General features: G+C 33.1%; 6 protein-coding genes and 1 long non-coding RNA gene across 11 annotated transcripts; 5 read left to right on the top strand and 2 right to left on the bottom strand.

The window, feature by feature from the left end:
- Positions 1-5,034: 5,034 nt before the first annotated feature.
- LOC111046253 (max-like protein X) lies at positions 5,035-31,247 on the top strand. Of its 4 annotated transcripts, none has more exons than XM_039434548.1 (6): positions 5,035-5,296; positions 16,273-16,392; positions 18,266-18,477; positions 26,399-26,566; positions 27,419-27,532; positions 28,988-31,247. In XM_039434548.1, exons 2-6 carry the CDS (start codon positions 16,275-16,277, stop codon positions 29,072-29,074), a joined length of 699 nt encoding a protein of 232 aa, XP_039290482.1. In that variant the 5' UTR covers positions 5,035-5,296; positions 16,273-16,274; the 3' UTR covers positions 29,075-31,247. The 4 variants fall into 4 exon arrangements, with proteins under 4 accessions (XP_039290482.1, XP_039290481.1, XP_039290485.1 ...); XM_039434547.1 differs by lacking the exon at positions 5,035-5,296 and adding an exon at positions 9,909-10,288; XM_039434551.1 differs by lacking the exons at positions 5,035-5,296; positions 16,273-16,392; positions 18,266-18,477 and adding exons at positions 22,013-22,306; positions 25,871-25,927 and having other exon boundaries at positions 26,456-26,566.
- Positions 6,273-9,540, top strand: LOC111046245 (solute carrier family 26 member 6-like). The gene has a single exon (XM_022331747.2). It carries the CDS (start codon positions 6,862-6,864, stop codon positions 8,881-8,883), a length of 2,022 nt encoding a protein of 673 aa, XP_022187439.2. The 5' UTR covers positions 6,273-6,861; the 3' UTR covers positions 8,884-9,540.
- Positions 11,773-16,051, bottom strand: LOC111046252 (pyruvate dehydrogenase E1 component subunit alpha, mitochondrial). Its single transcript, XM_022331753.2, has 4 exons — positions 15,027-16,051; positions 14,242-14,482; positions 13,195-13,405; positions 11,773-12,352 (listed from the first exon to the last, which is right to left on the bottom strand). The coding sequence occupies exons 1-4, from the start codon at positions 15,573-15,575 to the stop codon at positions 12,121-12,123; spliced, it is 1,233 nt and encodes a 410-aa protein (XP_022187445.1). The 5' UTR covers positions 15,576-16,051; the 3' UTR covers positions 11,773-12,120.
- An 896-nt stretch (positions 31,248-32,143) lies between the features above and the next one.
- LOC111046244 (ATP-dependent DNA helicase Q1) lies at positions 32,144-49,898 on the top strand. 2 transcript variants are annotated; one of them, XM_039434544.1, is made up of 12 exons: positions 32,144-32,380; positions 32,561-32,740; positions 33,438-33,617; positions 34,367-34,497; positions 35,042-35,216; positions 35,801-35,967; positions 39,875-40,011; positions 40,776-40,971; positions 41,536-41,690; positions 42,658-42,836; positions 48,372-48,554; positions 49,529-49,898. In XM_039434544.1, exons 1-12 carry the CDS (start codon positions 32,353-32,355, stop codon positions 49,792-49,794), a joined length of 1,977 nt encoding a protein of 658 aa, XP_039290478.1. In that variant the 5' UTR covers positions 32,144-32,352; the 3' UTR covers positions 49,795-49,898. The 2 variants fall into 2 exon arrangements, with proteins under 2 accessions (XP_039290478.1, XP_039290479.1); XM_039434545.1 differs by having other exon boundaries at positions 32,180-32,380; positions 41,536-41,687; positions 42,655-42,836.
- A 2,868-nt stretch (positions 49,899-52,766) lies between these two features.
- LOC111061596 (heparan sulfate glucosamine 3-O-sulfotransferase 6) lies at positions 52,767-73,254 on the top strand. Its single transcript, XM_039434546.1, has 7 exons — positions 52,767-53,036; positions 54,496-54,662; positions 55,677-55,817; positions 57,365-57,579; positions 58,841-59,014; positions 65,810-66,026; positions 67,314-73,254. The coding sequence occupies exons 2-7, from the start codon at positions 54,522-54,524 to the stop codon at positions 67,548-67,550; spliced, it is 1,125 nt and encodes a 374-aa protein (XP_039290480.1). The 5' UTR covers positions 52,767-53,036; positions 54,496-54,521; the 3' UTR covers positions 67,551-73,254.
- Positions 73,255-74,586: 1,332 nt separating this feature from the next.
- On the top strand, positions 74,587-77,398 carry LOC120352705. Its single transcript, XR_005572039.1, has 2 exons — positions 74,587-75,006; positions 76,843-77,398. It is a non-coding gene; the product is annotated as an uncharacterized LOC120352705 (long non-coding RNA).
- A 3,011-nt stretch (positions 77,399-80,409) lies between these two features.
- On the bottom strand, positions 80,410-99,167 carry LOC120348720. Its single transcript, XM_039435124.1, has 6 exons — positions 98,995-99,167; positions 85,212-85,436; positions 84,414-84,780; positions 83,424-83,621; positions 82,677-82,884; positions 80,410-81,005 (listed from the first exon to the last, which is right to left on the bottom strand). The coding sequence occupies exons 2-6, from the start codon at positions 85,397-85,399 to the stop codon at positions 80,410-80,412; spliced, it is 1,557 nt and encodes a 518-aa protein (XP_039291058.1). The 5' UTR covers positions 85,400-85,436; positions 98,995-99,167.
- Between the last annotated feature and the right edge of the window lie 19,663 nt (positions 99,168-118,830).

Raw genomic sequence — 118,830 nt, 5'->3', positions numbered from 1 at the left:
TTATTTATTACATGAATAGAAAAATTACAACATATAGAAGCTTACACCTTTACGCCAAAACAAACCTTATATTAGTGAATATCAACGTTAGTAGACAGAATAAGTCTATTAACTTTGAGTGAATATGGCATCCATTGGTTATAAAAACAGAAATTAATTGATAAGAAATGAGTAAGAAAAAAATAATAATCAAACAGTTAGGACAAAAATTATTGACCGAACGAAGTGAGGTCTAAGATTCAAGTCGACGGTTTGGCATTTCTCTTAATGTTTAAATGTTTATATGTTGCGCATTTACGGGGAAACGCGGTAATAGATTTTCATGAAATTTGACAGGTATGTTCCGCCTTTTCAAATTGCGCGTCAATCGACGTATATACAAGGTTTTTGGAAATTTTGCATCTCAAGGATAATATAAAAGGAAAAAGGAGCCTCCTTCATACGCCAATATTAGAGGGTAAAAATCAGACTATAGAATTATTCATCATAAATCAGCTGACAAGTGATTACACAGATGTGTGGAGAAGCCAGTCTATTACTGTATTTGTATAAGGTCTAATAGTTTCAATCAAAGACCTTAAAGAGGTATGCATCTTTAAGCTGGTTTACACCAAAGTTATTAACATAATGTTAATAACCTAATCCTTATAGATTCTATTAGATTGAACGGAAGTTGACAAACACACATATTCATCATGTGTATGACAAGTTATGTTCAATCTAATATAATCTATAAGGATTGAGCTATTGACATTTTGTTAATATCTTTGGTCTAATCGCAGCTTTAAGGTCATTGGTTTCAATATTACTTTCCTTGCCCTATTACCATAGGTAAGGAAAGTATTGCTTTCCGAAAAAAATTAAGGTACCCCAATTTACAAATTTCTATACGTTTCAAGTTCCCCTGAGTCCAAAAAAGTGGTTTTTGGGTATTGGTCTGTATGTGTGTGTGTGTGTGTGTGTGTGTGTGTGTGTGTGTGTGTGTGTATGAGTGTATGTGCGTCTGTGTACACGATATCTCATCTCCCAATTAACGGAATGACTTGAAATTTGGAACTTAAGTTCCTTACACTATAAGGATCCGACACGAACAATTTCGATCAAATGCAATTCAAGATGGCGGCTGAAATGGAGAAAATCTTGTCAAAAACAGGGTTTTTTCGCGATTTTCTCGAAAACGGCTTCAACGATTTTGATTAAATTTATACCTAAAATAGTCATTGATAAGCTCTATCAACTGCCACAAGTCCCATATCTGTAAAAATTTCAGGAGCTCCGCCCCATCTATGCAAAGTTTGATTTTAGATTCCCAATTATCAGGCGTCAGATACAATTTAAACAAAAATTTTTGAGTAGAAAAGATTGAGCATGAAAATCTCTACAATTAATGTTCAGTAACATTTTCACCTAAAATTGAAAATAAGCTTGAAATTTGAGAAAATGTAATTATTCAATTGCAAACTGTTGGCAACTGTTGATTCTATTAAATCATTCACTATGAAGAGATAGCAGATCTCGTGTGTATCCAGCGTTATTGAACTGTCACCAGCTGGCTCAGATCTTTGAATTGAGATGCGCGTTTACACTAGCGTCAGGTGATCAATATTCTCATAACGGCGAGGAAAGTTGTGTGAGTGCGCCACACCAGATTTTTTTGTTTTGCAGTCATGGTATTATTATTATTCGTGTCCATTAGTATCAATATTCTCACCTTCCAAAACCCTAATTTAATAGGTGATTAAAAATAAACAAATGAACTAAATAATGCTGGAGAAATTATAACATTTTTGATTGTAAATAATTAATTTTCATCAGATAGAAAGATTATCACGGAACTGGATGAATTATATCATATGGAATACAAATTCAAACGTGAACTGAGTTTGTTAACATTTAAAACAAGTGACATCAGGAACTTGTGGATGAGAATACTGCGTGAGGTCTACTGTTCACAGAACTACTAGTAAATGAATAGATAAAAAAAATTGCACAAATAATAATTGAATGCCTTAATTTAGAACAAAAATGTTTGCAAAAAAAATTTAAAACTTTTTATCTAAGAGTGATTGGAAGTATCCTTATATAAGTTATAAAACATAATAATAAAATATTACATGAATAAATGAATACATGTGTATTTTGACCTTTTTAGAGGACTTCAGAATGTATAAAAAATACGCCCAAGGCGTTTTACTGGGTTCTCCTAGAGCTTTTTCTACGATTTCTCACATTTTTCAGGAACTAATTAAGAGAATATGTTCAAATTTGGTGCAGAAGTTAAGCTAGGGTTTAAACATTGTTTTCTGTGGATTTCTTAATAAGGCCGAAGATACGCGCAAAACTAACGGTTTCTCAACGTTTTCCAGTATTTTTTATACCTCTTTTAAAAACTAATTGACAGAAAATGTTAAAATTTGTTAAACAGCTTCATCTAAGGTACTGAAAAACTTATTAAACAGGTCCATGTTGTATTGAAAGGGCTTTGATATAACGCCAAAAGATACGCCCAAAGTCTGCGTTTTTTCCTTCTCCTTCTTCTTATTCTTTCTCAGTTACCCTTTTGCCTCACAGGCGTAGGATAGTTTGAGAATTTGTCAGCCTTCTTTTTCTTCGCTTTGTAAATAACAAATTGACAAAAAACGTTCATATTTGGTACAGGGATTTAGGTCTAAAATTTTCCGATGAGAGAACTTCAATATTCAGTCAGAGATACGTCCAAAATTTGCGTTTCGCTATGTTTTATCACTTCAATAATTGATAGAAAATAGTTATTTTAATTTGGTTCAGTACACAGGTCTACTGAGTTGAAAAGACGTTGTATCAGAAGGGCCTTGAGACAGCCTACGGCCAAATAAGATACGCCCTAAACAGGTGTTTTTTTTCTGCCTTTACACAGCTTTTGAAAACTTTCAAATCAGGTTACAGAGATTCAGCAAGGGTCTAAATATCTTATGTTGAGAGGACTCCAATATTTCGCTCAAAATTGGCGTTTTTTTCTAATTCATCAGCTTCTTCATTATCTTAAATACACAAATTGTTCAAATTTGGTACACCAGGTCCGTTTAATATATTTTTATTTTCAGTTCGTTTTTCAGGGGTTTCAGGAATAAATGAGCTTGAAAGTGAACACTAGAGTGTACACAGGTTTAGCTTGAGTAATGATGGTGCTTAATCGAATGGTTTCTTTTCTCAGGTTTTTCATTGAGTTTTCAATGCATTTTTCCACATTTCTCAAGTAAATTCATACTTATAAGAGGGTTAGATATAGATGTTTGTTAAGTTCTCCACATCATTGCTGTTTCAAATTTAAATAAGTATTAGACTGGAATACAATAATTCTCATCAATATTAATCTATAATTAAGAAATAACTGAATATTGATTAATTCTGATAAAGATTTTTGCAACCCTGCGCTACAGTTAATTAAAATAAAACTGGTGATCGAATCGAGCCTGAAAGTCTCTTTTGACTTTTCGACCTAAGGAAGCAAGCTCAAATGAAAAATGCAGGCGAGCAAAGCGAGCCTGCCGGCTAGTGAAATATATTTTGTTGAATTCCTTGTCCTTGATAGACGCATAGCCATATTAATCATAATACGTTGAATTGAATTCCAATATTTTAACTTTCTCCTTTTGTACCGGTACTGGACTACCGGTATCAATTCTTGTGAAATTCACTCAGTCACCTAAACAAATAAAAATTCCAACGAAAAGTCTGAACGCTAGCAATGACTTAAAATTAAAATAATTAAGAGTACGGTAAGCAGAAACTTTAAACAAATCTATTAAATTTGAGTATTATTTTGTTTGTTTTGTTAACAAATTATTAAATTATCCCATTTCATAGGAACATTATGAGTTATCGGAGCTTTTTTATTTCTATTTGACTTTTTGACAATTCCTATACCGTACTACTCTATACTAAGAGTCTCTAGGAAGCTATTCAAAAACAAACAAATTTTTATGAATTACTATAATAGTGCGGATGAGACTTACCTGCTGGCTTTCATGATTGAAGGGATGCATTCTATGTTTTCATGATTGGATGTAGTATTCTATAACCAATAGCAATAATAACTAATATAACAATTATACCAATAATTACAGCTGAACCTTTTAAGCAAGGAGTAGTGGCTCTTTCATTATTTCTGGTGCTTCTTTCCATTGCTCAATCTTAAAAAAAAGAGTTGTTTTATTAGTTCAATATGCTGTAATTATCAAATTTATACTAAATTAAAAAATAAAGTAAATATAATGTTTTATAGCTAGCTGTATTATAGTTATAAGAAGTTTATTATTTGAATTATTTTTATATTTTTAATACCGTACTATATAGAGAATTGTTCCGGCTTTTTTAGCAATTTAAATGTCATAGAGGGCCTAATAGAGTATAAATTATGAATAAAAAGTGACATTTCAATTATTTCTGTTTTTGAATAAAAATAATATTTATTCATAATAAGTTAGTCAATTTTTTACAATTCCTATAGGTACTCTAATAAGATTCTCAAGGAAGCTACTGAAAACAAAAAAAAAAAACAAACTTTGAATCAACCAACAGTGAATGATTACAGGTACGGTATCTGTGAATAAAAGTTACGGTACCGTAATAATAATTTTATTATTTTCGTGGAAATTTTCATTTTCTGGTCTGTTATTGCGGTATTAGTATGAGCGATAGCTAAATGGAGCTATGGGTTATAATGGGGATTCTATTATAACATGAAGAAGTAAACTTACTTATAGGCCTAAATACTGTACCAAAAAGTTCTATAACTGAAGAAGGATCCAGATAAATTTCGTAACTCCACGGTAAAAATTAAATAACTCCCTACAAAATAATATCACAGAATAGGTAATAATATATTATTTGATGCAGTAGATACCAAGTAAAGCAAAGAGCGAAAAACAAACAAGCAAAGAGCGAAAAACAAACATGCAAGTGAGCAGCTTGTTGCGCATAATATGCGCATACAACCTGTTGCGCATATAACCTTGAATGCTCCTTTGTGAAAAACAGCTGTTTCCTGTTGTTTACATTTCACATTAAAACTGGAGCAGAAGACATACAGTTTTTGTTTATTTTATTAGCCACTATAAGTTACATGATATAGTTGTAAATTACTCTGTTGGTTTATTGTATTTTTAATAATTTTTCATTCAAAGCCCAGTTTTGTTTGTGTATTTTCAACGGCAACTAGTTTTGTCTTTAATCCAATACGGTAACCTGTTTGCACATGTGATAGGTTAGATTATATGGGCTATGGGAGTATTGGAGCTAATTTGGACTAATTAAGGTAAATCAAATAAATAAATAATTATTTAATTTTGCATTCATTATTGTTCTTATTATGTTATAGTATTTGATAACTTTTTAAACTATAATATCAAAGCTTAAAACGATAGAGAAGACTTTGGGAAGTTTATAGGTTATGTTGTCTCTTATCTCATATTTTTATTATTATTATCAGTTAACGTGGAATGATGATAATGTTATTTTGATTGGAACTTTAGATATTCCAAAATTTCAATCAGAAATGAGTTTCTATAATCCCAACCAAGTGATACAATAATTACTGAATGTAAATAGTATTTATGTAGCCTAGGTTAATTCAGAGACTCATTTTCTGGTCTGTTATTGCGGTATTAGTATGAGTGATAGCTAAATTTATAAAATACTGTAATAATAAACATTATAATTCATCAAAATCGAATTGACTGCTGTAAAAATTGTCGGAAGTTTGACAAAGTTTTGCCATAAGTTTAATTTGTTTTAACGTAAATTTGTGTCAATCATTTGACTGTTAAATGTTTTGGGCTAGATATCTTGGATTTTAAAGTAGGACTTTGATTAGGCAATAAAGTAATGTTCAAAAAAAATAACTCTGCAGTAAGTGGATGGATAGATTAAAAAAAAAGATCTGTCGCCGGTTTAAACAATGCGGATGCTCACACCGACATCTGTGTATCTGCCAGCCGACGTCCCAAGAAAACTATTATATTTTAGATTTTTAACTTTTGAATGGTTGATTGGATATGAATAAAAAATGACCATCACTCACATCGAGGTAATCAATCCGGCCAGTTTTACTCATCTGTGAGCGAAGATATGAAGCTATCGTTATGCAATGCGAATTGATTTTTTAGTTTATTCATGAGACATGTAGGTATTACTCGATATTACTCGCTTTAAAAGTTATAATTTACTTCAAGATAATTAAAATCGCACCCACTATTGGGACTGTGCACTGCTGTATCATAATATATATCTTAAATGGTTATGAATATATAAAAATGATGTTACTCTCTTCAAGTCTACTAAGTACTTAGATGTACTAGCCCGCTGGTTAGAGTGCATCCAAAGTCATAGTAATCAAGTCATATATCAAGTAAACGTCAGTAATTTAGGTCTTACTGAACTTAGATACAGTGTAGAGATTAGGCTGAAAACTTCCTTACATATGATCTGAGAAGTTGTTTTCTTTTAGTAAAACATTCAAGTCTTCTATACAGCAATGCAACAAAAAATTAGGGAAAGTATAATCTAGTAAATTTATAGTAGGCCTAATGTAGAGTGCTCGTTTTGATAAGCAATAGTTTAATATTCATGTAGGAGGTAATGTAGACGAGGGTTGGGTTTCATACTTCAATTTATTATTACTCCCTATATAAGTAATTTCATTTTAATGTAAATTTCAGTAATATTGCGGTATTCAGTTGGCATACTAGATTAAAGAAAAGAAAATAAAGTTAATTTGTAGATTGATTTATGTCAGTATTTTGTAACAAACAATTAATGAAGGGTTGTGTAATTAGTATATTTTATTGAAAGTACCGTAATCTACATTCTATGATAGGTTGAATGGACAACGATGCAAGAGTCGATGATCAAAGTCCGGCGGATCAGCTGGTAGTTGAGAGCGGCATCAAAGGATTTGTCTATGAAAACAGGAAGCCTTTCAAACAAGTCGATTTCAACAGAACATATCATTATTCCAAAGTGAAGACAAGGGATGCTTCTCATGTTTTTGTGGAACGTTGTCAAAAATTCAGTGTAATTGATTTTGTGATTACATTGTTTCCTATATTGAAATGGTTGCCAAAATATAAATGGAAAACAGAATTCCAGCTTGATGTTATATCTGGAATAACTGTTGGAATTTTACATATACCTCAAGGTTTGGCTTATTCGTCACTAGGATTGGTGCCACCAATAGTTGGAATTTATATGGCATTTTTTCCAGTACTTATATATACCATGATGGGTACCTCCAGGCATATATCTATGGGAACATTTTCTGTGATCTGTATTATGACTAGCAAACCAGTATTGGAATATGCTATCACGATGGATGAAAGTAGTAATAGTAGAAATATGCTAATTAATAACTCATTTGTGAAAAGTGATGACTTGGTGGGCTCAACTTTAAGTCCTGTGCAGGTGGCTGCCGCTGTATGTCTTGTTGTAGGACTGTGGCAAGTATTGTTCGGTGTTCTTCGATTTGGTTCTATAAGTGTGCTCATGTCGGAATTTTTAGTAAGTGGATTTACTACTGGTGCTGCTTTTCTTGTGCTCACTTCACAACTGAAGCATATATTTGGCTTGAAATTACCTAAAAGGACTGGTCATTTCAAAACCATCCATACTTACATAGATACAATATCAATGATTGGCGATTCAAATATTTACGCCATTGCCTTGGCAGTAACTGTAGTGATGATCAATGTCACTTTCAATGAATTCTTCAAGCCAATTATTAGCAGAAGATGTCCTGTACCAGTGCCTGTGGAGTTGTTGATAATCATTGGAGGATCTACATTATCATTATTCTTGGATCTACCCAACAAATATGGAGTGACTGTTGTTGGCGATATTCCTACTGGTTTTCCTGAACCAACCCTTCCACCTCTGTGGCTTCTACCAAAGTTGGCTGTTGATGGATTTTTAATAGCCTTAGTTGCATTTTCTATTAATATATCAATGGCTTCAATTTTTGCAAGAAGAGACAATTATGATATTGATGCCAACCAAGAACTGTTAGCCTCTGGTTGTGGAAATTTGTTTGCATCATTTTTCAGTTGCATTCCGTTCTGTGCATCGCTGTCAAGGAGCTCGGTTCAGTACTCGGTGGGCGGCAAGACTCAGTTGGCCAGTGCTGTTTCGTGCATCTTCCTAACTGGGGTGCTATTGTATGTGGGACCGTTCTTTGAACCACTTCCAAACAGCGTATTAGCAGGAATAATAATCGTTGCTCTGCTGAGTATGTTCTACCAAGTGAAGGAGTTTTGGAGCGCCTGTAAACAGTCGAAACGAGATGGATTCATTTGGATGACAACATTCGTATCAGTTATTGTTTTCGAAATTGATGTAGCGCTGATAATTGGTCTCACTATTTCTGTGATCAGTTTAGTGATAATTGGTCTGACGCCTTCTATTACCATTTTGGGCCGTATTCCATTCACTAGTGTCTATTTAGACCTGAAGCGATATCAAGCAGAAACAGTTCCTGGTATACTAATTTTGCAAGTAGCTGGAGCCATGAACTTTGCCAATACAGAAGCAATTCGTGTAAAGATATTGAAACTTTTCCATGAAAGCATTGAGTCTCAACAGAATAATAAGGATGTCCCGATTGAAAACGTTATTTTGGATATGTCAACAGTTTTCTACGTGGACCCATCTTCATCAAGAAATCTCATAAGTATCCATCAAGAGCTATTGGATAAAGGCATAAGTTTGAGTTTGGTTTCCCTTAAAGGAGATATATTTGAAATCTTGGTAAAATGCGATTTTTTCAACATATTTCCTGATTGTCAACTCTACCCAACAATACAAGACGCAATTTCGTTCTTGAAAAAAGAAGATCAATTCAATATTAGCTAAAGTGCTTAATTTTGCCGAATATTTAGAAAGAAACACTATCGATTGGTCGGGAGATTATCTTATTGCTGAACATTGACAACAAATCTTGTGAAAATAAGATGAATTTATACAAAATATTGTCGGTCCCGAAGTCTCCAGAACAACACGTTCTAAATGGCGTCTCTAAGGATATGAAGAATCAAATTTGTTATATTGTTCAAGTTTTAATTGAGTTATTGCAAAAATACCTGTTAATGGAATAGAATTTAGAATAAATAATTATATACAATTGAACACAACCACGTGTCAAGTTTTCTTACAAAGTATTTTTACCAATGTTAACACAAAAAATTACAGGGAAAATGTCTGTTTTTAAAATGTTAGATTTTTTACTTTTCTATGGTTGATTGATTATGAATAAACCATGACCATCACTCCTATCGATTTAATAATCAATGTGGCCAGTTTTACTCATCTGTGAGCGAGGATATTAAGCTGATATCATTACTCAATGCAAATTGATTTTTAGTTATCTATTAGCTTTAAAAATTATAATTTACTTATATTAACTACATTAACATCGCACGCACAATATAGACTAAGAAAATGGATTATTATTGTAAAGCCATTCAGACCACATAATTTTATCAGTTTAAAATTGATTATCTACGTTACCTATCTCTGTATATAATCTCCCCTCCTTGTGCTGATCAAATTCTTATATGAGTAAATAAGTAGGGTGGACTTGGAAAAAAATATAGACATATCTTTGTCTAATATTTAATAAAATAATCTGACAATTTCTCAATCAAATTTACAAATCAATATAAAATAAGACAATATTTCTTTATTGGGGTCAACACTTTTACTGTATTGTTTATTCCTCTTCCAGTTAGATTGTTATAACCTAAAACTATTAAGATTTTTCATGACCTTAATGAAGAAAATTCATTCGATCAACACTAAATTTCTAAAATATCATGTAATTGTCATTTTTTACTCAGAATAATGCACTAATACAGTTTAAAATTGTTTGATTACCGATTATCTATGTGAGGTTGCATTTACATCAGGTTGTCTTCAAGTGGTTGTTATTGATACATTGTTTATCAATGTATAACTTTATTGACTATGCAAACTATACAATATATTACGCAGACACGTTATTAATCCTCTGTTGATACTTCACTGTTATCGGCAAAGATATATTACAACGCTTATCATAAGTGACCTTTGAGTCAATGCTACATGAAGAGTTGAATTCTCTTCTTACAATTTATCTGCCATACGGTATTAATTAGAAACTGTTTATTTTCCTCCATCAATTATAATATTCAATAGTGCAACTTACAATTTAATTTCACCAACATAAATCTTCGTTCCGTAATGTTACTTCAAGAATTTTCACATTTGCAAATGTATCCTGGTGAGTAATTTTAAAATAATTATTTCTAGTAGAAGTCTAATAACGTCAATTGTCTAATAACGTCCACGATAATGAAAAAATTTAGACATAAGAAGCTTTATTGTGAATTATTATTATTGAACCATGGTTATCATTCTGTTTAATTCTACTGATTTTAAAATTTCCTCAATATTTTTTTGCAGCTTTCCAAAAAGTTGACGTTCTGTTATAAATAGCTTTTCCATAATTTCAAATAAGTTATTTTTGTTCCAATTCAAAAATCTCCAAGACGGATATTTTTTATTAAAAAAATAGACCGTTGATAACCTCAATACTTTTGAAGAATCTCTATATTCTGTGTGTGGTGTGTTCACTCGTAGAAAGGAGTAATGCCAGTCATAATACTGAACAGATAATATCCATCTTAGTTTAAACCTTCCAAAACAGTTACTTGAATATTTTCAAAATTAAAGTTTGATCAGAGTGATATTTTTTGTATTAAGCTATTGAAAGGATTGTCTTCTTGTCACAAAACATCCATATTAGATAATTAATAATAATAATAATGAATTAATTTATTCTTCCAATTTATACATTACACATAATCAGAAATTATGAATAGTACAGTAGATATATAACAACAACAATCTTGCAAATTATAAAAAATAAAGATAATAAAAATAATACAATCACACATTGTACAATGAAATCACAATAATTCATTTACATCAAAAGAAGAATAAATAATTTCAAGTACCCCGAGGACTAAAAGTCGTGTTTGGGACAACTTCATATTTTTAATTAAGAAAGAAAAAAGCAATGAATTATTTTACCGAGTCGGAACTTGCATAATATGACAGGGTGAGGAATTTTAGTTTAGAAAATACATGTATATTAAATTTTTATCTACTTTCCCTTCATTTGAAAATAATAACCAACAATCAATGCACATTCCAGGCAATTAGCAGACTAATAAATTCCATTTTATAAATTTTTGTCCATAATTATCAACATTTTAGGAAAATTACTCATGTAGCTTGAATAATAATAATAATTTTTACCATACTTCGAATCCCTCTAATAAAACATTTTTCAAGATTCATTGGGGTGACATTGTTTGTAAGTTTTGGTTGAAATAATTACCACCGTAATTTCAAATATAGAGTGTTTCCGAACTCCTACCAATATTCTAGGGCATTGTTCCTAGGTACGAAACATAATGTAAATATAATTTTCACTCCCTAACTTCAGCCATTTAGGCTTATCTTATTTATTAGAAAAAAATTATATGGGGAAAAATGGCAAGTGTAAAAAACAAAATAGCAGTTGTATGAGTAACTAAGGAATTTCGGACAGTTTGAAAATAATATTAAGATATGTTGATAAATAAAATTGGTAAATTAGACCACTATTTTTATGTTTGTGTTGGAATAAGGATTACAACGATATTCTCAAAATATTAACTTTTATTTCAATAGGAATCTCTAAATACATGAAGTTGAGTCTTTTTAAAGATTGATTAATATATTTGAAAAACTGATAGTTGAAAGGTTTTGCCAAAATCATTCTAAATAGATTATCTCCATTACTTAATCTTGAATCTCCGAAGACAAAGACTTGAATTTTTAAGAAATTTATAGAAGTTATAACTGTGTATTGAACCAGTAAATCCAAATAGATCATCTTTATCGCGGTTTGAGTCTCCCAAAACAAAAAACTTAATTTATTCCAAAGATTGATTGAAGTAGTAATGGATGCCACTTTGTTTTGAGTTGTTGAAAGGTTTATCACAATAAATCTAAATATAATCTTTATATCAGTTTGAATCTCCCAAAACAGAAACATCATATTATTCAAAGATTGATAGGATTTCTAGTATTCCTGTGTTTGTAGTTGTTGAAGATGGTGTTGCCGCGAATCTCAGTCTCCAGACTGTTGACATAGACGTCGTTGGCGATCTCCTCCTCGGGGAGGAAGCTGTCGGTCTTGGCCTTTTGGGTGGCCTCGTCGACCTCCTTCTTCACCTCCTTGTCGATGGCCTTGAACTGTTGTTCGGTCACCAGGTTGGCGTCCATTGCTCGCTCCCTGAGATATGCCAAATGAAGATCAATTTTTTACAAAATAGGTTTTTTGTCACTTCTATAAAATCAATATCTATATCCAAAAAATTGTTTTTTTTTACTGAATAATATAGGTTTTTGCACATATACATGTAAGGTTATTATAATTGATTTGAGTAGTTTTCTACCAAATTTGAATTGGAAATGCATATGTTTGAGTTATAATATTTTTATTCTGACAGGAATTTCACTTTAAAATTTTTATCCAGTTAGATGAAGAATAATAATGGTCTGAAAAACAGATCGATATACAAAATACAGAAATACAGATGGACGTGTCTGCACTGCACTTTTTTCCCCTTTCCCTTTCCCTTTTCCTTTCAGAAAAGTATTTTGTTTGGTTAGTTTGATTGGTTACTTCTCCTCTTCGTGATCGTCTTGTTATATATAAAATATAATTGGCCTAAAATATTTATAAACACAAAATATTTATAGAAAACAAATATATATAAAACACAAAGTGTTAAAAATCAATAAGTTATTGATTGAACTAAAAGCAAATTCCATGAAAAATCAGTGCCCTTGAAGAATGTTATTGCCCACTAAATACTTAATCAGGCTTAAGGAGTCAATGTTGCCAGATGTATGTGAGAAAAAGCATAGGTGAGTTTGATGTAAAACTGAGCAATTACAGCTGATGAACGGCAGCAGTAGCCTACGATCTTATTCACATGAGATAATGCATTGACATGAGACTGTGCTGTGCAAACTAAGAGTTGAAACCATTATAATTATAATGCCACAAACATATTTTTGTTTCTTTCGTCATTGATTTGAGAAAATTTGATTTTTTGTTGCCATTCCTACCTGAGCATGAGGATGGGGTCACGTGACTTGCGCATCTCGGCCACTTCCTCGCGTGTCCGGTAGGTGGTGCCTGGGTCGGACATGGAGTGACCCATGTAGCGGTAGGTCAGCATCTCCATCATCAGTGGCCCTTTTCCCGCCGTGCAGTATTCTGTCACAAACTGGGTGGCCGCCCGCACTGCCAGAATGTCCATGCCGTCCACTCGGATACCTGTCCAACAGATTCATCCCAAACTGTCAACATGTCTATTGAACTGTGTGAATCTCTTATAAAACAATATCATCGGTGCTTATCTCTTGAACAATTCGAAAGTTTGCCAAGTGTATGTTGTGAATCAGAAGTACAGAAGTGAATCTTTGAGCCATCAGTATTTCTAAAGGTGCATTTTCGTTTGTGCGTAAACTTCTGCATTCGACGACGACAAGCATTGTTGACATTCATATTGTCCAATCTTCAAGTACGCTAAAACAGCTGATCAAATAACTTTTTTATCATTTGTGTTTATTCAAGAATCAAAATATTTCTAATAATATCAACATTTTATTGCCATTCAAAAGTATAAAAGAGTATAAACTCAACCTCTCCCATTAAAACATAATTTCACATAATCTTTTAGGTTATTTAGACAAATTGAAATCCACCCAATCTGAGATCCTCACCCTGTAGTGGTCGACGCACAAACAAAAATCCAGCTTGAGATTAGCTACTAACGGTAGGACATGCATGATACACATGTCGTCATACATTATTGTGTCACCACAGCAAAAGGCTTCAAGCAACATTTTTTGAGTTTAGGTTTTTGTATCACCGATTTTTTTGTTGTTTATTTTCTCTTCACTGCTCTATTTGAGGTTAAATTATTTTTCTCCCATTATAATTTGTAATTTTCCAGCGGTTTATTTATTGTTATAGGTTCGTTATTTTATGATAGCAGCCTATAGCTGATGACTACACATGCATGATGAACATGTGTGTGTGTGTGTGTGTGCATGATAATCATGCTCTAACGATAGTGGTTCGTCTTCAACCGGCCTTAAAGTTGTTACCGGGAATGAAGTCGCCGCGCTTGAAGTAGTCAGTGCTGGCCGAGGACCGGTTGACACTGGTTCCCATGCCGTAGAGATTGTTCTCACAGACGAAGCAGACGGGCAGAGCCCACAGCGCCGCCATGTTGAATGCTTCAAACACCTGGCCGTTGTTGGCCGCGCCGTCTCCGTACAGGCCGTAGCATATGCCGTCGTTGCCCTTGTATTTGTTCGCGAACGCCACGCCTGCCGCCAGGGGTACCTTGTACAAAACATTTCATATTTCGTCAAGGACACTGTAAAATACATTACACGTTTTTACAATACATAACACTAACTTCTTTAATTTTGAAAATGCTATTCATCTTTTTACATTCAGGAAAATTTAACTAAAAATTTTCATAGTATAATCTAGTTGGATAGATTCAACCATACAGAAAAGGTAGAAATAAGAAGATATCTCAATGACTAACCAGGTTTGTTTCAATATGCATTAAATTTGGAAATCTAATCACATTTTCAAATAGAAAATAAATGAGTTACCTCCAGGGGTGGAACTCAAAGGGGATTAAATTAGACGAGTGAGCTTACAGGCTAGCTTGCATTTCATTAAGCGAGTTGGTCTCAACATTAGTTTTTCATTTGCAAGTTGGTCTCTTAATTATCTACGTACTTCATCTGAAAAGTTGAATCATTCGAAAAATATAGCATAAGAAGATATCCCATGACAAAGGTCGTTTATGTTTCAAGCCGATTTTTGTTAACTCAAGCCGATTATTGTATACTATTATTATTGTTGTTTTTACCTGAGCTCCAACAATACCATTGCCTCCAAAAAAGTTCTTCTCGTACATGTGCATGGATCCCCCCTTGCCGCGGCAGATACCCGAGTGGCGTCCCGTCTGTTCGGACAAGATGCCAAGCGCCGAGACGCCGAAACTGTACGCCCAACCGTGGATCCTGTAAGACGCCACAATCGAGTCCTGAGGTCGCATAATCGACTTCATGCCCACACACACCGCCTCCTGCCCCGAGTACAGGTGACAGAACCCCAAAATCAGTTTCTCCTTGTACAGCGCCGATGAAGCCATCTCAATCCGTCTGATCGCCTGCATTTCCCTGTACAGCTTTAGAACTTCATCAGAGCTAATCTTCACTTTCTGGGCGGGACCTTTATCTAGTCTGTGCAGATCGCAAGGCTTCACATTGAATTCGGCCTCAGTTGATGCGGATCTCCCTTGTGTTGGGTCGTTTGGGTTTTTCGGTGTGTCACAAGAGTATTTGCCTCGTCTCAGAAAACAGGCAAAGTTGGTTTTATTTACCTTTGACTGAAGACCTCTCAACAAGACACTCATTTTCTCATAAAATATGGGTAGCCTCTACCTTAAAAAGCTTGAAAAGTAAATGTCTGTAAGATTTAAGGACTTGAAAATCAGAAAGATTTTATCATTAAATTCAGAATCTAACATAGAATTATCTCAATTTTACATTGATCTGCTTCAAAAACAAACCGCATTTGGAGTTTGTAGTCACAATCACCTGTTTTTAATCACATTCTGCACATGTTAAATATATGATGGAAATAAAATATTTTGAATTAAGATGAGATTTGCGCTCTTTCATGAGTGCATCGGTCTTGAAAATCGGGTGTAAGGTATATAATAACTAATAACATACCGTATTTGATGTAGTTTACTAGTCGAAAATAAATAATTTAATTATTAAAAAATATACATAAATAAATAAACAAATACATGTCATGGAAAGACAATAATTAAGTGGCAAGTAGAATCTCGGTGCTTCAAATAATTGGATAGCTTTGCTCTGGTCGTTAAAAACTTTTCCAAAAATGAACATAGTTTACGTAAAGTCATGAATTGGGTTATTCTTTCACCTTCCAAATTTGATTTCAAAAGCATTTTTCTTTTTAATTTTACCAACATTTTGTATACCATTCAATGTTTATCGACAAACAGGACAAATTGATAGTTTTCTGATAAATTCTTATAATTTATCGTTTCTGAAGTACTTCTACTTGCTGGTGTTTTGCAGAGATGAAAGTGGAGCCCTCGAGTCCAACTGGGAGGATTCCGTATTCGCGATCGAGTAGTGCCGGCTCACTGCACACACACCACAACGCAGGCGGAAACATGAGCAGCAGTAGTGGACACGGTAAGCTAGCTACACTGTTCAACGTACTTTTTATCAAATCTAACAATGTGTTGATTCAAAAAAATATATCATTATTTGATGGAACATGAAGACAATACACACGGAATTGAACAGAAACTGTAACCGTATATGTGGCTGTTGTTTAATATTTTTGAATTAATAATTGTTAGAAAACAACAGTTTTTCTAAAACTGGGAGTTGCTTTCTCCAAAGTTGATTCTACTATTAAACCCATTTAATCAATGTATAGTTGGTTACATCTTTCATATTTGGAATAATTGATCAATTATTACATATTTTTTACATATATATATAAAATGAATGTCTGTGTGTTTGTTTGTTTGTTCCCTATATAGACTCGAAAACTACTTGACAGAACGGCATGGTACTTTGGGAATATGTTGTGTGAATATTGGGGATGGTTTCTGACCAGAAATTTTAATAGGGGGGCTAATAATAATCATTCATTAATCCATTTTACAGACCTATGTTTTCGAAATTTTCGGCCGAGCGGCTACCGAAGAACAGAAAGATGATCATGATTCAAGATCATATTGTGATAATATGATTTAGCATCTAAAGTTTCCAGCTGTATAATAAACACGTCACCCTGTGATTAATTGTTTACTGGTATTAAAACGGTAGATAATCGTTCCTTGGAAGACCTACAAATAATTATCACTCCCCTATCATTGAGAAACTGGAAAATGTTGGAAAAGAATTATTCATAAAAGAAGTTGTTCATATTGCATTTATTAATTAGGTACTGAAGAATGACAGAATAATTCACATTTTTTTAAATTTAGCTTAGCTTAAATTCATCCTAAACTGGAAGATGGAAAGGATATGGAATTCTGTGTAATTCATCGTACATCGCATATTTCCTGGACCATCTATTGACAATCAAAATCTATGAAAACATTAAATTCATCTTTGAAACACTGATTCAACCTATTTATTTTTTCTTAATTCAACACTTTACTGATAGATATTACTACCAATTGATTGAGAAGAATATGTTTTCGGAATAATAAATGCTGCATGACTAAGCACATAGGTAGTCCGTAATGAGATGTAAATCAAAATATTGATTGTCAGATAAATTTCATGATTCACCAAATAAAGTCAAGTGTGACATGAGATACATTGACTTTTTGGCGGTACGAGGTTCGCCGGGTAAGCGAGTTTATTATAATGAGTTTTAATTGAGTCAGCTGATATTTTAAACTAGAATTTCAGTTAAAATTTTGGATAAAGCGACCCTTAGGGCCGTTTGCACAGTCAAAGCTTAAACTCCATTTAATCAGCTGGTGGCTTAAACTCAAAATGAAACACATTATAACGAACTAGACTTGATACGGATTAAATCCAGTTAAAAATGAAATTTAGTTTAAACTGTCACTGAGCAAACGGCCCTTAGCCACATAAACTAGGTGGTATTTTATTTTGAAGCATTTTATAAATTTCATCAATGCAATACACATTTTTAAGTAGGTTATTTTATAATGAAACAAAAATACAAAATGTTACGTTGTATTTTTTTACTTGCATTCAAAATTCATATGTAACCATTATCTTTTAATGCTCATGCAATTAACATTAGTTGTGTATTGAATGGAAAGATTCTTACAAAACATATATGATGTTAACATATATTGAATTTATTTTCCCATACATTAATAATTGTGAAATATATACTTCCTCTTCTTCTTCTACTTCTTCTTTTTCGCCTCTCCCCAGTGTGCCATTGCAGCGTTAGGGTAGCCTCAGTCCATCTCTTTCATAATTTCACACTAAAAACTTCAAATGAAATTCATACTACGAACTTTAATTGTTTTGCTATTTAAATTGAGTTGCTGTTGTTGCAATGCAGAAGACGATGACAGTGACAACAAGGGCACAGCGTTGTCGTACAAAGAGAGACGGCGAGAGGCGCACACGCAGGCAGAGCAAAAGAGACGGGATGCCATCAAGAAGGGGTATGACTCGCTGCAGGACCTGGTGCCCACTTGCCAGCAGACTGACGCCTCCGGCTACAAGCTCAGCAAGGCCACTGTCCTACAGAAGTCCATCGACTATATACAGGTACATTTAATCAATGTATAGTTGGTTACATCTTTCATATTTGGAATAATTGATCAATTATTACATATTTTTTACATATATATATAAATGAATGTCTGTGTGTTTGTTTGTTTGTTCCCTATATAGACTCGAAAACTACTTGACAGAACGGCATGGTACTTTGGGAATATGTTGTGTGAATATTGGGGATGGTTTCTGACCAGAAATTTTAATAGGGGGGCTAATAATAATCATTCATTAATCCATTTTACAGACCTATGTTTTCGAAATTTTCGGCCGAGCGGCTACCGAAGAACAGAAAGATGATCATGATTCAAGATCATATTGTGATAATATGATTTAGCATCTAAAGTTTCCAGCTGTATAATAAACACGTCACCCTGTGATTAATTGTTTACTGGTATTAAAACGGTAGTTAAAAGTTGAAGTTAGTGTAGTTGATTGATACCAGCTGTAGATAATCGTTCCTTAGAAGACCTATACAAATAATTATCACTCCCCTATCATTGAGAAACTGGAAAATGTTGGAAAAGAATTATTCATAAAAGAAGTTGTTCATATTGCATTTATTAATTAGGTACTGAAGAATGACAGAATAATTCACATTTTTTTAAATTTAGCTTAGCTTAAATTCATCCTAAAATGGAAGATGGAAAGGATATGGAATTCTGTGTAATTCATCGTACATCGCATATTTCCTGGAACATCTATTGACAATCAAAATCTATGAAAACATTAAATTCATCTTTGAAACACTGATTCAACCTATTTATTTTTTCTTAATTCAACACTTTACTGATAGATATTACTACCAATTGATTGAGAAGAATATGTTTTCGGAATAATAAATGCTGCATGACTAAGCACATAGGTAGTCCGTAATGAGATGTAAATCAAAATATTGATTGTCAGATAAATTTCATGATTCACCAAATAAAGTCAAGTGTGACATGAGATACATTGACTTTTTGGCGGTACGAAGTTCGCCGGGTAAGCGAGTTTATTATAATGAGTTTTAATTGAGTCAGCTGATATTTTAAACTAGAATTTCAGTTAAACTTTTTGGATAAAGCGACCCTTAGGGCCGTTTGCACAGTCAAAGCTTAAACTCGATTTAATCAGCTGGTGGCTTAAACTCAAAATGAAACACATTATAACGAACTAGACTTGATACGGATTAAATCCAGTTAAAAATGAAATTTAGTTTAAACTGTCACTGAGCAAACGGCCCTTAGCCACATAAACTAGGTGGTATTTTATTTTGAAGCATTTTATAAATTTCATCAATGCAATACACATTTTTAAGTAGGTTATTTTATAATGAAACAAAAATACAAAATGTTACGTTGTATTTTTTTACTTGCATTCAAAATTCATATGTAACCATTATCTTTTAATGCTCATGCAATTAACATTAGTTGTGTATTGAATGGAAAGATTCTTACAAAACATATATGATGTTAACATATATTGAATTTATTTTCCCATACTTTAATAATTGTGAAATATATACTTCCTCTTCTTCTTCTACTTCTTCTTTTTCGCCTCTCCCCAGTGTGCCATTGCAGCGTTAGGGTAGCCTCAGTCCATCTCTTTCATAATTTCACACTAAAAACTTCAAATGAAATTCATACTACGAACTTTAATTGTTTTGCTATTTAAATTGAGTTGCTGTTGTTGCAATGCAGAAGACGATGACAGTGACAACAAGGGCACAGCGTTGTCGTACAAAGAGAGACGGCGAGAGGCGCACACGCAGGCAGAGCAAAAGAGACGGGATGCCATCAAGAAGGGGTATGACTCGCTGCAGGACCTGGTGCCCACTTGCCAGCAGACTGACGCCTCCGGCTACAAGCTCAGCAAGGCCACTGTCCTACAGAAGTCCATCGACTATATACAGGTACAATTAATAATTGTTAGAAAACAACAGTTTTTCTAAAACTGGGAGTTGCTTTCTCCAAAGTTGATTCTACTATTAAACCCATTTAATCAATGTATAGTTGGTTACATCTTTCATATTTGGAATAATTGATCAATTATTACATATTTTTTACATATATATAAATGAATGTCTGTGTGTTTGTTTGTTTGTTCCCTATATAGACTCGAAAAACTACTTGACAGAACGGCATGGTACTTTGGGAATATGTTGTGTGAATATTGGGGATGGTTCTGACCAGAAATTTTAATAGGGGGGCTAATAATAATCATTCATTAATCCATTTACAGACCTATGTTTTCGAAATTTCGGCCGAGCGGCTACCGAAGAACAGAAAGATGATCATGATTCAAGATCATATTGTGATAATATGATTTAGCATCTAAAGTTTCCAGCTGTATAATAAACACGTCACCCTGTGATTAATTGTTTACTGGTATTAAAACGGTAGATAATCGTTCCTTGGAAGACCTACAAATAATTATCACTCCCCTATCATTGAGAAACTGGAAAATGTTGGAAAAGAATTATTCATAAAAGAAGTTGTTCATATTGCATTTATTAATTAGGTACTGAAGAATGACAGAATAATTCACATTTTTTTAAATTTAGCTTAGCTTAAATTCATCCTAAACTGGAAGATGGAAAGGATATGGAATTCTGTGTAATTCATCGTACATCGCATATTTCCTGGACCATCTATTGACAATCAAAATCTATGAAAACATTAAATTCATCTTTGAAACACTGATTCAACCTATTTATTTTTTCTTAATTCAACACTTTACTGATAGATATTACTACCAATTGATTGAGAAGAATATGTTTTCGGAATAATAAATGCTGCATGACTAAGCACATAGGTAGTCCGTAATGAGATGTAAATCAAATATTGATTGTCAGATAAATTTCATGATTCACCAAATAAAGTCAAGTGTGACATGAGATACATTGACTTTTTGGCGGTACGAGGTTCGCCGGGTAAGCGAGTTTATTATAATGAGTTTTAATTGAGTCAGCTGATATTTTAAACTAGAATTTCAGTTAAAATTTTGGATAAAGCGACCCTTAGGGCCGTTTGCACAGTCAAAGCTTAAACTCCATTTAATCAGCTGGTGGCTTAAACTCAAAATGAAACACATTATAACGAACTAGACTTGATACGGATTAAATCCAGTTAAAAATGAAATTTAGTTTAAACTGTCACTGAGCAAACGGCCCTTAGCCACATAAACTAGGTGGTATTTTATTTTGAAGCATTTTATAAATTTCATCAATGCAATACACATTTTTAAGTAGGTTATTTTATAATGAAACAAAAATACAAAATGTTACGTTGTATTTTTTTACTTGCATTCAAAATTCATATGTAACCATTATCTTTTAATGCTCATGCAATTAACATTAGTTGTGTATTGAATGGAAAGATTCTTACAAAACATATATGATGTTAACATATATTGAATTTATTTTCCCATACTTTAATAATTGTGAAATATATACTTCCTCTTCTTCTTCTACTTCTTCTTTTTCGCCTCTCCCCAGTGTGCCATTGCAGCGTTAGGGTAGCCTCAGTCCATCTCTTTCATAATTTCACACTAAAAACTTCAAATGAAATTCATACTACGAACTTTAATTGTTTTGCTATTTAAATTGAGTTGCTGTTGTTGCAATGCAGAAGACGATGACAGTGACAACAAGGGCACAGCGTTGTCGTACAAAGAGAGACGGCGAGAGGCGCACACGCAGGCAGAGCAAAAGAGACGGGATGCCATCAAGAAGGGGTATGACTCGCTGCAGGACCTGGTGCCCACTTGCCAGCAGACTGACGCCTCCGGCTACAAGCTCAGCAAGGCCACTGTCCTACAGAAGTCCATCGACTATATACAGGTACAATCAATCAATCTGAGTAGATGAATAATGGTATGAAGAAAAATACATAAGAAGATGTCCCATGGTATATGGTATATGTCGTTTATGTTCCAAATTTTACTTCGAACTTTTGTCGATTATCATTACTGTTTTGGCCGGGTGAGAGTGTAAGAACGACACAGTATGAGAGACCACCAGCGTCACGTAGCTTCATGAAAAATAACTACTAGGACTATCGGTAATGGAATCCATCGCCAATGTACTGGTAAATCAATAAAAGAAACACTAAGTGTTCTTCAGAAGAGAAATCCCAATATCCTAAAATATTCACTTTTAGCAGCCTTTGAGGAAATACTGCTCTTGGAAATATTCTCCTGGATATAAGAAATTTGGCGTTTTATCCATCTAATACACTGATTTTACAAGATAGGTATGTGATTGTATCCTATTATATTAAGCGAGCAATTTCTGTATGTTTATATTTTTATATTTGGTTATTTATATTTATTTATATCTGGTTATTTGTGTTCAACGGATCTCAAAAACGGCTCTAACGATTTTCACGAAATTTGGAACATAGTAGGTTTATGATATAAAAATTCGATTGCACTAGGTCTCATCCTTGGGAAAACTCGCTGAAGGACATGAATAGGATAACAATTATTCATCCTTGGAAAAACAGATGATAATTTCGTCGTCTGTCGAAACTGAAGATGCATGTGTGGGAGAGAAACAGAATTATTTCCAGCTGTGTAATCAATCAGCGAGAAATATTATCTAGAAATGTTAATCGACTTGATCAAAATAATCTGATTTGTTGACATGACATGATAATCATTCTAAACTAGAGTATATAATAATTTTAAAGTTAATCATTATTTGACAATATTAAGTGATTAGTAAGTGTTATTTTGTTATTCAATTTGGTTTGTAAATAATCTAAATTAAAACTTATTGTTTTTAAATGTTTGGACTGAAAATTAAACCTGAATTCAATCAAGTATATGGAAAATAACCTACTTTCTGGACTATTTATAGTGTATAAATCATAATTCGGGGAAGAAACAGTTTAGGGCTGTGCCTGTTAGTCCTTCCCCAATCATTTTAAAGAATTGTGTTCTGTTTATCAATAATTTATAAATAAATAACGAGCGAAGCTCGGTGCTCCGATATTGATAATTGATGTGTGACTTGACCCTTCTCGTTCTGATTTCTTAATATTTCTACTTTGTAACAGAGACAAATGATAATATGAGTATCTTTCACTATACTTTTATTGTAGCCTATTATATATGCATCTCAACTCAATGGTTGTACATTTCAGTCTATTGATTCCTCGAATATTTTTTTTTTGGAATTGATAATTTATTTCCAATGTTCAGGGCAGGGGTTCACGATTTAAGGTTCTACGTAAGAAAAGGAACCCAGTACAACCAGTGCTCTACAAGTCGAAGTATCCACAAATTGAGTGTTGAATCATTTTCATTTTTTTTTTTTATTCTTTGTAATCCGAAATTCTATTCCATTAAAATCTTATTTCTTGTGAGTTTACAATATTGGTTAGACTTGATTTAATGATAAGTTTAATGAGATTAATTGTCTAAAGAGTTAATTGAGATATTTCATTAAATATATTATAACAATCGTTGTTTATAAAATTGAAAAGGGTAGCCTATATTATGTTCACGTAAACCAATAGTCAAATAGATCAGAAAAATTTTGGTTCATAAATCAGGATTAGAAGGGGTCGAAGCATACCGAAATTGAATATTATAAAAAATGAGAGTACCGGCATTTGAATGTATTAAAACCCATAGTTTTTATTCACAGATAATAGTTAATGACTTATAAAGAAAATATTGAATACATATTTATAAAATAGAATTATAGTACCCTTAAAAATTAATAAAACAATAATAAAAATTGTAACGTAACTACTAGTTTCTGTGATCACACCATCGTCAGGTTATAATTTGTATTATTGTTTATTATTTTATTAATTTTGAAGAGTACTATAATTCTATTTTATAAATACAAGAAAGTAGCCCTGAATTCAGACATTTAAAAAATATAAATACATATTCATTCAATAAATGCTATCAATTGTTAATTAATCCTGACAATAATGAATAGTTTTAAAAGCTGAAAAAATTTTGAACTCATAAAATATGAAGATGGATGGAAGCAATAGTTGCAGTAATAGTTGTGAAGTATCCAGTTTGTTAGCTGATTATCAAAATCAATCAAACCAACACTTCAAGGTCTCAGCATTGAACTACGCCACGCTGGATTTCAGCCTAGCTAACTGAGATGAGACCCTAACTGAGAAGGCGGTGCACGTTTCCCTTACAAAAATATCACATTTATTTGTTGTTTCTTATAGTATCACAGTTACAACCACTACTAAACTCTAATCAAACGATTTATGTTATAATTTAATGCACTGCAAGTTGTAGCATGATTCAAAGTCAAATTAAATTTATTCACAGTCTGCAATACAAATTGTAAAACAAGGCAGAGTCAAATATTATAAAGTCATACAAATTATTGTACGCTTAGTCATAATGAATAGTTGATACAAGCACAGAAACTAGTAACGTAGAATAATTCACAATATCGGGGCACCGAGCTTCGCTCGTTATTTTTATCCTATTATATTAAGCGAGAAATTTCTGTATTTATATATCTGGTTGTTTTTATCTAGTTATTTTTATATCTGGTTATTTTTATATCTGGCTATTTTTATATCTGGTTGTTTATGTTTAACAGATCTCGAAAACGACTCTCACGATTTTCATGAAATTTAGAACATAGTAGGTTTATGATATGAAGATTCGATTGCACTAGGTCTCATCCTTGAGAAAACTCGCTGAACGACATTAAAAGGATAATTCATCCTTGGCTGAAACAGCTGTGGATAGTAAAAAAGTGAGTATGTGAAAAATCAAAATATCACATCCCCGAAATTCATAAGATGGCGTATAGCCAGCTGTGAAATGTAAACACCATCATTTTAGAGAATTGTGTTCTGTTTATCAATAAACTATCAGGGCACCGAGCTTCACTCGTTATTTTTATTTATTTATAAACAGAACACAATTCTCTAAAATGATTGTGTTTATATTTCACAGCTGGCTATACGTCATCTTATGAATTTCGGGGATGTGATATTTTGATTTTTCACATACTCACTTTTTTACTATCCACAGCTGTTTCAGCCAAGGATGAATTATCCTTTTAATGTCGTTCAGCGAGTTTTCACAAGGATGAGACCTAGTGCAATCGAATCTTCATATCATAAACCTACTATGTTCTGAATTTCATGAAAATCGTGAGAGTCGTTTTCGAGATCCGTTAAACATAAATAACCAGATATATAAATACGGAAATTTCTCGCTTAATATAATAGGATTATAGGCTGACAAGTTTTGGTCATTATTCACATAATAAATATAATCCACATTATAGGCTGACAAGTTATGGTCATTATTTACATAATAAATATAATTCACATTATAGGCTTACAAGTTATGGACATAATTAAGATGGTGGTTTTCATAGGTAGTTTGTTGTTGGTTTCAGTTTCTGCTGCAGCAAAAGAAGAAGCAGGAGGAGGAGAGGAATTCGTTGAGGAAAGAGGTGGTGGCATATTTCACAGCTGGCTATACGTCATCTTATGAATTTCGGGGATGCGATATTTTGATTTTTCACATATTCACTTTTTTACTATCCACAGCTGTTTCAGCCAAGGATGAATTATCCTTTTAATGTCGTTCAGCGAGTTCTCTCAAGGATGAGACCTAGTGCAATAGAATCTTCATATCATAAACCTACTATGTTCCAAATTTCGTGAAAATCGTGAGAGTCGTTTTCGAGATCCGTTAAACATAAATAACCAGACATTAAAATAACCAGATATATAAATACGGAAATTTCTCGCTTAATATAATAGGATTATAGGCTGACAAGTTTTGGTCATTATTCACATAATAAATATAATCCACATTATAGGCTGACAAGTTATGGTCATTATTTACATAATAAATATAATTCACATTATAGGCTTACAAGTTTTGGTGGTTTTCATAGGTAGTTTGTTGTTGGTTTCAGTTTTTGCTGCAGCAAAAGAAGAAGCAGGAGGAGGAGAGGAATTCGTTGAGGAAAGAGGTGGTGGCGCTGAGGATCATGCAGTCCAACTACGAGCAGATGGTGAAGGCACAGCAGACGCAGCAAGGCCACACCCAAGCCACAGTCTCTGACGAGCTCAAGTTTCAAGTGGTCTGTATTCACTCATTCATCAATACAATCACAAATCATCATATACATATAGATCAGTAATATTATAAAATCACTTCACTTGTATAGGCTACTTTATTCAAATTAATAAAAACAATATAAAACTTGTAGTACCCTTTTATTAAAACATCTTAACAACTAGTTTCGACCTACTTTTGCTGAGTAACTTTTACAAGTTCAAAGAACTTGAAAATGGTCAAGGCAGGTCGAAACTAATCGTTAAAATGCTTTCAAGTTTTTAAAATGTTTTAATAAAAGGGGAGTTCAAGTTTTATATTGTTTACTAATAAGTAATGTTTATTAATAAGTAATATTAATATTACTTATTAATAAGTAATATTGTATATTTTGCAACATTTTTCACGATTTCTTACCACTATCATACTTATTTCATCATTTGCTGCCAATAATTATTAATTGAAACATTGATCTAGATTATGATAGAACAGTATTCAATTGTAAGGGAAACTTGAGTTTAGAGTTGTGTCGTTGTGTGCGCTCGTCTTTATTTGCTAATTTTGAATTGAACCATTGTTCTAAATCTTGAAATACAGTTTTTAATCCTATAGGAAACTTGAGTTTATCCCTAGTCGCTGGCCGAGTAAGCTGGCCCAGCCTTAACTATCGGCTTGTTTGATGACCTTAAGACTGTTCTTCTGATTTACGTTATACGATATTGATTTTTTTCATCTTCAATTATGCATGCTGTTATGAGTTTCTTTTTTTATCGAATTGAAAATATTAAAAAAGTATAGAAAATGTTCTAAAGATAATTATAGGCCTACTAAAGATGATAAGATTTTGATTTCTTATTACTGTTTCTCATTTTTTTAGTTCCAAAACATTGTGGATCAGTTGTTCATCTCCTTCAGCAGTATATCTGTCACTAATTTCGCAGAATTATCAGCATGTGTCTTCAGTTGGCTGGAAGAGCATTGCAAACCTCAGGTAATGATGTATTTGCTTTCCATCTTGCTATTTCATACATTTATTATTACTTCTCGACGTGGTTATTATTGAATGTGGATATATTGATACAATTGATCACATTGCGACAAGATCATAGAGAGAGAATACATAGAAACTACATAGAGAAACCTTCCACGTTTCTGTGCTTAATACATGATAGTAACTACGAGCTTATCCTGATAGTAACGATATCTTATACGATGTCTGATACTTATTTATTCAAGTTGAGTGGAATTAACCTGATAAATTGAGAAATGTATTTTCAATGGCGGTACCAGATGGACTGGAGGAGAGGAGGCCAAGGGCCCTTTCTAAAATCTCTTAAAACCTTTTAATGAAAACCCTTTCATAATTATTCATGTTATATATTCAAATAATACGTAGTGAAATCATAAGTTTTCACTATTTCAAACCTCCCAGACCTCTTGTGCTTATGTCTCTTAACTCTAACCTCTTCTCAGTCCCCTCGAAAAAAACAAATATGTTCCTGAAATCATCCTTCGTCTATTTACTATATTGTGTAATTGAATGAAAACGACTTCATATTTTCAAAACCTCTTATTTATCGAAACATTATTATTCGGTATCTCTCTCTATATCTCTACCTCTAGTAAAGACAAGAGTATCACCACGGAGTGATCGGTGGTCTAGTGGATAGGGTGCTTGCGTAGCAGCATAGAGATCCCAGGTTCAAAGCCCACTCAATATGGATATCTAGCAAAATATCACCTTCACAACAACACAGTTGTGTTATTTTTATTTGAACTGATATTCTAGAGATGCTTCCTTGAACTGGAACAGATTCTAGCGGCGATTTGTGGATGAATGCACAGAAGTATGCTACTGTAGTGTACTGGTTCTTGAATAATTTTCAGTCGAATAATAATTTATTCCTCTATAGTGTTCTATTAACTTGACAATAATTATTTATTACATGACATGTTTATAATTAAGATATTGAACACAAACATCATCATGCTATTGTAACTGTTCTAGTATAATATTATCAATAATTAATCAATACCCCACACATTTACGGTATTATCTATTTAATAAAAAGCTAATCCTCACTCACGTAATGTTTAAATTACATATCTGAATCTTAATGTGGAATCTTCCAAACGTATTGGCAAGCCGAAGAACTGGTCTGCACACACAGACCTTAGATCGATGTGAAGATAATTCATGAATTAAAGCACTGTAGGTTCACGACTCTTCCCTGATGATTTATTAATCCCAATCATGATTAGAACTAGGATTACGATTTTTTGAGGATTTTTCAACTGTTTTTTGCTTGCGTTTTTTGTCATACAAAAATATTATTCTTATGTAAGAGTTCTTGTAAGAATATGTAGAACTGACAGATTGTAAATCATATTATTTTTTTATGAGGAATAAATAACTTTTTGAATTGGATTATTTGTTTGTTTGCAGACCCTCCACGAAATGGTGATGAATGTATTACAGCGATTGAATTTCTCCAGACTTCCACCTCCGTCGTCATCCTCAGCCACACATTGAGTAATTACTCAACAATCACATGCAGCTCACTTATTGAATAATAGCTTAGTTATCCTAGAGTGGGGATAAAGTTTTATCCAATAATTGCTACATAATAGTGCCTATATTATTATTATTTTAATTCAGAACAATGTTGTGGTACATTAGTCATAATCAACTCAACTAATCGATCATCAAAGAAAATCATATCTGGGATCTACTATATTTGGATTAAATTTGTCTTACTTTTTTGGGCAGACAATACATTGTATATAAATCGATTGAATGTGATGAGTCTGTTGAAATATTATAGCTCAATAGCTCACAAAAAGTTATATATTGTCTGTGAACTAATATGAGAGTTTGTGAATAAAACTGTATGCTTAGAATTTGTAAGTGTATGTACTGTAATGCAATGTACACCATATTTTTACAAATTGTTGAGGTAACAGAATCATAATAGTTTTAGATTTTTGCAAAAGAAAATTATCGAATAGGTAATTGATGTGTTTCTATAAATAATATGTTAAATGCTTCTATATTTGAGCTCAGTACAAAATAAATAATTGTAGAGTACTTTTTAATCCAGTATTTTCTGTTACACTAGTGACCGTTGCTTTTCATTTACTAAAAAATAAGTAAATAATACATAGGCCTACATCATTGATCTGTGATAGAACAATCTTAACGTGTCTTTGTCAAATATTTTCCAAAAATCAACTGTGAAACAATTCATATTGTGATAAATAATATAAGAATAATTCACTTCAAATTTATAAAATCAGCACACAGTGCCAATTTAAAAGAAGTACATTGTATGATAGTTATTGAAGATTATGTGTAAATATATATATTTGGTGTTCGTATTGAATATTGTGTACATAAAACAAAAGGTAAACCGATATTCAAATTTTAACCAATAGTTTCTAAATGAGATTCTCTATTTTTTTATTCTTCTTGCCATTATAACAGTGATAGCTAGAAAGGAAAATAAAAATCTCAGTGCCCTTTTTGAATTATTTTATCACAATATGTGATTTATAATAATCATTTAATATGTGATTAAATAATTCAAAAAAGGTACTGAGATTTTTATTTTCCTTTCTATTTTTATTACAAGTAGCCCTATACAGAAAATATATAAACAGTGATAGCTATCTTACTGTCAAATAAACCGTTTATCTTTGAAATAATGCTTTACTAAATTAAGTGCAATAATACATCATTTCTATAATAAGTAGTAGACTCAATTGGACACCTCCCCTTAACTTCCTCATTTTCACCATGAAAAAAGTGATTTATTTTTCAAGTATGAACAAATCAATATCCACATTCTTTTTTTTATTGATTGATTGTAAGACTTCTTTCTCTAATTCTGAAGTTCAATTGTTGGACTTGTAGTTTTTCTATCATATAACTTAAACAGCCTATTAGATTTTCGCATTCTGTTCAACAAGATATCTCACTTTTACTTCTGGTGTCCTCATCACGATCCTAGGAACGGAGAGTTCTACCACATTATCAAGTGAAAATGCTCGGTGGGCAATTTTCTGAGAGGTTTCATCATCTCTTTCCTTGAGCAGTATTCGAACTATGATAATCCCTATATATTTGTCGGGTAATTTCACCTTTTCCAACTTCTTGGGATGTTTAGATCACTGAATATTTGGGATCGTAGGAAGGAATTTATCAAACTGTTTTGTTATTTTCATTTTTTATATCTTATAATTTTCCCCTCTTTTCCATTATGTTAAATAAAAAACTTGATGAAATGCCAAAATATAATAATGTTAAATATAATGACTTCTAGTACGGTAGTAGAATAACTTGATGCTTATTTGTGTAGCTTTTTATGAAATAATACTGATCTGTAGTAGGCTACCTGAACCAATCAAAGAGGCTTAATTGAAACTTTTTTAAATGGTTAGTAACACGCAAATTGAAACATTCAATGAATCAAATTTTCCGGGCAAGTCTATCGTGTATAATAATAGAATAGTTTTTGATTGCCGTATTTTTGTTGTTTCTCTCCCAATCATTGTTTTGATGTTGTGTTTGTGAAAATGAAATAATAAAAAAATACGGTAGCCTATACTGTACACATTGATTAATTATTTTGTTATTTTATTGATGTTACTGCAAGTTTTTGTGTAAGTGTAATGAACATTTAAAAGCTGTTGTCTAGTTATTGAAAAATTATATTTGTTATATAAAATATGTTTAAATTTTTAGCTCCTCTTCCACTTCAAATGCCATCGCCTCTACTGGAGGTAGCACCGTCTAGTATTAACTAAATTTTCAAATTACCTTTCATTAAATGAGTGTGGTTTTTAATTTCTTGGTGAGTGAATTTCATTGCTGGAATTTCGCGTGCGTCGTTATTCGCTTGAACTGCACAGCGCTTTTGATTTGTTTAATATCGACTCAAAAGGATGTCTGCTAGATGAGGACTAGCTACCTATAACTTAACTTATACTATACTCAAACAAGGATATATATGTTTGTGAGCCTTACAAAACATTCTTCCAGGTCCTGGGGTGGGAACCCACCTAAAATTTGGCCCATGCATGTACATTTATCATCCTTCGCATCACCTAAGCAGAAAAGCCTAGTGGACTGGGCAATTTTACCTCAGGAAATATGACAAGATTTATTTTTAAAATTTGGGACACCTTTAGAACCGTTATTATTATTATTATTATTTCAAACTCCAGTTCTCTCAAATCTTAAGTTTTTCTGTGTATAGCATATAATCAATCCTTTTCAAGCAATATTAAAATCTAATTTTCAATATTCAACACGCCTTGTTTTTCTCTCTAGTTTCAAAAATTTAAGCTATAGAATAAAAAGTTATTATTTTAATTTACTGACAAAAATTAAATTATAGTATCATTATTATTCTCTATATAAGAGAAAGAGGTAAAGATGGAAAGAAGGTTCATTTTCTGTGAACTATAAACCAAGGAAAGTACATCTATTTCTACTATTCTTGACTAAACAACTAATAAATAATGATATATCGAAATGGAATATCGACATGAGGATCTATCGATATAGATCATTTATCGACACTGAAGACTGAATGACAATTGACAAACAAAAAGTGAGGTTATATGTGGCGGCTATTTCGCGTATTTAAATATAACGGACTAAGTTACCTATGTTTACTTATTTACAGTAAATTAAAAGTTTATTCAATGATGGTTTATCACTCATATAAATATGTATTTTTTTTCTAAACAATTCATATTTTATTGTTTTTAGTATTATGTTTCATCTTTGAAAATAAAAGGCTAATCATGTCCGGAGACACTTCTAGTTGTGGTTGTGAGTTTTAACGTTTCATTAATTTTTACCATTTTGCTACTATTGAATAGATTTACATATTTTATTTAGAATGATATTAAAAAATATTGTGGTTGTCTGTCAATTCAAATTAAAATTTTATTCATCTGTTCAAATCAATTAGGCTGATATATTTTTTATTGAGGTTATTTTATTTTTTAGTTATTTCAAGTTCAGAAGAAGTCTTGGCTGCTATTGATCATGAGTTGAAACAAATTGATGGACAGCTCAGACAATTAAATCAGAGAAGGAGTGAATTAATTGCAAAGAAAGAAGAACTACAAGATCAAATTTCTCTGAAGAAAAGTAAGGAATTGGCTGATCAAAACTGGGATCATACCGGTAAGTTTTGTTGACTTCTTTTGCAGGAAATTATCATTTTACTTTTAAAACAAATGAATCATTATATTCTATTAAGGCAAATTATTATTAAATAAGTTCTAAATACATGAACCTTTGTAATTAATATTTTTTAATATTACCTAAGTTAATATTTATTAATACCAGTATTAGTATTAATAGTATTAAAGTAAATAATATTTCAAAAAATACCATCAGTGATCTACTAACGATTGTTCTTGTCTTGCCTCAGGGTAACAGCATAGTGAGGGGGTAGTGTTAGAAGGAAAGATCGAGGTACATTATCTCAATATAGCACAAATACTTTTTATGTAATGGTGCGGAGGTCGAGGTAAGCCGCGTTGTAAACCTCCTCTTTGACCTCCTCACCATGAGAGCCCCCATTATACAAAATGTATTTCTGTTACATTGAGATACCTCTATGTCGACCTCTACCTTCTCACCATGCGGTTACCAAAAAGAATTGAAGAAACAGTCACAAAACTGTTTCAAAGGCTGATGTTATGTTTTTATAGGTATTTTCCTCATTACACAATTGGAAAATAAATTTTTCTGTAAATAAATTTACTGTATAAATTGTTAACTTGCTGCCACTTGATTGTACAGTTGAGAAATCCACCTCTTTAATTAATAATAGAAATGTTATATTCCATGCAGCAATTTTTCTGTTTCTTTTCAGATTTTCCTTGGTATGAGAGATTGATGAAAAATCTTAACAATGTCTTCAAAATCAAGGCATTGCGCCCATTCCAACTTCCTACAATGAATGCTACTCTATCGAAGCTTGATGTCATTTTGATTATGCCCACAGGAGGTGGCAAAAGTTTGTGTTATCAGCTTCCCGCCTTGGTTGATCAAGGTAATTGCGTACACTTTTATTGATCAAAATAATAATAATTATCATTATTGCTCAGAGAATAATAAGCGGAGAGGAACAACACGCTCAATTTGGAACTACCTGTTCTGATTGAAAAAAATAATAATATTGCTATAAAAAAGTTTGATGAAATTTCCAATAATTATTTGATTATTTTATTTATTTTTTATTCAAATTCATCTCATTGCATGAAATAAATACACAGTTGAATATATTTCACAATAATTAGTTCAATTTTGAATGCACTATATTGCTGTCTTACATTCATTTATAAGTTGAAAATATATATTAACCAATAGGTTAAAAAAACAAGATAAAAATAGATAAATCAATTTCAATAGGTTATATATACTTATATTAACTACATAGCTATAATACATATTATCTACTTATATTAACATTCAATACATCAAAGTTTTTGTAGAAAAAAGAAAAAAATTAAATGGATGAATGTAAGTCCCACAAAAGCAGAGCTTGTGTGTGTGGGAAGATACTATTACAAAAATCATAATCAATAATAGCTAAATTGAATAGTTGATAGCATTATAAAATGTGGAAAAGTATATAGTAGGCCTACTAGATTTAATAAAATTAATAAATTCAGATTTTTTAGAATACAGACTTGAGAATGGTTTTAATATTTTTATCACGTATTTCTAGTGTAGTATAGATGAATGCGATTATTTTCATTTCGCAATTCTGATTTTATTGTTCTCCAATATTTTTCACAGGATTCACATTAGTTGTCTCCCCACTGTTGGCATTGATGGAAGATCAAGTGATTGCGTTGAGGGCCTTGGATATTGATGCGGGGATGTTCCACGCTGAAGTCGACAAAGCAGAATCAAATAGATTAATGCAGGTAAAATCTCAAATTGATTCACTTCACTAAAACTTCAAAATCTTTCACTGTGTGATTTTTTTGTATATTTATTGTTGTTGAAGAACCAATAAAGAATTTTTGATTGATTGATCAGTAAAAGTATTCGTTCGAAAATTTTATTAATGTGGTGATTTACTGTGTGTACATACAACAGAGTGGTCAGGCGTTCTGAGTTCCGCGTTCATGAAAACTAAATACACATGGAAACTGAAGTTAATTTTATTGTAATGAGAGAAATATGCTAATCATATTATTATATTGATTCTATTGTTATATCGAAAGACACATATATTAGATCTTTATCTGATAATATAATTATAGCTTTTCTTCAATCTATCTCCATTAAAGAAATCAAACTAGAACGCTTGTATTTGACAACAATTGACTTAAAATCTGCGAGAAATTAAAATTTAGAATCAATTGCCAGAAATGCAAATTTTCAACAATTACTAGAATAACAATAGATAATTTATGAAATTCTTTTCAACGTATCCGTTCAGTATGTGGTTTGTGTATTTTTCAGGGTATGACAGATCCCAAATCACCATTGAAGCTGATCTACGCCACGCCAGAAAAGCTTGCTAAGAGTAAGCGATTTATGAGCAAATTGCAAAAAGCGTATGAATTGAATCGCTTGTCCAGAATCGCCATTGATGAGGTGCACTGTTGTTCGCAATGGGGGCATGATTTCCGACCAGGTTATTATAAATAATTCATCATTCACATTACCCGATATTGTTATTATTCTCAAACATAATATCTTTTAATTCTCATCAAACTCATTTCAATACATAGCCTATTCTTCCAATAACTTATAAAGTAGGTTATTACAGACCTGACATCTGCGCTGAGATTGGTCTTTGCGGATAGTAATTTTTCTATCACCGATAAGTGATTTTAGTGCTAATTAACAAGCAGTCTCTGAGGGCAGTACTAGGAGCTTATCTCCATATACTCAAAAGGTCCATTTAAGTAAGAATATGAGGACAAATGTTAGCAAGAATATTTTTGAGATTCTTGTTAAATGATACTTCTTTATAATTCTTACGTTTTTTGAACAATTTTCTATCAGAGCCGTATCACAAGAGCAAATCCTACGAATCTATTTGCTATTATAATTTGCTATGTTTTTATTTTTTTCCCCCAATTAATGGTCAATTTATAAGATTCATAGTTTCATGTGGAGTTGTGTGTAACTCTTGATTGAATTATTTTTTCAATTTATTGAGTAATCATGTATGCTATTCTGAAGTGAATCATACTTTAAATTTTGTTTGTTTAGATTATAAGTTTCTGGGCGTTCTGAAGCCAATGTTCCCTGACGTTCCGATCCTTGGATTAACCGCCACTGCTACATCCAAAGTTACTATCGATGTTCAAAAAATGCTGGATATTCAAGGCTGCCTGGTGTTGAAGTCATCCTTCAATCGTCCTAATTTATATTACGAGGTATTGAGGTAAAGCCTCACATTCATTCTAAATTTTACTTCTTAATCAGGCTGTTGGTTCCAATTCGTTATCAAATGAACTTTGGATTGAATAAGTTTTTATTTTGTATAAAAAATCTCATAGTACTAACAGTAAATGGAACTGTGATATAGGTGGAAGACGTTTTCAAACACATATGGAATGCTGAAGAATTTGAAATGTTGTGAAGGTGGTGGAAATTTTACATTTACTCGTATTAGTTAATGTATTGCCATAGAAAAACAACGTTTTTCATTTATTTGTTATCCATCTATTTTTGGTAATCATCCTGACCATTCTTAGCCGCAAATATTTCCGCCATAAATTCAATTATACCTTTAGCTTCCATTCTAGTCTGCCATAAAACTATATAAATGTTTGTATTCAATATTTGTTTGTAACACATTTTTATAATATGTGTAATATATTGTGATCTTTGTTCATTCTTCTATTACTGCCACTAAAAAGGATTGTTGCATTGCTGACTGTGACTCACTGTTACTTTTTTGTAAATACAAGAATTATTTATTTAATGTGTTAGGTTTGTACAGATTTCACCTAGGTGATCGGCATACATTTATTGCCAGTTTTGATAGATTCTTGGCTACCACCAGGAGCTCAGATTTATATTGTCTAGGGGATGTTAACCTAAATGTTAGTGTTTCGGATGTTTATAGTGATTCGTATCTAAATTGTCTCAATGGAAATGGTATGCAGCAGTTAATAGATATAGGGACGAGGGTAGTGGGGTCATCTTCAACCTGTATTGACCACTTATCATATCGTTCAAATCTTTTTGTCATTGACAAAGTTGCTGTCATTGAAACCCTAATCACGGATCACCGGGCGGTGGCTTGTATTTTGCCTATAGTTATTGAAAAGAGAAGGATTCAGCAGTCTGAATTTAAAAAATTGGACCACAAGCGTTTGAGTACCTTATTAAAATATGAAAATTGGGAACCTGTCTTTGAAGAACCCGAAACCAACAAAGCATTTGATATTTTTTATCAAATCCTAAATAACTGCATTGTAGAATCACAAAAAAATATTAAATACAAACAGAACATAAAAATGTTAAAGCCCTGGATGACTCCTGGTTTGTCCAATGCCATTTATGTAAGAGACAAATTGCATAAGATGCATAAAAATGATCCAAACAATTTGATCCTCAAAAGAAAATTCGTAAATATGAAAGATAAAATAAAAGTATGGGTGAAAGAGGCCAAACTTCTATTTTACTCTTCACAGTTATTCATTCAAAAACATAACCCCCGAGAAAAATGGAAAACAATAAAAACACTTTTGCCAGTAAAAGACAATAATAAAGATACGGATATTGTGTTGCAGGAGAATGGTATTTTAATTGATGACAACCGCCTAGTTTCTGACGTAATGAATAAATACTTTATTGAAATGCCTAAGAATCTTTCTGATTCTTTTCCTGCTTTACCCACCATATTCAGGCACAATCTTCAGAGTCCTTCAGAATTAAAACTAGCCATAAATCTATTTTTTTCAGCCCTGTTACACTTGTTGAACTCAAAACATTTGTAGACTCTCTTTCTACTCGTAAAAGTTCGGGTGACGATGTTGTGACTGCTAGAATCCTTAAAGATAACTTTTCTTCTATTTCTTCAGTTCTTTTATATTTGTTTAACTTGTCGTTGGTATCTGGTTGTTTTCCTGAAATACTGAAGTCGGCTACTGTTGTTCCCATCTTCAAAAAAGGAAATAAACTCAGTAAAGAAAACTACAGACCCATCTCATTATTACCAGTCATGTCAAAACTATTTGAAAAAATTATAAAAACTAGATTACTTTCATTCCTCAATAGCTGCAACTTTTTTTCGGCCTGCCAGTTCGGTTTCAGGGAAAATCTTTGTACAGAAATTGCCTTACAGCATCTTTTGGAATATGTCTATTCAGGATTAAACAGTGGCTGTAGTGGCAAAACAGCGGGAATCTTCCTGGATATTAGTAAAGCATTCGATACAGTTAATCATAGTCTGCTGTTCCGCAAGCTGGAGAGTGCTGGTGTAAGGGGAATTCCACTAGATTGGTTTAAGTCCTTCCTACAGGGTAGGAAACAGTATGTAAGGATCAGAAACGTTGCAAGTGAAGTATTACCCATAACTTGTGGTGTGCCGCAAGGTTCGGTTCTTGGCCCTATTCTCTTCTTAATTTTTGTAAATGATTTGTATAATGGTGAATTGAATGGACGGATAACTGCTTTTGCGGACGACACTGCTCTTTCATATAAAAGTAATAACCTTCAAGATTTACATCAGAAAATGCAGTCTGACTTGAACAAAATATCTCTATGGTTTACATGTAACAAACTTAAAATTAATGTAGCCAAAACTAATTATATGATGTTCAGTCTCTCTGGAAGTGCTGACTTGCCTGCTCCACTGCGCTTTCACTCTCCGGTTTGTTCCTATTCTAGCTGTGACTGTCCCAGTATCAGTCCAGTAAAGACTATCAAATATTTGGGTCTTTCACTGGATGAAAATCTGAATTGGAGGCAACAAATTGAAACTCTAAAGAAGTCTTTAAGGTTCTATTTGATGATTTTCCATCGCATTAAATATTTGTGCGATTTTAATGTAATGAAGGAACTTTATTTTTCATTTGTACATTCCAAAATTGAATATGGAATCACATGTTGGGGAAGCTCCTATTACGCTAACCAGGATCCAATTATTAAACTTCAAAAAGCTTTTATAAGATTGATAACGGGCAGTAGGTTTGATGATCATACATTTCCACTGTTCTGTCATCTTAGAATTTTGCCTGTTAGGTTCCTATATGTATTCAAGGTTTTGTCATTGTTCTTTAATATAAGTGGAAATAGAGGTGTGACAATTGATTACTGTCAGCCTGTTACCGCACTTCGACAGACCAGGCGGACTGCGGCTTCCCAAGTCAGATGTCCTAAACCCAATTGCACTCTTTTTCGTAAAACGTTCATTTTCCTGGCACCTAGATTTTATAATGCTTTGCCGCTTGAGGTCAAGAATGCCATTGCTGCATGTAATTGTGGAAATAAGATTAAGAGATTAATTAAAATTTGGCTTTTGTCACTCACTCCCGAAGCTCTAGAGTTTTTGTTCATAATTATTGTTTAATCCGTCTATTTTTCTTTCCATTCTGTTAACTTTGCATTCTGTTATCTTGCTTTTCTTTTTATTTTTTCTCCTCTTTATTTTTTTTTGTATTTTCCCTGCTCTTCTTACCGTTTTTTTTGCAACATAAATCAATAAATTAATCTTTTCACACAATTCGAATCTCTATTTTTAATGATTTTCTTTTGCTTTCTCTAATTAGCATCATCTCTTTAATAATTAAATACTAATATCCTATTTTGATTACAGCCCATAAATGTTTTTTTTATCTCTCTTTTTTCTTTTTTTTTCAGTCCATTCTATTGCTTTAGTAAAATAGTGTGTTAGACTCCCTCCAGCGGTCCGTAAGTTGCATCTTACGTGCTGGATTGTATTTTTCTCAATAAGTAATAAGTTGCATTATAATATTAAAATATCTCATATTATAAGATTTTGTATATAATAATCTTGTTTGTTTGTTTTTGATATGCATGTATTTTACATTTCCTTGTATTGTGCTTATTGAGAATAAAACTTCATTCATTCATTCATTCATTCATTCAAAACTTCATTCATTCATTCATTCATTCATTCAAAACTTCATTCATTCATTCATTCATTCATTCAATATGTTCAAAAATACTTTTTTGTAGTAGCCTAATAGTGAAAATATGAATTTTTTGTATTCAGTGTTGTGAATAAATTTCAATTTCAATAAAATAAAAAAAAAATTCAATCATCTCTATTTCTGCACTTTCTTTAAAACATTCCATTTTAATTTGCAGGTTAGAGTGAAGCCTTCCTCTCAAAAAGAATGCATTGATGAACTTGAAGATTTGTTAAAAAATAGATTTGCAAATAAGTCTGGAATAATCTACACAACATCAATAAAGGATTGTGAAGAATTGAGAGAAGAGTTGAGGTAATTTTAGTCTCTTATTACGTTTGACTTGATTAGGAATTTCTTATTTGAATCATTTCAGTGTATTAATTTTCTCATATTGAGCAGCAATTTTCAAAGCTGGAATCGATAGATTCTGCTTATTGAGTCTCGTAGCTCAAGTCAATTTAATTCTGTCTCTTGATGGTCCATCATTCAGTACATATTACAATTTTTCTGCTTCTACTCAGAGTAGAACAAATGTTATAATGATTTATTTCCGAGTTATTCAATTATGGAATGATGCAATATAGCCTTAGAAATATATCCATTGATAATAATTTTTGGCTCTACTATTCAAATTACTACAATTTCCTCTTGCATTGATTTTTCGATGCATACTTTTTAATTAGACAATCTATTATATATAGTGATTTTTATAACTACCGTTTCCAAGAGAATTTGTGATATTATTCCTCATAGTAGTTGAAATTACAAAGAATATCAAGTGTTTTTATGATATGTTCAATTTGAACAAAAATACTTTTTTGTAGTAGCCTAATATGAAAATATTGAATGTGAAAATATGAATTTTTTGTATTCAGTGAGTCTACTATGACCTATAACAATTTAGTATATATTACACCAGCTTTCATAAATAGTGTAGATATTTTAGTTACACAGCATAATTAATCACTCCATCAACAAAAGCAATACATTGCTTATAATGTAGCTCAGCATCATTTAAACACCTTATAAAGTGAGTTCTGGAGATAAACAAATATTGATTTTGCTGTTATTTACAGAAAACGTGGATTAAGAGTGAGTGGCTACCATGCCCAGCTAGACATCAAACTGCGTTCCTCTGTCCATGAGAAATGGCTGAGAGGGGAATATCAGGCTGTTGTAGCCACCATTGCTTTTGGGCTCGGAATAGATAAGCCCGATGTGCGCTTTGTCATTCACCATTGCCTGTCCAAATCAATGGAAAATTTCTATCAGGTAATTTACCTTTTGCCGAGATTTAAATAATCTCATTTTACTTATTTCCATTAATTAAAGGAAAGATGGGTAAAGTGGCCATTCGACTTTATGCTGTAGAATCTTAATATTACTGACTACCTATTTGCATGGCAAATAATTCGTGCCAAACTAAGTTTTGTCTAGACATCGTTCAAGAATATGCCCCTTGATGTTGTCATAACCACATGCAATAAAACAATGGAATGCAACTTTGTTGCCATTGTCTCTTTATCTTTGTTTATCGTTTTTTGACAAATTTGTTTGTAACAACATTTATTATTATTCTTGGAAATTAATCATACAGCAGTATTGCCTGCGTCAATACAATTATCATTGAATTCCATTTTGTGTAGAATTCTTCCACATTAATTAATAAAGAAATAATTTCATAGTACCCTTTTTACAAAACCTTTTTATATAAACACTTGAATAAAACACGAGACAATTATTTTCGGCTTTCAATAATAAAATATAGAAAAAGGGTACAATGAAATTATTCGTTCATTAATTAACATTTTGATCATCCACATTAATTTGTTGCAGGAAAGTGGCAGAGCTGGTAGGGATGGGAAACCTTCTGATTGCATTCTGTTCTATCGGTTGGCTGACGTCTTCAAGCTGAGCACTATGGTATTCACACAACAGACCGGTCTGCAAAACCTCTACGGAATTGTCGATTATTGTCTTGATCCGACAAAGTGAGTTTGGTTTTGTTGATTCACTCACTATTCATGTCAAGTGTTGGAAGCACCTATGATTTTTACCATTTTTCTCATAATAATATGAACATAATCATTTCATGATTGGGAAAGATAAAACAGGGTTAGCTATTTCTATTCCCGTATTATATAATCAATACAGTAACATATTATAGAAGTTAATATTCTAATCAATATTTATAATAATATCGACTAACCTGACTGGCTCAGGTCTGGTGTCAGAGGTTTCAGGTCGCACCTGATCAATCAATTTCAGGGCCTCTGGCACAACTTAACGAATGTTTTTAGGCAGCCGGGACCGACGAATTAACGTGCCCATCCGAAACACGAGAGTGGCCCGAGAAAACTAGCTTGCCCGGGCCGGAATCGGAACCTGGGATTTTGAATTATAAAGTCAGTATCGAATGCACTCGACTACGGCGACTCCTAGTAATATCAATAATATTTTATTACTCATTACTCAGCTCACAAATCTTGCTAAACTAAATGAAGTTTCGATTAGGATTAGATTATTTCGCAATTCTCCTCACAGGTGATAATGTCTCTTAATAAAGGAATTCTTTTTCATCAATATCTTTTTCATATTCTATTACATTTCAATATCTTGTTCCTTTATTGAATTTCAATGTTGAATACTGTAAGTAACGTAGACGACGTCGATACTGTAATATTTGAGACAGAATTGGATTGGTTTAAAAATACACTTTCCAAATATAAAAAAAAAAAAAAGATTTTAGAACAAAAGCCAATACGGTAACCTTTTTGGGCTTAAGCCTGAGGTACGTTTCTGAAAGTTGTATTATGTAGAATGATTGAATAATTAAATAATTATAAAGAGCATTGAGATAATTCTATTGGGCTTGAATTTTTTGAATAGGGGATTTGAAATCATGTTTGTGTTTCAACTAATACATTTTTACATGTGAATATACTGTTGTGTTTTCAGATGTCGTCGAGCGATAATTGCATCTCACTTTGATGAGAGCTGGGAAAGCACGCATTGCGACAGGATGTGTGATCACTGCAAGTGCGGAGTTGCGCCGAAAGAGGTTGACATCACCAAGCACTGCCGCTCCCTTCTCAAGCTATTGTCGCATGCCTCTTCACAGGACACCAAAATGACTGGTAAATCAAACAATATACAATATTTTGAATTATACAACCTCCTCTAATTGTTTTCCTTGAATATTCTAAAAATTATCAATTTTTTTTATAAAAGACCAGCAGGTAACCCGTACTCCACAAGAGTCTATTTTAAAACTTGACAAACTGAAAACTTGACGTAATGAGATCTTGAAGAATTGAAAATAGGCAGCAAGAATCTATATGAAAATTTTCAAGTTAATCAGTCCAGTAGTTCAGATGTGATGATGCGTCAAACATAATTTTCCTATCCCGTACGTGTAGTCTATAAGCCAGTTCATTCCTTGATTATAGTATAGATAATTCCAAGGTTGAGTGGTAGAGAGGACTTGAAAGTCCTAACTCCACCTAATAAAGAATATTTTCGTTTCTTAATCTTTTATTCAGTATTTATATATTTTCTTAAATAGATATAATATTATACTTTTATTCAATATAATGAATAATATTATACCAAATATTTTATCTTATTTTGTTGAAAATGAGAAAATCTAACACAATCTGACAATGTAGTGTGGTTCACATTACCATGGCAGTATTTGATTAACATTGGTGTTGCAATCTTTGTCTATCATTCGACAATGCAGATAGCGCTATCCTTTTCTAGCTCCGCAACGTTGTCAGATCGTTTTTTTATAACGTAGAAATATAATCAATTAACAGAATATCTAATTTCAATGATGAATATTTATTATTAAATAATAAAATTATTAAATATTAATAATTGAAAATATTTTCCTTGACGAATAAAAGTTGTTTGATTATTTTAAACAAGAAAGAACAGTTAATATTACATAAGATATACCGGTATCAGCAATCCTCTATAGAATAGAATAGAATTACTTTTTTATTTGTTGACGTGGCGAAGTTTGGACAGTAATATCCACTCTACCACTTAACCACGGTAAAACATGGTTAGAATGCAGAGAATCGCTCTTCTCCTATCTTTCCCCTCTGCCATTATAACGTGGACCTCACTATATATATATATTGTCAGATATCGGCCTCCGTTGAAGCGTCATGTATCAAATCCCAATCTCTGGAGGGGAAATGAGTCATAATCTTACTCCAAAGGGGGGGACACGGAAATATATAATTTGAACTATATGACAATAAATTAGGGTTATAATTGTTCAGCCATGAGTACGATTTCCTTGTATAGTAGGTCTTACCTTGTGTTGGCGAATGTTGCAGCCTATTTTGTTCCGTAGAGAAGGGGGGACGTACAATAAAAAAGTAATTGATAGTTAAAATAGTCAGATTAAATAAAATAATTGAACAATGATAGAACTTGAAGTTATGATTTAACGGTGGGTAGTTGTAGGTTAGGTTGACCAACCTTTGTTTAATCGGATTGTCGATATCACTTAAATCAGAGTATCGAAGCAGAATGGCTGGTGTGTGGATAGGACAGATTGAAAAAGTTAACTTGCTCAATAAAGAGGTTGGCGGTCAACAAAGGTAGCCGAAGTAAGGGATCTGAATTTCTAACTTAATATGGTAGGTGGTTATAATATGGTAAGGTGGAATTAAATTCAATTTAATAATAAGATGCAGTTCAACTTGGATCTGCTGAAAATAAATTCTGCTGTCACTACGATCAGGCAGAGACAGTAATTTTGGAGTGAACCTTCTCTCCAAGTGATGACTAATATATCCAGAATCCAATAATTGTGCCGTAATTTGGAAAGATGTTAGACCGTATGAAACAACAGATAGAATGGCAAATCCATGCGAACCAGGTCTCTGATAAGTACTATAGGTTGTATGAGAGCAAAGTGCTGAACCAAAATAGTAAATATTTCGAGTACCGAGTTTAATTCTAACGCTGTTTAAACGATCTACTACCTCTCTTTGCGATGTTAATCGGCTAATAATGTAGGATTCACTTCACCTCTGTGCGGTAGGCTGGAGGAAGTCGATTTATTATTTGATTCTGCAGGGTATTCTCGATGACAGAATTTTATTACTTGATAAGAAAATCGACCACCATTTACCACCAGAAGAAATAATAGTCTAATGATAGATACTATACTCGCTAATGTCTGACTATTGCAAAACAGGATGTGTCCTGAATGATCAATGTGTGTCAGTCGAGAAAGAACGAATTTGGAGGTATAATGAAGTAAACCCAGTTTAATAAAACGGTAAAATGGATATATTCTGAAGGATATACTTTTACAACAAATATTGAATAAATTGATGAACAGATTATGTAAATAATAGCTTTCAAATAGATACAGGATGAAGATTGGTTGACAGCAGATTTGAGTCTTTAAATTATAAATATTATATAAAAAGTTCGGTACTCTTCAATTAAACAAAATAAAATGGATAATAGCCCTTTGGAAAGGGTCATAAACTGGACGAATTAAACAAGAAAAAACAAGTTAATATTAAATGGTGATTCAGAGAATAGAACAAATTAATAATTAAAATTACTCTCAGGGTGTGGTTTCGCCTAAGGAAAATAGACCTTTTGGCTAAGTACAGCGTGGATAGTTAAATTTATTTAATACTATAAAGTTCAATTATGATAAAGTTTGTACCCTTAAAACTACAGTCATGACTTTTCTTAAATGGACGAATTTATACGCTGTACAATTTTCGCAATTTATGGGGATCCCCTTTTATATATTCGAATAACTTACGTAGACTTTTGTTTCCGTTCTTTGGTTTTTCGAAATATATTCGGCCGTAGAATATATCGTTCCGGCTGGGTCCTTCCGCGTGGCGAAAAATGTTGAACAGACTTCACTAATATAATTAACTTATAGACTTCACTTATATAATTTCGGGGTTTATTTAAATGAGATTTAAAATCTTAATATCACAATTATTATAGGAACTTTGGAACAACTTTTTAAAAACAGAAAAACGAAGATTGAATTATATTAAACAGAAACTAAAACTTTTGAACAATTAGGTACGTGGACTATTTAAATGAGATTTAAAATCTTAATATCACAATTATTATAGGAACTTTGGAACAACTTTTTAAAAACAGAAAAACGAAGATTGAATTATATTAAACAGAAATTAAAGCTTTTGAACAATTAGGTACGTGGACTAGGTCCACGACTGTCCGGTCGTGGACAGACCTAGTCAACGTACCTAATTGTTCAAAAGCTTTAATTTCTGTTTAATATAACTCATCCTACCGATGATCCTTGCAAAATGGCCTCGAGTCTTCCTCTTCTAATTTTCACTTGAATTTCTCCTTCAAATTTTATCTCGCCAAATTTACATATTAATTCGGGATTGGTCCGATTCTGTGACGTAACCAATACGCCGAATGGGTGGTGTCACTGTGTCCAACTTTAAAGCTTTTAAAATAGGGCGAAATTCCTGATTTTGAGTTGTTCCAAATTATCATTTAGTTTTTATAATTATAATAATACATAAATAAATAATAGAATTTGTCTATGATGATATGCATTCAAATTGGCTTCAATGGATAGCTAATGATTATAGAACATAGACATGCTTGTATAACATAAAGTAGACATAATATAAGAATATATATGCTTATAACAATAACGAACACAATAATAAATAAATATTTCTCCCTTTTTTTGTTTATATGGTTTTTTATATGCTAGAATATCGACCCTCAATCGTCATATATGGCTAAGCTAACTTGTTTATATATTTCTAACAATTATATTTTTTTGGTAGATCAAATAAATAAATATTCGGGCTTATTTGGCCTAGAAATGAAAGTATAAAAATGAAAAAGCTAATAATATATGATTTTTATGATCGATCTTTAGTCGAACTGCCTTCTCAATTTGCTACTTGTTAATGAGTTAGCTTTGGTTTGTTTTAGGGTTATGTTTTCGTTTCAAAACTAACCTTCAAATACAACTTTACTGTTCCAATCCATAGACATATAAACATATACGGTTTTTTCCATTGACTAATTTTTTGGAAGGCATATAATTACAGATTTATTTATTTCTTACTTTGTAAGTTAGATAACAGTCGTCTATCTACCTCAGATAAGATTGTATTGTTTCTACGGTGATAGAAATTATTCCGTTCTCGTACTAGCCTATGAACAAATTTATTGTGTATTTTGAGGACTGTACAATCATTGGTACATCACAATATATATATATATATATATATATATATATATATATATAGTCGAACCTCTATATAACAAAGTCGATTATCCCGAGAAAAAATTCGCTGCCGAGAGGTATTCGTTATTGAGAGGTTCTGTAAAGAAAACTGCCACGATCCTATGGATCTTATAATATTGTATCAAGGCGGTAAATAAATGAATATGGTACATGAAACATATCGTCGCGAACGTAGGTAGGGTACCTATTAGGCAAATATTAATATGGAAATTTGAAAATTCATGCTGTCGATAAAAAACATGTTTTTTGAATATTTGTAGAACGTAATAAGTAAGTAAACTCACCAATTTATTTCCAGAAAGCTTGATTCGTACTATTAGTGGAGTTTAATCGAAGTACATACTCTGTAGCAATATTTTTCAACTTTTTACACTACTATTAGATGGAACGCAAAATACGGTTATTTTGTCAATATCTTCACTATAAATACTATAATAACCCAAATTTCATTTTTTTTTGTTTTATATTTGAAAAGTGAGTAATATCGGTTGAATTTTGCATTTGAATAAAACATCATGTTTTATAAACGACTCACATTTATTCAAACAGTCGGACATGTCTGGTACACTATTTTCCAGTTTTAATCCTTGCCTGATAATTTTGAAAGCCTCTGGAACTTCTTGATCTGACGGATTCTTCTCCTCAGGTTCGTCACAGTCATCATCATCATCATCAACATAGTCAGTAAAAAGAATTGAAATGTGTGACAAAAGCAAGAATGGGAAAAAAGTCCAGTCGTTCACCTGCCTGGTCTACAATAATGAACCCATCGACAAAAGACAAAAGACAGAGAAGAATGGCGCAAATTGATACGGAGAGCCCAACCCAAATGACATGGGAAAATGAAGATGAAACATTTTATGAACTAATAAGAATATTAAAGAGAATTGGATAAAATATTAACTTTATTTCAACTTGAAAGCTCTTAGAATTCAATTTCCAGTAACTTGCATTCAATTTCCGACATGTGTTTCACCCTCTATTGACTGTCTACCACTCTATCTTCTTGCTTCTTCCTACCTGAATTGCCATTATTTTTAGTCTATTGACCTTTCTGCTGGAACTAAAGAATTCCTTGGAAATGACCGTCTGCTTCCTATACACACCACACTTTGTATGTTGAAGTCAAGAGAAAATTTTGTTGTTGAGAGGTCCAAAATTCGTTAAATAGAGGTAAATAAGCATAAAAAACTCTAAAATGTCATGGGACCAGGTAAAAATTCGTTGTGTAGAGGATTTCGTTAAGTGGAGGTTCGTTATAGAGAGGTTCGACTGTATATTTTTTTAAATAGTTTTCAATGACTAATAATCCATGAAATCTTGCTTTTTATAATGTGATCGAATCTGACAATGGTTAATTATTTTTCAGCCCAGAAACTACTGGAGGCATGGTATGGCAAAGGCCCACCAAAACTGAGATTATCAAGCATTGCTGTTCCGAGCTTCTCCAGAATAACCGGTGACAATATTCTTGCAAGACTTCTAATCGATGGGTATTTGAAAGAAGACTTTCACTTTACAGCCTACTCAACAATAAGCTACATTCGAAAAGGTAACTGTTTTGTATTTTCCAATATTCAAGTGTATTTACTGATAATTATTCTCTACTGAAAACTTAAGACACTAACAAATGCTCTCAAAAACTGAAGGGTGTGAATACTAAGGTTCGTATTACAATAGTAAACCATTGTCCGATCGAGTCGTGGGGCATTAATTCTTAAGGCTATGGCTCTTTTTATACTAGGGAAACCAGATCTGCTATACAACTGGTGTCCTTGAATCATTGTTGTTGCTGCACTGGAATTAATGCACAATTCATGAGCATTTGAAAATGACATGCTTCTCTATAAAGCTATGAAAATAAGTTATTGTAAGTTTTATTATTGAAAAACTAAAGGGGTCAATCGAAAAACTATACCAAAAAGCAGTATACTATATTAAGTACTCGATCACTCTGTAATATTGAAGAGCCTCAAAGTATTGAAACCTTTCAAAATAAAAGATGAATAAACCAAGAATCATTAAAGCGGTTGAGGATACACGAAAAACCTCAGTTTTAGGGGAAAATTCAACAGTAAAAATAGTAAAAAGCCATTTTTTAAACTGAAATCATATGATCAGTCATTTTCAAGTTTTCCACTGAGCATCTTTTCGTGAACATTGCCTTGTATAGAATTCTAATTACCTTGGCTAGAATCAAAAATGATATTCTGAAATAAATAATTCTAATACAGTAATATCGTGTGACCTGACTTATTAAGGTCTGGTGTCAGAGTATTCAGGTTGCATATGATCAAATCCAGGGCCTCTGACACAACCTAACGAATGTTTTTAGGCAGCCGCGACCGACGTGTACAAAAATCGGGAGTTGCCTGAGAATAATATCTAGGTAATATCTTGCCCGGGTCGGGATTTGAACCAGGCCATTGTAGTATGAAGCTAGTGTCTAATCCACTTTTCTATAGCCACTCCTCCATTCTGAAATAATTTTTAATAATATGTTCTCTTGTCTCATTGTTGAAACAGGGCCAAAGGCGAGTAAAGTGGACGATGCAAGTCTCGTGATTTCCATGAAAGTGGCCGGAAAAGCCGAACGTGCCGCAACTGATTCATCGGCTGAGAAGAATGACCATGCGAAGAAGACCAGTAGCTCTACGAATACGAAGGTGAAGAAAGAGACAACGAAGAATGGAGGTGAAGGCATTAGTGGCAAGAAACGGACTCAAAGTGAAAGTGAGAATACTCAGATAAGAACGAAAGTGTTTGTTATAGAAGACTCTGACACTGATTAATCGTAAGTCAAGTTGAATGATGTTGTACAACTTTGAATTTGAATTGCTTGTTGGAAGGTGTGATTTACTGTTACAATATATTTTGCAGCTAAGATTGAATGATATCATGTTTTTTTTGTGGTTTCCTACAAGCAGAACACCTTCATGTAAGTAGAAATAGTTATTTATGTATTAAGAGCGTAAAACACGACTTTATTGCTTGAGCAAAACAGTTATTTAGATTACTAGATCTAGACAATTTTGCTTTAGTTATTTAGATTACTAAATCTAGACAATTAGTAAATAAGTTTTACGCTCGAATTACATACAATTTTTTTTCTACAACTGCAGTATAATTTTCTACAATATAGTATGATTGACTCACCTAAAATCTAAAACCCTCATTGATCAACGCCTTCATGGATGGCTGTATTGATGAATTAAATCAGCGATCAATGAAATGATCACAAACGAAATTTTATTTTTCTATATTAATGACATCAATTCCAATAAATGCTGAGATAATTGTGAGAAAATTCAATACAACATTTTACTATTACAATTAATTGATTATCAAATTATTGATATTTGTTTCAAAGAATGCTATAATAGAAGCTATTGCTGATGCTATGAACAATTCTGTAACTTTGGCAATCCTGAAATAACTTACCTGCTTCCTACAGCGTATTCGTAGCAAGTGGTAAAGTAAAAAACGTATTGCGCATGCATAGGGAGTGTAATAGTATATTTCGCACCTAGAGCAGAAAATGAGATTTTTCCGGCTCGAAATCGGTTTTCAAGTCCGAGGCCGTAGGCCGAGGACTTTAAAAGATTGAGAGCTGGAATACTATATTGCGCACCTAGGGCCGAAAATGAGACTTTTCCGGAAAAACATTTTTGCCCGTGGTGCGAACACTATTTTTCGCCACACTGAAAAATAAACAATATATACCGTATATGAGAATAATTGTTTATTAAGCTCTTCCGAAAGCAAAAGTGGAAGGTCATAGCTCTAGCAAATCTGAATAACAGGAAATTATCCAAGTATTTTTATTCTGATTTGTCTAAATAACCTAAAAGATTATGTTCAATTATGTGGGAGGTTGAGTTTATACTTTTTTATTCTTTCAAATGACAATAAGATGATATTATTATAAATGTTTTAATTATTATTGAATAATAAACACAAATAATGAAAAGTTTTTTGATCAGCTGTTAGCGGCTGGAAAGGGTACTCTTTCCGGCCTAGGTCGGAAACCTGTTCTGACGTCAGACGAGAGTCGTCTGCAAACAATGTCTTTCAGATCTACGTAGGGACTGGAAAACAGCTGCTTTCTGTGCAGTGTGGCGAAAAATATTTTATTAGCTCCCTACCCTAGAATCAGTCATTTTACGATGAGTTTTCAGTGCGTAAAGAAGTGTTTTACGAGCTGTTGTAGAAAAATTATATAGGCTATCATGATAGACTAATAATTACTGTACGATTTCCTGCGAGATCATGTTGCTCCAATAGTGAGATTCTGAGAAACTGTCAGCTCTCATTATGAATAACATCTATGCTTTCCATTCATCCAATGCTGACAGGGAACCAAGTGCCAGGTGGTCACTGAGGAAAAGATTCAAGGGAGAGCACCTAATGCAGTCATAAATCCTCAAGGTTGTAGCCACATTTTCCAGGCAAGTATCAAGTATAGTTGGCCAGATACATGTCCAAAGATTGAAGTAGATTGACAAAACCCTTAGCCCTATTGTCAGCCTTAAGAACATCCACATTGAAGTCATCTCCAATCTTAAGCTTAAAACCTGGGTTCACCCTGGTCAGCTCAGCAATGAGTCTCTCAAGGGCAAGAAGGAAGTTCTCAAAATTCCCAGCTAGGGAGCGGTACACCAATTATACAGTCTTGCATGCACAGAAGAAACAGGAAAATTTATGAGCCTTCTCACTGCAATGTTTATAAACATCAATACATTCAAGATTCAAGTTATTTATAATTTTATTCTAAGTTACCTCACATTATTTTAACTTATCAAGTTTCAAATTATAAATAAGCTTTAATATAATTTCAAATTATTGAATTTAGCGTCGAGTTTTTTACTTTCCTTGCCCTATTACCATAGGTAAGGAAAGTATTGCTTTCCGAAAAAAATCAAGGTACCCCAATTTCTAAATTTCTATACGTTTCAAGGTCCCCTGAGTCAAAAAAGTGGTTTTTGGGTATTGGTCTGTATGTGTGTGTGTGTGTGTGTATGAGTGTATGTGCGTCTGTGTACAGGATATGTCATCTCCCAATTAACGGAATGACTTGAAATTTGGAACGTAGGGTCCTTTCAATATAAGGATCCAACACGAACAATTTCGATTAAATGCGATTCAAGATGGCGGCTAAAATGACAAAAATGTTGTCAAAAACAGGGGTTTTCGCGATTTTCTCGAAAACGGCTCCAACGATTTTGATGAAATTCATACCTAGAATAGTCATCGATAAGCCCTATCAACTGCTACAAGTCCCATATCTGTAAAAATTTCAGGAGCTCCGCCCCATCTATGCAAAATTTGATTTTAGATTCTCAATTATCAGGTTTCAGATACAATTTAAACAAAAAATTTCAAGTGGAAAAGATTCAGCATGAGAATCTCTACAATTAATGTTCAGTAACATTTTCACCTAAAATCGAAAATAAGCTCGAAATTCAAGAAAATGTGATTATCCAATTGCAAACTGTTGATTCTATTAAATGATTCACTATGAAGAAATAGCAGACCTCGTGTGTCTCCAGCGTTATTACCCTGCCACCAGCTGACTCAAATCTTTGAATAGTAGACTTGAGATGCGCGGGAACACTATCGTCAGGTGATCAATTTTCATAACGGCATAAAAGTTGTGTGATTTTTAATTCAAAACATCGAGCGTTAAAAAGTAAAAAGATCGAAAAGTTAGTATCGATAGTCAAAACTTGCTTTCGATGTCTCGATATCGATATGATTTTTGCTTTTCGCCATCTAAACCAAAACAAAACCTGAAAAGTGAAAACGAAAACCTCAATACCATCGTTGATGAGATTATTATTTTATTGGAGTGAAATTCCATTTTTTTAAATAAAGTTTGCAATGTAATGAATAAAAAGATAAATCTAATGCAAGGTTTAAAAAATGCTGTAACTCTATTTTGTAAGTGTTGAAGAACAACGCAAATGGAGTTAATCGATTGACTTCTTCCAAGAAATCTTCTGTTTACCTAACCTCCACCACCATCATCCATTTGGTAAGATAAAAAATACAGTAGCCCTACTGTAATTATTTTCATCTGATCAATATAAATAATACAGGTTTTTCATGTCAATGGGTATTTCTATTTGTGATGTAGGATTTAGAAATTCGTCATTCCAATATCAATTCATTACCTGACTACCTCCCTTTTAGATATTCCTAGATTCCTACTCGCTATTGTTTTGCTATAGGTATTTACTAAGCTAATAATTGAAAAATCTGAACCTACTTTTGAAATGAACAAAAATTCAGGAACCCACAAAATTTTTAAAATGCAATAGCTAGCTACCGTACCTATTATTTGCTTGGAGAAGAATTTCTTTATTTATTCTTTTTACAATGGAGCACAGATCGGGAGAGAAAAACTAAGAATACCTTGTACTATTTCTCTCCCAAATTTAGGTAGCATTAAAAGTCCAAAATGAGGTTATGTCTTCTAGATTTCCATAAAATTTTCAGTCCAAAAATATTCATACAAACCATTCTTTTGAATTTAGATTTTCAAAATACCAAAATAATAATAATAAACACTCAGTTATTTTTAAAATAGAGAATATTCACTTATTAGAGAAATTTTTTAACACGAACCAAAAAAACAAACTTACTCCTAAAAGTACAGCTGACTCACTTAAGTTAACTAACCTTTCTTCAATGAAACTTACAGTAGGGTTCGATGTCTATCTTCCTATTATAGTCCATAGTAAGTTAACCTTTTTTGAGCACTTCTCATCGTACGATGATGAATAGTGATGCAATAAATAATATAATTGTACAGGTTTTTTCTCATTCTTTAGGTCAAATCCAAACCACCAGAAAACTGGGTATACAATTATATTAGGCTAGATACGATATTCAGCGGAGAAGCGGAGACTACTTTTCAATTGGGTAAAATATCCAATTTTGTCGATTAGCGACCAGGTCTAAGATATTCTATGACCAAATAATTTCTAGGTAGATTGCGTCATTCAAAATAAATTTTTAACATAAAAAATTAACTGATCAAAAAGACCAAGAGACTATATATACTATATTTGATGGCGATGACAGTGTCACAGATCACATAAGAGTAAGTTACCTTCACATGAAAATATCCAATTGATATTACACAGACTCGTAGCAACTTGGACATGGAATATTTGAATACATTCACTGGGAGCACCCTCACTGGCTCTGATAAATGGCCACACATTACAAATATTCTCATAAAAATGTCATAGATATTATAATGATCACATCTTGAAGATTGTGATTGTTACATCTCCAGCGCCAGCATAGGAAAACAGTCCTGGGATCCCGGGACCGTCACGGGATTGACAAAGCACTCGTTTGAAGGGAATTTCAGGCGCATGAATCTTGACTTATCAGGGCGACCACGGAGTCAATCGCTTCCCTCAACTATCTACTATCATTGCCTCTCTTAATTTTTAATTAATATATTTATTACATTTTTGCAGGTGTAATGCTTACCTGAGAGAGTGCTATGTTTCGACATAGCTTATTTCTACGATTAATATCTAAGAAAGTGGTTTTCATTGTCATCTCTATAGCATTGATAATTGCCTACACAATATATGTTGCCAATACTTGCCTTGTTCGTTCTCTTCCATACATCCTAAAGAATGTGAGTATTACAATTCCTTACTATAATTGTCTGTATTAAATTAAACTTTGGTTTTGTAATCAATGGGAAAAATGTTAAAGTTAATTGTTACATTTTTTGAAACTATTTGCCCTAAAAATCGACTGCTTTCATTCTTGTCACATCCAAAAACAGTTTGCACAATATTACAGACAAGTCAGATTATTGTAGTTAAATGATTCGTGCTCTGTTCAAGGACAAAGACCCTCTTAATATTAAACTAGAAGGTCAAACAAAATAAAGGATTATATCAAATTCATCTATATACCTCAACCTTTGGACAATTTTTTAAACTGAATAGTTCACTTGAAGGGTGAAAACTCACCTTCATATTTATCTCACTTTATAGAAACACCTAACAAGATAGCATCGATTTCATAATTATTACATTATTTTTCTATTTCTGAAACTTTATAATCTTGCAGTGAATCGAGTGGTAGATTCACTACCACAACTTTATTCAGCAACTTTATTGCCCCAGCTATACGGGCGTTTTAGACGTGCTCGTTAGCTGGATGCATTGTCTCCTATGGGGTAAACTGTACGAGCGAAATAGACGCTCCCCATATCGTGCATTTTATGAATATGCGCGATATAAATTCAGTGCTGATAGTTCCATATAGTCGGGGGCAAATCATGGAACAGCGTCTAAAACTGATTTATAAGTTACTTCAGATCCCTGACAATAGTGGGAAATTCGTTGAAAATACTTGTTCAATTACTGATGTTCTAATAGAATACCGTACGCATAGTATGTTATTGAAATTTCGCTTCAACTTTGATAAATGGTAAAAATATGAATATTGAAGTCCTCATAAATATTTTAACTGAAATCAGTCAGAAGCTCTTCACACTTGCCTTGTGGTTCATCAATGAATAAATTACAATATTCTTACCATACTCAATGCCTGTTAAGGCCAACTTCTTCAATTAATCATTAGGAGTTTTATTTAGATTGATTTTATTGAATTTCATAATTATTTTGTGTTTCAATAGGATGAACTGACCAAGGTACCAGCTGCACTATCCATATTATCAACAGTCAAACCTGATTCAAGATCACATAGCAATAAAGCCACTGTGGTTCGTCTTGTACCTTTGCTAACATGGTCTGGCCTAGCGGAAGAACAACGAAAGGTAAATCAACTATCAAATTTGAAATGAAGTTTCATTTTGTTATCTAACGATTATTCTTCAACCGTTGATCGATGATGTTGGTAATAAGTTTACATTATAAAATTCTCACCTTCATAGTTGAATTACAGTAACTTGATTGATTTTTTTAAATTCGTAAAATTTTTCGGAGCGCCACACTATTAGCGAAGGGTAGCAGGTAATCCTTTCATAGATACTATCATCCAAATTTCTGATTTTTCAACCTGAAAGCTGGGCAGAACTTATAAACGTTTACACACTGACTGGAGTATGTTTTCAAATCACATAACATTTAATGAATAAATATACTAGAAGTTGTCTTTTCAGTTAGATATTGATTCAGACTATAGTCTGTGCAAACCTGTTTGAAGGCATTAGTCTTCTGGAGAACAGCGCTGCCAGATTTCACAGAATGCAGAGAGCCTGTGAAATAATTGAGTGAGAGAAAAAGCGCAGGACATTTGATAGAATCAGCATAAAAACGACAACCTGTGCTCCTTTTATTGTTCTATTGAAATAACATTGGCGATGAAGCTTCGTACTGCAAACAAAGGTTTGTACGGACTATAGATATTAATTTTTTTTTCAGTATGGATGACTACCACAATATGATCTTCTCAACTACTCAGAAAACATAAATTTATACTTAATCTTTACAGTGTCTTTCGACTGTTGACAATGAATCCTGTGTGATTCGAAAGCACGCTCTACTCAGTGAACTTTTATTTAATTCTATCTATTCATTCAGTTACACAAGATGGAATGTAACATTACAAAAATACAAATAAAGTAACTACAATCATAATAGGCTTATACTAATTAAGAGCTGTGGTGCAAAAATAGTAAATATTTCAAATTTTCCACAATTGGATTAGTCTACAAGTCGTCATTTTAGTGTTCAAACTTGATGAAACATGCATGTAAATAGATGTTTATTAGGCAAACACACATGTTCAACCTGCATGTTTTGTCATCAGCGAGAGGCTTCTAACATAAAATAAACAACCAATAACAATAAATGAACCAATGGAAAATTACAAAAAATAATAATGTAGACAAATAATTTAACCTTGAATAGAGAAGCAAAGTAAGAATAAACAAAAAATCCGAGGATACAGAAATCTATCCTCAAAAATTTTACTCGAAGTCTTTCGCTGTGATGACACAACAATGTATGACGATATGTGTTTCATGCATGTCCTATCGTTAGTGGCCAACCTAATAGTTTTCTCAATGCGTTGTTTTATAATATAAAACAAGGAGGAACAACATGAGGAATAAAAAATGAACTACCTACTGAAGACTGAAGACTTTGATTCCTGAAGTTATGTTTTTCTTCTACTCCTATTATTTATTCCTGCTATTATTGTTGAATTTAGTTTCAGGTTAGACGCCCAGCTAGCAAGTTGTTCTTTTGCTGGTGGTAATTTTCACTTTCATCAAATTATAGTTAACATCCATTTTTATTAGATCATGTATATTGTGTGAAAATGGGAATGAAATTTGATTTGATTTTGATTTTCTGTTAGGTAGAGGCGAAGGATGGCGCACCCAAGTACCGGTTCCTGCGGCAACAAGGCCTGCACCCAGTGAGGCGACTGCCCGATGCACTCGTCATCGGAGTCAAGAAAAGTGGCACGCGTGCATTGCTCGAATTCATCCGCTTGCATCCCGATGTGCGCGCCGCCGGCTCAGAGGTGCACTTCTTCGACAGGCACTACTCCAACGGATTCACCTGGTACAGGTCAGAACTCTATAAATCTAGAACTATTTCCAACATAAACATACCCTTTCAAGTTGCTATTACTTTGATATGAATATGTCTAATGATAGGCCAAATCCGATGGTTAGCGGCCTAAACATCACTTATTCATTATTTTTGTAAATTTGTGAATATCCTTGGCGTAAGTCTTTATGGATTGAAGACTGTAACTTGTACATGGTCTTCCACGAAAGGTGTAACAGCCGAAGACCATAGACTCTGCATGAAATTTGCAACAAAAAATGTTCAGTAAAATTTTCTCTAATCGATATTAGTTTTCTTTATAATAATTATATAGATATTTATTTTTGAAAAACATCAATAACTAGAAAGCTATCAGTCGAAATTCAATTCTAGGGATATGATTGGAAAAAAGGATGAACTTTTCAATAAGATTTATATAATTTATTTCTTTTGTCTGGGGCTTATGAACTTTTCATGAGCGTTCAAACTGGTTGAAATTGAAATGAAAAATCAGAATGAATCTTTATTCCGCCTTTGAAAAATACAACAATTAATAAAATAAACATTTCAGACTGCGTCTTTTTGGGGAACGCCAACTTCATCTATAATTTTCTTCGACAGATTTATATTATACTCTGTTAATAAAGATTCATTTGAGGACTATTTCTCAATGTACCTAACCAAAGTTTTCCACTGATTGAATAAACCCTGTTTGAGAAGTAGTTATTTGCACGTTTTTGATTCACTGTGCAATGCTTGAGCGGACATGCTATCATTAACTGAGTAAATTTTCGGTTGTCCTTACAAAATATGATTGAAAAACTACTCAGATGTCATTGTAAGGTTGCCAACTTCATTTCCCGAAAGTTTCATGTAGATCAAGCCGTTTTTGAGCAATAATAACTTATCGAAGTCTTCTCGTATATTCAGGCCTTGTCACAAGAAATAATAGTGAGTAATTAAGACAATGCAGGTTAACTGAGGCAAAACATATGTTGATCAAACTAGAGATATTTTATCAAATAGTTAAAAATTATTTACATTTTTCATGAACAACCACAAGTAAAATAAGTAAAGTAAAATAACAAGTAAAGTAGTAGGGTAGCAAGTACAAGTAAGTAGTGTGGCAATTGAATTTCCAATTCTCAAGTTGCACTATTATTAAATCCTCTGATTTTTACCGTATAGCCCTATCTCGCTCTAAATTAAAATATTCAGCAGAAATGTCAAGTAACTAAGTTTGTTTTGTTAGTAGTGTTAATGTGGTAATGTATTTCAGACATAGAATGCCGCCCACCCTGGAGGGGCAAATCACGATGGAAAAAACACCGAGCTATTTCGTGACGAAGGAGGCGCCAGAGCGAGTGCACCAGATGAATCCCTCCACTAAGCTGCTGGTCGTTGTCAGAGATCCAGTCACCAGGGCCATCTCCGACTATACTCAAGTGGCCAGGTAACAAGTTTATCTTATCAGACGAAGTTCCTCTCGGAACAAGTCTTATCAGTTTCACTTCTTACTCTTTGAATAAGATGAACATTTAGTAGCAAATATTCTTCTCGACGGAGCAATGGGGTTAAAATTGAAGTATTAATAAATAATTTCAGGGAAATCTCCAAGAATATTTATATAACATTCTTTTGGGCTATCATAAATCTGAGAAAAAACATTTATGAATCTTTTCTTATCGTGACGATTTGATGCATGAATGAATTCATTCAAGATTGAACGTATAAAACATTCAGAAAGATACAGCATGCTCACATCAGCTCCTCGTAATTTATCTTGGGCAATTGATAGAATAAAATTCCAATTTGAATTGGAATCAGTTTTTTTAGACCTTGCAAAGGCGTTTGATTCCATACCACACAAAATACTATTGCAAAAATTACATAATTGTGGAGTTAGGGGCATAGCAAACGATCTGTTTGCGAGTTATCTAACGGATCGCTCTCAATATTTGACAATTAATGGTAAAACAAGTTTGAAAAATCTTTCTGTATTTGGTCTTCCTCAAGGCACAGACCTTTCACCATTGCTCTTTTTGATTCATGTTAATGACCTTTTGAATCTGAAAATACCTAACTGCAGAGTAATTTCATTTGCTGATGACACGGCTCTTGTTTTTTCTGGTGTGTCATGGTGGGATGTATATAACAATGCAAATGAGGGCTTGAGAATTGTAAAATCATGGTTTGATAGACATGTACTCACCATGAACCTGAAGAAGATTAAATTTATGACTTTTTCTCCTACTGAAATAGGTCAACCAGTACAAACCTTGTCTTTACAAATGCATTATCACGCTTTTTTAAATAATGTGTATTGTGATTGCCCTTGTATTGAAAAGGTGAAATCCTTAAAATATTTGGGTATAATGATGGATGATCATATAAAATGGGATACTCATATTGAATATATGTGCAGACGGCTTGTGCAGACGATATGTGTAGACGATATCTAATTTATTTTATAAGTTTTATAAACTAAATAAAATAGCTGATATGGTAATAATGAAAAAGATATATGTGCAGACGATATCTAATTTATTTTATAAGTTTTATAAACTAAATAAAATAGCTGATATGGTAATAATGAAAAAGATTTATTAAGCTTATGCGCAATCACTTTTCCAATATGGAATTGAGATATGGGGGGCTGCTTATGATATCCATATGAACAAAAATTATTCACATTACAGAAACACCTTATCAGAGCTGCATTATACAGGCCAAGATTGTACCCTAGTAGACTTCTTTTTAAGAATTCCAGGTGCTTACAGTGAGGCAAACATATGTTAAAAGAATCATATTATTCATTAATAACAATAGTGATACATTCAACTTAAGGAATAATCCATATAATTTGCGTCCCTCCAATCCATTGCAATTTGAAATTGACTTTACCAGCTTAAGTGTATGTAGACGTCAGTTTGAATATCAGTGTTACTTGTTTATAAAGTCCCAACTGATTTCATTATTAATAGAATTACAAAATCCATAATGAATCTTATACTGGATTGGATTAGGATAAATGTTTATTTTAAATTATCTATATCCATTATGTAGTGTTTCATTCTTATGTTATAAATTTTAAAAAATATTTTTGTCATGGCTTCCTTGAATTGGTATTTTTGAGTTTGTCACTTGCTTGTGATTTTGTTACTTTGTCTTATCGTTTGTAAGTATTGAGATGTGACCTGGTTTCCATAATTTTAGTTATTCTAGTGGTTTGAATAAGCTCTTTTTCTTTCTATTGACATGTTTGCTGTACCTAGTTGTTCGAAATCACTGCCGGCGCACAAGTTTTCTTTGCCGGTAGTGCCATTTTGTAAGTTAGAATATTTATTTTATCAATCTGTATTATTTTATGGCAAATAAATGAATTTGAATTTTAAAAAGCTTTATTTCAAAATTGTTCCTATTCTGATTAATACAACAGTCCAAATATAGGTTATATGATACATAACTTAATTGAACGATTCACGAATAAACAGTAGAAACAAACAAATTTTGAATGAAATGCCACATAGTAAAGAACATCTCAAATGATCTAAATGAAAAACCCAAAACTAATCCAATAAACTGAACATTTTTAAATAAAAATAAAAATCATAATTAAAAAAAAATATAGTTGGTATTTACTGTAGCATTTTAATGTCAATATCTTTAGATTTGATATTTGATTTACCTTAAGGTTATGCCGTGAGATTCGACTAACTGAACGTCTCAACGTCCCTCTTGTTTCAGTTTCTCACAAATAATGGTCAAAATAGGCACGTGATGAATTGAGATAGTGAGGAACTAAGACTTATGCTAAGACGTAAGACTTTTCAAATGAAACATTGTATTTTTTTTATTTTTATTTATTCATTCCAAAATACAATTTCAATAAAATCAGTATACATATAGATGGAAAAAGATTGGAAATTGCATTTGTTCATATAATTAATGAATAATAATTATTGAACGAAAATCCTAATTAAATGCTGTAAATCACTTCTGTAACTGCAACAGGGTTAACAGCTAGAAGGAGATTCAATGAGAGCTACTATCCAAAAATTATTTTCCAGCCCGGGAATCGAACCCGGTACCTCCTATAGTTTGTGTAAAACAAGTTGAGACTTGGCCCTCCATCCGAAGAAATTACAGGGTTGCCAAATCGTGTAAAATTGCAACATTCTCAAATTTCCAATTCAACGTCATAATTGGATGTATAATATCATCCCCGATATCCTAGTAGTGCTAAAAAAGTTTCAGGGTTGAAGGATTAAAAGGAAATTTAACTTTTATGATCAAAATTGGAAACATCGCGAAGATTTGTTTTTCTTTTGAATATAATTTCTCTCAGAATCATGTAGCGTCGTAATGCGTAATAATTTTATATCAAATGAACGAAGAGACTATCTCCTTTCTATTGGTGTCTGGATCATTTTTTTCCGACCCATAGTTATTTTTTAATTAATAATTATGTTCGTCAATGTCGAGACATTTCGAGCAGAAAACATGAAATTTTCGACATGCTGGTAACTATTTTGTTTCAAAAGATAAATAGGTGGTGAAAGCGAGAAAGTTTCTCAGAAATAATTAAAATTATTTTTCCGATTGTCAAACGTACTCGGAAGAACGTATTTTGGCCTCTCAGGAGTTTCAAAGTCAAGGATAGCGGCTGAATGTTGTGCCGCCATATGCTATCAATAGCTTGGATCAACAAATTCAAAATACAGAACGATTGAAAAATTCAGCAACTGCAAGCCAGACTATCATAATAATAGTGAAAATGACAACCTCGCCTTGAATAATCCAAGCGGTGTTTCATTACAGCCTTTCTCGAGATAATCAGCTGCTTGCGTTGGAAATAATTCAGTCAAAATAATCTTGTTGACCGAGCGAAGTGAGGTCTAAGATTCAAGTCGACGGTTTGGCATTTCTCTTAATGTTTAAATGTTTAAATGTTTGAATGTTTATATGTTTATATGTTGCGCATTTACGGCGAAACGCGGTAATAGATTTTCATGAAATTTGACAGGTATGCTTTTTTTCCACTAAATTAGTTATTTATTACAATAATCTTACCTTCAGATCCTATTTGTTCACACCACAGACTCCTTTGAATATCACGATGATGATATCTTTCAATTCAATTCAGTTTATTTCCAAAAAACATAATACACGAATAAGAAATACAATATACAACATATTTTGGAATCCCCCTACTAGACTATCCATCTGTGTGTAGGGGGGGGGGGGTTCCACTTTATACATAATAAGCTTAATCTGCTCATAGAAGTAAGTAATAGAGAATACACTTATATTATGGAGGTAATATTAATATTCTGATTATAAAATAGATAATATATTGTGCTGATGTATATTTAAGAATGAGTATGTAGGAATAAGTATACTTATAATAAAAAGTTCCTTTTTAAATTGCGCGTCGTCGTATATACAAGGTTTTTGGAAATTTTGCATTTTAAGGATAATATAAGAGGAAAAAGGAGCCTCCTTCATACGCCAATATTAGAGTAAAAAATCTGGTGTGGCGCACTCACACAACTTTCCTTGCCGTTATGAATATTTATCACCTGACGATAGTGTTCCCGCGCATCTCAAGTCTACTATTCAAAGATCCAAGCCAGCTGGTGACAGGACAATAAGGCTGGAGACACACGAAGTTTGCTATCTCTTCATAGTGAATCATTTAATAGAATCAACAGTTGCCAACAGTTTGTAATTGGATAATCACATTTTCTCGAATTTCGAGCTTATTTTCGATTTTAGGTGAAAATGTTACTGAACATTAATTGAAGAGATTTTCATGCTCAATCTTTTCCACTTGGAATTTTTTGTTTAAATTGTATCTAAAGCCTGATAATTGGGAATCTAAAATCAAACTTTGCATAGAAGCTCCTGAAATTTTTACAGATATAGGACTTGTGGCAGTAGATAGAGCTTATCAATGACTATTACAGGTATAAATTTGATCAAAATCGTTGAAGCCGTTTTCGAGAAAATCGCGAAAAACCCTGTTTTTGACAACATTTTCATCATTTTATCCGCCATCTTGAACTGCATAAGATCGAAATTGTTCGTGTCGGATCCTAATACTGAAAGGACCTTAAGTTCCAAATTTCAAGTCATTCCGTTAATTGGGAGATGAGATATCGTGTACGCAGACGCACATACACTCATACACACACATACACACACACACACACACAACACACACACACACATACAGACCAATACCCAAAAACCACTTTTTTGACTCAGGGGACCTTGAAACGTATAGAAATTGGGGTACCTTGATTTTTTTCGGAAAGCAATACTTTCCTTACCTATGGTAATAGGGCAAGGAAAGTAAAAAACTCGACGCTAAATTCAATAATTTGAAATTATATTAAAGCTTATTTATAATTTAAAACTTGATAAGTTAAAATAATGTGAGGTAACTTAGAAATGAACTCACTTCATAAAAGTACACAAAGTTACTTTAAAAATGTGGAAATGAAAAAGTTGAAAATCTATGGCCCAATTACCCAAAATTACCTTAAATGTAAAACTATGAAATATAATAAATATAAAAGAAAGAATTGGCTTATACACATATAGGATAGAAAATTCACGAATGAGCATCATTATCATTTCTTTAGCCGGAGTGAGTAGCCTATACAAGCCTATACGGTAAGCCTACCAGTGAGGTGTTGTGTCCATTTTTATTAATGTGAATATGCATGTATTGATGTTTATAAACATTGCAGTGAGTAAACATTGCACACACACACACACACACACACACACACACCACACACACACACACACACACACACACACCACACACACACACAACACACACCACACACACACACACACCACACACACACACACACACACACACACACACACACACACACACACACACACACACACACACACACACACACCAATACCCAAAAAACACTTTTTTGGACTTAGGGGACCTTGAAACGTATATAAATTTAGAAATTGGGGTACCTTAATTTTTTTCCGAAAGCAATACTTTCCTTACCTATGGTAATAGGGCAAGGAAAGTAAAATCAGACTATAGAATTATTCATCATAAATCAGCTGACAAATGATTACACAGATGTGTGGAGAAGCCAGTCTATTGCTGTATTTCCATAAGGTCTATAGTTTCAATCAGGATCTTGTGGATGAGAATACTGCGTGAGGTCTACTGTTCACAGAACTACTAGTAAATTGGCTTGCCAGCCTCTAGCATACAATTTGGTACATAATGTATACCATGCAGCCACTTTTCTAACTTTAAAATTCCTTTGAGCCAAAATACGATCTTCCGACTACTTTTGACAATAATTGAAAAAATAATTTCAATTATTTCTGAGAAACTTTCTCGCTTTCACAACCCACTTATCTTTCGAAACAAAAAAGTTTCCAACATGTCGAAAATTTCATGTTTTCTGTTCGAAATGTCTCGACATTGACGAACATAATTATTAATTAGGAAATAACTATGAGTCGGATAAAAATGATCCAGACACCAATAGAAAGGAGACAGTCTCTGCGTTCATTTGATATAAAATTATTACGCATTACGACGCTACATTATTCTGAGAGAAGTGATATTCAAAAGAAAAACAAATCTTCGCGATGTTACCAATTTATCATAAAAGTTAAATTTCCTTTTAATCCTCCAACCCTGAAACTTTTTCAGCACTACTAGGATATCGGGGATGATATTATACATCCAATTCTGACTTTGAATTGGAAATTTGAGAAAGTTGCAATTTTACACGATTTGGCAACCCTGTAATTTCTTCGGATGGAGGGCCAAGTCTCAACTTGTTTTACACAAACTATAATTGCTAGTCAGGAATGCTTACCCTTCAACAAACTAATAATCTCTGGATAGCAGAGATCATTTTATACGATGCCATAGCGGCCAGCCAGTCTGCAGATGGAAATAAATTAGAAATTGCATTTGTTCAAATGCTAATTAATGAATAATTGAACGAAAATCCCAATAAAAATGCAGTAAATAATTTTTTGATCATAGCTCTTATCGAATTTCCATCTAACTGTTAACCCTGTTGTCAATATTCGCAGTAGCAGAAGTCTTCGGGGTGATTCAAAGCATTTAATTAGGATTTTAGTTTAATAATAATTATTCAGTATATACATATATTCAATCCATCTAAATATTAGCTATTCGAAGGATATTAAAAAAAATATGTTTTGTTGTTTGGGTTAGCAAACGGCTGAACAAGGACATGAAAAGTTTCGAGGAGCTGGCGTTCGTGAACGGGTCGCAGTGCGGTGTGGTGAACACGTGGTGGGGTCCTGTGCGCATTGGTGTGTACGCGCGCCACCTGGAGAGATGGCTTAAGTACTTCCCGCTGCAGCAGATGCTGTTTGTCAGTGGCGAGCGGCTGGTTGTCGATCCGGCCGCCGAAATGGCCAGGGTTCAGGTCAGTCGTCAAGTCTACACTATACAAACACATTCCCACTTGAAATGGCTATAAGTAGTTGAAAAATGTTGTGAAATGAAAAACATGAAAAAATAATTGAGAATATTCATTTCATTCTAACAATATTATAGTAGTTCTTCAAAGAAAAGTGAATATTTAAAGTGATTGGAATACATTTCAATTAATTAAATTAGGGTCAGTCTAGTTTAGATTAAAAAAACCGATTTCAGATTTGGTAGAAGCGATTAAAATAAGTTACATGTTAATTAATTAACACTAGTATCAGATATTGTCGAATTATTGTTCCATAATAATATGCAGAGTGTTTACCAACTGCCTACCAATACTCTAGGACATTGTTCCTGAGTAAAAAACCATATCTAAATATCATATTTAAATTGTCCGGAAGTCTCCAGTTACTCACACAGCGGCCATTTTGCTTTTTCATTTTTTTCAAATAATTGTTTAACATACGAAATTGAAACTCTGCACAATCATTTATAACAACTAGACAAAGCTACAAAAAATTATGATAATTTTTCAAATTCATAAAACAAAATGGCGGCCATTTAAAATATGGATTCTTAAATAATTCAGAAACCGTTGGTTTTACAAAAAATTTACTATAATAACTTTGTTTAGTACATTTTTAATTACCTATCGATTGATACCTGATGTTAAGATTGGACCAATATTAACTGAGATATGGCAGCTTTAGTGAAAGGAGTCAGCTGGGGGTTAGTTGCAGTGCATGCCAAGGCATGCCACAACAATGCAACAGTCCCCGTCTACTTGGCATGTCATTTGCAAGCTATTTTATATTATTTCAAACAATAATTAATATTACATAACTCTCTTGGTCTTGACATAAGTTTAGAATAACCTGTAATTTATTTCACTTGAGAAGAGAAAAATTAGGTAAAGATTTGTTAACAATATGCTTTTTATTTACATTAATACAGAAACTTTAATATGAAATTGAGTTGGTGGGCAGAATTGTAGAGGCTGGGAAATTTAGCTACTTAAACTTTGTATCATAAATTGAATAAATTTATTTTAATTATTAAATTAGAATTAATTGATTAATAGCAATATAAATAGGCCTTTGTCCATCCTCGATAAATTCTGAGTGTTTAGCAAAATTTCAAGTTAATCAGTTCAGTAGTTCAGACCTGATGATGCGTCATTCCTGTATTTTCTCTGTCCCTACATGTGTAAGCCGATTGTTCCCTTTATAATATTATAGATATAGTAGTTTTTTTAGTAAGTGCGGCTTTTGTGTTGCAGAATTTCCTGGGCCTAAAGCATGTGGTGACGGAGAAGCACTTCTACTTCAACGCGACGAAAGGCTTTCCGTGCCTGATGAAGTCGGAAGGCCGCTCCACCCCGCACTGCCTGGGCAAGACCAAAGGCCGTAACCATCCACACATCAGGCCGGCAGCACTTGAACGCCTAAGGCAGTTCTACCGGCCATTCAACCTGCGCTTCTATCAGATGACTGGCATCAACTTTGGCTGGTCCTAACCTACATATCAACTCTACCGAGTACTTATTTTTCCCCATCTATTCGGTTCTAGGGTTATCGACTCCAAATTAACTCACAACCTCTTTTATCTAACGCTTTGATTACGTTTGGTTCAAGTTTTTATTGGGCTAGTTGAACGTAGATATTCATTTCACATTATTCAATCAATTTACGGGGTGTATCAAAAAGGTATTTTACAACTTTGATAATTTAAATAAAATATACAAATACCTTCGAATAGGACCGGAAAAATGGACTCGAATAAAAAGGAATCTATCGTATCAACTATTTGGAAGAAGAGATCGCGGGCGTCACAGGAAGAGATGGGTTGATTTTAGAGGCACAGAGGTGACAGGCAGTAATGCCTAACCCATGAAAGGAAGAAAAATAAGATCAAAAAATGATATAAAGATTTATTTGTTGCTGTTACAAAGACAAATTATTCAAATTAAGTTGTAAAATCCTTATTGAAACACCTTACACATCAAAAATACTAAATACAATAATGTCACAAAATTATATTGAAGATTCAAAAGTTAGCAGTGGCTTTAGTCTAGTATTTTAGTGGCTGGCTTTACAACATGGCCTAACTAAGATGCGAGAATTTTTCTAGGGTCACTCCTGTGATGCGAATGAAAACGTTAAGCTGTTGGTCCTCAACACCTAAAAACAATAGTCAAGTCACGTTGTGAAAAACAACTTTTTAGTCAGTGTCCTGAATTTAATCTGGTATGATTTTAAGAACATCAGGTTTGAGCCAGCCAGGTCATTTGATACGACATTCAAAAATATGTACGACAGTCACCCTAGTAAGCATGTGAATGACTGTTTTGGCTGTTTAACTTAAATTTCTGTCCAACCAGAACGAAAGTTCATGTTAATTCTTATTGAAATGGAAATATTATCTTGCTTCTCAAAAATAGAACCAGGATGTAATGTTTAGCTCCAATTATCACTATCAGTGAATGTAGTTCAACACATGAACATATTTTCCAAGTACAGTTGTAGTCAGCAAGCTACTAATAGAATATGAAAACATTTTTTTGATAAAATCCCACTTAATTTTATCAGGAAGGCTTTGATTGAAAATATCTATCTTGATTAAAACTGAAAACTATGAAGTGATCTTAATGAACTTAAATGCCGTAAAGTTGATGAACTCATCTATGATATAGAATGGAGGTTTCAAAAATGGTATTTCAACAAGGTTGTTGAGGACCATCTATTCACATGATTTGATAACAATAAACTAATTGGTTACTATGCTATTTGTACTTGCCAGTACTCGATAACAAGGAGAGTGGCTCAAGATGTTAATCCATTTACTGTCTCACATTTCTTGATTCTTATTCCAGTTTCCAACAAAATTCAGCATGACTAATATAATAAATTTATAAATACACCTTTGTTTATGAACAAGGAGAACAACCAAATGTTTATCCGATTTCAATTTTATTTTCAGTGTTAGTTCAAATTAATATACTGTTACATTTTGACTGTAATAGTAGTCTACAATCATGCCTATTATGCGCTCAAGCATTTTTCTCCTCCGTGCAGACTAGCTGAAACTTAATTGTTCAGTTTCTAAAAAGTACTCCATAGTCATCAACAATTTTATAATCCAGTGATGTACCAATCACGTGATTATGGTTAGTACTGTAGTGTCACAATAATAACTTGCACGACTAGTATGTAGCAGCTCATGCATCACTCAGAATAAAATAGTGAAGCATTTTACCATGTAGATTTAAGTATTGTTGTTCCTTTCTAACGGCACCGTCGCACTCTAGTAACAAAATGTACGAATGCTATGCTCAATCTGTAATTCAATAGATAGGATAGTATTATTTTTCAAGTGTCTGTTATATGACTCATCAGTAATCTAGAAATTCAAGCTGGAATTTGTTTATATTAATTTTTATTTTATTTTAATAGACCCTATTAGTTTTTTAGAGGCATGATCGAATCCAGGTCTTTATTTAAAATTGGCAAACCAAAAATTTTCAATTCAATATCTAAAACGAACTAAGACACACTCTGCCTTCTTACTTTCAGGTTCTCTCCCACTATCAAATTAAACAGTGTTACACAAATTATAATGTTTAAAAACTTAATCATTTATCGTTATCATTTTTTTAAACTTATAAGTTATAAAAACTATCATCATATTCAAATATTGCGTCTCTATTCCGAAAAGTATTCCAGCTCAATTCAGGCACTTCAAGTCACAATCATATTTTATATATATATAGTAAACATAGGAAATTTTTAACACTGCGTAGAATAAGCTCCCCATCTAGTATATAGACCGTCCAGACAAATGAAACATTATTTATCGTTTAATATGAAGTTTGTAATAAGAGATGACTGATTTTTATAGAAATATACCTCTTTTTCAAAATAAACTGTATATCATGGAAATATCAGTTTTTATTTTTAAGAATAGAATTTTAATTTTAACAGGTATGAATAGTTTGGTAATGTAGGTATGATTTAAAACCCGAAGTTTAAAGGTTTTTTTTGTTGTTTTTTCATCTATATAATTATAATTATTATCATTAGAAAATATAGACGTATTTTTATTGATTAGTATTTGTTAATATTTTCAATTTACCATTATTGTCTACTTAACATGACTTGTGAATGTCCAGTTACTTAACAAATGATAAAAAGGTTGTATAAAAGCTTGTTTGTTGAGTATCGTTGATCAGCATTTAAACAATGTATTAATTGAACGGGAGTTTGTCGATTCGATGAATTCTCAAAATATGATCAAGATGAAAGCAGTTCAATGTGTAACCAAATTATTATTTATTATCTTCCACTATCAAGAGTTCTAAATTATGCAAATTTGTGACACTTCCTATTGTAGTTTTCTATTATTTTTAGACCTTATTTACTATTCGTTGATTATTTAGTGATAGAATGTAATTCAACATTTGTATAATCTATGTTGTATTATAACTAGATATAGTTTGGAGAACAATCTAAAAATACATTGCATTTGTCTACCTTATGTGTGTGTGTTCAACTTCCATGTTGCTTGAATATTGTAATACTAATACTCAATCAAACTTGTGGTGTATTAAGATCCAATTATAATTTTTTCATTGATTACTCTCTAATATTTTAATAAGGTGCTTGTTAAGTGAAATTGTTTCTAATTTTATACTGGTTATTTAATGATTAATATTGTTGAATTTTCAAACTTTAATCTTTATGGAATTATTCTGTTTAATCCATATTAGCTTTTTATGTACATGTTTAACCAATCAGTTTAATTTACATGAACATTGAAGCAGTTGTACTGCATTTTTTTAAGCTCTAATTTCTATCCCTATTCTCTGAAGGTTGTTAATAATATCACATTATCATGTCTTCCACCCTTAGATTTTAAAACCACCTTTATAAAAGCTTTACTACTCTTTAATAAATCATATCCATGAATTAATTTATTGACAATATTTCATCTATAGTATTCCAATTTCTATCAATTTAATATTAACGTTGACAATCTTGAATTTTTCAATATCACTAGTCTTCATTTTCACTAGTTCTTTTTTCTACACTACTCCGAGAGAGCTTTAATTACAATTATTGTAGATTTTCAAAGTGATATCAAACAGAAGATCTGAACTATTTTTTTCAATTGTTCCTATTTATTTTTAACTAGTTATTGTAGCCTATTTATACTTTGAAATGCAAAAATCATATCCTGGAAGCTAAGAATCTTGGTTTTCAAGAGTCTTCGTAATCTGAAGATCAACATTTTTCCCGATTAATATTTCCTTTCGTAACTGATTTCAAAATTCTTATCTCTTCATGCTCTTTCATTGGCTAGCTTCATTTCAGATTATAGAAATTCTGCAATTGATCTGTTGTATTAAACGATTTACTCAATCCTTATAAGTGGAATATTTTTGTTATATTCATGAATTCACATTGAATATTTTCATACAATATTCATAGTCATGAATATTTTCTCATTATTTATTTCTGTACCTGATTTATGAATTTATTACACTAATTATTTAGCATAAGTTGAACTCGATTAATTAAAAATAATTATACTCTGTATTTAGTATAAGAATACACAAGTCTAGTACATCGAATGTGAATCCCATTTTCAAAAAAAATTGTCTATGAGTCGCTGAAAAAAATTTGTTTCCAACTAATTGTTCAAGTTGTAAGCTTGTTTTTTTGATAAAAAACATGTTTTTTTATACATGTTTGCTCATGTTTTTTCATAAACAAACTAGTTTTCAATCCTTGCAACTGTAGAATTTAGTTTAGTTTATAGATTTGTTGTCCTTGCCATTTAAATAGCTTTAAAAATGAAGATAATATTTTCCCGATATCCATGTTAATATACTACTTTTATTCTTCTTTTTTTTTAATTTTGTTTGATGGTGTCATACTTTTATGGTACATAATATCATGGGAAAATTTCCTATAATAAATCATCCTTGTTATTTATGACCATTTTTCTCTAATTCTTCAAGCTACGATTTTTAATAAAAAATACCAACTTATTAAAATACTTTAATTTAGTTGATATTGGAAATTTCATACAAATTACCATTTTTTCATTCAATCATGACCTATATTTGATATCCAGAATATAAAATACAAATTTGGCATGATATTTTTTCATTTTTTTTTGACCTGCATTTACAGAACATTAAATTGAAAATTTTATAAGAAAATCATAATTTGTCATTATTTTCAGACTTACACAGGATAATCATTGACAATCATAATACTAATAGTTTTTCAATCATTGCTTTGCTTTAAAATTAATTGTATCAATATTTTGTCTTGCAACTTTGCTTTGTTAAATCCATTTTTTAAATTTTCTTCTATTTAGCACCAAATCTCCACAACCTGTAACTACCTCCAAATTGAAGTCATTATTGTATATTTTTGTTTCTACATATATTTTATTGTATAAGTATTTTTTGTTATTTTGCTAGGTTGTATCCTCAGTAGATCATGGTCTTAGTTGTCATTAGCATTTTACTGTGGAGGAAAGAATTTTCACACCAAGTTGATGTTCAAATAAATGGTTATCTAATCATCATAATGTACAAATATCTACTTTTTTCGTATAAATGATAATTTTTATTTTTAAAAGAAAATTTGATAGCACATTTCATAAGGATATCGTTTGTTATAGTAAGTAACTTAGGCTACTATTCTATTGAGTTTGCTCGAGGATTTCGATTTACATTCTATATTGAATCTTCTTTCCTCATTTAATTAAAATTTTGATTGCAATTTACTAAAGTACCAACGTTGTTTGATAATTATAAGTCGTACTGTTCTTATAATAATGTGTTTTTCTTGTTTACATATAATTACAAAATATTTATACTCCATTTAAAAAATGTCACTATTCTCTCGTTTCAATTCGAATAGCAACGTAGGCCTACTCTATTTTTCAGCATTATCTGTGTATTTCTGTTTGATTAAAAACGTTCATAGCTCATCTTTAATTTCAAATAATTATCGAACTAGCATGTAATGTATTCTAGTACTATAATTTATCTGATATTAGATGAACAAGGAGCTATTTTCCTAATTGAACAATCGTTTTCATGCTCGTCACCTACTTGAGTAGAATTTCATCTTTTAATTATATCACTTAGTTTTTATGAATTTCAGATTTTATTAAACTTTGTATTTAACGCCTGAAGAAATTGATTAACATTTTAGTTTTCAATTATTATTCCATACCTGATCATCTTTTATGTCCAGAGAATAAATGAGAGGATTTGTCAGATATAACACACTCCAAACAGAATGGTTACAGTATGCGATTGTTTTTTTTTTTAAACAAATCTCAATATACAAGGGTTGGCTAAATAAAATGGTATGTTCAGAAACTGAATACTGAATTAATAAAGAAATAATTCAATGCACCATTTTTCCAAAACAGTTTTTTTTTTTGAAAAACACAACTAGTTTCGGTTTCCAAAACATTTGAAAGTTTTTTTTTAAAAAAATGAACTATTATTTCTCAAGTATATGAATTAAGGGTACTATTAAATTATTTCTTTATTAAATAACAACTCAAGCAGCCCTTTTGAAATACTCTATTAGAAAATATCAATCGTCCATATAAAATGAGCGAAATGGCACTGATTCACTCACACACTAATTCATAATCAATAGAACTAAAACTCTACTGAACCAAATACGTTTAAATTTGGCATATATATGTTCTGTTGGCCCTCTAGAGGAGCACTAAGAACGGATTTTGAAAAATGTCTAATTATACGCTCAAAATCTGCGTATTCTCATCTTTTTCTAGAACTAATTGGCAAAAAATGTTCAAATTTGGTACACAGGCTCAGCTGAGGTATAAAAATGCGGTTTTGGAAGAGTTTTAAAGTTCCGCCCAAGATCGGCGATTTTAGAGCGTTTTTCCTCCGTTTTCTAGGCCTTCTCAAGAACTTATTGACAGATCATGTTCAAATTTGATACAAAAGTTTAGCAAGGGTCTGGAAACCATGTCTTAAGAGGACTTTAGAATTACGCCAAAGATATGACTGAAATTAAGGTTTAAGAGCGTTTAATAAAATGTTACATAGGCTCAACTGAGATACGGTATAAAAATGTTGTATTAGAATGATTTGAAACAAATGCCTGAATTCCGCCCAAGATTGGCGGTTTTAGAGGGTTTTCCAGATTTCGATACGGAATTTCAAGAAAAAATGAATGGCGAAAACTGCATATCTATATCTCAAACCGTTTCGAAGATATTCACATTATTAATCAATAGGTACTATTCAAAGGTGAAAGGAAAGAAAAACTTATGAGAACGGCTTAGTATCTCATAAAAAATGTGATTTCAAGGTGGGTGTCATTGGGGATCTTACTCAAATTGAAAATACTAGGTATGACTGGAAAATACTTGACTATGACTTCAAAAATCTGGTCCGCAATCTTGGATCCGACATAATAATAATAAACTTTATTGCCAAAAACGGGGTGGTACAAGTTATTCGCTCCGCAAACAATCTGTTCGCTTGACAATCTGTGCGCACTAGTAGATAAAGGTCACGTGATGGCATTTTGTGCGCACGATACTTTGAGTGACGTCATCGACTGTAGCGCTACCTACTGCTTTAATATTTATTATTACCAGCTTCGTCTCTCTAATAATTCTTACTATCTAATCTCTGTGATCTAATCATATAGCAAGATTTTGACGGCATTGAATAATTTTCTAACCTAAACTAATATTCTCATTTTTGATTAGTTTAGAATTTGAAAATTAAATCTAAAATACCTAATTCTATTTTCTGTACAGTTTTCTCAGACTTTATTGATAGGAATACGCTTTTCCGAGATTATTTTACCAATTTATTGACAAGAATAAGTTAATCTTAAATCATTTGAGCATCAGCTACAGTAATAATAAGCTAGCAACCAACATTTCCTTGTTTAACTGTAAGTGAAATTTTGGTATTATTATGGAAATGAGTTAATTGTTCTTTTTAAATACATTGATAGCTAGAAGATTTTTTACTTGTAACTTATTATAAGTAATAATAATGTTTTATCCTTGTAACCTGGGCTAAATTCTAGCCGGTCAGAAACCGCTGTTGTCTCATTTATTAAAGATATCCAGTTAATTTTTTTAATGAAAGAGGAGGAGAAAATGAAGTCAACTATCCTATTTTGATACAACTTAATTAAATTTTAATATTAGAAGTAGCTGTTTCAAAACTTACCTTATTTTGAAGGAACGACGATTCCAAACTTTATTGATCTCAGTTGGTAAATCTTATTATTGCAATTCACGTTAAGTTAATTAAAGTTTTAATGAAAAAATACTTTTATTCAATTGCAGTTTAAATGATAATGATGAATTCTAGGTTAGAACTAGCATAATTACAAAGTTGGTAATCATCACCTAACAGTGTACCTATGCAGAAAGATTCAAAGACTCTTCTCACAACGGTAAAGGAAAGGTTAGGTTTTTCTTATAAATGGCAATATGTTGATATTTTTCATGTGACTTTTTACCCGTATTATCGGATGGGCACGTTAATTGTTGGTCCCGGCTGAAGTATGACAGTCGTTAGGCCCATTGACGGCTTAAATTATATATTCAGGCGTTGGGACCTTCCCTCAAGGGACTACCCAACTACAAAAGCCATACGAATTTACTTTTACATTACAAGGTAAAAGGAAATGTTAGGAGGTTAGGTTTTTGCTTATAAATGCTAATATGTTGATATTTATCAAAATGTCTAATCACAGTGATTAGTATTCGTGATCACAAAAAACTATTAATGGTAGCTTTAATGCATGATGGGCGGGCATACGGTGCTGCGTAGGGTCAACATAGTGGCAATACACATTCTTGCCATGATAGTAACTTCAATTTTCGAAATCATAGCTGCCTAATTATTCAACAGAGAAAATAGATTTCTTCATGAAATCATTGGATTCAATATTACATGAATTATAAATTATTTGTACTGTATTCAAAAGTTATTCAAGTAATAGAATTGTAATTGATATTGAAAGTCGCCGTTACTCAAGGTTAGTTTTGAAACAGCTAGCCTATTTCTAAAAATTGAATTGTATCAAAATAGGCTACCGCGTACCGCGCTTTATTTTTTCCTTCTCTTCCACCTAAAAAAATTGAGTCTATATTTTCAATAACAACTGAGATAACAGCGGTAGCTCCTCGGCTAGAATTTTGCCTAACTGTCTCTCATGGTTGCCAATGGTAGGCCTATTTATTGACCAAATTGCCTCTGTCGCGCCAATTGTCAATTTCGGGGCAACATCTGTACGTTTTGTTGAGCCAACTAGCCTATGTTTGGCCACTGTGCCTAGTTATCTAACACTTCACCCTAGTACACAGCTTGTATTAGGACTAATAAACTACCAGTAGCCTTTTTTAGACACTACTACTGGCGCGGTGGTCTAGAAGAACCCATACGTTTTTTCTTAAATAACATTTAAGAATTTTTTTCAAACATTGATGATCATCTTAAACTTTGTAGTGTTTTAAATAGTTTTACGATAACTGGAAAGTAAATTTATCAATATTAGAAAAGTACAATTGTTAATATTTCTTGTATATTTTTGTCAATGACCAATTTTGGGAGAAAAATCTGGCGTTTTCTTAGTCTGTAGGAAATAAATCTTAAATAATATAAAAGTTGTTAAACTCAAGGTCCTCACTTAGAAACAATGAAAAATAATTAATAAGAATAATATATTCCTTGTATTCACACCAAGTGAGCGCTGCACTGTCGCTGTTTACAGGCGGAGGGTTGGTGTGTGGCTCCTTAGCATCGGGACTGAAGCGGCGGATGCTCTACTTTTTTCGCCCTATATTCAAAAAGTTAGATCTTCCATTTTTGGTTCTCTTTTTTCCAAATTTTCCATTTTTCTTTCAATTTCTTTTTCTCGTTTGCTTTAATTTATAAAATTAATTGTTTTATTTATAAAAATATTTCTTGTATTTGGTAATAAATTAATTATCATAAACCCCTGATTGCTGTCGGATAAAATTCTCAATAAAGCGTTCTTCATCAAAATCAACCCAAACTTTCACTTAAGTATATATATTTTATTTTTTAAATTTTAATTTACGTATTATATTTTGTCAATTACCTACCGTATATAAAATTGATTTATTTTCTCCATATTAGAATGATGTAATACATAATTATTATGAAATGAATATGGTTTGCTTTATGCGACTCCCCCCGCACACGGACCTGTCATCCAAGCGGGGAGCCTATTCATATGTATTTATTTTATGTAAATTTCATAGTATTTTAAATGAATAAATACATTTGATTTGATTTTGACGATATATTGCGTATTTTATTCACCTACTGGAATTTTGATTATGTAGGCTACTGCGATATGCTAATTTCTGTTGCTGAACAAAATACACATTGATCACTACATGGAATTGTCACTTTATCATTACATAACCATATTTACAATTATATATTGTAAATAACTATTAAAATCATATTTATATAAAATGATATCATATCATTATGTTGTTGGTTATCCATCTTATTTCCACTATAATTATGATGAAGAAAATATTTTAATGTTGAGACATAATGATATTACTATCGTATTCATAAAACTTTAAAGTTAAAAAACCCTCACATTCTTTGATGTGGCGACGTCCGTTTCATGCTGGTATTGCACATTTTCAAGCCAAACAGAAACTCAGGAGTCTCTGAGTAACAATTCTGCTGCAATACCAGCACGAAACGGACGTCACCACATCAAAGAATGTGATTGGTTTTTTTTTACTTTAAAGTTCTATGAAATACGATAGTAATATCATTATGGTTCAACATTAAAATATTTTCTTCATCACTCATATCTTCAAAAATATTATAGCATGATTAACTTTACTTTAAGCAAGGATTTAAATAGCCACAGATCACAAACTTATTGTAGACAGACTACTTAAATTCATTTTATTGTTATAACATTACAAAAATGCACAACACAGTCAAATACAAACAAGTAAAGTAAATAACAGCATTAGCTAAACAAATAATATCATATATTCATTAACAATTCATTCTTATTAATATCGTGAAACGTCAACAAGTAAAGCTTTCATATTTCTCTCAAAACAGACAATATCACAATTTCTTGAAACATTTGGTACCGTAACTTATTGAAGAGCCTAATTTATAAGTCCATTTAATGTATAATAATAATTAAACTGATTAACTCATATTGAGCCGGTTTCCGAGCTCTGGCACAGAATACAAAATATTGTATTCTGTGGCTCGGGATTTAGCTGAGTTCTAGACTTAAAACAGCTGAAGTCGAAAAATTGGCTTTCCGAAACGGGGCCTATTCATAGTCATAGTCAGTTTTAAATCAAATTTCAAAAAACTAGAAAATTTAACACAACATAAAATGAAGAGAAAAAAGTGTAAAACCCTTGTGTTGATGCATGCCTAGTATAATGAGTATGATCAGAGCTATTAACTGTAATACAAGACAGGTTTTCCTTATAAAAGATGTTCAAACGCATAAACATCAGGCAAAGTCAATATTTTCAATTGCTTAAAAAGTGGATGCCTGGCTATGAACATGGGAAATCATCCTTACAGCTATTTTCTGCAAAATTAACAACCTCTTTAAATTATATTATAGGCTACACTAGCTGGCCAGGCGAACTTCGTAACGCCAAATAGTTTAATGCATCTCATGACAAACTTTATCTGGATACACACCTTAGGAGGCGCGATGCGGCATTTTATTTATATAGATAATTTTGCACTGCAAAATTACTTAAATAGGAAATAAGCTCGAATTTCGAGAAAATGTGATTATTCAATTCCAAACTGTTGGCAACTGTAGATTCTATTAAATCATTCACTATGAAGAGATAACAGTCCTCGTGTGTCACCAGCTGGCTCCGATCTTTGAATCGTACACTTGAGATGCGCGTGAACACTAGCGTCAGGTGATCAATTTTCATAACGGCAAGGAAAGTTGTGTGAGTGCGCCACATCAAATCTTTTTGTTTTTAGTCGGGGCGTTTATAGTGGGTTCCACGTTATATTGGCAGTGTAGGAAGATAGGAGAAAAGGGTTGCCAGATCTCAGCCTTGCCACCCAAACAGCTGATACTGGTATATCTGATGAATTTAACTGTTAATTATTGTTCAAAATAGTTATTTTATTTGCCAAGAAAAAATATTTTTTTAAGATGTAATAATAAATATTCATGATTGAGATAAAATATTTTGTCAATTAGGTAGTTGAATTTCTACATTGTTGATAAACGATGTGGCAACATCGCAATGCGTGAAAGAGATAGCGCCATCTGTTTTGTTGAACGATAGACAAGGATAGCAACACCATTGCAAATCACACACTGCCATTATAACGTGGACCTCACTATAGCATGAAATACATGGGCGGTTATGGAGCAGCACACACTCTTGTCTACTATCTACTGACGGCTGCTGTATGACGCAATGATTATAACAGGTGATTTTTATTTCTGTGTGTGGCCAGCTTACAAATCTTCTACCATACAGATTACATGTAGACTTTGAAGGACCGTAGGAAAGAGTCCAGAAGTCGGATTATAAATTTGATAGGCCATAAACCTGGTCCTGAACATAACGAATACAACTATAAAAATCATCAAATTCGGTGCACACATAAAAAAGTTATTGAATCTCAAAATTTGAGGCTCGATTATCATTTATATAGCACATTATACAGAGTGGGTGAAAAGTCCGAGAACGGCTTAATATCTTATACACAAAGGTAATTTGACTGTGGGTGTGATTGTGGATCCTACTCATATTGAAAATACTACTTTACTATGATTTCAAAAATCTGGTCCGCCATATTTTTTTAAAGGAAGGTGATCATGCAATATATGATTTCAAGACGGAATTTCAAGAAAAAAAATTGCGAAAACCGCATATCGACATCTCAAACCGTTTCAAAGATATTCACATTATTAATTAATAATATTCAAAGCAGAAAGGGAAGAAAGAGTATAGGAACCAATCACACCCACCGTCAAATCACATTTTTTGTGTATGAGATGTTAAGCCGTTCTCGGACTTTTCACACAGCCTGTATTATATACTTTACATTTCGATAATTATTTTTCCTTGATGACTCTTAGGCTCAACTCACACTTACGCGATTCAGGCCGAGAAGAGACTCGTTTTGTTTTCAAATGGTGACAATCGCGGAGACTGGAATCGACTGGTCTGAGTGTCACCATTTAGAAACACATGCTCTCGACTAGAGTCGAGACTCTTCTCGACCTGACTCGCCTAAGTGTGAGTTGAGCCTACCTGCTTATTGCTGCTTAATGAAAATTTAAGTACACCCTCTGATAATGTGTACAATGTACGTTGCATAGTGGGCAACGGGGCTGCCCGTTCATGTGCAATAGATTTTGTTCGGCACATTCCTCGCACATGCAAATGTGCCCACACGGAAGAGCAATGTGCGTACATTCATTGTTCAAACAAATCACGCAATTGCTCAACCGTGGTGCTGCATGTGGCTGCTGCTGGGCCTCGATGGGACGCTGCAGGACTCGCTGCTGTCTTCTTCGGCGGCGTCGGGCAGGTGGCCTTACATTTTCTGCTGCCACCACCACCTCCTCTCCTGCCACTGGCAACATCCACTCAATTATCTCCTCGTCAACGACGACCGCTTCCTGGAGGCCATTGTGCTGTTGGACAAATCCCCGTTCTATCAGGTTGTCAGCACAATGGCTCACCGTCGTCAGGAAATTTATTAGTGTGATTTCCTGGCGCGTTAATCGCCGCAGCGCCATCCTGATTGTATCAGAGTTGGCGTTGTTGTCACTTCGAGCCCTACGCACACGTTGCGGGTCGTCTCTGTCTAAACGTTGTAGATCATCAAATGATGATCTTTCAACTTCTCTCAATTTTCCTGAAAAAAAAACAAGAACCGTTTGTTTTTCGGTAACTCTTCAAATTTATATTTTTAATATGTAAATATTTCCTATTCTAGTTATAATAATGTGAAATATATCTTCTATGTTCAGTTTTGAAGCATCTAAATTTGAAAATCTCCTTTGTGAAAATACTTGAGGACTGGAAATTTTGTGAATTGAAGAACTACAAGACCTAACCTATTTCAGACTACAGTATGTGCTATCTACATTTGGGAGAGGAATAGCACAAGGTTACTTTATTTTTTCCTCTCCCTATCATTTTGATAATGTGCTTGTTGTATGAATGACTAAAAAATCAATAAATAATCACTTATATAATAACCTGAGCTCCAAAACAACATCTTAGCCCACTTAAACTAATATGGTGGCATATTTTATGGAGAGGACTTCTTGGTAGGCTAATCCACTGGTATGACAAATGTCACAACCATTTTCTAAAATATTTCGGATATTCATCAATGGCCAATAGGAATGTGAAAAAGTAACCCCCGTAGAATGTATTCTGAATAGGAAGGTAGACATATAAATAAAGTTCAACAATTTTTAATTTTACTCATTCATTATGTGTGATAGAGTTAATTTCATATCATGACAGCCAGTAGGCTTGATATGTTGGAAGTAAAATACCTATCTTATAATGCAATTTTAATGTATCATTGCAGCTACTTACGTTTAAAACTCCACACATCCAGGTTGACTCCGAATGCAGCCAATATCCTAGCGTGGAAGCTCTCGAGGTGATTATTAGTCCTCCGAGGTGCCTGGAAGGTTGAGAGGCTCTCCACGCCAATCACCCCCACCCAATACCTGAATAAATCAATAAAAGAGATTATTCCCACCTCCAAGAATAAAATTACAGAGAAACTTTGTGATCTGTTATTTTAAATTATTAGTTTCCAGTATTCTGTAAGCTGTGTTGAAAAGTCAATATTGAATGCATTGAAAAGTCAAGAAAAGTGGTTCAGGTTGCATTTATTGTATTAGATATTGATTATTGCATTAATCATATAATTAAATTAACAATCCAGCTCTTTTGTCATTTTGTAATGATACAGTCCAACAATCCCTTTTCTTATGCTCTTTCAATGTTATCCTGTTACATTCTCAGAAAGGTCAAAGGAATAAGTCAATTCCTTAGCCAACGAACTCGATCTTAATTCAGATCGTCATTCAGAATGATGAAAGCAATAGAACGTAATTATCGAACAAAACGAACAACGACTCGAGGCTCTGGTCATCAGTTTGATAACTCACTATGTTGTTCGAATAGACAATAGGCTGCAGCAACGCCTAATAAAACAGAAACTAAAAAATACTTTAGGACTAACATTATTTAGACTTGAATGTTTCATAAAAGAGAATAATATTTAACTTGTTTTAATAATGTTTTAAGAACATTTTTTTATAGATTGCCGTGCTACAGTACCAATTTTATCCAAAAGGTTTGATAGTTTTCACCCATCACCTAAAGAAAAGCTATCGGTTCCTTTCAGCAATATCTTGACAGAAATTATGAATGGGTTCACTGTTTCTGAATAAGAATAAGTTTCTGGATTCGATTTTATATAGAGAGAATTTGTAACATCACAAGATTCATAGAGAAAAATAGAATGGAATGTTATATACCGGTAGAGTATGTTATATACGATGGTCGAGGAGTCCCTCATCAACATAATTGTTTATGGCATTCAAGCCATCAACTATGCCATATGGGGGGACCCGGTCATCAAGGGGAGGTCCTTGATGGGGCGGAAGGTGCGGGAGCGCCATAAGCATTTTCACAACTCTTTTCGCATCAAAATTGTTGTGAATAACGTTGGTCAGGCCCTCGGCTACAACGTGCCTCCAAATTGCCTGAAAAGAGTTGAATATAACGTGCGTTTTTAAAAGTGTACATAGGCTAACATTAAAAATGACATGGGATCAGAATGTAACAACTCTTCGCTATTTCTAATAATCCGAGTACATACTCATTTTACTTTCCATCACAAACTGTTAGTTGATAATTATTTTTTTAAATTATTTTCGACGACACTATAGTCTAGTTTTTTGAATAACAGTTATTAAAAAGTGGTACTCACATGTGGAATACTTTCGGATTTTCACTGACTATTATCGAAAAATTAAACACCTTATTGGACTTTTTACTTATTGAAATGCAATCTGTATAAAACCGGGCTTATTCATTTCTCGCCAACAGACAAATAATTGTGATATGTGTTTTTTGCAATAATTACCGTACTTCAGATAACTAACTTATTATATTATTGATTGTTCTAGTATCGTTTGCTTACACTAGAAGAATGTCTAGAACCGGCCCTGACCGGCTGTGTGCGGCACCACCCTTCATAATTACTGGAAACAATAATTTATAAAATATACTCAGCACTTACTTGCGTATAGTGGAACCAGCAACCCTGGTGACGTGCGTCGGGGAAAATGTTCCTTACAGAATTCACCAGCCCAATCTCAAAGTCGGTGGTGATTGATTGGATCTCCCACGTCAGCAATTGATTCTTCGTGTATGTCAGTATTCTCCTATAACTGTCCTCCGTCTTCCTCTTCATGAAGAAGAACGCCACAGGAACAGCCTGCAAAAGATAAGCAAGTCACTAACTTTCAATGGCATATTGGCATTTGGCATAATGGCATTTAATATAGTATCATGAGAAAACATATAATTTATTTTATTTAATCCAAAAAGTTCTAGAGAGTTGGTATTCTAAATTCAAAATGTAAGGGAAATGTAAATGTGGCAGGGGTAGAGAGTAAATATGAAACCACTTCATACAAATTCTTGAACTCATCAGCATCACAAGCACTGAAAAAATGTAGCCAATATTTAGTTTAAATCTGACAGTCTCCGCCAATCTACTAATCTATAGTGAGGTCCACGTTATAATGACAGTGGATAAAGATAGAAGAATAACGTTGCCTATTCTCTGCCTCAATTAATTATATATCTACATAGTCAAAAACATAATTGGCATCGTTGTGGAGCTAGAAAAGGATAGTACTACTACCTGCTTTGTCGAATGATAGACGAGGGTAGCAACACCAAAGTTGAACAAATACTGTCATTATAACGTGGACCACACTATAAAATGTTTTGATTTCCACTTACTTTATTATATAGTACTTTGTTGAGGAAAATAAAGTATTTTTGCGTACTTTATCTTGCTTACAAAGTATAAAGTACAAGACCTCCAAATAAAGTACAACACTTTATAATATAGTACGGGTGGCAACCCTAGTCATATCAATGCCACTCTCTGGTATGATAGGTTCAATATTATATTTATTTATGTAGATTATACTCTAGTATAATTAAATTAAGAAATGCGTGATTGAAAATTTTACTACAAAAAGATAATTTTACTTACTATATCCATGTACATAACATGTACAGAGAAAAATTGTTGCACCCCCTGTGGTCGCCTGGGGACAGTCTTAAACGTGGCGTCCATAAGGATGTGAGACGCCTCCGCTGGATGCCTCCTTAAATGTTGTAGTGTTCTTTGGCTGACGAAGCCCTCGGCCAACGTCTCCCCGTCCGCACCCCTTATTGGCTCGTTGAGGAAAAACTCTGTGTTTGCAGTCGTGAGTCGTAAACCCTCACGACCCACTTGGCTAAGTTCTTCCCTCAACTCCTCCAGGGTGCGGGGAATGGCCGGCTCGGCTGTTCCTCTTGCCCTCTTCATCGCCCTTCTGGCTTCCACTGCTGATAAGGTGTGCATGGTTTCCGGGTCTCTGAAAATTTGAATTCGGATCTCAATTGAACCAAATATATATATACATCAATATGCAGACAGTTCATTATGATAAACTTGATTATAAAAATAAAATAAAAACTATTCTGCAGTCTACCAAAACATTTCGATTCCATACCATCACTATATTCTACAAATGGAAAATTCATTGCAAATATCTAACTCTATTGGAAATTAACCTTGCCTTATTTTCAACTTTCAATACATTCTCCGAACACATATGCAGGCAAGGATGCTATGAAGAGATTCTACCATTAGAATCGTTTAGAAACATTACGGTACAATAACATAGAATTTCTTTTTCAGCAATGTTTTATCAGTGAGTTGAACAGCCAGATATTGCCCATAAATTGAGCTTTTTGCATTTTTTCTTGAAAAAGTGATGAACCATTATTTCAACTATGAGCTCACCTCACTGCTTCTTCATTCAATATATTGGCAAGTGACAAGTTTGCCTCTTCTTGCGCCCGCTCCTTCAACTTCGCCATCATAACCAGTTTTCCAGCTTTGCTGGCGTTCGGTTGATGGTTGTGGTAGGGACTGTTGTGTGTTGGGTGAATGGGAGCCCCCTCCTCCAGCCCCATCGTCGCTCTGGCCATACACAACCTCTTTGTCTTTTCTGTGCACTTCAATATTCTGAAACATGTAATTCAACAGATTGTTCTACTCAATTTTATCTTACTGACATTAAGTAATAACACCCTGTATTTATTATGAGCTGAGAAAAGCTTATTATTGAAAAAGCTGAGAATACACAGACTTTGGGCGTATCTTTGAAAAAACCCCGTTCTTAGTGCGCCTTTAGAAGGCCAAATGAACATGCATGCCAAATTTGAACGTATTTGGTCTAGTAGATATTTAGTTCTGCTGATGTTGAATGAGTGAGTGAATGAATCATTGCCTTTTCGTTTCTATACATATATAGATGTTAAGAAGTTGATAAAATTTGAAATCAATAATAAAAGCAGGCTATTACCATATATTACCACGAACTTTTTCCGTGTAGTAGTAATATCCTTGGCCATCGCCGAAAACAACACTTCCACGTCTGTTGCCGGGTAGACAAATTGACGGCACTGGAGCTGCTACTGGTGCCGCATCATCATCATCATGGTGAGGGAGCACTGCTTCATCCACTTCTGCCATTTCTGAGACAGATTTTATCAGATGCATTGCTATGTTTCATTGTTATATCTACTGTATCATATTCAAAAGAAATGGAATACAATAATCTGCACTATTATACTCGTGATAGGAGATATAAGATTATGATTTAACATACCGTAGACCAGACAATAATTGCTCTAAGAAGGGTAGCGGAGGGAAAAGTTTGGAAGACAATTGTTGAACATGCAGTTCTATTTAGGAAAGGTAGTAAGGATGTAGTAAGGTAGTAATAATGTAGGATATGAGATTTTAGCGATGTTAATTCTATTTTGACGTATGATATAATATCATCATATTAAAGTAGTCATGTGATAAATTATTCAAAAAGCAACATCATTAATAAAATAAATTAACAAGTTAGTTTTAGGAGAAAAGCTCAATGAACAGATTAAGAAAATGTAAAATGTGAATGTGTGGAACTGATAAAAGTTTTATTAATACCAAAGTTTTTAATACCAAACAAAATTCGTGAGAATGTGATTGATGATCTACCTAGAATCTACCTGGCTTTCCGAGATGGGGCGTAGTCGTAGTTCACGTTTAATTTGATTTCGAAAAACTTGGAAATTTAAAACAAAATATAATAAAGAGAAAATAGTGTAAGGTTTTAGCTATTTTGAATTGCTTAGGAATGGTTTAATTCATCAAGGAATTAAGATTACCATGAAAACTTCGCCCCGTTTCGGAAAGCCAGTTTTCTGACAACAGCTGTAGGTAGTCTAGAACTTGGCTAAATCCCGAGCTGGAAAACTGGACCTTTGTCACCAACCTATGACAGCTTCACGATCTACAATGATGTCCCAATAACGAAATTTTGAGATAACCCTACTTGTTGTTATAACTGTGTAATCCGTATTCAGGCAACTATAAACTGAGTTGGCATAATTCACCTTCAATTAATTGTTGAATTTCTTACAAGCTAAGGCCCTGTTGTACAAAATCTTTCTACATTCTAACCTTGATCAAATGAAATGAGAATCAATCCAAAATACTTTAATAAATATTGTAATTGATTCACGAGACATCCAATTACGGTTACAATTTAACAGGCTTTTGTGCAAACCGAGTATATTATGATGTACGTTATAATAAGATTAATTTTCAATGTTTGTCGTGAACTACACAATCCATATGATTGTACCGTAGGCCTACTCAAAAAATAACTGAGTAATAATCAAGAATATTTTTATAGAAATGTCACTATACCGTAGCTTGATCATATTTTTATGCGATATATCTTTGAAATAAATAACTTACCGATGGTTGTAGCAAATACTGTATGTGATTTACTAAACACAAATAAAAATAATCTTGTAAGTTCACCTTTCACGAAAGCTTCACCAAAACCATTCAGCACGAAACTAGAAATGGCGAATTTGGAGAGAATTTGGCGCGAATCTACAAGTCAGCGAGTCTATAGAAATTTGAAATTAATGGAAATATTGAAATTTAGAATAAATAAATCTTGAATTATGATTTACAATATTCAAATTTTAAATTTAAAATATTTGAAATTAAACCTTATTTATAAGGCCAATTCCTACCACTGACCTTGACAGCTAGAAGCCGACCAACAGCAACCGACAATGCCCGAACTGAAACAACCGCGAGAATGCAAATCACTTTGCTCTACAAACAGGTGGTTTCTGATTTAATGGAATTTATTATCAATGACAAAAACTTGTGGAACAATTACTTGAATTTGGTGCAATTTCACAATTTTTTTTTGTAAATCAACAACTTTTCTCATCGCTAGGAACTTGTGATTGGCATCAAATTATAGAGAATTCTATACTGTAGCCTACATGCTCAGTTGACTCAAATAGTTCATCTTCAACCATTTTTCTTTATCTTCATCGAGGAACTATGGAGAACGTGAAAATTAAAAAAAATATGTATATTTTCATGATTATTTGAAACAAGCGAATAAACTGAAAAAGTCAACTTTTTGTATTTAGGATGTCCAATATTCCAGAATTATTGCACAGAAAAATTACCGTATATGACATGATTTTCATCACAAAATGTAATCTGATTTGAAAAATGATATTAATATAATAATTGTGACCGTCATATATTAGTTTTATTAGTGCCAGTTAAAATTTAATCGTGATTAATTTCACGCGAACCAATCAGAGAAGGTCTTATAAAAAAGGCCTTCTCTGTTTGGTTCCTCTAAAATTAATCACGGCTTAAAATTAAACCGGCTTTTGTGCAACCAGGCCTCTAAAAATGTCTTCACGCGCTGTAAAGATTTATCAAACAATATAGTCCCAGGTGCCATACATTTCTCTCTTTTTCCAATGACGTTCCAGCCGTGGAAAAGTGACTTATGTAACCTACAGCCCCCAACTAGATGTCATTTAGAAGCTACGGAAATTTTCTAAAGAATGGAAAGTGGAATTTCGTACCAGAAAAATGTATGTTTCAATTTTGTGTAGTTATAATAATTATTATGTTAGTCATGAAAAGAGTAGGCTACCTTTAAATGAGATGAATCTCTCGAATATATTATAGTTTGGTAACCACTTTAGTGGTAGAATAGATCAGATAGGCCTAGGTCTGACTCAATAACAATCGATATAATAGACCAATCAATCAAATGAGGGGTTAGTGAAAAATTGAATGAATGTCACTCAATTTTCATAAAGCTCGATTTCAGCGCTATCTTGTAGCCATTGATAAAAGCAATGTATTATGCTATTCACAAGCATTTAATTAAAACAAGCCACCGCCGTGAAGCTGGCCCTAACATATCGAACCCAAAATTTGAAACATATGCCAATATTTAGGGCTTCCAGAATATCCAAGTTTCAAATTTTGGGCTCAACGGGAAATGGGGTTCATAAGGATTCATATATTGATGGGCCAGCTTCACGGTCAGCCCGCGACCATCACCGATCTTTAAGATGAAGGTGTAATTCGATAGAGCTAATTTAGGGCTTTCATTCTATACCGTTTCCATAATTTGGGCTCAATAGTTACGCTGTCGGCGGAGGAAAAACGTTGTAGCCCATAGGTGGGGGTTGGGGGGGTTAAAAAATATTGTGTCATACAATATTCAAAATCTCATCTTTATATTTCCAATATTACAATATTTCAATCAAATAAATTTAAGGAGCAAATTTAAATAAATTATAAAAAAATTCAAATAAATTTTTTTATTTGTAATATTGGATGAATTTGAAAGTGTGAAACACTAATAAAAATGATAATTCTATTCGTCATTCATTATAATAGATTTTTGATTTCTGCTTGATTGAAGTCAAGAACTATGAAGCTAAATTCAATCTATTGCTGCTTTATAGTATCTGAACTATTACTCTGATAAAACCGTATCCAAATTGAATATAATAGCCCGGCAACTTGCCTGCACGGCCGACGAATCATTTGCCTTGGCGCGAAAGTTTGGCCAATTGCGAAGAGCGCCGCCAATGCTAGTCGAAGTGGGAAATTTGAATCGAACTATCGGCGCGCGACATTTTTGGAGCTGTAGATCATAAAAATACTAACGAATTCTTTCGAAGAAAATTTTGATGATTTCTCACTACACTATCGATAAAATGAAATATTAACGATTTCGCTGAAAACTGACAAACATAATTTATCTTCTGAACATTCAGTAAGCAATCAAAATCTTTCCAGATACCACAATCTTTCCTAGACATTGATTGGGTTTTGATGTTCTTGAAAATTTCAACCATGGCTATAGTATATTTCGCACCTAGGGCCGAAAATGAGACTTTTCCGGCTCGAAATCGGTTTTCAAGTCCGAGGACTAGAAAAGATTGAGAGCCGGAAAAACATTTTTGCCCGTGGTGCGAACGCTATTTTTCGCCACACACAAAAATATACAATATATATGAGAATAATTGCTCATTAAGCACTTCAGAAAGCAAAAGTGGAAGGTCATAGCTCTAGCAAATCTGAGGTAATCTGAATATCAGGAAATTGTCCAAGTATTTTTATTTTTTATTCTTATTTGTCGAAATAACCTAAAAGATTATGTTCAATTATGTGGGAGGTTGAGTGTATACTTTTTTATTCTTTCATATTACAATGAGATGATATTAAAGGTGATGGTTTCTTGATCCATTCCGAGCTGCTTTGTATAAACACACTTTTTTATGTATTTGAACACAACATGCAGTCGATTATTAAGTAAATATTAAAAACTTTTACTTACTGACTGGAGTACTTTCAATCGTCTAGCGATCATTTTCAACAATCTTGTTAGATGATATTATTGAATAATAAACACAAATAATTATAGAAAGTTTTTTGATCAGCTGTTTTAGCACACTTGAAATTTGGCCAATTGCGAAGAGCGCCGCCAATGCTAGTCGAAGTGGGAAATTTGAATCGAACTATCGGCGCGCGACATTTTTTGAGCTGTAGATCATAAAAATACTAACGAATTCTTTCGAAGAAAATTTTGATGATTTCTCACTACACTATCGATAAAATGAAATATTAACGATTTCGCTGAAAACTGACAAACATAATTTATCTTCTGAACATTCAGTAAGCAATCAAAATCTTTCCAGATACCACAATCTTTCCTAGACATTGATTGGGTTTTGATGTTCTTGAAAATTTCAACCATGGCTATAGTATATTTCGCACCTAGGGCCGAAAATGAGACTTTTCCGGCTCGAAATCGGTTTTCAAGTCCGAGGACTAGAAAAGATTAAGAGCCGGAAAAACATTTTTGCCCATGGTGAGAACATTATTTTTCGCCACACACAAAAATAAACAATATATATATATATATATATATATATGAGAATAATTGCTTATTAAGCACTTCAGAAAGCAAAAGTGGAAGGTCATAGCTCTAGCAAATCTGAGGTAATCTGAATATCAGGAAATTGTCCAAGTATTTTTATTTTTTATTCTGATTTGTCTAAATAACCTAAAAGATTATGTTCAATTATGTAAGAGGTTGAGTTTATACTTTTTTATTCTTCCAAATGACAATAAGATGATATTATTATAAATGTTTCTATTCTTGAATTATAAACACAAATAATGAAAAGTTTTTTGATCAGCTGTTTTAGCACACTTGAAATTTGGCCAATCTGAATGTCAACGTCAACAATGCTTGTTGTCGTTGACTTCGGAAGTTCAGGTTAAAAGTTCTATCCTACTCTGAAAATCGAATTTGAATAGTTTATAATATATATCTTATCTGTATTCTATTCATCCAAATAAAATGATAGTATATTATTGCAGAATACTTTATTCAATTCTAGAAGCATAAACTGATACCGTTTCATAAAGTATTTGTAAAAATGTTCAGCACCATGGATATTGCCCAAGTACCTAGTTCCAAAATTATTCACCAGGTCACGTGATAAACGCAGTACTATGACGTTAGATTCTATTATACTCTGAAAATTGAATTTGAATAGTTCATTATATGTTATTTGTATTTCATTAATCCAAATAGAATGATAGGATCTTATTGCAAAATACTTTATTCAATTGTAGAAGCATAAACTTATTCAGTTTCATGAACTATTTTCTAGACACGTTCACATCAAATCAGAATCATTTGACTTCAAGGTTATTTTACAGCCCTAGGGCCGTAAAAATTTTACCGGCCTGGTCAGAAAACAATCACTTTCGGCCTCCATATGACGCACGAAAACCAGCTCATAACATCCAAGTGGGGCGAAATAGTATATTTCGCACCTAGGGCCGAAAATGAGACTTTTCCGGCTCGAAATCGGTTTTCAAGTCCGAGGCCGTAGGCCGAGGACTAGAAAAGATTAAGAGCCGGAAAAACATTTTTGCCCATGGTGAGAACATTATTTTTCGCCACACACAAAAATAAACAATATATATATATATATATATATATATATAATATATATATATATATATATATATATATATATATATATGAGAATAATTGTTTATTAGGCACTTCCGAAAGCAAAACAGGAAGGTCATAGCTCTAGCAAATCTGAGGTAATCCGAATATCAGGAAATTGTCCAAGTATTTTTATTTTTTATTCTGATTTGTCTAAATAACCTAAAAGATTATGTTCAATTATGTAAGAGGTTGAGTTTATACTTTTTATTCTTCCAAATGACAATAAGATGATATTATTATAAATGTTTCTATTCTTGAATTATAAACACAAATAATGAAAAGTTTTTTGATCAGCTGTTTTAGCACACTTGAAATTTAGCCAATCTGAATGTCAACGTCAACAATGCTTGTTGTCGTTGACTTCGGAAGTTTAGGTTAGAAGTTCTATCCTACTCTGAAAATCTAATTTGAATAGTTTATAATATATATAATAATATCTGTATTTTATTCATCCAAATAAAATGATAGTATCTTATTGCAGAATACTTATTCAATTCTAGAAGCATAAACTGATTCCGTTTCATAAACCATTTTGTAAACACGTTCACATCAAATCAGAATCAGCTGACTTCAAGGTTATTTTACAGCCCCAGGGCCGTAAAACTTTTACCGGCCTGGTCAGAAAACAATCATTTTCGGCCTCCATATGACGCACGAAAACCAGCTCATTACATCCAAGTGGGGCGAAAAATTTTTTTCACGCTCCCGTCGCATTTCACACTATTGTGCCCAGGGGATTATATACTGAATTAATTACTACCATAATTTATTTATTTATTTATTCATATACAAATACGATTAAGGTAAAAACAACAGACATTCACCCCAAACTGTTCTAAACCTCAATTATTGGAATACACAGTCTAAAGGTTATGTAAATGATAAGTTAATTCACACACTATTTTGAGTACAAAGAAATGTATCTACTACAATTTTGAATTTTACGTTGTTATTTAAAGCACAAATGAACACAAATAGAATTATAGGTATCTTGTAAAGTAAAAAATAGAATAGATTACATTTTATAAACAGATTGTATAATGTCTTCGTTAATAACAATGTTATTAATTGATATTTTTATTAGAATGTTTCTTAAATTCAGTATGAAAACCAACACACACGATGAGCTGACTACGATGCGGACTTTGTGACATGTTTTGTTGTCTGAAATAGAAAGCAACAGAATAAATTAGTATACGTTTTTTTTATAACGGACACAAAATATATGACAAGATTATGGTACAATTTTTTTCAATAAACGATTTATCATTTATGTGCTAAAATAGTTCAACAAATCAAATCTTTATTTATTTGTCCCAAAAACATAATTACAATGAAAAATTAGAGAAAAATTCCATACACGATACAAAATGAAAAATGAATAAATACCATCAAAAAGAATAAGATATTTATGAATGAATTGAATATATAAATGGATGAATTAAAGTATAATGAATAAATATATTACAACTGAAGTCCCTGCAAGATTCAAAAAAGCTGAGCGCAGAGGCCGATGGTTCAATGATTGAATAACAATAAAGATGATAATGGGATAACATGAAACTTGCATTTGCTATCAAACATTTATTGAGAAAATCGGGAAGAGAAACAGGGAGTGAGGAAGGGAACATAAATAGCAGAGAAAAAGCATAAGGGAAAGTAAAGAAAAGTTGAAAATTACATAAAAATCATTAGAAGTCTTTATATTAAGATAGGAGGAAATTTCTCTAGATGAAAGCTACTATTAGTCCAGTCAATATAGATATAAAAAAGGGGATGTGCTTGCAATGTATATTGTAGTTATAATTTTTGAATGTATTACTCGGATACATGAGAAAAGTCCAGAATCACTTTTTTAGGCAAAATTTCCTTGTGCTAAATACAGAGTGGCCCAGAAACATCCTATTTTCGGTTCATTATCCAGTTTTCAGCTATTTCCGCAAATCTAGCAATCAGACAGAAAAATTTATTTTTGTATCAAAGTGAGAACAATGCAGTTGGTGATGATGGTTGAAGCTAAAAATTAGGTGTTTTTCACAATACAAAGGACATTGTTGTCAGATGTGTAGCTGGAAGAGATAGAGCACTCTACCTGGTCTTAAATTGTAGAGCTCAAAAATATGCCCACAGGGATTTTGAATTATACATCTAAATGGTAACAATCTGAATATTTTGTTGAAAACTGAAATTAATCAAAATTGATTTTTTCTTTAAATTCCACAATTTTTTGAAAAATCATAACCCAGTACTTATTGAAGATAGAGAGTTCAGTAAAATCTCATTTTATTCAGAATTTTATAATCGAAAAAAAGGAAAGATCAAATTTTTTGTCTGATTACCGGATTTGGCGGAAATAGATGAAAACTGGAAAGTGAACCGGAAATACAAGGTGTTTGGGCCACTTTGTATCTTACACAAGGAGATTTTCCATGAAAAAATTGGTTCTGGACTTCACTCATGTAGCCAAATAATATATAAAAGAATCAGAACTACAATATAAATTGCAGGCACCAATGTATGGACTGTAAGGCTGCAAGCACCAATGTAAGGCTGGACTAAAATTGAATTATTCAAGACACTACATGTATTGATTTCGGATACTAGTTTCCTATCAAATTTACTGGTGATAAAATGGCCAGATCTTATCAATTCTACAAATTGATAAAACAGTATCTGCAATTTGAAATTTAGATAATTGATTTAGATGTATCAATATATCTAAATCAATTATCTAAATTTCAAATTGCAGATACTGTTTTATCAATTTGTAGAATTGATAAGATCTGGCCATTTTATCACCAGTGAATTTGATAGGTGCCTGACAGTTAAAAAATCCAGCCCACTAAAGCAACTCTCACTTGGATAGAGTCTGGGGTTTCCTAATGTAGCTCTAATATGGTGTTTTTGAATCACAAAAAGGTTTTCCAAGTGGTTTGAGTAGGTTCCATCCCAAATTTTTATCTAATATCGATATTCAAGACATTACTCACCGTTGAACAACTTTGTCTTTTGGAAAGCTTTCTCGGTTACTCAGCAGTAATGAGGGGGCAGATATTACTGGCACTTTGCGTTTCTGAAAAAGAAAACCCTATTAAACACGACAGTATAAGATACGTACAAGTAATACAGGAAAACATAATTACTAAATAAATTATAAGCATATTATTAAAAAAATTAAACAAAATAAAAAGTGCAATAATGAATCCTTCCTCTATAAGGTATTTTCTAATAATAACACCTATTTCATCTTCTAAACAAACACAATTTATTGAATGTGAACATCATCTTTGAATCTATTCTCAATCTTCATGATATTTGGATTGATGATCACTGATAATAGTCGATTAGGATTCTAGGCGGCTACACGATGTAGATTGACCTTTCAATGAATTCTTGTTGATCATCTCTGATCTGAAATGGTCAAATGTTCATAACATTGATAACCTATTCCAAGAATGGCCATTCCATTTATGAGTTAAAAATGTATTGTCTCACTGGACTAGCTACACACAAGTCGATTGTGGACGTTCAATGAAAGTTCGTTCGAATTTTGACCGCACAACCGTACCTTTCAGAAACATAAATTCCATAACGATTATAATCGTGATCGTGCATATTTCAAAATTCGCATAAGCTGTTTGGCATCTGGTTGCTATGTGGTAGTGAAGCCGATGGAACGCTAGACGTTCAAACAAAATCAGCTTTTTACACACATCGATGTTGGACGCACGATAAAAAACCGAACGTCCAATTTTGTGGCGCAATGAAATAAATGGGTGATTACAAACACATCAATCAACGATTTTTACCGTACGGACGCCGTGTAGCAGTCGTCTCTTGTCTGGAATATATACTCCTATATATTCCAATATCACCTATATTGGAATTTGGACGTTCAATTTTTTATCGTAGGACCAAAATCGATGTGTGTGAATCTAGCCTAAAGCCCCGCACACACATCAATTTTTGTTCGTACAATATTTTTCTGTCCTTAAGAATTCTATTAGATTAAACAGATGATGTTTGTCAAGTTCCGTTTAATCTGATAGAATTCTTAAGGACGGCAAATATCGTACGAACAAAAATCGATGTGTGTGCAGGGCTTTAGATGGTCTACTTCTATTTTTTTGTTCAATCGAAGCTGACAAAACGAATTCTCACTGAGTATGTACTGTAAATATAACCTACTGATTTATTGAAGACACTGGGGCTGATGAAGCTCCCAATTAAAAGTGATATAAAACTGTGTAAATTAGCAATAATCAATAAATAATAATCTATAGAATTATCTATAAAAGTTTGTGACATAAGACACAGGAGATAACATTATTAGGTACCATGCTTTGAAGATCATTTCAGTAATATTGAAATTGAAACTTTTCAGTTATCTAGTCAATACTTTCTGCAATGAAGTTATCAATCCGATCTCTCTAACCAACATAGATGCGTAAAATCAACAGCATATAGTTGTTGTGTGTTTGAATTAGAATTATTAGAATATGGCATTGTCTGTAACTATGATCAGTTGAATGGTAATAAAATTATATTTATTTATTTAGAACATGCTATGTTGCGTATGGTAGAACATAGTTTAAGAACAGGCGCTTTTATTTCAATTTTTTTCTTACAATTTACACTTATTGAAAAATTCTACATATTTTTGTAAAAGAAACCCTGCTCTAAGAAATCAGCATTGCTTGCCACACCTCATTCATTCTTGTTCATTTCATACCGTATATTAAAGTAAAATCATCTTTATTCACTTCATTTTACAAAGCATAAACAATAATAAAAATATCAAATGCACTCCTCATTAGGCTAGGCCTGCGTCGAGAAGGAATAATTAGTCTGGAAATAATTTAAAAAATTTCCTATATTGAATCAATATGTTGAAAAATAGTTTTATGAAATAGAGAAATGATGATGTAAAGAGAGAACATGATGTCAACTGCATGCTTGCTCTCTTCGAGCGCATGGTAGTAGTTTAGTTTATCCTTATTTTCAGCATCGAATAATCAAGTTTATGGATAAAACCAAATTACAAAGTATTATAATTTGAGTGATAAACACATTGATCGTGGACATTGGTTCCGCTTTGCACTATTGCTAATGCTGTCATACAGTCCTCATCTAATTCCAAAAAACAACTGTCATAATAAAAAAAATTAGTTATTTGTTTGGATTCACCAACATTGACTTTCTGGGCCCTGTTGCATGATAAAATACAAGCTAATGTTCTGGTTATTTCCTATTCTAATAGCCAACTGACTACTAATATTATTGGGTTTTATTTTCACATGCAATAGCCCCCTAGTGGGGCGTAAATAAAATGCAGATATTCGTGAAGCTGTAATAGATCAAGTAGAAGATATTGCAAAAATACAAATGTATTACATAATTGGTAGGCCTATTGAAAGTAATTAGTAACTTTACTATAGCAAAAACTGAAAATTATCAAGACCTGATAGGTTGATATTGAAGAAACTGACCTGATACTTGATAAATTGTTCACCAGACATACATCAGTTTCAACCAGCAGCAAGTTTCAACAAGATATCAGTGAGCATGTGCTACATTATCTGAAAAGAGAAAATTTCGAAATTAAATAATAATGTACAATATTATTATTAATAATAATCTTTCTTAGAGCGTCTCTCGTTACACGTTGCCTAGGCATCCATGAATGGATCGTATCCTAAATACATAGGGTATAACAATGAATAGTCATAATTGAATAAATATCAATAGTCTCAAATAGCAAAGGTTAAATCTATTGGTGGGGGAAGGGCGGTGTTTACCAAAATGTGTCCTCGATGCTATCAAAATACCAAATTTTGTATGTATGCTGAAGATAGAAGTTTGTGCATAGTAGACAATATATTAAATTCTCTAAAAACTCAATGAAAAGATTCAGCATTAATTTTAGAAAAATTGTTTGAGTAGATTAGATTTGATAGGTTGATACTGAAAAAAAACAGACCTGATACTAGATATTATATTGTTCACCAGCCATACATTAGTTTCATCAAGAGGTCAGTGAGCATGCGCCGTATTATCGATAAAAATGAAACTTCCAATTATTAAAAAATTAAATAATAATGTACATTAATAATAATCTTTCTAAGAGCGCTTCTCGTTTCACAAAGTAAATGCCCATGCATTCACGGATGGATCGTGTCCAAAATACATATTACAATAACATAGTCTGATACAAAAACAATAAATCTATTGGTGGGAAGGGGGAGTTTCCAAAATGAGTCCTTGATAACAAATTTTGTATGTATGCCAATGATATAAGTTTGTGCATAGGAGACAAAAATTTTAATTCTCTGAAAACTTAATGTAAAGATTCAGTATTGATTTTAAAAATTTGAGTAGGAAAAATAAACGATCACTAAATTATGATCAAACCAAATTTCTACATTTCACTTCAGTTGTAATAGAAATGTATAACTTAGTTCCTATATAAATAAGAAATATCATATGATATTCCATTACTCATTTTATTGCTAGTTACTAAAGAATTAAGAAATATTAATTGAAGGAAGTCTTAATAATATGTTGCATTCGTGGATAGTAGGTCTTTAATAAAGCGATTTATTTATTGCTAGCCAATTGTAGCCAACTTCTATGGATTTTGAGATTTGGATTTAATCAATATCCTACATGAAACCGTTAGATATTATTTATTTATTAGGTTAGCTTAAATAATACAAAGATCGGGAAAGAAAAAAAAGTTTGGGCTATTGCCCAAAACTTTTTCAACTTCCTAATTTAGTTCCAAATTGTCTAAATATTATTGTAGAATCTCATGTTTGCCCAATAATTAACAAGTATACATAGTTTATGTCTATTTATGATGTAGTATGGTACTTTGATAGGACAACTTGAATTGTTAAATTATAATAATGAATGAGAAAGTAAGTAGCAAATGACATGAAAAACTAAAAGAGTAGCTAAAGAGTATTCTTTCAAGTAGGTAGGCTATGTGTTTTTCAACAAAGTATTTCTAATGGACAGATTAACATAATTGTGGAAAATAATTATATAATAAATTTTATCATCTAATACAACTTCTCATTTATTTATAATGCTTATTCATTTATTTATTTATTTATTTTATAACAAAAAATTGTAATTGCCTACCTAGTATTTTAGTGATACAAAATTGTACCATTTCAGCTTTTAACATAGATAAGCTTAACACTTTTCTACTTGAGAAATTGCTATTTACTTTCCTAAAGTGAATCTGCAGTAATGTTGCAGTAAATTAAATTTACTTGCATTAATAATGTAATATTGTAAATTTATAACTTGAACTTAACCTCTAAATCGATACCGTTTTTGCCTCTAAAAATAACCTATAAGTATAAACACCATACGACATGCGTATAAATGGTCTAGTTTTTGTTGCCAATGCCATTGTGATAAATTAAAGAGTCGCATAGTTCTGATGATAACATTCCGTTAGAGGGCAGGTAGAGCGCCTACGTCACTAAACTACTAAATTTTGCGCACAACTGCAAGCGCGCACAGATTGCGATGCGAACAACTGTTAGTGCGCACAGATTGCGATGCGAACAATTGTTAGGGAGAATAAGTACTTTAGTCCCGTGATGCACACAACATTTTTCCTCCACCTACACCAATACCTATAACAATGAATAATTTTACTACATCTTCACGCTTTCACACTATTTCAGCTCTATTTCGATTGTTAGGTTATGTTCAACCGTTGGTGGATATGAAAAAGTACACACCTCTAACGTCTTTAGAGGTGTGTACTATTTCATATCCACCTCTAACGTCATTAGAGGTGTGTACTTTTTCATATCCACCAACGGTTGAACATAACCTAACAATCGAAATAGAGCTACTTATTTCCTAGAGCTAAAATATTCCAAAGATCGAAATAGAGCTCTTTTACTTTTCCTCTACCGACCACGACAGTGTTGCCACATTCCTCATTCTTCAATCGCGGCGTTGTCGGACTTCTTCCCATGTTAATCTTATGGGTTTATTTTTACTCCCTTGGGAGTAAAAGTGATCACTTTTCCCGCTGGGAATTATTTTTAGTCCCATGGGAGGAAAAGTAGTACTTTAGTATTCGATTCCAGGGTGTAAAATGAGACTTTTGATAGTAGGTGGAGGAAAAATAATACTCAATCATCTAGCTAGAGCATAAACTAATGATAATAAATAATACAAATTATGAATATTATATACATTTAATTCTCTTGACAATAATAATACGGTACTCTCATGCAAGGGAAGCTTCCCTGTACGCATGGAGGAGTTGCTGCAGACCCTAGAAACTTATAGTAAAAAAATCAATTTGTTTATAGAATTCCATACATAATGTATCCAGTAATTAGAACTAGGAAATGAATTACAAGGCTTTGAGAAACAAAAAATTAAATACAACAAATAAAGAATAAGATGAAGGCTATCAACAGAAAAAATAGTAAGTAAAATAACTTTTAGAATTTGAGAAATGTGATCTCTCACTGAACAACAAAAAACATAGCTTCGACCGCCTCTGGAAGAAGACCGAATAGCCACTCTCTGATCAATCTATTGAACAAGGGGTACGATTGGCAAGATCTTACATTGTCAGGCAAATTATTGAATAATTTTGGAACTAAGATCATGAAAGATTTTTGGAACATTGTGGATCTTGGTCTTGGCAATTGAGCTCTATTACCATGTCGTGATGATGATCGAATAGTATCCACAACTGCGCCAGCATTGCCACTCCTATTAAAGAACATCTGCAAAACTATAAAAACTTACATATATCTAAGTGGCAGAATATTTAAATTTAAAAAGAGAGGAAAGGATTCATGCAATCTTGTTTTTTCATCATTATCCTTACAAAAGACTTCTGTAATCCAGATAGCGGCTTCACATGAGTATGATAAGTACTACCCCAACAACTAATAGCATAGTTTAGTCTGGAGTGCACAAATGCAAAATACATCTGCCTTATGACACTCAATGGACACAGAGACCTCAAAAAATAGAATTTGCGCATAAACATGTATAAATAGTTTTTAAGAGATAGGATGTGCTGCTTAAAACTGAGCTTTTCATCGACCATTAAACCTAAATATCTCACAACATCCGTTTGTGGAAAACTGCTACAAGGACAATCATTCATCCGCCCCTGACAATCAATTGAATGATATTTAATGGGAGTGAGCATTTGAAAACCTTGAGACAGTGAAAAATTGACAATAACAGACTTTTCAATATTCAGACTCAGCCAATATTCAGACACGTGAAACACAATGACAGCATTTCAACATCATGAGTAACACTCTCCATCAGCAATTCGGTTGTTTTTTCACCATAGGTTAGGGCCGTATCAGCCGCAAATGCTATAAACTCTCCTTTGAATGATGAAGAGTAGCCTACAGATCATTAATGAAGATGAGAAACAATATTGGCCCAAGGACCGAACCTTGTGGTACCGGTACTCCACTATTAATTTTCCTCACTGAACTTTTTGACCATTGAGGAAAACATATTGATGGCTTTCTTCCAGATATGATGCAAACCACTTATGTACCAGTCCTCTTATTCCAACCCTTTCCATCTTCCTGAGGGGAATATCATGATTAACCGTGTCAAATGCCTTTCTTATATCAAGGAAGACACCTGTGACTCGGTTTTTATCATTAGAATTCAAACTATTATGAACCAGCATCATGAACCTCCGAAGTGCCATCTCAGAGCTCAGACCTCCCCTAAAACCAAATTGGACATCAGAAATCACATTCAGCTTATCCATGAATTAATCAATCTAAATTTTACAATCTTTTCAAACACCTTTAAAAAAACTGACAACAAAGATATTGGTCGGTAATTGCCAATCGAAGTAGCTTGTCCCTTCTTGAAGATGGGAATAGCTCTAGCGATTTTCATATTTTGTGGAAAAATGCCCTCTGCGAATGATTTGTTGAAAATGTAAGCCAGCACAGGAGAAATAACATGTAAAATTGTCTTGACCAGAGCTGTAGAAATACCATCATCACCTGTCGCTGTAGGCCTACCTCCTTTCAGTCTTGAGATAAGTAATTCTACATCTTCACAAGATACTGGAGACCAAAAAAAAAAGAATTTGAAACGTGACTTGCATTAAAAACTCTATTATATGCTTCCTTTTGGTCTGTACTTGGAGCAATAAGGGAAGTCGAGAATGAATTAGGCACATTAACAAAATATTCATTGAATTGTTCAGCCATAACTTTTGGGTCGTCAACAGTTTTACCATCAATCTCGAGACTCTACACCAGTTTTCGCCTTATTATTGCCAGCTAAAGAGTTAATGACCCTCCACTGAGCCCTGGAATTATCCTTGACCTTCTCAAACAGCCTACTGTAGTATCTTTCCTTTGTTTCCTTAATCCAAAGATCAATTTTGCGCTTGAAATTATTATATTGGAGCCGAAGTCGAGCATCGTTAGGCGACCTTGATACTTTTTTCCTTAGTTTATCTCTATTATCAATATTGCCAGACATAGCCCATCCGTCATCCAAGGTTTCAGTTTCCTCAAGCGGCGATCACTATAGTACGAGCAAGAGTTACTTTACTATCAGCAATCGAATCATTCAGTAATTTATAAAAGAGTCAAATGATTTATTACAACAATCAGCCGAGTACACGGACGACCACGACTCTCTAGTAAGGATATTTAACAATATATTGTAATCTACTATTACTCTCTCATCACTGACATTGTGGGTAGTATGCTCATAAGTACATGCCAATAAACAACCAATGCTTCGATGGTCAGTTATTTGAGAATCAATTACAAAGGCCTCATTCATAAGTGGCTTATTACTTCTGAATAATAAGTGATCAATACAACTACTGGAAGTGGTGTCTGTCACTCTCGTATTTAAGTTAATCATATTATCAAAACCGTTGTCACTAAAAATACTCTTATATCTATCAACTATCTCATTATCCAAGTTCAAATCAACATTGAAATCACCTACGCATATTGCAGTACGATTAGTGCCTATTCCAGCTATTATGCTCGAAAAACTATTGAGGAAGTCAGCAACAGGTTGACTATGCCACCTGTAGATAGCCAGAATAGTACAGTAAACAGACTCTCCCAACAGCAAGTCGAACATTAAAGAGTCAGCTCCTCTTTAGAATAGAAGACAACGATGCCACCAGCCCATGTGCGGCCGGCCACCGATAACGATTGATAGCCATCCAACTGATAAAGACTATCATCGCCCTCCTTTAACCAAGCCTCAGTCAGAACTATCACATCGGGCTTAGTAGGCTACACAACGTGCTCACAAATGATATGAACGAATCAAAATTCCTACTGATACTCCTAATATTCTGGTGCATTATAAAAAGTGATCCACAATGACACATAGCATTGTTGAATGCCAACGAATTTTGGCTCTCACCCAAAGAAATTTAAAATTGTGTTCCTTGTGCGCTGATCTAGCCAATGAGAAAAGTTTCCTTCTTGACCGCGACACACTCATTGATATAGATAGGTTGATCAGTATTACAGCCTGGTCGAAAAGTCACGCTTCACTCGCCTCTTCTGTAGCAGCGTGTTTTTGTCGGTTCTCCTAATGAACTTGACGACAACCGGAGCAGGCCCCTCTGGTCCAGCGCGACCCAGGCAGTGACACACGTCGATGGCATGCTCCCTGATCTGGCAGCCAAGAGCACTCGATATGTTATAAACTATTGAGTTCAGATTCTCGTTGGGTTGCTGAGGCAAGCCTCATATTTCGACCATGTTAATTCTCGAGTACCGTACCGTACTGTTCTAGACCTACACGTTCTTTCAATGTAGCATTTTCCCGTTACAACTTCACAACCTTCATTTTGTCAACTCCTCTATAGTCTTTAGACAAGTTTCAAATTTCCGCTCCTCCTGTTTCAGACTTAGCTCCGTGATTCCCTCATGGCAGGCCTCCATAGACTTCCCGAGGTCCAACTCCATCCTCTTTTGATCCTCCTTCATGACGTTCAGCATAGCAACTACCTACGTCAGCAATCGTCAATGATGAACCACTAGAGACTGGTGTTTCAGACGACATACTCTTCCTGCGTTCCAAGCTGCAATCGTTACAGCGCCATATTTGATTATTTTCTGTCATAAACTTGACGTCATTAATTTTAAGTCCGGCACAAGCCCCATGTACCAGGGACGAACACACTCCACAAGCAATTTTATCATTATTACCGCTTCGCACTGATTTAAAGCAAATTTTACATGACATATTATCTGATTTTAAATTTAAGCAGAGAAGTAATATAAATCAAACCGAATTCACCGGTAGAGAACCAACTCACAGATACTACAACCCCTAACCAAGATAACAGAGCAGCACGAAAACGAAAAACAAAATCCTCTCTCTTGCTCTCTTCACAAAGTCTTGTCAACAACTGACAGAATCCAAAGTCAGGGCAGTGGACTGTGAATGATAGTTGATATTAATACCTACAAATAAATCTCTGAATTCTGTGCATAAAAATACTGATAGCTTGAAGTGTGGTAAGTACGCCAATAAAAGACAAAATGAGTCAACAAGATGAGATTTAATATTAATAAAATAATAGGCAGATGGCCACATACAAAAACAAGTGTAAGTAGATTAAATTGAATAAAAAAAAACTTTAGAAGAATTTTATTACAACATGTAATAAAACCGTTAGAAAATACAAAATTTAAATGAATTTAGGTCAATGACACTAATGACCATTGAAGCCTAACACTAATTGATAAGGTACTGTCAATGATACCTGAATTGAGAATAGACAATTTTAAGTGATACAATAATAAAGTTACTGCTGAAAAATTCAATCTTAATGATTTTAAAAAGGAATAATAACAAACGACAATGATATGTAGATAATGTTCTATATGTAGAAATGGTTAAATGTTGATTGACACTAATACAAAAAATCTTAGAATAATTGAATGTCTCGGTCGACATTAACACAAGTAAATAAGTTCAGAAATGAAGATGCCTTGGTCGACATTAACACAAGTAAGTAAGTTCAGAAATGAAAATGCCTTGGTCGACATTAACATAAATAAGTTCAGAAATGAAAATGCCTTGGTCGACATTAACATAAATAAGTTCCAAAATCAATAGTTACATCTGGTAACACCTAATATTATTGCTGACGCTGTATTCCATTGTAATGCTCGATCATAGTACTTTTAGTCAGTCTACTGCCAAACTTCACCGAGAGCACTTCTCTCTTTTCGATGTATATTTTATAATTATGTGTTTGAAAATAAAGTTTTCTTTTTAAAAAGGTGTTTGGTTACCCCAGAACTATAACTGGCGCCCGAACTACCTTCCTTACGTTTTTTCGAGGTTGTTCATTTAACAACAAGTTTTTTTCGATTCGCGATCTTTAATTTCGACTTCGTGAAAAATCCGGAAAACCAGTGAGTGAGGTGAACCCTTCAAGACAAGTTCTCTGCGTACCACACCTGCGACCTTCGAAGTTCAACCTGGCAGACAACGAAGACTCCTTCCACAACTTATCTGTAAGTACAGATGCGAACATTTTCTTCACTTCATCTTCTACACTCATTCGACCGTCAAAATTAGACCCTGTGATCATGTCAACCAAATCTATCCCGAAATATTTGCTGGACTATATTCCAAAATTCGATGGAACTTCCAATAAAATTCTAAAATTTATCAAATCTCTCCAAGACATTTTCAATCTGTATTGTAACGATAAAATTGAACAATCACAACGCGAAGAAAATCATTGGCTGTTATTTACTGCCGCCCTCCACAGTTTGGAAGGTGCTGCAGATGATGTTGTACAAAATTGCGAGTGTTCTAACTTAGCTGTAGTTATTGAACTTTTAACGAAAAGCTTCTCTGATAAACGCACGGTCCCTGACCTAATAGCCGAAATTGCTGTAATGAAATCATTCCAATACGAACACCCCCTCGACTTCCTACAAAGACTCAGTGAAAAACGCACCAGAGTGGTGACCCGCTATAAGCTTGATGGTGTAACCGGGGATCTCCTGAAAAATCTTCTCGAACAACTCGATACAACTCTTGTCCGCACGCTCATTCACGGTGTTCATCCAACACTCGGAGCTCATCTTCAGGTATACAAACTCAAGAACTTGGACGACGCCCGCGATACCCTGCGCAGTGATTGTAGCATTGTTTTGAAACAATTAAAATGTGCAGAGCCCGTAAGTGACAAAAGTGCAGTGAGTGAAAAACAAATCAATTCTCAGTTCCAACCGCGGAATTTCTTTCAACCACAACCAGTGTTCAATCAATTCCGACAATTCTCTCCTCGGAATTTCCGCCAGCAACACTTCAATCAGAATCGATTCCAGCAACCCTTCACTATTCAGAATCGGTTCCAACAACCTCATCAAATCCATTTTCAACAGCCTCAACATTCTAATTTCCAACAAAGTGTAGTTCCCTCTACCTCTACTTTTCAGCAGTCGCAATTTCAAAATTTCCAACCGAAATCTTTCAATAACAATTCTCGTAACTTTCCAAACTGAGCACGAAACATTCAACAGTCTCACAACTGGGACTCGCAGAATACTGTCTCCATGCGTACTGCTTCTACTAATAGAAATGCTAACAATTCGGCAAGAAACAATCCTTTCCAGGATCTTCACTATCTCGATGAATCAAATGATGATATCAAACAAGTAAATGCATCGACTCGTATTCAATTGTTGCAATCGCAACTCAACAATCTAACATCAGCTGTGAATGAAATGGCAGATCATTTTTTAGGGTGTGGCCCAATCCGGCGGAAACCCCCCCATAGAGCTTGAATCTAATCTCAGAAAATCCATGATGTAGGCTAACCATCATGAAAATCATGAAAAATTGAATTTTTTTTTCTCTAAAAATCCATGATGTAAATCTCAGAAAATCTATGATGTAGGCTAACCATCATGAAAATCATGAAAAATTGAAATTTTTTATTTTCTCAAAAATCCATGATGTGAATCTCAGAAAATCCATGATGTAGGCTAACTATCATTAAAATCATGAAAAATTGAAATTTTTTATTTTCTCGAAAATCCATGATGTAAATCTCAGAAAATCCATGATGTAGGCTAACCATCATGAAAATCATGAAAAATTGAAATTTTTTATTTTTTATTTTCTCGAAAATCCATGATGTGAATCTCAGAAAATCCATGATGTAGGCTACCATCATGAAAATCATGAAAAATTGAATTTTTTATTTTCTCGAAAATCCATGATGTAAATCTCAGAAAATCCATGATGTAAATCTCAGAAAATCCTGATGTAGGCTAACCATCATGAAAATCATGAAAAATTGAAATTTTTTTTTCTCGAAAATCCATGATGTAAATCTCAGAAAATCCATGATGTAATCTCAGAAAATCCTGATGTAGGCTAACCATCATGAAAATCATGAAAAATTGAAATTTTTTATTTTCTCGAAAATCCTGATGTAAATCTCAGGAAATCCATGATGTAAATCTCAGGAAATCCATGATGTAACACCATCATGAAAATCATGAAAAATTGAAATTTTTTATTTTCTCGAAAATCCATGATGTAAATCTCAGAAAATCCATGATGTAAATCTCAGGAAATCCATGATGTAACACCATCATGAAAATCATGAAAAATTGAAATTTTTTATTTTCTCGAAAATCATGATGTAAATCTCAGAAAATCCATGATGTAGGCTAACCATCATGAAAATCATGAAAAATTGAAATTTTTTATTTTCTCGAAAATCCATGATGTAAATCTCAGAAAATCCTGATGTAGGCTAACCATCATGAAAATCATGAAAAATTGAAATTTTTTTTTCTCGAAAATCCATGATGTAATCTCAGAAAATCCATGATGTAATCTCAGAAAATCCTGATGTAGGCTAACCATCATGAAAATCATGAAAAATTGAAATTTTTTATTTTCTCGAAAATCCATGATGTAAATCTCAGAAAATCCATGATGTAGGCTAACCATCATGAAAATCATGAAAAATTGAAATTTTTTATTTTCTCGAAAATCCATGATGTAATCTCAGAAAATCCATGATGTAATCTCAGAAAATCCATGATGTAGGCTAACCATCATGAAAATCATGAAAAATTGAATTTTTTATTTTCTCGAAAATCCATGATGTAATCTCAGAAAATCCATGATGTAATCTCAGAAAATCCATGATGTAACACCATCATGAAAATCATGAAAATTGAAATTTTTTATTTTCTCAAAATCCATGATGTAATCTCAGAAAATCCATGATGTAATCTCAGAAAATCCATGATGTAGGCTAACCATCATGAAAATCATGAAAAATTGAAATTTTTTTTTTCTCGAAAATCCATGATGTAAATCTCAGAAAATCCATGATGTAGCTAACCATCATGAAAATCATGAAAAATTGAAATTTTTTATTTTCTCGAAAATCCATGATGTAATCTCAGAAAATCCATGATGTAGGCTAACCATCATGAAAATCATGAAAAATTGAAATTTTTTATTTTCTCGAAAATCCATGATGTGAATCTCAGAAAATCCTGATGTAGGCTAACCATCATGAAAATCATGAAAAATTGAAATTTTTTTTTTCTCGAAAATCCATGATGTAAATCTCAGAAAATCCATGATGTAGGCTAACCATCATGAAAATCATGAAAAATTGAAATTTTTTATTTTCTCGAAAATCATGATGTAAATCTCAGAAAATCCATGATGTAGTCTAACCATCATGAAAATCATGAAAAATTGAAATTTTTTTTTTCTCGAAAATCCATGATGTAAATCTCAGAAAATCATGATGTAGGCTAACATCATGAAAATCATGAAAAATTGAAATTTTTTATTTTCTCGAAAATCCATGATGTAAATCTCAGAAAATCCATGATGTAGCTAACCATCATGAAAATCATGAAAAATTGAAATTTTTTATTTTCTCGAAAATCCATGATGTAAATCTCAGAAAATCCATGATGTAGGCTAACCATCATGAAAATCATGAAAAATTGAATTTTTTATTTTCTCGAAAATCCATGATGTAAATCTCAGAAAATCCATGATGTAGGCAACCATCATGAAAATCATGAAAAATTGAAATTTTTTATTTTCTCGAAAATCCATGATGTAATCTCAGAAAATCCATGATGTAGGCTAACCATCATGAAAATCATGAAAAATTGAAATTTTTTATTTTCTCGAAAATCCATGATGTAAATCTCAGAAAATCCATGATGTAGGCTAACCATCATGAAAATCATGAAAAATTGAAATTTTTTATTTTCTCGGAAATCCATGATGTAACACCATCATGAAAATCATGAAAAATTGAAATTTTTTATTTTCTCGAAAATCCATGATGTAAATCTCAGAAAATCCATGATGTAGGCTAACCATCATGAAAATCATGAAAATTGAAATTTTTTATTTTCTCGGAAATCCATGATGTAAATCTCAGAAAATCATGATGTAGGCTAACATCATGAAAATCATGAAAAATTGAATTTTTTTTTTCTCGAAAATCCATGATGTAAATCTCAGAAAATCCATGATGTAGGCTACCATCATGAAAATCATGAAAAATTGAAATTTTTTATTTTCTCGAAAATCCATGATGTAAATCTCAGAAAATCCATGATGTAGGCTAATGAAATTGAAATCCATGATGTAGGCTAACCATCATGAAAATCATGAAAAATTGAAATTTTTTATTTTCTCGAAAATCCATGATGTAATCTCAGAAAATCCATGATGTAGCTAACCATCATGAAAATCATGAAAAATTGAATTTTTTTTTTCTCGAAAATCCATGATGTAAATCTCAGAAAATCCATGATGTAGGCTAACCATCATGAAAATCATGAAAAATTGAAATTTTTTATTTTCTCGAAAATCCATGATGTAAATCTCAGAAAATCCATGATGTAGGCTAACCATCATGAAAATCATGGAAAATTGAAATTTTTTTTTTCTCGAAAATCCATGATGTAACACCATCATGAAAATCATGAAAATTGAAATTTTTTATTTTCTCGAAAATCCATGATGTAAATCTCAGAAAATCCATGATGTAGGCTAACCATCATGAAAATCATGAAAAATTGAAATTTTTTATTTTCTCGAAAATCCATGATGTAATCTCAGAAAATCCATGATGTAGGCTACCATCATGAAAATCATGAAAAATTGAAATTTTTTATTTTCTCGAAAATCCATGATGTAATCTCAGAAAATCCATGATGTAGGCTAACCATCATGAAAATCATGAAAAATTGAAATTTTTTATTTTCTCGAAAATCATGATGTAAATCTCAGAAAATCCATGATGTAGGCTAACCATCATGAAAATCATGAAAAATTGAAATTTTTTATTTTCTCGAAAATCCATGATGTAAATCTCAGAAAATCCATGATGTAGGCTAACCATCATGAAAATCATGGAAAATTGAAATTTTTTTTTTCTCGAAAATCCATGATGTAGGCTAACCATCATGAAAATCATGAAAAATTGAAATTTTTATTTTCTCGAAAATCCATGATGTAAATCTCAGAAAATCCATGATGTAGGCTAACCATCATGAAAATCATGAAAAATTGAAATTTTTTATTTTCTCGAAAATCATGATGTAAATCTCAGAAAATCCATGATGTAACACCATCATGAAAATCATGAAAAATTGAAATTTTTTATTTTCTCGAAAATCCATGATGTAATCTCAGAAAATCCATGATGTAGGCTAACCATCATGAAAATCATGAAAAATTGAAATTTTTCATTTTCTCGAAAATCCATGATGTAAATCTCAGGAAATCCATGATGTAGGCTAACATCATGAAAATCATGAAAAATTGAATTTTTTATTTTCTCGAAAATCCATGATGTAAATCTCAGAAAATCCATGATGTAGGCTCACCATCATGAAAATCATGAAAAATTGAAATTTTTTATTTTCTCGAAAATCCATGATGTAATTTTTTATTTTCTCGAAAATCCATGATGTAAATCTCAGGAAATCCATGATGTAGGCTAACCATCATGAAAATCATGAAAAATTGAAATTTTTTATTTTCTCGAAAATCCATGATGTAAATCTCAGAAAATCCATGATGTAGGCTAACCATCATGAAAATCATGAAAAATTGAAATTTTTTTTTTCTCGAAAATCCATGATGTAATCTCAGAAAATCCATGATGTAACACCATCATGAAAATCATGAAAAATTGAAATTTTTTATTTTCTCGAAAATCCATGATGTAAATCTCAGAAAATCCATGATGTAATCTCAGAAAATCCATGATGTAACACCATCATGAAAATCATGAAAAATTGAAATTTTTTATTTTCTCGAAAATCCATGATGTAAATCTCAAAAATCCATGATGTAACACCATCATGAAAATCATGAAAAATTGAATTTTTTATTTTCTCGAAAATCATGATGTAAATCTCAGAAAATCCATGATGTAATCTCAGAAAATCCATGATGTAACACCATCATGAAAATCATGAAAAATTGAAATTTTTTATTTTCTCGAAAATCCATGATGTAAATCTCAGAAAATCCATGATGTAGGCTAACCATCATGAAAATCATAAAAAATTTCAATTTTTCATGATTTTCATGATGGTTAGCCTACATCATGGATTTTCTGAGATTTACATCATGATTTTCGAGAAAATAAAAAATTCAATTTTTCATGATTTTCATGATGGTGTTACATCATGGATTTTCTGAGATTTACATCATGATTTTCGAGAAAATAAAAATTTCAATTTTTCATGATTTTCATGATGGTTAGCCTACATCATGGATTTTCGAGAAAATAAAAAATTCAATTTTTCATGATTTTCATGATGGTTAGCCTACATCATGATTTTCGAGAAAATAAAAAATTCAATTTTTCATGATTTTCATGATGGTTAGCCTACATCATGGATTTTCGAGAAAATAAAAAATTCAATTTTTCATGATTTTCATGATGGTTAGCCTACATCATGATTTTCGAGAAAATAAAAAATTCAATTTTTCATGATTTTCATGATGGTTAGCCTACATCATGGATTTTCTGAGATTTACATCATGATTTTCGAGAAAATAAAAAATTTCAATTTTTCATGATTTTCATGATGGTTAGCCTACATCATGATTTTCGAGAAAATAAAAAATTTCAATTTTTCATGATTTTCATGATGGTGTTACATCATGGATTTTCGAGAAAATAAAAAATTTCAATTTTTCATGATTTTCATGATGGTTAGCCTACATCATGGATTTTCTGAGATTTACATCATGGATTTTCGAGAAAAAAAAATTTCAATTTTTCATGATTTTCATGATGGTGTTACATCATGGATTTTCGAGAAAAAAAAATTTCAATTTTTCATGATTTTCATGATGGTTAGCCTACATCATGATTTTCGAGAAAATAAAAAATTTCAATTTTTCATGATTTTCATGATGGTTAGCCTACATCATGGATTTTCTGAGATTTACATCATGGATTTTCGAGAAAAAAAAATTTCAATTTTTCATGATTTTCATGATGGTTAGCCTACATCATGGATTTCCTGAGATTTACATCATGGATTTTCGAGAAAATAAAAAATTTCAATTTTTCATGATTTTCATGATGGTTAGCCTACATCATGGATTTTCTGAGATTTACATCATGGATTTTCGAGAAAATAAAAAATTTCAATTTTTCATGATTTTCATGATGGTTAGCCTACATCATGGATTTTCTGAGATTTACATCATGGATTTTCGAGAAAATAAAAATTTCAATTTTTCATGATTTTCATGATGGTGTTACATCATGGATTTTCTGAGATTTACATCATGGATTTTCGAGAAAAGAAAAAATTCAATTTTTCATGATTTTCATGATGGTGTTACATCATGGATTTTCTGAGATTTACATCATGATTTTCGAGAAAAAAAAATTTCAATTTTTCATGATTTTCATGATGGTTAGCCTACATCATGGATTTTCTGAGATTTACATCATGGATTTTCGAGAAAAAAAAATTTCAATTTTTCATGATTTTCATGATGGTTAGCCTACATCATGGATTTTCTGAGATTACATCATGGATTTTCGAGAAAATAAAAAATTTCATTTTTCATGATTTTCATGATGGTTAGCCTACATCATGGATTTTCTGAGATTTACATCATGGATTTTCAACAAATTAGCCTATAACGAAAAACTGTAACCAATCCTTATTGTCCGTATCGCTCGAATAATTTCAACAATATTATAACGAAACACAAAAAAAGATTCTATCGTTCATATCTCACGAATTGTTCAACATAACACAACGAGTACAACGAATTAATTCGACATTAACTAACACTAAGACAAATTTTATCGCTCGTAGCACGCGAATAATTACAACAAATATACGAATCAATTGAACTTGATTTTTATCGTTCGAATCACAAAATAAATTTAACAAAATATAACAATTAAAACTTATTTCACCGCAGTGCGTCTCGCGTTCGAGAGTAACCGTTCGCTCAGGAGTCCATCGCTGACTGACTCGAGAGCTGTCCATGGACATTACCCTAGCCTAAAACGCTTGGGAAACTCACCTTTTTCTCACGGCAGAGAAAGAGTGAGAGCTCAAAATTGGATGGAGAAAGAGATAGTTCCTCGTGGAAAACTGTCACCAGATTGCAGTTTTTTCTCTCACGAGGCAGAAGAATACGCTGTACTGTGCACAATTCTTATATTCTAAAACGCAATAATCTATTTCTCACACTAGAGAAAATTGAAATACCCTTACGTCTAGAAAAAAAATGAACATTAGAAAATTCAGTCCGATCACGCCATCGAGTCAAAGTTCAATGATTTTAGATTGGCGTATCATGAGAAATAAAAAATTAAATTAATTCACCTCCTCTCAATAATTCTACCCATTTACATTGCCCCCCCTTCGGGGAAGGGTGGACATCCCCTTCCGCACTTCTAACCGCACTCTCTTTCTTTGACACCTTGGGAACTTTGGCTTTGTTTATGGCACTATCACTAGAACTCACTTGTTGGGTGGTGGTCACCTGGGGCAGAGGTGCAGCGCCTCCTCGCCGCTGGGGGTGGGGGCGGTCCGACTGGTCAGCAGCCTCCAGGCCACCGCGCCGCCGGACAGTGCCATTACCATAGTGACCGCTGCTATAACGTAGTACCAGCAGGGAACCAGCTGGTCAGAAGACTCCTCCGCCTCCAACTCTCGTAGAGTTCATCAAGTGGTTGACCGTGACCTCTTCCACTCCACTCGTTCCAGGCCAAGCACGACCTTCTTGCAGACGTCTCGCCAGCTGCAGGCGAATCTGGGAAGCCGAGAATCGACCCTCAGCCAATGACAGGGCCGCTGGGATGTCGATGGCCACTGGCCTCAGTCGCACCTCGGTTCGACCACAAGGCTGGTTGGTGCAGGAATCTGATAAGAGGGGTGACTGAGTGTGCACCCCTTTATCGCTCGCATCGCTCCAGTGCCATGAAGGTGTAACTCGTTCACAGTCGTCTGCCCGCCCGTCTTGCATTGAGAGACGAATCGTTTCTCCATTGACAGGCTATATATCCAGCTGTTATCGCTCCGACGCCATAGCCAGACGTCAGGATGATCCTTAGTCAGCACAAGACGTGTGCAGTGCTGACGGGCGAGCGTGATCTCTCCCAGGAACAAGAGGCTCAGACAGGACGGGTGGTGTCTGGCATAGAGTGGTGAAAATGCTGGACAAAGGGTGAGCGAGCCCACTCGGTTACACTGTTCAAGCATTGATTCACTCAATGTGGAATAACGGTCTCTGTCCTTGCTGACAATAGAATTGTAGAGTCGAGTTGGTAACGCACACTCACATTAGTGTGGAAGTCCTTGACGGGGAGTACAAGTGCCTGAAACATATCAAATCTGCGTCCAATTGAAGAGAGGGGTTTAATAGTTTAATCACTTCACCACTGGTTACCGCACAAGTCTTTATCAACTGGTAAAACGCCATCACTTGAGAAATGTCTGTTCCAAAAACTAATTCTAAGCCACTAGGTAAACTTGACCGAACCTTTAACAATATATTTCTTAATTCTAAAGGCGATAATAAATTCATACTCAATTTGCCGCTAGCAGCATCATTTAGACATTGTAAAATTTTTCTTAAATCTATTAGGGCCTTAAAGTAGCAAGTTCTAATTCTTCTAACGCAGTAGAAGTATCCATATATACATGTAGTAAGTTCTCTACTTCAATAGTTTTTCTTATTAGTTGTCAAAAATTGATTCATGAGAACAGTTAGATTACCATAGATTTCTTGTGAAACCCTTCCTAACTCTTGATGATTACGCTCCGTTTTCCGACTAAGTTCTCTAGTAACGGTCAAGTGTTCTCCTTCAATGTGTATTAAACTGGCCGTTTTCAATTGCGTCAACTCTTCGCTGTGTTGTACCTTCTCTAAGTCCTCACTCTCGGCTACTCCAAATAAAATATGAGGATCTTCCCCCCCAATTTATTAATCCTCTACGGCTCCGTCCATAGTACAGATCGTTAACGTTTGTACAATATCTTTTAATTCCTTTCCATTGTTATTATTCGTTGAAGTACTTTATGTTGAACTCCTAGAGCAGGGAGTTTCTCGGCCGCTTGTGCTAGCAGGAACGCTGTATCCTCTGTTCGTCCCTGAAGTTCGGCTACTTCTTGTCGAGTTTCAGTGAGATTGATTTCGATGACGATGGTCCACTTCTCTCCGGTAATAAGCGCCTCTCCCATACTTTCGAACCATACTCCTTCCTTGTTAGCTCCGTGTGGAGAGATAGACATCACACCTGTAACCATTTATTCGATGTTCTATTCTGTCAGAGTTATCTTTATTCCACCCTTATTCCACCATAATTCCACCACACCTCCATTAATTTTATGGGTTGACAATTTGGTTACCCATTCATTCAATTCCGATCAATTCCAATTAAACCGGTTTTAATGTCAAGTGCCAATTGAAGTTAACAATTTCTCTGAACAACGGTGACTCAATGTTCATTGTTGGCCTAGGAACGCTGATTCAACAAGGCTGTCACAAGGTAGAACCGTTGACCTACAATGTAAACATTGGACTCCATTGTTATAGTTACAACTGTCGCCGCTAGATTGCGTAAGATTCCAATCGCAGAAATAATAAATTTTTCTCTAATATTTTTCTCACGGCTGTCGTTCGTTTACCCGCGTGCAACATGGTTGCCGTTTCTATTGAGTTGTGGTAAACATGGGTATTAGCTTAGGCGTGTTTGTCACTTTTCTTCTATCATGTAATTCGATACAATAATTACCTTCCGTCACAATAATTCAACCCGTAATCTTGAACAAATCATTTCCCTAGATTATAGGCCTGCTTGTAAACCTTTCTATCAATCATAATATATTATTCTATCGTCTCATCGTCGTTTATTGGTTTATATTCACATTTGTATTGAAGTACATTTATCACAACAAAAATTTTACTACTAAATTCTTTCACTACTAAATCCTTACTAAATAAATTGGACTGTTTCTTGTTCTCTTCTAGAGACGGGGCCTATTCCAGGGAAGTTCAACCAGGGCTCGGTTTGAGTACTACCGCCTACTCAATTCAACGATAGCCCTTACCCCTTATGGTTTTCACTACCAACTGGTCATCCCTTACCGCAACAGCAATTATAAACGTTCTCGAATCAGATACAATAATTCGTAGTAATATTCCCATTGAAATATTCATAAACATATTCCACAAAATTCATGACAATTCAATATTATACAGTTGCAATTATTCTCAAACACGACTTACAAGTAACAATTTAACAATAACTAAACATCATTCCTCATCAATCTAATCTCATTATAAAATTACATCAATTACTGCATCTCTGTATCGAAATTAATTTTTATACATCATAGTCACGTAATCTAAAACAATTCTTCCTAACACATTGAACTACAATAATCACGAAATCATCAATATCATCATAACATAATACAACAGTTAATATTTCATAGTCTGGACTCAATCAAATTAATCGTTATCAATCAAAACATCAAATAACCATAAGCACTCGTTATCGAATTACTCATCAAGTACAACATAAATCAATAACTCATCGAAATCATATTCTCATCGGAATCATAATTATTGAATCGCAATAAAGATACATTACAATAATTCGTCATTACATAACAATTATACACAGTAGTCGTCAGCAATCGATAATAGCATTATTTCCGAGCATATATGAGTCAGCAACTCCATTTATCACTCATCATTATCGCACCTTATTCATAATCACATATAAATCAACAAAATAACGTAGCAGTTCTAATCTATAATCGTCTAGTATTCATCAACATCATAATAACGTCATCGTCTTATCAATATTCGTTCATCTTCATACTAATCGTAAATCGTTTTTTTTTTTTGTAACTAATTCCTTATAGTTTGTTGTCGGATCTACCTTCATCTCGTTTTGAAGCGATTAGCAAGCCATTGTGTATGCCTTGACATCTTATAACAATAGGCGGCTGTCCGTCTTCTTTCCTTATTTCATTTCGCTCGTGAATAGTGATCTATCACACTCATTCATTCTCGATAATAATATTATGAAATTTAATATTATTCATGGTCTTTTTTTTTTTTCATCTCGATACATAGCTTCTTACTCGAAATTCCTTTCCTATTTCGTTCTACTCCAATTATCACGTAATTATCCTTCCATTCAAATCGTTACATCAATACATTACTATTCATGAATTTTCCCTACGAATTCATTCACACTCTTTCCTTAAATACGGTTTTCCTACACTAATTTTCGAACGCAGTTTTCTGACATGCTCGGGTCATAACTTTCTCTCATTTTCCAAATATCGTTCGCCTATCCTAATTTTGAACGCAGTTTATGACATGCTCGGGTCATATTCTCCTTATTCCTTATACTCTAGGTGATTGTGCGTGCTCTCGATCGCAGAGGATATGGTGATCTCTGCTCCAGGTTTACACGCTCGGTGGTTCAAAAGTGAGGTCCCGTGAATCGTCATCAAAAACGTTATCCGGTGAAGAGGGCTCCATCACTTCCACGTTTCCTTCTTCTGATCCCATCAGATGTCGACGCGATTTCGTGATTCCTCACCATATTCATCTTCGTCGCTATCTGGCTGTTGATAAGGTTCTTCTTCTCCATCTGTTTCGTTCATGTATTCGTCATTGTCCATTATATCGTTCTCGACTTCCTTCTCTGCTTCTGAGTCGTTGGTACTTTGTTTCTCCTTGTTACTAGATTTCAGCCTATTTACGTGCACTACGACTTGTCTTCCATCTGGTAGTTGTAATGCATAGTTCACTATCGATAACTTTTTAACAATGATAAATGGTCCATTCCAGGGTTGGTGGAATTTGGTCGCCTCTCCCGGTTTGACAGCAGGGTCGTATAGATAGACTGATTCTCCAACTGCAAATTCTCTCAGCTTTCTCCCTTTATTGATTATCTTAGATCTTTTTTCAGCAGATTGCATGGATTTTTCGTGGGTTGTTCTGTAGGCTTGTGACAATTTATTCCGCAGTTTGATTAGATGGTCGCCCACAGCCGTCTCCTGGACTTCCCTTGGGATTACACAGGTCCCTGGAAATATCATCTCTCTTCCGTGTAGCAGATAATAAGTATCCAGTCGATGCATGAGGGATAGATCTATAGGCGGCTAATACATACGGTAGCCATTTATCCCAGTCAGCTCCATCCCTCTGTACATAGTGTGCAATTGATTCATTCAGTGTCCTATGCAGGCGCTCCAATCTACCGTTTCCTTCGGGATGGTATGCTGTCGTCCTCAACTTCTTAACTCCTAATAGTTTACACACCTCGGTGAACATTAGGAAAGAAAGTTGCGGCCTTGATCGCTAAGAAGTCGTCTGGTACGCCGTGTCGGGTGATAACGTGGGTAACAA

This window comes from Nilaparvata lugens, chromosome 8 (assembly GCF_014356525.2).
Source record: "Nilaparvata lugens isolate BPH chromosome 8, ASM1435652v1, whole genome shotgun sequence".
NCBI lineage: Eukaryota > Metazoa > Arthropoda > Insecta > Hemiptera > Delphacidae > Nilaparvata > Nilaparvata lugens.
The sequence above is the reverse complement of the archived record's forward strand: the minus strand, read 5'-3'. Positions and strand labels throughout refer to the sequence as shown.

Coding starts and splice junctions, on each gene's coding strand:
- LOC111046252 (XM_022331753.2), bottom strand. CDS start 15,575: ATGAGTGTCTTGTTGAGAGGTCTTCAGTCAAAGGTAAATAAAACCAAC. Junction 13,406..14,241: donor GCGCGGCGACTTCATTCCCG/GTAACAACTTTA, acceptor TCTGTTGGACAG/GTATCCGAGTGGACGGCATG. Junction 12,353..13,194: donor GACCCCATCCTCATGCTCAG/GTAGGAATGGCA, acceptor GGCATATCTCAG/GGAGCGAGCAATGGACGCCA.
- LOC111046253 (XM_039434547.1), top strand. CDS start 10,249: ATGTTACTTCAAGAATTTTCACATTTGCAAATGTATCCTG. Junction 16,393..18,265: donor GAGCAGCAGTAGTGGACACG/GTAAGCTAGCTA, acceptor GTTGCAATGCAG/AAGACGATGACAGTGACAAC. Junction 18,478..26,398: donor AGTCCATCGACTATATACAG/GTACATTTAATC, acceptor TGTTGGTTTCAG/TTTTTGCTGCAGCAAAAGAA.
- LOC111046245 (XM_022331747.2), top strand. CDS start 6,862: ATGGACAACGATGCAAGAGTCGATGATCAAAGTCCGGCGGATCAGCTG.
- LOC120348720 (XM_039435124.1), bottom strand. CDS start 85,399: ATGGCCAGAGCGACGATGGGGCTGGAGGAGGGGGCTCCCATTCACCCA. Junction 84,781..85,211: donor TTGAATGAAGAAGCAGTGAG/GTGAGCTCATAG, acceptor TCAAATTTTCAG/AGACCCGGAAACCATGCACA. Junction 83,622..84,413: donor ATGTTATGTACATGGATATA/GTAAGTAAAATT, acceptor TATCTTTTGCAG/GCTGTTCCTGTGGCGTTCTT.
- LOC111046244 (XM_039434544.1), top strand. CDS start 32,353: ATGTCCGGAGACACTTCTAGTTGTGGTT. Junction 33,618..34,366: donor TCCCGCCTTGGTTGATCAAG/GTAATTGCGTAC, acceptor TATTTTTCACAG/GATTCACATTAGTTGTCTCC. Junction 35,968..39,874: donor GTCCTAATTTATATTACGAG/GTATTGAGGTAA, acceptor TTTAATTTGCAG/GTTAGAGTGAAGCCTTCCTC.
- LOC111061596 (XM_039434546.1), top strand. CDS start 54,522: ATGTTTCGACATAGCTTATTTCTACGATTAATATCTAAGAAAGTGGTT. Junction 59,015..65,809: donor GACTATACTCAAGTGGCCAG/GTAACAAGTTTA, acceptor TGTTTGGGTTAG/CAAACGGCTGAACAAGGACA. Junction 66,027..67,313: donor CCGAAATGGCCAGGGTTCAG/GTCAGTCGTCAA, acceptor TTTGTGTTGCAG/AATTTCCTGGGCCTAAAGCA.